This window comes from Armigeres subalbatus, chromosome 1 (genome assembly GCF_024139115.2).
Source record: "Armigeres subalbatus isolate Guangzhou_Male chromosome 1, GZ_Asu_2, whole genome shotgun sequence".
Classification (NCBI taxonomy): Eukaryota; Metazoa; Arthropoda; class Insecta; order Diptera; family Culicidae; genus Armigeres; species Armigeres subalbatus.
In genome coordinates, this window is record NC_085139.1 from 107,804,840 (window position 1) to 107,922,601 (window position 117,762).

The window sequence follows — 117,762 nt, forward strand, 5'->3', positions numbered from 1 at the left end:
GATTTCGTGTGTGTTACTTCTACGTGAAGTTAAACGATTTACAATGATATGGAAATGCTAATATCATCTTCCAAACTTGGACGTACATGTTCATGATAGCATTAGAGGCGAAAGTATAGAATTGATAGTTCCGTTAGGATACGGCAGGCATGAAGAATGTTTTTATAGAAGTCGATTTGAAAGCGAGCGGAGGGCAATATTTGTGATGGCACATATCACACGACCTTCCTTCTGCCAAGCTCCCGTATGAAAGGGGAGGGAGAAAACAGAACTGTGCAATAAAAATCCTATTCGACTAAATGCTGATGTCATATTAGAAATTTGGAGACAGTACTCGTCGATAGCAAATCCTTCCGCACGCGATGGCATATGAGCAAGTCAAACCACCTTCCTTTTGCCAGTGGAGATATATCAGCTTCCACACTGATATTCTTCCCTCCCCCTTCATACAGGAGCTTGGCAGAAGGAAGGTCGTGTGATATGTGCCATCACAAATATTGCCCTCCGCTCGCTTTCAAATCGACTTCTATAAAACATTCTTCATGCCTGCCGTATCCTAACGGAACTATCAATTCTATACTTTCGCCTCTAATGCTATCATGAACATGTACGTCCAAGTTTGGAAGATGATATTAGCATTTCCATATCATTGAGAAGTTGCTAACTTTCCAAGCAAATTAAGCTTTTTCTAGTAGGTTTCTGTGTAGAATAGTAATTTTATATGACGTTTTTTAGTATGACCTAACAATTCAATTGAAATTTGTGTATGATTCAATTATTTACATATTTTATTGTAAATGTGCTATTAAGTTCATTATTTGAGCTTGTTTGATAGGGAACGGTATTAGGCAATTTTCTGCGCGGTATTTGGAATCTTCTGCTGAATAAACGCGGTATTAGGCATATTCAAGTCAAACACAATTTTCTTCATTTTTTTATGAGTTAAAGTACCAAACATATTTTTCCCTTCAAATGTATTTAATATTCATTAAAGCGACATAGTTGTTAACCTTCCGCAACTCGCTTCAACTTTCATAACACGAGAACTCGCGTGTTGTAAAAAGTACAACAGTCCTTAATTCCGTTATAATGAAGCCAATTCAAATGATATCAACCTGATTTTTTCGGGAAAAAATATAAAGGGGATATATTCTCTCATTGAGCACATTTTTTGAGTCGATCTTCGCAATAAATGGCGCAATGTTTCTTATAAGAATTCTAAAAACTCTAAAAACTCTGAAAAAATCTAGATCCATCTACAATCCCATGCGGCCCTATGAGTCAAGAAAAAAAAAATGATTTAGAATTCTCCCACTGTGCGGTGCTAGTGTACATGAAAATACCAGTTTGGTTGGATATCTCGAGATCTATGGGATTTAGTTTTGTTGACGTTGATGACGTTGGTTTTGTTGACGTTGATGACTAAACCTGCGGAAGACGAGTCGTTGAGCTTACTCTGCATATCAGAGCCCCGTTGAGCGAGAAGTTCAACGTCATCAGCCTATTCGATGTCGTTTAGATTCTCCATGGTTAAAGGCTGTTAAAGGTTTGACACCTACCAGATTAACGTCGATTACAATAAGGAACAGTAACGGTGATGGAATACACCTTTGTCTCACACCAGCTACGACCCGGATAGGGCCAAACAAGACCCCATTGTGCAGTACTCTGCACAAGAAGACCTCGTACTATACCTCGATGAGGCCGATAATTTTCTCAGGAACCCCCTTGCGTCTCAGGGTGACTACATATTCTCAAGAATACCAAGTAAAGGGACTCTTGGAATTCGTTGACTTGCTCCAGAATTATACGGAGCGTGACAATAAGGTCCACACAGGATCTTCCGGCACGGAACCCGGTCTGCTGCCGCCTGAAAGTCGCATCGATCTTTTCCTGAATCCGGGCTAGGATAACTTTGCATAGAAGACGGTACACAGCAACATCATGTCTGATAACTGATGAGTACACAGTCAGGTCATCCTTTTTGGGCACCTTCACTAAGATACTTTGCAACCAGTCGACCGGGAAGGTTGAGGTGTCCTATATTACGAAATAAACGTTGCAGAAGATGAGCAGAAGTCATGGCAGATGTTTGAATCTCTAGCAGTGATGGCGCTCCGGTGTTGACGCACGTTACACGTCGCATCCTGGACAGATCATGCTGAGGTGGTGGTGGCCTGGTTGGCACTTGAAAAAGGGTCGGCCAATAACTGACCATTTGCCTCTTTCACAGGCATCGTTGCATTCATATTCGCCCCGCTTAAGCGTTGTGAGATATCGTAGAGGAGGCGAATGTCCCTGGTTGCTGTGGCTCTCGGAGGAATTTCAGAAAAAAAACGCCGGAGAAATTCCTTTGAGGAACTGCTGGAGGATTTTTTTTATTCATATATTTATTTAGTAGGCACTCCGTGTTCTTAAGCGCTACTGAACCGTGATCTACTGTAGTATTCTGCTGTACAGAATCTATGGATACCCGTAGTTCGATATTGTTGTCGTTGCCGATATCATCGTGAGTCCTTGTGTCCATTTGTCCATATGGTGAGTCCAATGATCGTTGCTTTGTTCGGTTGCCATTTTTCGAAGTACGTTGGAGGAATGCATTCGAGATCAGTTTTATCAGTTGTTGTCTGGCAGACGTGTCCGTGAGGCGTGACCCCAAACGCAACCGTTGGGACTGCGCTACCGGTGTGGTGGAACTTTCGAAGGGATTGTTGGACAAACTTCCGGAGGACTTCCCGGAGAATTTTTCGGAGGAATTCCCGGAGGAATTTCCGGAGGAATTCCCGGAGGAATTTCCGGAGGAATTCCCGGAGGAACTTCCGGAGGAATTCCCGGAGGAATTCCCGGAGGAACTTCCGGAGGAATTCCCGGAGGAACTTCCGGAGGAATTCCCGGAGGAACTTCCGGAGGAATTCCCGGAGGAACTTCGGAGGAATTCGGAGGAACTTCGGAGGAATTCCCGGAGGAACTTCCGGAGGAACTTTCAGAGGAACTTCCGGAGGAATTCCCGGAGGAACTTCCGGAGGAATTCCCGGAGGAACTTCCGGAGGAATTCCCGGAGGAACTTCCGGAGGAATTCCCGGAGGAACTTCCGGAGGAATTCCCGGAGGAACTTCCGGAGGAATTCCCGGAGGAACTTCCGGAGGAACTTCCGGAGAAATTCCCGGAGGAATTACTGATATTGCATTAATCAAACCGAAAGTCGGCCATCTTGAATTTCAAAATGGCGCCAAAAATCGATTTCCGGCTTCTACTCGTCGAGCTCATTCCGGCAATACTCATATTGCATGGGTTTCCGGTCCTTTTATCAAACTGGAAGTCAGACATCTTGAATTTCAAAATGGCAGTTTCCGGCTTCTACTCGTCGAGCTTATTCCGGATATACCCATATTGCATGGGTTTCCGGTCCTTTTATCAAACCGGAAGTCGGCCATCTTAAATTTCAAAATGGCGCCAAACATCGATTTCCGGCTTCTACTCGTCGAGCTCATTCCGGCGATACCCATATTGCATGGGTTTCCGGTCCTTTTATCAAACCGGAAGTCGGCCATCTTGAATTTCAAAATGGCGCCAAACATCGATTTCCGGCTTCTACTCGTCGAGCTCATTCCGGCAATACCCATATTGCATGGGTTTCCGGTCCTTTTATCAAACCGGAAGTCGGCCATCTTGAATTTCAAAATGGCGCCAAACATCGATTTCCGGCTTCTACTCGTCGAGCTCATTCCGGAAATACCCATATTGCATGAGTTTCCGGACCTTTTATCAAACCTGAAGTCAACCATCTTGAATTTCAAAATGGCGGTTTCCGGCTTCTACTGGTCGAGCTCATTCCGGCAATACCCATATTGCATGGGTTTCCGGTCCTTCTATCAAACCGGAAGTCGGCCATCTTGAATTTCAAAATGGCGCCAAACATCGATTTTCGGCTTCTACTCGTCGAGCTCATTCCGGCAATACCCATATTGCATGGGTTTCCGGTCCTTTTATCAAACCGGAAGTCGGCCATCTTGAATTTCAAAATGGCGCCAAACATCGATTTCCGGCTTCTAATCGTCGAGCTCATTTCGGCAATACCCATATTGTATGCAGTTTTATAACTCTGCAAAACAATCGTTCCCATATCCATAAAATTATTATTAAAAAATGTTTTCCATTCAAAAAGACTTAGAAAATTTTTATCTGGGTACCGCGTTAATTCGAAAAACCGTGTAAAAAAACCTCACAAAAAAAACGTGTAAAAAAGATCTGAGTGTAAATAAATAATTCATTACTAGTCACTTTTCCCAATGCACCTGAGCCTTTTATTTAGCTATATTTACTCGAGCCTTCTATCGAATCACTTTTATTATCTTCTTAATTGATGAAGAACTATTTTTTTGAGGAATACATGGTGGTTTGGAGAAAATTAGTCAACTGACTAAAAAGTTATCTCATTTTTACTCAATGTGTTGTACTTTTTACAACGGTGCGAGTCCCGGAAGATTAATTAAAATTTTATATTGCGAATTTCTTGTAGACACGTCCTTAACCCCACTGTAATAGGGCATGTTACGGTACATCATTTATGCTAAACAATTGACATTAATTTGAGCACGGTACAAATATTGTTATGCCGGATTTGGGCAATGAACAATTGAACAATGAATTTGGAATTCACCACGGGCTTAATTGTATGATCACCTTGCCACTGTCTGAGTCAGAGATGGGGCACCGCTCATTGCAAGCACGTCATAGTTCCAAAGGCAACGTTCTTGCACCAAGAGGTACCTCATCAAATAACAATAATGTATGAAATCTAAGACCTTCTGTCTAATTGCATTTAAAAATAATGGTTCATTTCCCTTACTGCAAATCTCTTTATTATAGTATCCATATTCTTTTAAGTACTCACCTCTACTGTTGCTAACATCCATGCTACCTCACACGTTACGATGCGCGTTAGCGTCGCAGTCAATTATAAAATACAGCATAGAACCAAATAATTTGGAAATCACTATCTCAGATTAGAGAATACCCTTCAGGTCACCCTAGTTTCTTTTCTAATAACTCTGAGATGAATTAACCTCGGACAGAAAATCTCACTAATAAAGACATAATAGGTAATACATACTAATTTTTCTTGCTTTAGTTAAAACCAGAGTTCTCTTTTACTGTCATACCGATAACAACAGGTTTATTTAGAAAATATCTGATCGTTCGGCACTCATCGGATGGATAATTAATTTTACAAATCATTACAAAACATATAGAAATATTTAGAATAAAATATATATAGAATAACATGTAATAATTAAAATTATTAACTAGTAAAATAATACTTAAACCCGTACTAAATATACGATGGTTCGTCAATCTAGACAATCTGTTCGGCCGATCATCTGCGAAAAATAATAGATCGTGTAAATCCATCAAACCAGAACACCGTGCTTCTTCTCTAGTCACAACGCTGGATTTCTTTTGTGTCCTACTGAAATTTAGCGTACTGATGTGCTAATGATTTCGTTTACATTTTTTTATATTCCTGTAAGACTATTGTGGCGCTCTCAGGTCAAAATACATCAAATTACAGGAAACACTTTTTAAATTAATGTACATCAATAGGATAAATACTTACGGTTTTTGTTGCAGTAGTTAAATATTTGTATGCATGGGAGAAGAACTGCTACTGTTTTAATGCTTAACACGTGCGTATTGTTCTAAATGCACTAATTCTGCTGTTTATAGTACGAAAGGGGCCTAGTGCTCATCCGCTGGTTCTTGTTTTACTTCCACTACAGGGTCTTCTGTGAATTGAGAAAACAAATTGTCAATATATTGTTAAATGCTCACCATAATTGGTCTATACCTTCGCCATTCGCAACCGAAGTTGGTTCGTTAACAGTTGCGGCCTCATCCTCAGCCACTGGTTCAGAGCTCTCTTCATCGTTTGACAGCCGTAGTTTCTTACTGCTGGGGGCATCAGCTTCGTCTTCCTCTTCTTCTTGCTCTTGCTCTTCCTCATCCTCGTCGCCTTCTTTTTCGGGTTCGTCTGTCTTCACGGCGTTCTGGCAATCGTGCGTGTGTTCATTGGATCGCATCAACAGTCCGTTCCGATGCAGCAACATGGCCACTTTGCAGCCGGCGGTTCGACAACGATAATATCGCGCCCGATCCCGCCTAGTGTGACCGGCCACAAACATGGCACCCTTGTGAATGAGATACATTCCCCGTTTCTTTCCCTTGACGTCGATCAGCTCATAGTCGTAGGAACCTTCGTCATCGACGAACGGTGTTTGCGTCTGATCTGCGCTGGCTGAAGTTTCAGCCACTTCTTCCAAGTCGGCGGAATCGTCGTACGATTCCTGGGACATTTCGGTGATAGTGAAGGACATCGATGTGGAGTCATCCATGTTGACGTACGGTGGATGTGAATGGCCTTCATCATTGGATTTTATCAGTGTTCCATCGATGAGTTTGTACAATCCTCCCCGACATTTCATTGGAAGCCTTCGACTACAGCGCCAATGTTCCGAGCCATCCCGCCGCGTTAGGTAGTATATGTAACGATAGCCATCATGAATAATCGGTTTCCCAATATAAGGGTTGGGTCTGACTGCTGTGCCGGCTCTTACATAGGACGGGTCCGATGTAGAGGAAAATTTTGAATCTACTTCAGTCACATTCGGACTTGAGATCTTACGCTTGTTTTCATAATCGGACAACTTTCGTTTCGCTGGGTTTTCTAACGTTTCCATTCGATCATGGTTGTGCTCTGGCCCTTTGACAGTTTGCCCATCGGGCATTCGGTACATCGAAGCATTGCAAGTTTTTTCAATGCACTTCCAAAGGATAGCTCCATCGTCACGTTTGTTTGCGAAGTTGTAACGGTGCCCACCAAGCAGTAACATACGATTATTGGCTGTTTTGCCTTCGGCAATACCATTGCTGTGCTCTGCTTTGACTATGTTGTCTTTGGAATCATAACCCGGTTCAGGCTTTGTTTTGAACGGTGGGTTGTGGCTATGTTGCTTATCGCCCACTGGTGCTACCCGACCATTCGGTAGAAGCTCTATAGGAACATAGCAACGTCGGTTCATATTCGCAATATATGTGTGACAATACCAAATACCAGCTCCGTCGGTCTTCGATCGAGGAGTCGTGTATCGGTGACCACGATGCACCAGTATGTTGCTTCCATTTTTGTTCTGCACTATCTTGAATTCCTTTGATCCTCGTCCAACGGGTCGTAAAATCGACAGATCCGGCTTCAGGTGCGTGTGTATGGAATCGGCCAGATGCATAACCCGACCATTACTGAGCAGCATTAACGTCGCTGGACAGGATTCACTCGTTTTGCAGCGATAGAATACGCAGCCATCGTGCTGTTTGTGTTCGAAATCGTACACATAGTCCTCGAAAACGATGAAATTTCTTTGGGCGGAGCTCTTCACGAATGTGTACCTGAGAGAGAAAAAACGCAATCATTGTAAGATAGGTAACACCGAAAAAATCAATTAATACATACCTCTTAGATCCTAGAATGGCTTCCTCCCCTTCTTCGGTGTCGTCCTCGGATTCTTCGTTGAACGTCAGTGCTGGGAGCTGAGACGCCGGAACATTGGGCTTAATCGTATACGAAAGTTCCCTGGCGATAACCGCCGGTTTGGGCACTACTTGCTTCTGGGTGACAGTGACCGAAATCGGTTGCATCATAGGTGCATCCGCGCCACCCTCCGGATTCGGCGGATGGGTGTGACCCACACCCATGGGGTCCGTAACTCGACCGTTCGTGTGCAACCGCAGCATAGCCGCACATTTTTTCATCTTCTTTCGAGTGCAAACAAGTGATACAATGCCATTGGCCAAGCGATTCTTTGCCCAGTACCGGTACCCCTGGTAGATCAACGATTCACCGCGAGATGTTTTCGCGATTTTGAAATTGTTATCACCCGCTTGAGGGATAACCAGTGGAGCATACTGTTCGATTACCTCATTTTCCGTTTGTGTTTTCACCGGTTCCTGTTTCACTTGTACCGGAGCTACCAGATCATTAACTTCCTCCTTCGGACTAGGATCATGATTATGACTTTGATCTCCAGCACGCACCAGCTTGCCATTCGTTAGAAGCAAAATGCCCATTGTGCACTGACGCTTTTTAACCTCGGCACAGCGGTAGTAAATACTACCATCCTTGCGTACCCAGGTGTACCAATAGCGATAGCCACGACACACGAGTACCTTGTTGGAACCTTCTTCCACAAATTTGAAGTCCGTGATACCTTCATCTTCCGGAATGGTTCGCTTGTCGTTGGCATTGAAACTCGCCTTTGAAGATGACGGTCCAGCATTAGGTTCCGCAGTTGCGTTAGCATTGACTGCTTTCCGAACTTGACTGGGCGGCGGATGGTTGTGGACAATTGCCGATTCGTTTGCAGCATTCTTCAGCACCCCGTTGGCGAACAAATAGACACCTGCCGAGCAGTGGTTACTTCTGGCCCAAACGCACCGCCAGTGCGTCGTTCCATCGTTTCTTTGGTAATTAAGTCGGAACCGATGATTCTCGTGAATGAGAATATCGTTACCGACGCGGTTCTTTACAATTTTGTAATTCTTAACTGGTTTCACTTCGGCCGCCGGAGGGTTGAATTCCGTTTTCATCGAGTGCGAATGATCCTGCTCTCCGGTGCTAAGCAAGCGTCCATCCGGCCGAAGTCGTACATAAGCGTAACATTTGTAGCGTTTTCTGTGGGCACAGCGCCACACTGCCGAGCCATCGCTCCGATTGTAGGACAGATAGTACCGTCGATCCTTGTAGATGAGGGTGTTTTGGTCCTTGCGATTCTTAGCGATAACGTAGTCACCGTGATCGATGTAGCGTTCCTCGTCGTTTTCGGCCAGTTGTACTTCCTCTATGGGGGAGGGTTGCGCCGATGATCGTGATGCGGTGTCTTGGAGTCCCAGTGAGGATGATTGTTTGTGCTGAAAGAATGAATTGAAAATAATTAATTATATTAAACTATGAGATTCTGTAATTTCAATTCAGTACATTCAATAATCTTGAGCAGCGAATGCAGAAATCGCTCTCAATTGGTAATTATAGATGTCAAAAGCTATGATGAAACGCTTCGTTCCTACTCATTTGCCTTTTTTCACACGGTTGTGTATAACATAAACATCAAAGAATCCGTTCATTATTTTAGTGATGAAATTTGTGTTCAACTTCTTCTTATTTAAAAAGCACGCATTTGCCCGGAATAAGCCAAGAGAGTAGATGACCCCTTCTTTAAAATTACGTATTTGCCCGGAATAAGGCAAAAGAGTAGATGACCCTTATTTAAAAGTATGCATTTGCCTGGAATAAGGCAAATGAGTAGATGACTCCTTCTTTAAAAGTATACTTTTGCCCGGAATGAAGCAAAAGAGTAGATGGCTCCTTCTTTAAAAGTATGCATTTGACTTGAATAAGGCAAAAGAGTAGACGACTCCTACTTTAAAAGTACGCATTTTTCCTGGAACAAGGCAAAAGAGTAAATCAAGACAAAATTTTCAAAACGACTTATCTGCGTTTGTAAACAAAGGTTCAAACGACGATTTGACGAATCTAAAGCCCTCCCACGCAAACCAATACCATCAATAGGTAGGTGAAGGTTTTCGCTACCTGCTGACGAAGTTGATTTGCGTGGGAGAGCTATCAGATTCGTCAAATCTTTGTTTGAATATTTGTTTACAAAAGCAGATAAGTCGCTTTGAAAATTCTGTCTTGAAATGACTCATTTTTTAAATGCACGCATTTGCCCGGGACGAAGCAAGAGTAGATGACTCCTTCTTTAAAAGTACGCATTTGCCCGGAATGCTGCTGCTGGCAGAAGTATCAGTCAGCAGCCTGCCGTCGAGTAGAAAGGGAACATTAGTATTTTTTTGTTCTTCGTGAGGGGGTTCCCTTCTTCTGCCCAACAGGTGATGGGCCCAGGAACGATTCCCGTTCTCCATCTTAGTGGGATGTTATTGCCGTCAACGTTATCGCAGTGGGATCATGGATCAGCCGCATAAGCCGCGTGGTGCAGTGGAATCATGGATCAGCCACGTAAGTTTTGGGTAGCGCCGGACGGAATTCATCAGGAGGTTGGAACGTTCGGTAGGATGCTGGGTGGTCAGCAGGAGTCCAAGAGGAGCGTCGGAACATTCAGGAGCTGGTCAACAGGGTGCTGTGCAAACTTTGAATAGAGGCCATTTGTACGGGCAACGGATTGGGCCAGGAGGAATTGTTCGGCAAGGAGGAGCTTAGGAGCTTAATTTGCAGTAGCGACGCGTGCACACTAAGGAGGAGTGTTGGAATATCAGGTAGTGTGCGACGCTTCGCTGTAGATCGAAGATGGTAAGGAAGCAGGCGCCAGTTGGTTGTAGTTGCTCTTGGGTAGATTAAGGAATATTGTTATGGATTTATTGTATATACCTATTGCTGAATAAAGAGAACTGCAGCTGCTGGCCGAAGTATCAGTCAGTAGCCTGCCGTCGAGTAGAAAGGGAACTCTAGTATTTTTTGTTCTTCGTGAGAGGATTTCCTTCTTCTGTCCAACAATTCCTCCATTCGAAGCACGCATTTGAAAAAAAAATGAAAACATCACATTTTTCAGCAATAAGGCAAATTAGCAACTTATTTCTTCATTTAAATCCATTTAAATTTAAATTTACCCGAAAAAGTAAATCCCTCCTTAAAACACGCATATGCCCAGAATAAGGCAATAATACAGATGTAAATTGAGCTTCTTCCTAGAATTTTTATGGCTATTCAACTCGTTATGCCAAATGGCATTATGCCAAACGGACTTATGCCAAATGGCATTATGTCATTTGGGGTAGCCCCTATTGAGATATTTCATTGAAAAGATGGTTTATCTTCTCGGCATCACCGACCCGTAGGCTAGAGTTTCACTACCGGAGCGTGCAGTAGACTCCTTAACACCTATGGCCGAACGGTGCCTCTCTAACTTGATTCGATCAAATGGCTTTGTCATAATATCTGCCTTTATGCGCTCCGTTGGCATGGAGCGGAGTTCGATGATTTTCTGCTGCCGATGGTCCTTGTTGTTCGTGTCAATGTGTTTGCCGTCTTTCAACACGCTCTGACTCGACAATTTTTATGCACAATGGTACCTGGTACCTGGTCCTCTTTGCTTCAGTCCACTCTCGATTGGTTGGCTTGGTGACCTTTCTTCCAAGCAGTGAAACAGCCACGCAAATGTCCGGCCGTGTGTTCACCGCGACGTAGAGCAAACTTCCTATCAAGCTGCGGCACGAAGCGTTTGTTGGTAGTTCGTTCTCCTCCTTTTGCTTGAGGTACGCGGGGTCGAGTGGTACTTTCGAAGGATTTGCGTCCAAATCGACGTGTTAACTTCTCGAAGTATTAAGAAAATTATTTTGAGCTTTTTATTTTTATTTTCTCGATGTAGCTGGTTTGGTCAATGGTGTAATGATCGCCAGCCTTCTCAACTCGCAATCCCAGAAACTGTTTAAGCTCACCGAGACAGGAAAGCTTAAATTTTCCCTGAAGGTGACGACGAATTTCATCGAACTCGGCTTCTGAGTTACACACGACGAGCAAATCATCGACGTACATTAGGATGTAGCTCTGCTTCCCATTGTAATTTCGGATGTACAAGCAAGTGTCACTATCTGCTGGCTTGAAACCCATGGACTTCAGCACTCCATCGATCGTTCTGTTCCAAGCTGATAACTTGAGCCCATCAATGTAGCGCTTGAGGCGGCATACCGTACCATCGGTTCGATCGAAACCGGGCAGTTGGTTCACGTAAACCTCTTCTTCTAGGTCGGCATACAGGTAGGCACTCCTTATATCCAGATGCTTAACTAGTTTTTGTTGATGGCTGGCCAAAACGAGGATGGTCCGAAGGGTCGTTTGGCGAACGACAGGGGCGAAGACCTCGTCATAGTCTTGACCGAATTTTTGGGAAAATCCCTGCGCGACAAGTCTCGCTTTGTGCCGCACCACCTGTCCGGTCTCGTCTTCCTTCTTTTTATAGGTCCATTTGCAGCCTACCGGTTTGCGCCCAGGAGGTAAGGTGACGAGCTCCCAGGTACCGGTTTCTTGAAGAGCTTCAATCTCCTCCTGCATTGCTGCCTGCCAAACCGCCGCTTCGGTACCATCGATCGCTTCGGAATAGGATTGCGGTTTATCTGCGGCATGTTTTGTTACGCTGACGTCACGAACCGCTGTGGTGGAATGCCCTTTGTTGGACGCGCAGAACGTCTCGGTTCACCACGATGCAATGACTCCGTGTCGCTGAATCCTTCAAATTGACTCTCTGTTTGATCCGAATCGTCATCCGCTGTGTCGTAGCTTTCAGCATCTTCCGTAACGAATTGAGCTTCGGGCAACGCTTCAAGTTGGGCCACTAGTCATTTTGACGTAGGTCACTTAAGAAACCGGTTTTCATATGTGACCTACGTCAAAATGAACTTCTTCGCCTTCCTTTGCTCTGCTAGAGTTCTTAACAACGTCGGTTGGATTTCTCTCCTCGTCTTCCTCGATGAATTTGGCGTCCCGACTAATGTAGACTTTTCGAGTGGTTTTGTCTAAAAAGGGATAAGCTTTATGCTCAGAAGAGTAGCCCACGAATGTCAGCTTTTGTGCTTTCTTGCAGCCAAAAATTTTGAAGTGAAACCTTTGGTTTCACGCCGGTCCAAAGCTCAAATGGTGTGAGGTCGAGGGACTTGGTTGGCAAAATGTTCTGGAGATAAACAGCCGTGTTTAGAGCTTCTGCCCAGAAGCGTTGTTCCAACTGTGCATCAAAAAGCATGCACCGCACCATTTCGATGAGCGACCGGTTTTTTCGCTCCGCCACACCATTTTGTTGTGGGCTAACCGGCAGTGAACTGAGCCGATATTCCCTCTCGCCTATAGAATGCTCGTAATTGCTTACCGCTGTACTCGCCACCCTGGTCCGTTTCTTACACAGGTGCATGAAGTAAGTTTTTTCCGTTGAAATACTCAGACCGATACGTTCACTCCATTTCTCAAGTAACTTTGCAGCTTTTTGAAGATTTCTTCTAACAGTTTAAGGGTTTGAGCCGGACGCAACTAAGATGACATCGTCGGCGTACACAAACATTTCCGCTCCTTGAAGTACGTATTCGAAGATTGACTCCATTAACACAAGAAAAAGGGTTACGGATAGTATGGATCCCTGCGGAACTCCTTTCTGTTGTACACGTTTTGATGAAAGCTTGTCGCCTACTGCTACCCGGAAACAACGATCAGTCAGGAAGTTCTGAACATATTTCAACATTCTTCCTTAAAACCCCCAAAACCCCAAATTGTAATATGAGTTGATTTTCTTCCTAGTTTACCGGATGATCTAGGTATGCTGATCTCCGCTGCTTCGATTAATTTTTGGGTGAATTCTTTTACTGTTAGCGTCCTGTATCTCGGTATACTTTCTAGGATTGCATCCTCAAACTCGCTCCAATTAGCGTTTTCGTGTAACCACTTTATTCGTCGGCGTATTGGTGATGTCATCGGACCAGTTCTCAACAGTACAGGGTAATGATTACTCGTTCTGGTGTCGTCGTCTACTTTCCATTGATATTTACCAGCAATTTATGGTGATGCGATGGACAGATCTAGTGCCGATGTTGTTCCGGTACGAGGGTCTAATCTGGTGTGTTCCCCTGTATTTAATAGCACAAGTTCGTTGTTCGTTATAAATTCCTCTAAAATAGCTCCGTTTGAGTCTCGTTTAGCGCTCCCCCACATTGGACTGTGACAGTTGAAGTCTCCTGCTAATACGAATGGAGTTGGTATCTCACTCAGCAATTTCCCTAGTTCTTCTCTCAAGGTTTGAGGTGGCGTATGACACGGAATGTACACGCTAGCGTAGGTGGCTGAAATAGGGTATACGACTTGTACCGCTACTATTTGCAGTGGTGTTTGTCGAAAACCACTGTAGCTTGCTTTTGTACGAGAGACGGGACAGAAAGCAGGTTCATCGATAGACTAGGGACGTAAAGTGCGTTGCTTAAGTTCATTTCACGACGATGTCCAAGCTCGTCGACGCAACATCCTTCACCGCTTGTTTTCCATCCGCCAGGTTGACAAATTCGACATAACTTTCTCTTATCTTCCAGAAGAACTTTTGTTCCGCTACGGCACGCCGTTTTTATTTACAAGGGAGAATGCTTTTCCACACTAACCCAGCACACGTGCATTGTAGTTGCCAAACTGTGTACTGGAGTGTCGGACTCGACGAACGGTATGCTGTGTCGCACCGGAATCGACCACCCACGGCTTGCCAGCTACCGTTACTCCTCCCGCGGTAAACGCGAACGAAACTGTTTCCTTTTTCCTATTGGGTTTTTCTTGTTTAGGTTCCTTTTCCGAATCACGGGCGAATTTCCGGCATTCCTTTTGTGTATGCTCCGGTTTTCTGCAAAAATAACAATCGACGGGCCTTTTTTTCTTCTTATTATTGTGACAGGATCGCAGTGCCGAGTTTGATCCAGCACCTTGCCGTTTTGCTGAATCGTCCATAAGCTTCCTTTTGACTAGCTCTAATGTTAGGTCGTCGTCCGATCGGCTTTCAAGGGCAGATGTGAGGGTGTCATACGAGGAGGGAAGGCTTCTCAAAATCATCCCGACAGTGAGATTCTCTTCGAGTTCCTGCCCCGCATTTGCCAAACGAGAGAACAATTCTTCCATTTCGAATAAGTGCTCCGCCATGTCATCGCCGTTGGCGAAGCGCTTGTCGCAAATCTGTTTTAAAAGTGACACTTTTGAAGTTAAGCTCGTCTTCTGGTGATGATTTTGCAGCGCCGCCCAGGCTTCATTGGCTGTATTGGAGGCACGACTCAGACCGTGCTGATTGTCCTCGTTCAGTAATCCGATCGTGGCTCTTGCCTTCGCATCACCTTTGTCCCACTCGTCGTTTTCTTCTTCTTTTGGCTTCACACCATGGTGGCCTGGTAAACCAATTGAACTCAACTTCCGGAGAATTTGGAGACCCTAGAACATCTGCATTGGATTTATTTGAATGGTAAAGCATTCACAATGGCTCTAAGGGCTAAGAACACGCTGGGTTGCGTGTCGGTATGATGCCAGGCGTAATTGTCCGGGTAGACCAATTGAACTCAACTTCCGAACAATTTAAAGATCCTAGAACAGCGGTTCTTAACATTTTTCTTTAGAGGTACCCCTTCGAACTTTTGCATTTACTGAGGTACCCACTATTTTTCCGCTGTTAATAAAGCCTCTTGAAAGAAAAATTCTAAGCCTCTTGTAAGGAGACTTTCAAGCCTCCTTAAAAGTGGCTTCCGAGTGCATCAAAAAAGGCTTCTGGCATCTTTAAAGGTGGCTCCCAAGCCTCTTGAAAGGAGGCTCCCAAGCCTAAAGGAGGGTCCCAAGCCTCTTGAAAGGAGGGTCCCAAGCCTCTTGAAAGGAGGCTCCCAAGCCTCTTGAAAGGAGGTTCCCAAGCCTCTTGAAAGGAGGCTCCCAAGCCTCTTGAAAGGAGGCTCCCAAGCCTCTTGAAAGGAGGCTCCCAAGCCTCTTGAAAGGAGGCTCCCAAGCCTCTTGAAAGGAGGCTCCCAAGCCTCTTGAAAGGAGGCTCCCAAGCCTCTTGAAAGGAGGCTCCCAAGCCTCTTGAAAGGAGGCTCCCAAGCCTCTTGAAAGGAGGCTCCCAAGCCTCTTGAAAGGAGGCTCCCAAGCCTCTTGAAAGGAGGCTCCCAAGCCTCTTGAAAGGAGGCTCCCAAGCCTCTTGAAAGGAGGCTCCCAAGCCTCTTGAAAGGAGGCTCCCAAGCCTCTTGAAGGAGGCTTCCGAGCCTCTTGAAAGGAGGCTCCCAAGCCCTCTTGAAAGGAGGCTCCCAAGCCCTCTTGAAAGGAGGCTCCCAAGCCCTCTTGAAAGGAGGCTCCCAAGCCCTCTTGAAAGGAGGCTCCCAAGCCTCTTGAAAGGAGGCTCCCAAGCCTCTTGAAAGGAGGCTCCCAAGCCTCTTGAAAGGAGGCTCCCAAGCCTCTTGAAAGGAGGCTCCCAAGCCTCTTGAAAGGAGGCTCCCAAGCCTCTTGAAAGGAGGCTCCCAAGCCTCTTGAAAGGAGGCTCCCAAGCCTCTTGAAAGGAGGCTCCCAAGCCTCTTGAAAGGAGGCTCCCAAGCCTCTTGAAAGGAGGCTCCCAAGCCTCTTGAAAGGAGGCTCCCAAGCCTCTTGAAAGGAGGCTCCCAAGCCTCTTGAAAGGAGGCTCCCAAGCCTCTTGAAAGGAGGCTCCCAAGCCTCTTGAAAGGAGGCTCCCAAGCCTCTTGAAAGGAGGCTCCCAAGCCTCTTGAAAGGAGGCTCCCAAGCCTCTTGAAAGGAGGCTCCCAAGCCTCTTGAAAGGAGGCTCCCAAGCCTCTTGAAAGGAGGCTCCCAAGCCTCTTGAAAGGAGGCTCCCAAGCCTCTTGAAAGGAGGCTCCCAAGCCTCTTGAAAGGAGGCTCCCAAGCCTCTTGAAAGGAGGCTCCCAAGCCTCTTGAAAGGAGGCTCCCAAGCCTCTTGAAAGGAGGCTCCCAAGCCTCTTGAAAGGAGGCTCCCAAGCCTCTTGAAAGGAGCCAAGCCTCTTGAAAGGAGGCTCCCAAGCCTCTTGAAAGGAGGCTCCCAAGCCTCTTGAAAGGAGGCTCCCAAGCCTCTTGAAAGGAGGCTCCCAAGCCTCTTGAAAGGAGGCCCCCAAGCCTCTTGAAAGGAGGCTCCCAAGCCTCTTGAAAGGAGGCTCCCAAGCCTCTTGAAAGGAGGCTCCCAAGCCTCTTGAAAGGAGGCTCCCAAGCCTCTTGAAAGGAGGCTCCCAAGCCTCTTGAAAGGAGGCTCCCAAGCCTCTTGAAAGGAGGCTCCCAAGCCTCTTGAAAGGAGGCTCCCAAGCCTCTTGAAAGGAGGCTCCCAAGCCTCTTGAAAGGAGGCTCCCAAGCCTCTTGAAAGGAGGCTCCAAGCCTCTTGAAAGGAGGCTCCCAAGCCTCTTGAAAGGAGGCTCCCAAGCCTCTTGAAAGGAGGCTCCCAAGCCTCTTGAAAGGAGGCTCCCAAGCCTCTTGAAAGGAGGCTCCCAAGCCTCTTGAAAGGAGGCTCCAAGCCTCTTGAAAGGAGGCTCCCAAGCCTCTTGAAAGGAGGCTCCCAAGCCTCTTGAAAGGAGGCTCCCAAGCCTCTTGAAAGGAGGCTCCCAAGCCTCTTGAAAGGAGGCTCCCAAGCCTCTTGAAAGGAGGCTCCCAAGCCTCTTGAAAGGAGGCTCCCAAGCCTCTTGAAAGGAGGCTCCCAAGCCTCTTGGGCCCAAGCCTCTTGAAAGGAGGCTCCCAAGCCTCTTGAAAGGAGGCTCCCAAGCCTCTTGAAAGGAGGCTCCCAAGCCTCTTGAAAGGAGGCTCCCAAGCCTCTTGAAAGGAGGCTCCCAAGCCTCTTGAAAGGAGGCTCCCAAGCCTCTTGAAAGGAGGCTCCCAAGCCTCTTGAAAGGAGGCTCCCAAGCCTCTTGAAAGGAGGCTCCCAAGCCTCTTGAAAGGAGGCTCCCAAGCCTCTTGAAAGGAGGCTCCCAAGCCTCTTGAAAGGAGGCTCCCAAGCCTCTTGAAAGGAGGCTCCCAAGCCTCTTGAAAGGAGGCTCCCAAGCCTCTTGAAAGGAGGCTCCCAAGCCTCTTGAAAGGAGGCTCCCAAGCCTCTTGAAAGGAGGCTCCCAAGCCTCTTGAAAGGAGGCTCCCAAGCCTCTTGAAAGGAGGCTCCCAAGCCTCTTGAAAGGAGGCTCCCAAGCCTCTTGAAAGGAGGCTCCCAAGCCTCTGGAAAGGAGGCTCCCAAGCCTCTTGAAAGGAGGCTCCCAAGCCTCTTGAAAGGAGGCTCCCAAGCCTCTTGAAAGGAGGCTCCCAAGCCTCTTGAAAGGAGGCTCCCAAGCCTCTTGAAAGGAGGCTCCCAAGCCTCTTGAAAGGAGGCTCCCAAGCCTCTTGAATGGAGGCTCCCAAGCCTCTTGAAAGGAGGCTCCCAAGGCCTCTTGAAAGGAGGCTCCCAAGGCCTCTTGAAAGGAGGCTCCCCAGGCCTCTGGAAAGGCGGCTCCCAAGGCCTCTTGAAAGGAGGCTCCCAAGGCCTCTTGAAAGGAGGCTCCCAAGCCTCTTGAAAGGAGGCTCCCGAGCCTCTTGAAAAGAGGCTCCCGAGCCTCTTGAAGGAGGCTCCCGAGCCTCTTGAAAGGAGGCTCCCGAGCCTCTTGAAAGGAGGCTCCCGAGCCTCTTGAAAGGAGGCTCCCGAGCCTCTTGGAAGGGGGCCCCCAAGCCTCTTGAAAGGAGGCTCCCGAGCCTCTTGAAAGGAGGCTCCCAAGCCTCTTGAAAGGAGGCTCCCAAGGCCTCTTGAAAGGAGGCTCCCAAGCCTCTTGAAAGGAGGCTCCCAGAAGCCTCTTGAAAGGAGGCTCCCAAGCCTCTTGAAAGGAGGCTCCCAAGCCTCTTGAAAGGAGGCTCCCAAGCCTCTTGAAAGGAGGCTCCCAAGCCTCTTGAAAGGAGGCTCCCAAGCCTCTTGAAAGGAGGCTCCCAAGCCTCTTGAAAGGAGGCTCCCAAGCCTCTTGAAAGGAGGCTCCCAACCCTCTTGAAAGGAGGCTCCAAGCCTCTTAAACGGTGGCTCCCTAGCCTCTTGAAAGGAGGCTCCCAAGCCTCTTGAAAGGAGGCTGCAAGCCTCTTGAAAGGAGGCTACCAAGCCTCTTGAAAGGAGGCTACCAAGCCTCTTGAAAGGAGGCTACCAAGCCTCTTGAAAGGAGGCTACCAAGCCTCTTGAAAGGAGGCTACCAAGCCTCTTGAAAGGAGGCTACCAAGCCTCTTGAAAGGAGGCTACCAAGCCTCTTGAAAGGAGGCTACCAAGCCTCTTGAAAGGAGGCTACCAAGCCTCTTGAAAGGAGGCTCCCAAGCCTCTTGAAAGGAGACTCCAAAGTCTTTTGAAAGAAGGCTGTGCCGAAAAGAAGCGATTTTCAAAAAAAAAAGCGCCCCGATGGTGAAGCATTTCTTATGGGAGGTCAACAATAGGCGACAAAATTAGCCGTTCAATATTTGGCGGTTTCCCCTAGTTATGTATAATACTGAAACATTAATTTTCCCAGAAAAAAAAAATAAAATTGAAATATCAACTGCTCAAAATTAAACAATAAAATCAAAATTAGACCGGATGCAAAACTTACCGCTGCTGCGAATTGTGATGGTGGTAGGGGCTTGGCATCCTCCCCGCTCTTGTGATTATGCTCTTTGCCATTTGTAGATGTCACTATCACACCGTTATCGCGACAGAACAGTGCCGCCCGACAGGAACGATTCTTGAAGTGGACGCATCGCCAATACTCGCGCCCATTCTTCTTACGGACGATCAACCGATAGAAGTATTTCTTATGCTCGACCACGTTCCGTCCATAGTTTACTTCCGCCGGAGTGGTATTCTGGCCAGCTTTCGGAAGTGAACTGGAGCCTGGCTCTGGTTTTATAGATGTGGATGACGGAGGTCGACTTCCGCCACCGGGGATAATGTTCAGATAATCGTACAAGGGATTTACCCGCGTTGGAACGACAGATTCCAGTTTCTTGGTGGATTCCCAGTTCGGGTCGTGATTATGACCCGCGTTGTTATTACCCTGTACGATACGATCGTCCGGCATGAGGAATATGATAGCACGGCAACTGCTGTTTGACCGACACTTCCAAGAAGAGCTACCGTCCTGGTTTCGATTGCGGATAGAATAGCGGAAGCCTTGGTAGAGCAGGGTCATCTGACCTCTTTGGTTTTTGAATAGACGATAGCTACGGCCTTTACCATCAGTGGACGACGGCGTTGATGTTTTAGCTGCGACCATGGAGGAAGACACTTGTGGCACAGGTTGACCCGACGCCGTATGGTTGTGCTCTGATTCACTCAACATTTTCAGTTGCCCAGATGGGAGCATTTTAACAGCCACTCGGCAGCTGTCCACGTTACAGATCCAGATGATACAACCATCTGGAAGCTCTTTGATCTTACGATAGTGGAAACCTTCCCACTCGAGTGAGTCTCCGTTGCGTTTATAGCCGGATGGTTTACTGGGCTCACTGATAACTGGCGTCACCGGTTGCGGCGGTGGTGGCGGTGGTTTGGGAACACGTTCTATTTCCGGCGGCAAATCCACCAATGGGTGATGGTTATGCTTAATGGCATTCTCCTCCGGTGTACCATCGGCATGGATTACCACACCAGCCATGCAAGTGTTTCCACTCATCGAGCACCGCCAAGATGTAGTGCCGTCAGGTTTTTCATAACGTTTGGACATACGATTGCCTTTGTGAATTAGGCATTCGTTGTTGCTCTTGTTGACACTGTAGTAGTAGTCCGGGTGCTTCACGGGAGGTGCTGGCGCCGGAGGTTCTTCCGGCTCGTCCTGAATTTCGTCGGCTGTCAGATCTGCAAAGAAAGGCAATATACATTATGTTTATTTCAATCGGCTTTTTTCGTTTTATGAATAAATGTCTTACCAACGTCAGAGCTTATCTCATACGATACATTCTGATTATAAGAAGTTTCACCTGTCTCACCATCATCGCGATCGGTTTTGTTGTGGTTGTGTCCGGCATTGATCACCTCGACGCGGCCATCCGTCGTCAAATTGACCGATGCCTTGCAGGTCTTTTTGTTCATCTGACACGCCCACAGAATGGAACCGTCAACCCGGTCCCGTATCTTGCAGTACCGATATCCTCGGTGGACCAAACTGTCTGTGTTGCGTCGGTTCTTGATGATCCTAAAGTCGGGTGTCTTTCCATTTGGTGGTCGGGGATAAGGACGATCCGTTGAGCTGTTAAACCAAACGGAAGATTCATTATCCTGTTCGGTTTGTTCGTTGTCGCCCTCATTAGCACCACCCATCCAGGTGACGTCGCCTCCTCCAAGAACCGAGAACAGTGAGTGCATCTCATTGCCACCATCATCCTGCTCACTGATATCGATTACATCTGTTTGCGTTTTGTCCTGTTCTTCCGCGTCCTGCTCATAATCTGCTGGTTTCACATTTTCGCTCGGTTTGTGTGAATGTTCTGCGTTCTCTACCATAGCCAAAGTATCGTTGGGAAACAGAATAACGCCGGCCTTGCAGCCCCTCTGAGATGCTGAGCAACGCCACAGTGAAGTGCCGTCAACACGCTCACATTTCTTCGTATAGCGATAACCCGCGTGGATCATACTAATACCGTTCTTACTATTTTTAACGTAATACCATTGACTGCTGCCGAATACCTCCGGATCAATTGGGTACGTAATTTCCTGTCCAGGAATATCGCTTTCTTCGTCATCATCCACTGTATCCATGTCGTTTGGACGTTCGTGGTTATGGTCAAACTCGGTCGCTTTGGCTATGGTTCCGTCAGGGAACAAATCAACTGCCGCACGGCAGGTCTTCTTATTCATTTTACAGAGCCACTTGATGGAACCATCCTGTCGAACACGTACCTTACAGTAACGGTATCCGTCATGAACTAAAGCTTCGAAGCCTTTCCGGTTTTTCACGATGCGATATCCGCCAGCCATTTGTTGCTCGGCGGTGAAATTCGGACACTGTGGCACCTGCGGCAGCAGAGACAACGACAGTTTCGGTTGACTTCTGGTGGATGTGAGCAATGGATCGTCGAGAACCTCTACCTCCTCGTCACAGTACTCGACCTCCACTGGCGCTTCGGTCTGTTCGTGGTCGTGCTCATGCTCGGCCCCCATTCGATGGATGTAGGCTTCCGCATTGAGCACCACCTTCACGCGGCACATGCCACTTCGGTACGAGCAGCGCCAAATGATTGAACCATCCACTCGGGACCATTCTTTGCTGAAACGGTGGCCTTCGAAGACGAGCGCGTCATTTCCTGCAAAATGATAAATAGAAATAGGTTAAAGGTTAAATAACTAATAGATAGAAAAAAATATCTTAATACCTCTTTGGTTCTTTGTAAGCCGGAACATTCGGCTGCCGGTTCCTTGCTCCTGTCTCTCCAGGTACCGCTTATCCGTTTCGTGACGGTGCTCCCCGGATTTCTCAATCCGCCCATCGACATAAATGATGGCAACAGCTCGACATTTATCGTAATTCCGACGGCACCGCCACAACACTGCACCATCGTACCGCTCGCGATCCTTGCTGTACTGGTGGCCTTCGTAGATCAAGCACTCCCGGCCTTTTACGTTGGTTGTCACCTCATAATTACTGGAAGCCGGTGGCTTTTTCTCTTCTGGCATCATCATTTCCACGTTGGGCATTAGTAGTGCGGCCATATCTTCGTGGTAGTCCTGTTCTCCCTCCTCGTTTTCTTCAACATCCTCCATTATCGTGTACGGTTGCAACAGGCTGTCATCCATCGTACTCTCCATGTCAAGTTCTGACATATCTCCTACCACTTGCTCGTGATTGTGCGTTCCGTGATATCTCACTTTGGATTCCGGATATACATAAATACCCGCCGAACATTTATTATTATTAGATCTACACTTCCAGTACGTCGATCCATCCATCTTCACGTACCGCTTACAGTACTTGAACCCAAGGTGAACCAATGTTTCGCCCTTCTTTTTGTTCGGAACTATCCGAATGCTTTCCTCGTCAACGCTGGTTAACTCCGAAAGATTAACACTTGAGTCATCGAAAGTATCATCATCGCCGTAATGTATCCCAAAGCTTTCGAGTAGCGCCACATTATCTGTTTGACCCATTTGGTATTGTTCGAATTCCAGATCGCCTTCGACGGGAGCGTTCTGAGCATGGCTGTGTTTGTTGTTGTTAGCGGGAGATATTGTGTTATCCAAATTTAGGTTAACGGCTGCCTGGCAGCCGCCTAGCCGGCAACGCCAGTGGACCGAACCATCCCGACGGCTGAAATGTCGACAGTATAGATACCCTTGATACACCAACCGCTCCCGATTGGTGGGTGTCATAATTATACGATAATTTAACTTTTTTCCATTGCTACTGTTATCACTGGTAGTAGCTGTCATTGCTTTGCGAGATTCTGCATTCTGTTTGAGATGCGGCGGCACACTGACCGCTTCCCCGTCGCTGTTGTAATACACCTCGTCGTCATCGACGATGACTTCCCGTTTTATTATAATCTGTGTTGGACGAGAGGGCAAATTGATTGCACAGTTGAGTCAATGTGGACTGCTAAGGAAATGAATCTAACTTACCTCATCGCTTAAATCTGGTGGACTTGAATTTTTTGTACCCATGGGTTGGAGTAGGCTGTCTTCTTCTTTGTCTTCTGTATTATGCTCGAGACCACCATGAACCTGCAGGGAATTAAAAAGGAAGCATTTAGTTATACGTTTAAAAATGAACGCATATCGTAAGTTATTATTTGCTTAACCTAGGCCGGCGTAGAAAATTGTGTTTAAGAGCTGTTTAGTTAGTGTTTTCGAAGTGTTTAGATGCAGTCTCCTTCTTCTGCTTGCCGTAGAATCTTGATTGTAGATTTGGACCAATGTGTTTTCATAGGGGCAGGATTCACGAGATCTCATGGAAATTTGGAATTCAAACCCCATTTAAAATACTGGTCATTTGTTTTGAGGATTTCCGGAGGAACCTCCTGGGTGAACTTTCGGAGAAACTTCCTGGAGAAACTTCCGGAGGAACTTTCTGGAGGAACTTCCGGAGGAACTTTCTGGAGAAACTTCCGGAGGAACTTTCTGGAGAAACTTCCGGAGGAACTTTCTGGAGAAACTTCCGGAGGAACTTTCTGGAGAAACTTCCGGAGGAACTTTCTGGAGGAACTTCCGGAGGAACTTCATGGAGGACCTTCCTGGAGGAACTTCGGGAGGAACTTCCGGAGGACCTTCCTGGAGGAACTTCCTGGAGAAACTTTCGGAGGAATTCCTGGAGAAACTTCCGGAGGAACTTCCTGGAGGAACTGCCGGAGGAACTTCCTGGAGGAACATCCGGAGGAACTTCCTGGAGGAACATCCGGAGGAATTTTCTGGAGGAAATCCTGGAGAAACTTCCGGAGGAACTTCCTGGAGGAACTGCCGGAGGAACTTCCTGGAGGAACATCCGGAGGAACTTCCTGGAGGAACTTCGGGAGGTACTTCCGGAGGACCTTCCTGGAGGAACTTCGGGAGGAACTTCCGGAGGACCTTCCTGGAGGAACTTCGGGAGGAACTTCCTGGAGGAACTTCCTGGAGGAACTTCCTGGAGGAACTTTCGGAGGAATTCCTGGAGAAACTTCCGGAGGAACTTCCTGGAGGAACTGCCGGAGGAACTTCCTGGAGGAACATCCGGAGGAACTTCCTGGAGGAACATCCGGAGGAATTTTCTGGAGGAACATCCGGAGGAATTTTCTGGATGAACTTCCTAGAGGAACTTCCGGAGGAACTTCCTGGAGGAACTTCCTGGAGGAACTTCCGGAGGAACTTCCTGGAGGAACTTCCGGAGGAACTTCCGGAGGAACTTCCTGGAGGAACTTCCGGAGGAACTTCTTGGAGGAACTTCCGGAGGAACTTCCTGGAGGAACTTCCGGAGGAACTTCCTGAAGGAACTTCCGGAGGAACTTCCTGGAGGAACTTCCGGAGGAACTTCCTGGAGGAACTTCCGGAGGAACTTCATGGAGGAACTTCCGGAGGAACTTCCTGGAGAAACTTCCGGAGGAACTTCCTGGAGAAACTTCCGGAGGAACTTCCTGGAGGAACTTCCGGAGAAACTTCCGGAGGAACTTCCGGAGGAACTTCCTGGAGGAACTTCTGGAGGATCTTCCGGAGGAACTTCCTGGAGGAACTTCCGGAGGAATTCCCGGAGGAACTTCAGGAGGAATTTCCGGAGGAACTTCAGGAGGAATTTCCGGAGGAACTTCAGGAGGAATTTCCGGAGGAACTTCAGGAGGAATTTCCGAAGAAACTTCCGGAGGAACTTCCGCAGGAATTCCCGGAGGAACTTCCGCAGGAATTCCCGTAAGAACTTCTGCAGGAATTCCCGGAGGAACTTCCGGAGGAATTCCCGGAGGAACTTCCGGAGGAATTCCCGGAGGAACTTCCGGAGGAATTCCCGGAGGAACTTCCGGAGGAATTCCCGGAGGAACTTCCGGAGAAATTCCCGGAGGAACTTCCGGAGGAATTCCTGGAGGAACTTCCGGAGGAATTCCCGGAGGAACTTCCGGAGGAATTCCCGAAGGAACTTCCGGAGGAATTTCCTGGAGGAACATCCGGAGGAACTTCCTGGAGGAACTTCCGGAGGAATTGCTGGACGAACTTCCGGAGGAATTCCTGGACGAACTTCCGGAGGAATTCCTGGAGGAACTTCCGGAGGAATTCCTGGAGGAACTTCCGGAGGAATTCCTGGAGGAACTTCCGGAGGAATTCCTGGAGGAACTTCCGGAGGAATTCCTGGAGGAACTTCCGGAGGAATTCCTGGAGGAACTTCCGGAGGAATTCCTGGAGGAACTTCCGGAGGAATTCCCGAAGGAACTTCCGGAGGAATTCCTGAAGGAACTGCCGGAGGAATTCCCGAAGGAACTTCTGGAGGAATTCCCGAAGGAACTTCTGGAGGAATTCCCGAAGGAACTTCCGGAGTAATTTCGAAGGAACTTCCGGAGGAATTCCCGAAGGAACTTCCGGAGGAATTCCCGAAGGAACTTCCGGAGGAATTCCCGAAGGAACTTCCGGAGGAATTCCCGAAGGAACTTCCGGAGGAATTCCCGAAGGAACTTCCGGAGGAATTCCCGAAGGAACTTCCGGAGGAATTCCCGAAGGAACTTCCGGAGGAATTCCCGAAGGAACTTCCGGAGGAATTCCCGAAGGAACTTCCGGAGGAATTCCCAAAGGAACTGCCGGAGGAATTCCCGAAGGAACTTCCGGAGGAATTCCCAAAGGAACTTCCGGAGGAATTCCCGAAGGAACCGGAACTTCCGGAGGAATTCCCGAAGGAACCGGAACTTCCGGAAGAATTCTTGAAGGAGCTTCTGGAAGGAACTTCCGCAGGAATTCCCGAAGGAACTTTCGGAGGAACTTCCGGAGGAATTAAGTTGATATTAATATTATGATGCCATCACGGCAAGATGCAACTAGGGTTTTTAGTACCGTCCCTTTTTGGCGAGTCCCGGTACTACGGTACTGAACCCCTCAGTACCGGGAGTACCGGGAAAATACCGGTACTGGAAGATTTTTTTTTCGAAAATCATTAAAATCAATAAAAAGTCAGAATTCAATGGTAACGATTCAAACTTTATTCATTGCTTTGTATGTATTCAACACTTGTCTTGGGGCTTGTCCTTCCTTATCCTTGAAATATGCTTTTAAAACGCACAGCATATTCAATGTTTCGTCAGACATACGGGATCGTATTTTAGTAGCGAAGCTTCCAGAAACAGAGAAATCTCTTTCTGAGTCTACAGAAGTAGGGCGAACTGTTGCTAGTGAATCATGAAGCATTGACAAGTACTTTCCTTTAAGCTTTTTCTGAGTCGTTGTAAGTTAACTCTTGTCTTACAATCTTTACGAATCCTGGTGCAGTAATCGAATTTACAGGAACACTCTTGCCTCAAGCGGGGACGATTTTGAAAAATACTGATGAAGTGTGACGATTTTTTTGGGATGTGACGATGTCGTTGCGGTTTGATTGTCTTGAGGTACGTCATTGGACGCCTGACGTTTGTCCTAATTGATTGTCGCTGTCGTCACTGGCGAAAAAATTGCTGGCAAGAATAGGGCACTAAATATCAACGAACGAACGAAAAATGAGAACGTTTTGACAGATAGGGGACGATAACAAAGGGAACCGCAGCGACAATCGTCCTTTATAGTTTATTAACTCTATTGTCTAATTTTAGTAAAAAAATTAATATCTTTCTTACTAGCTGCTGCATTCAAAAAATGTGGTTTTAACCATAAGAAGTTTTAACCAAAACTTTTTCCTTAGTACCGAAAATACCGGTACTTTCATTGAGCCAGTACCGGTATTTCGGTACCGAAAATCGGTCGGTACTCCCGGGAATTCCGGTACCGGTACTCCCGGTACTAAAACCTTAGATGCAACTATTCAATTATGGAGATGAGATCCAATGAAGTTGAAACCTGACAATAATCATGTAATAAATTTACGGAATATTTGAATAAAAAATGATAGTCTAGATAATGTTATAAAAACCATATTTGTTTGTCTTACAAACAAAGTCAATTGTTTTGGTAAATTCAAAAAAAATACAACATCTTAAGCTTGATGACTGCTTGTTCGTGTGCACCCAATATTTATGCAGAATATTGTCTATTTTTACTAGAGGTTTTTTTTGCAACAGGTTTTACTCGACGGTTTTATGTCAGGACCACTGAAAAAGTAGTAAAACGTTAAAAGTTTTGGAGTGATCCTATAACCTTTCGGTACAACTTTGTTGTACGAGATAGGCACAAAGTTATAAACTGACAAAGTATCGTCTTACTTTTTTTGTGGATTTGTACAAAATATAAATATTTAAAGTTAAATTATGAGCTCGTTTGTCTAGTGGTTGCCGCTTCTGCCTTTTAAGCAGGAGGTCGTTGGTTCAATTCTAGGTTCGTCTATTTCCATCTTAGTTCTTTTTGTGTTTCACGTTCCTCCTAAACGATCGCTACTGTTATAACCTTCCACACGAGTCGAGTCAAGTACGGCCTTACTGTTGAGGTCGAAATACCTATCTGCCAAAGATACAAAAAAGTAGTGAAATTGAATGGAATAGTACAAACTCGTCTTATGACAAGCTTCCACATTAATAATTCCGTGGCACCTATTAGAGGTCATAGATGTCCAACTAACCATCCCTCCCAATTCTTACCATTTGCAAGGACGTGGCCAGGGCAGCTCTCGACTATTGGACAGTGTATTACTTCCATCTAACAGATAGTGATTTCCCAAATCAATATCTGTGGTAACGGATAAAAGAGATGCTTCTCTCATACAATAGTCCAAGCTTGTGCAACGTCTAAGAGTTTTGGCGAATTGGGTTTTTTAGGGGTATTGAGATTATCCCATATCTTGAATCTATTATAGAAAACTGAGCCTAAATCCTAAATTTCATGAATTTTGGTGCACGGGAACTGTTTTAAATCAATTTCGAAAAACCTTATGATTTTGCGTATTGAACATACCCCGAACTTGATTTTTCTATGGGCCGAGCTGTCAACCTGTAAGCTAACGGCCAAGCAGTCAAATATCCAGAAATTTTTAAAATGGATTTTATACATCATATTTAGAGTTTACGAGTGTAAAAAAATATGTTGTAGTCTAGAAATCTATCGAATGAATGAAAAAAATCAACATGTTTTTTCAGAATTCAAAAACCCAATTGCTCAATGTTAATGTTAAAAGAAATATTTAAAGTTAACTGTAATACGTGCGAATCTATCTATTTTTTAAAATTACATAACAAATACAAAGACAAATCATAGAATAAGAAGTTTACATGTTTTTGCAGAAATTAGATCCATTGACCCTTTCTATTAAAAAACAGCTGCAGTATGGTGGAAAAATACCTTGCCAAAGTCAATGCACTTCCCTGTAAATAAAACTCTAATTAGTATTTTACAGAATCACAATCATCACCTACTTGCATATCATGAATACGATCCACTGCGGTTTGTTTGAAGGATTATAGAAAACTAACAACAGTGCCATCCACTATACCAAACCATCACCGAGTTGACGACTGAAATCTATTGCATGATTTTCTCTGCACTTTTTACCGTCATTCAGAAGTGGAAGCGACTCAAGTTGTGCTTCGGCTGCTGTCATAGCAATGCCCTGAGACGGTGCGACAAACATGCCCAAAACATAGCTACTAAAGCAAGCTAATCGATTTATTTACGGTACCTTTTGAAGTATATTATAACAAGTTGAAATCAAAGAAATCGATTTTGATAATTATTGATTACTGCATTAATCAATTTATTTTCATCGATGTTCTCTTCTTGTCAATGCAGCGAAACTCGAAGATTAAATTTAGTGGTAGATCATTTAGATTCTGGAAGTTTGGTATTTCATCATTAATACTGCGACTCGACATTGAGATGACGACACAGTTACCATCTACCAATGATGACTACCCACATTCACACAGCCTGTAGATGACGAAATTCTCTAATTTATTCTGTTGCCTAATTTATTCTGAAACCTGGCAGAACACTATTGATAATCATATTTAGCAACTTCAAATCGAAGCGTTTTCTAGAAACAAATTCTTTCATAATGTTCAGTAATGCCAATAGTAACAATCATGGAAGCGCGGCAATCACGATCCGCCTCTACAACATTTATTGCAATCGTCTAATCGATGCAGACCTCTCGCCATATGCTGAAACTCCAAGTACGAGCGCGTACATGCCAAAGAAGTCTCGTTCAATCGATGGCAGCGGTTTTCGCTTCTACGTAGTGCTGCTGTCTACACACAGACACACATCAGAGCAGGTGAGCAGGTAGCGCGAGTGAGCACACGAAGAAGGTTCATCTCTACGAGTGCTTCTGCTGGATGTTGTGTGCCAAAAACTCCCATGACAAGACCAGGGATGGTAGCGATGAACGCCGTTCAAAATAGTGACTTTAGTGACCAGCGATGACGAAAAAGTGACTAAATAGTGACTTTCAATTGCAGAAAAAGTGACCAAATAGTGATTTTTGTTTGAAGTTTTGAACCGGGTATAAAGCTAAAAGTTGCATTAGCATTGTTACGGTATAATTCGTGGATTGCAAACTTGTGTTTTATTTTTGAAATCCTTATCTAGAATGCTATCAGAAATCAAAAAAAGGCAAAAACAACAAAAGCATGAGTAGTACTTACTATTGGCCACACCCATCATCATTGTACGAAGGAGGAGGATGGATGCAAGAGGCCATTGACTGCGACACTTTTATAAGTACCACAGAGTTGGATATTGAGGATGGTGTTCATTGGATCAGCCAGAAGCTAGCAATGTTACCATGGTACCTCATATTAAGTAACACACCACGAGAAGGTATCTACCAGCCGTAACGGGAACGAGTACAGTATCCCCCCGCTTATCCGGACCTCGCTAGTCCGACGACTCGTTAGTCCGGATCTCGCTAATTCGGAATTTTCCGGATTAAAAAGTATCAACACCCATTTAAACACATTATGCTGTCAGTTTTCAAATTTGTGCTGTGATTTTGTGTTGGTTCATTTGTATGGATTTGACAGTCGGATTAACGAGAGAAACCCCGATAGTCCGGCCATACATTTGTCGGATCAGCGGGGGTATACTGTATTGAGTTACAAGTTGTGTAACATAATTATGTTGATAATTAAAACATTTTTTTTTAAATATAATAGCCAAAGAATGATATAAAATGATTTAATTGACACCTAGCCGGTGATGTTTGGAATCAAGATTTACATTTTCCAAATTTTGCACTCATCCTGAATGTTTAACTCATGTGAATTATCATGTGATTTTTTTTTATTTGTGCAGGATTTTTGAAACATGTTGCAAAGATTTTGATGGTAAATTAAAATCACACGATCAAAAACACGAGTGAAAAAAAAATCGGGTGAAAAAAGAATCTTGTGTAATTAAAATAATGAAGAAATTAAAAAAACAAATTACTTGGTTTTAAACTATGTTGAAACTTTCAAACTCAGTCAAGCATCTTGGAGTTGTACTTGACAGTGAGCTGAATTGGAACTGACATCTTGAGGAAGCATTGAGTAAGACTACAAATGCTTTATGGATAAGTGAGGCGATATTCGGCAAAAAGTGGGGACTAAAGCCAAAAATGATTCAATGGATTTATACGGCGATTGTGAAACCCAGAATTTCATATGCCGCGTTAATATGGCGGCCAAAATCAAAAGAAAGGATGGTTCAGAAAAGTTGGAAAAACTTCAAAGACTGACTACTCTTTCAATAACTGGTGCAATGAGAAGCACGCCGAATAAAGCGCTAGACACTTCGCTCCACGTGCTACCATTGGATCAATTTATTCAGTTAAAAGCAGAGAAGGGTGCTTTAAAGATCAAAAGAGATTCAAACCTCTTCGAAGGTGACCTAAAAGGACATCTTAGTATTCTAAACAAAATAATTATGAACTCCCTTATCTCCAATAATGATGACTGGATGAGGAGAAGATACAATTTTTATCATTGTTTTGATGTAATTAATCTTGAGCGAAATACATGGGCAAACGGTGGACCAAATCTTCGCTGAGGATCAATTGTATTTTACACCGATGGTTCAAAGCTGAACAATAAAGTTGGAGCAGGCGTGACTGGCCCAGGGATAAATATTTCGATTCCCATGGACAAATGGCCAACTATTTTCCAAGCTGAAGTTCGGGCTATTCTTGAATGCTCTAATTTATGCTTACGCAGAAATTATAGGCATTCAAATATTTGCATAATGTCTGACAGTCAAGCAGCATTGAATGCTTTGAAATCAGCAACATGCAGATCTAAACTCGTTTGGGAATGTGTTCAGTCACTCCAAACCTTGGGTAGTCGTAACAAAGTGAACCTGTATTGGGTTCCTGGTCATTGTGGCATTGAAGGCAATGAACAAGCTGATATGCTGGCCAGACTTGGTTCATCTCGACAATTCATAGGTCCCGAACCATTTTGTGGTGTATCTGCGTGTTCTCTTCGAATGGAACTCAAATCTTGGGAACATTCTAAAATAGAGGACATCTGGAAAAACACCTTGAATGCGATTCAGTCTAAACGTTCCATCACACCAAACGTATTTATCACTCGCAAAATTTTAGATCTTTCGAAAAAAGATCATAACACATACACAGGCTCTATAACAGGCCATTGCCCGAACTTGAAGCTGTTAGGAAAACTTCAAGATTATGTCGTTTCTGCGGCATGCATGCAGAAGACTCGGAGCATCTGTTATGCCATTGTCCGGCAATTTTTAGAAAGAGATTACAGTTCTTCAACAAGGGGCTGATAGAACCCTCAGAAGTTTGGGGATCAAGTCCCAATATGATGATTACAGTGATTAAAATACCCAACAAGGAAAAAGAAAAAAAAATTTAAATGAAGTTTTTTGAAATCCAGAAATTCTAATAAACTTTAATTTCTAAATGGCAGAATATTTTTAGAAAAATGTGATATTTCTGAAATAATTTCAATCAAAAATTTTTAATTTTTTCTGGCTTGTGTCAGAATTACTTTTGACATAACTTGGTCTATAATTTTTTACGCGGCTTATCTCGGAGCGTCGCAAGACGGATTTAATAATAATAAATGAATTTAACAGTCATACTGTACTTACTGTTACGACGCCCTTATCGCTCATTATTGACGTTGAGAAACATCAAACATCATTGTCATGTGACAAAACTGAGGCCTATCTTTGTCACTGGAGGGTATTGACGCTCACCAACAGACGTGGTTCTGGTTCCAATACTCCACATGAATCGAAAAAAGCCTCACGAATTTCACAAGACACTTGGAACTTCTTTGGTGCATATTTCCCAAATTTATTATATTGGTACCAGATTCACATTTGGTTTGATTGATAATAATAGAAATACAAAGTACAAATGATTTTTATTAACTTTTACCACTTTTCTACCCCAGACAATGCAAAAATAGTGACTTTAGTGACCATTTTCCGAAAAATAGTGACTTTAGTGACTTTTGGATGTAAATAGTGACTTTTTAGTGACCTGACTCAAAATAGTGACCAAGTCACTAAAAAGTGACTCGCTACCAGGCCTGCAAGACAACCACGCGTTTGAACATTCTTCTTTTCTCCGTCCATCTCTTTGGGCGTTGGTTCGCTCGAGTAGAACCGACGATAATCGCGCGTAGCTATAAGGGCCGAGCATTGGACAGAGGGAATCCAGTTTGGCGCAGAACTGCTATAGTCAACGGTCGTTAGATCGTCACATATGTAGCTGGGTTGAAATACAAAATGGGTCGATGGAGTAGCGGTATGCGTGTGCAGATTCAGATTACATCTCAGGTAAACAGTTCTTCAATTCAATAACAGCACGTTTCTGCAGGATTCTGGTCTATCTTCAAATTACTAGTCAGATGAGAACGACGCTTTCATAAACCTCATTAAATGAAACAAGTCTCTACAGATTTTAGGAAATTGGAAGGATCGCTCATGATCTATGATCATTTTTTGTAAGGTACACTGGGGGAAGTGGAAAAGGAGAAATCGATAGTGCATGTTTGAATTAGTGTAAAACCAGTTTAAATGATTTAAATGCGTTCAATCAAAATGGGCTATCAAAAACAGTCAATTTTGCACCAACTGTGCGGTACTTCATACCATTTTGGTCGCTTGAAATTTATGGAAATAGATTTTAAAATTAGGAGTGCTTTTTCCACTTTCCCTAGTAGGATGGGGTAAGTGGAAAACCCATGTTGCCTTGACCTTCAATAGTGATGAGTAGTTACATATAACTAAAATCAATACGATAATAACTCTGAGTATCTTTTGTGGAATAATTTCATTACCTCAACGGACTAGATCCTCAAGGAATTTTCGTAATAGCTAGAGGAGGGCTGGTTTTGCCTTCTCGGACACTAAGTGTACATAAAGTCTATATGCTCGCCCAAAAGATGAACATTTTAAAGGAAAAATGGGACTTACAGGGTTATAAACTAATCAACTTAGTTTAACGAATTGAGATGATGTCTGTATGTGCGTATTTGTATGTATGTGTGTTCGCAAAGCACGTACAAAATTATCAGCTATTCTTAAGCACTTGTCCTTAACCGATTTGTTCGCAAAAAATTGCATTCAACGGCGAAACTTGTTAGGAATAAAATTAATGTGAATTATACAATATATTTACCTATCAGTGCTATTTTTAACTTTCTTATATATTTTTCATATGGAAAACATGTGAAAGGCATCAGTACCGATAGGTGGCTTAATCAGGCATTTTCTCATTTATATGAGTCCAATCACCACTGGAATCACCATGATAACAAAGAAGGAACATATTAAGATTCACAGCTATCGAAATAAACCCTGGAAGGAAGAAAAAAATTGCGTAATTAGAACATTATCCACTTCCCCCGCAGTGTTTGATACCTAAGGTAAGTGTAAAATCTTTGAATTATTTGCTTTCTTGGTACAAACCACTACCAATTGAATGGGATTAGTTTAATTGTATTGTAATGGTCACCTGTGATATAAATTCACTTGAAAAAAGAACAATTGGTGCAAATAAGAATTAATTTTATGAATGCAAATATCAATTTTTCGCGAAATCTAAAATTACAGTTCAAGCGTTAACCGTGTTAGTGTATGTGTTATACAAATTTCAACATAGTATTAGTGTGAGCATCAAAGTATAACATTGCATGATGCTATGGTGTGGTGAAAACTGTAAAGTATGTACAATTCCAATTTTTCGAGTCGATTTTTACACTTACCCCATTTTTCCACTTCCCCCAGTGTACCTTATATAACTACAGTTGACACGAGGTTCTAAAACTATATTTGATTCAAAATTAACTTTTTTGAAGGGACACAACAAAATGTTTTTCTCTAATAAATGACAATAAATAGGAAACTGATCCAGTATATAGTGCCAACAACGAAGAAAGAAATCGATAGGAATTCTTGACAGCCCATTATGTTTTCGACAGAAATTTTGGGCGCCTGAAAATATTCCTTTAAAACGGCAATGTTCAGTTTTAAACCAAGAATGTAGCTGAACATTTAATCTGAGTTTGACTGAATAGTTTACAGCGTGTGGAGGATAGTATCGAGTAGAGGCCTTGATAAGAGAAACGCGGATTGACATGTGCCGCCAATCGAACCGTCAAAAAACAGCAGCCAATCGAGCAAGAGACCTGTCAAGCAGCCAAAACATCGGCACAAATACTGAAAACGGCTCAATTCGAGTTAATACCGTTTATGAATGAACAAATTTTGAATGCATTTTACATTTGTTATGCAAATCAATGATAGATTATGAAATGCAATTGCTTTGTTTATTGGACTGCAATGTCAAGTGATATGAACACATTAAATAGTGACATGTAAAATTTTACCTGGATAAACCATTTCTTCCTTTTCATGTGTTGTTCTTTAATGAAGAAGATTGGCTGCAGTGTTGGCAGAGTTACATTTTCTATCCGCGTTTCTCTTATCGAGGTCTCTAGTATCGAGGATACTATGGGATAATAAATTCCAATCATTTGATATACGTTACTGTAACTAGCAGGGTTTGCAAAAATCGCTATAAATCTTTTTCTTCTCCATTGGCATTACATCCCCCGTTGGGATATATCCGACTCGCAGCTTAGTGTTCATTTCCACAGTTATTAACTGCGAGGTTTCTAAGCAAAGTTACCATTCTGGCATTCGTATATCATGAGGCTAACACACACTATGATAATTTTATACCCAAGGAAGTCGAGCCAATTTCCATACCGAAAAATGCCTAGATCGGCACCGGGAATCGAACGCAGCCACCCTCAGCATGGTTTTTTTTTGTGTCTTTATTAGAGAGGCTTTCAGCCCTAGGCTGGCTCACCTCAGAACACCCGCAGCATGGTTTTGCTTTGTAGTCGCGCATCTTACCGCACGGCTAAGGACAACCTCTCTATCAATCATTGATCGTAATTCTTATTCATTCTCACGAACAGGTGATGCTCGCATTGTAACGGAATCTGTAACATTCAGATTTTCGTCGAAAAATCGTTTTATGGAAAAGAAAAAAATATGTGATGAGTGAGAAACATTTTTCGCACACTTCCAATGCCGCAAAAAAAATTGATTTGCTCTTTTTCTCACTTATTTCATCTTTTCCGTGCTATCTCTAATGCCAACAAGGAACAAACAACCTAATTCCTGTAATCAGTTGATGTGGTGATGTGATTAGATTGAGCAACCTAAGGCCATTTTTGTTGGTGTTCTAGATTCGAATCCCGTGGCGGTCATACCACTTTTGTAAGGGAAGATCCATTAATTACGTAACGCAAAAAAAATGGCATTTTCGACCCCCCCTCCCCCCTATGTCACACTTTTTGTATGAAACATCTGAAATTTTTGTATGGATTGTCACACTTCGCTCAACCCCCCTCCCCCCTCTAAGCGTTACGTTTTTTATGTACGCTCCCTAATTGCTTACCGAAAATTTTCGCGAAAAATTTGTAAGGCATAAAAATTAAAAAGAATTTCATCAAGCATGTACGAGTATGTCAAGTATGTAAGGACAGATGTTTTTCACCACAAACTGAATATACGAACAACAATAAAAGAGACCTCTTCGAATCGTACTTTTCGTTCCGGTGATACGAAAACGAGCGATTTACAGGCTGAAGAAGGATTTTCACCAGACATTGCAATATCATCTGAGCACAGGATATCATCTTTGCTTGTGCAAAGATATTATCCCTAATCAAAGAGCACTCTGGAAAGATATTATCATTTGAGCATTTAATGATGATCCTGATATCCAGCGTGGTTCGGGGTTTGTTCACGTTGCGAGGGCGTTGCTACAACAAAAGCAGTGAAAACACTTTTCTCCATGGCGAATATTGCATTTTGTTTACTGAGCAGATAGATAACTAAGATCGATATCCCAGCATATCATCAGTATCTTTGCTCAAAAGATCGAATGATGGGATAAATTGCAATGCCTGTTTCACTCTGTGAGGAGATTAGGAGAAACATCTTTCATTCGCTACTTTTATCTCTAGAACAAGCCTGAAAGATAAACGAAAATCGTGCCTACTTGATGAAATTCTTTTTTCGTTTCATCATTCTTACGGCTCAGCCATTTTTCGCGAAAATTTTCAGTGTGCATTTATAAAAAAATAGGAATGCAACGCGATTCGAACCCAGCACACCAAAAAATGGCACTAGGTTGCGCTAACTCTAGCCACACCACCACATCAACTATTATTGGGGATATGTTATTTATTCCATAAAAGCTACTCTTGTTTGTATTGGCACGAACAGGATGAAAGAAGTAAGAAAACGAGCAAATCAACTTTCGCGGCACTGACAGTGAGGGAGAAATAGTGATCTCTCATTACAACGGTTCTCAACCTGGGGTACACGTTTCCCTAGGGGTACCTTCGCCGGCGAAGCCTCCTTTCAAGAGGACTTGGAAGCCTCCTTTCAAGAGGACTTGGAAGCCTCCTTTCAAGAGATTCGAAAGCCTCCTTTCAAGAGGCTCGGAAGCCTCCTTTCAAGAGGCTCGGAAGCCTCCTTTCAAGAGGCTCGGAAGCCTCCTTTCAAGAGGTTCGAAAGCCTCCTTTCAAGAGGCTCGGAAGCCTCCTTTCAAGAGGCTCGGAAGCCTCCTTTCAAGAGGCTCGGGAGCCTCCTTTCAAGAGGCTCGGAAGTCTCCCTTCAACAGGCTCGAAAGCCTCTTCAAGATTCTCAGAAGCATCCTTTCGAGAGGGTTGGGAGCCTCCTTTCAAGGGGCTCGAAAGCGTCATTTCAACTGAATAGAAACCATGTGAATAATGGAGAGCCATATATCCCTTTAGTTTTCAGGTCCGTTTCTCATATACACCCAGTTTTTTTTTTACGCGATTGGAATTTCTTAATTTCTCGGTTAACCTGAACTTTCACAGCTTTTAAAATACCCCCTGAATTTTCTTTGATTTTTTGTGAATTTTTTCATGGGGCTAACTCATTGCTTCATTGACGCTAAAGGTCTTAAACGACCAAAACCAAACCGTGTAAAAAAAAGCCCAGATTTATCCACCTAGCGTTGGTGGTGCCTTTCTCGCATTTAGTTAAGACACCAACCTTATATGGTCCGATTTACCATTTTCTTCATAACTTTAAAACGCAATGACCGATCGTTATAAAATTCAATAGTGATCAACAAGGCTTTGTCCCCTGTCGAATGAAATTTGTTGCGAGAAAATCGGTTAAGGATTACTATACGAAAAGTTGCCTAATGTTTTTTATAGCTTTTGTGAACACACATACACACACACATACACACATACATACACACGGACAGACAGACATGTGCTCAGCTCGTCGAGCTGAGTCGATTGGTATATAATACTATGGGTCTCGAAGGCTTCTATAAAAAGTTCGTTTTCGGAGTGAAATGATAGCCTTTCGGTACAACTTAGTTGTACGAGAAAGGCAAAAACCTGGGTGTAACTTATCAATTACGCCTATTTTCATTAGGACGATAAAAATAGGGGGTTCCCGCAATTTTTGCAAAAGTTCGAAGGGGTACCGCTCAAGAACCGCTGTCTCATTAGGCCTTTTTTTCTTTCCCGCAAAATGATTTCTCGGCGAAAATCTGCGTGAGTGAGCATCTACTGCTCGAGAGATTGAGGGAGCATTACGATCTCTGAAGCCATAGATACAAGTTAATCGCACTTGTATACAGGTACGGAAAAACCGGAATCGGATAGGCAGTCCCCACCGAGAAGCTATGATAAAACGCCATATTTTATTCGCACGACTGTATACAACTAGTTGAGATGCATCATAAGAACCGGCGCCCTCCACGTCTGGAGATTTTATTAAGGAATCTATCATGGAGTGTAGCCCTCCGAATCAGCTCATTACCGTAACAGCTTGCGGAAATCGTCTCTCAGGGTATGCTACATATTGTGAGCGCCCACTGCCGAATTAAATTTGTCCTTACCGAAGAAATATATTTACCACGCCGATGATTATGAAAAGACTGCAATATAGGTACCGTCGTCGAGGTGACAATTGGTTAAATGGGGTTGAGAATGGGTCACTGTTTCAACTTAATGTATCTGAGGACAAGAAAACTGAATTATGAGAAACCTTTTTGAACAATTTTGTTATCTGACCTCCAGACTGTCGGTGACGGTCACCCCTCAGACCCATTGTCACCCCCGACGACGGTATATTCACATTAATTGTCGATTAAGTCTATGAATCAAATTCAATGGCTGGTGTTCTACCAACTGCAACTTACATGACGCAAAATTTAAGGTAATCTGACAAGAAATATGTTGTTCTTCAGGAATTAAGGGAATCGCTCTTGCAATCCCCTGAGGTATACCTGAGGCTGAAATTTTGCAAGGGGAATTTCCGTAGGAACTTCGGGCAAATTTCCGAAACATTTTCTGAGAAATTCAGAGGAGAACTTCCAGACGTTTCTAGGGAAATGCTGATACGACCGGAAATATTCCGAGGGTTTCCGGGGAAATTTTGTGAACAAATTCCGGGAAGAATTTTTCGGAGCAAATTTCCGAAGAAACTCCGTGGGGAACTTCCAGGGAGAATTTTTAGTGACATTCCCGGAGAGATTTCCCGGAGAAATTATGTTAGTTATCTTTTTGGGAAAATAACGTGGGGAATTTTCGGAGAATCTGGAGGGATTTTCTTGAAGAACTCCGGAGGGAGAAAAAACGGGGGATTTTAGGGCGGAATTTCCAGAGATGGTGATGGTAAAAAAAAGGGGATCTGCATGTGTGCGACAATTGTCTGAGCATCATGTTACTGTGCATTGTTCTCAAAGTTCTGTGTGAAGTTATCCTAAACCGAATACATACAGAAGAAGATAAATACAACTCTCCGACGGCAACAAGCAGGAATCCGCTCCGGTAGATCATGTGTGGACCATATTGTACAAAGTTTTTTGTATGGAATTCTGCATAACGGAGCTTTATCTAATTCCATCGGGGTAGTCACCTGAGCGAGGCAAGGATGTATTTTATCTTCGCTACTGTTCCTCATCGAAATCGTCGAGATCATGGTGGGTGCGATTAACCGTGTACCAAACCGAGGGCTGCTCTGACAGCCTATTACTATGGAGCACGACTTCGATTTGACTGGTGATGTTACTCTACTAGCGCAACAGGCAACGGCGTTCTAGACATGCAGAGTGAACTGAATGACTTGACCTTTTCTAGGTCACACCATCAACGTCAACAAGACCAAATCGTTGGTTATGAATTTAAACTTACGGTAGTAGGGCAAGTAGTGGAGAAGGTAGAAAGCTTTTAATATCATTCGCTCATTCGCCGAAAAAAAAGAAACTTCGCCCCAAAACCCAGGATGGTCTATCAATTAGTCGCGATTGAAGGTGTTTTGTATCAGACGCGGATCCGGGTAATCAATTCTGTTTTGTGCAGTCCGAAAGAAAAGAATGCGCGTTTGCTCGTGTCGAAATGCTTGGTTCTGCTTTATGCGGATGAGTAAATTACTTTGACATTACTTCGTACAAAGTACTTATTTGGCCGCTTACAAAGGCGGCTTACTATAGATTACCTTCTCATCTAACCAAGTATCCTTTTCCCATGGCATTCACGGAGATGCAGAGAATTCCTCCGTCTCTTGTACAATGAGTGTCGAAGTAATATGCCTCTCCTAATCCTCAATTAACTGTGAGGGCGTGGCTGGTATCGTTATTGGTCTTGAATTAATGAAATTCGAAACCATGTACAGTGATTTGGTGAGCTGTCCATATTTGTTGTTTCTCGTCCAACCACTAGCAACTAAAAAGTGTACAGTCAATCAAGCTAAGAAACTCCCGGGGGAATTTCCGGAAACCCCAATGAATTTTTCGGAGATATTCTAGGGGGAATCTGCGAAAAAAAATCTCTAGGAATATCCGGCTAAAGCTTGGGGTAAATTCCTGAGGAAATATTCGGAGGAATTTTCGGAGGAATATCCGAAAAAATACCAGAAGTAATATGCGGATAAATTAACAGGAGAATATCTAGAGAAATTTTCGAAGGGAAATTTCGTAGAATCTCCGGAGAAAATATCCGAAGAAATTCGTACACAATTTCTGGAAAAAATCCAGGGCGAATTTTCGAAGGTATTCCGAAGGGAAATTTAAAGATTTCAGAAATGGAGATTATAGACCACTACATATGCCTGGATTAAAAATGAATATGTATCTGTCGTTTGAGAGTATCACAACCAAACAAATGAAGCAATCAATACAATTAAATTCTTGAATTAAACTCCATTGTTTCAGGTCTTAATTGTTTGCACACCACTACAAATCTATAGATTTTAACCAACTGGCTAATTGTTTGTATTTCGAATAAGGTTACATCAAAAGCAATAAGAGTACCTTTTATTTTCCATATAACCGAATTAAATTACATCATCTTAAATAGGAACCCGACTAGAAGAGCATAACAAAAATTGAACGCAATTTTAACATATTGTGATATTTATAACTTATTTTGATACAATTTTGTTCTCAGTAGCCTTTATCTTTCAAATGTTGTAACAGGATTATATCATAATATGATTTGAAAAATGCTTAACACCGAATTGCCCAACAGTAGGCAATTTAAATAGATGTAGCAAAGTCTCCTCGCCATAGATATCACAACGCTGATATAATTTGAGAAGGTTGCCTTATTTGTAATGTTGTTATTTAACTTCATGTTCTCGAAAAATATTCTTGTTCAGACAAAAACAAAAAATTATGATTGTTGATCACAATCTGGAGACCCATCACGACCTGTTAAATTTTCAACTGCACAGAAACAATATATTTTGTATCTGATTCTGTTATAAATTTCTAACAAAATATGTTATTTTTATGATAAAATTGTAACAAAATTTGATAGTTTTCTGTTTCCAGTAGTGTAGTTTTTAATAGAAATTTAGATATTTTAACAACATCCTGCACCATGTTTCTAACAAATTTTGTTATAAAATTTTAGTATAACATAATAACATAGGATGATATAATGTTGATATGACCTTCTAGTCGGGAAGGAATAAAGCATCAACTCCTTCGGTTCATTTTACTGACATTTGTGCTCACTGTTTAGACTTAGAAACAAATGATTAAGATTTGTAAAACGAAAATAGGGGGTTTGTGACGAAGAACTCGAACAGATAAAATCTTTCGCATTTCTTAAACTGCTCCTTCTAAAACTCAATTCGTATTCGATTAGAGAATCGTGACAGTCCCTTACAATTTTATTCAGAAACACGCAAAATGTAGGATAGCTTTTTTTTACAATCTTCTATAAAATAAAAATGAATTGGTCTGTGTTCGTATCCGCATAACTCGAAAACGGCTGGATAGATTTTCTTCATTCCTTCAGCAGTTAGGTACATTCGTTACCGTTTCCGACGGGTTTATATGATATTTCCTCATGCAAAAATCATTAGAAAAGTTGGGTAATTCGTGAAAAACTAAAATTAAGCATCGTATGGAAGCTTCGCATGGGCAGTTCATAGCACGCATTTTCGCCTACTATGCAGGACAACGTCTGCTGGGTCGACTAGTTCTAAATATAGCATATGTGTTCCTACTTGTGGTCATGATATGTCAATCACAATTTTATTATGTTTTCAGTAGCCACAAAATATCTTCTACGAATCTTACGGAACTCGACAGTATTGGACGGAATTTCTGCGATTATTGATATGAGTAAACTTGCTGCATCTATATACAGTGTACATAAATTCTAACGATCATTACTAATGTAGTGATTGTTAGCCACTTGACGACTGATAATTAAATTCTCCGATTGATTAAACGATTTCACGCATGATAATTGTTATTTTTGGGTTCAAACGAATCTTTCAAGATAAAAGTTTTCTGGTTGTCTCAGGGCATAGAAAATGATTGTGTTCCACACAATATAAAAAAAATCATGTATGGCATCAAAAGCTTTTCATTAATGAATGTGGAATTCTATCCTGAACACTGAGCAATAAGCTAATTGTCATAAACAACATCAGTGCAATCCCCTAGGAAATGAAGTTCCAGAAACCCTAGATATTACAGTTTCTTTTATACCAAAGTTAGTGCCAAAGCCATTGATGACCGACATATTTGAGTCCCATGTATGGGATGCAAAACAGTTCTTTTCCCTAGAATAAGCTATGTGTTTAGATAAATGGCAGGTAGCCGCGTAGGCAAACGGGCAAACTGTGGGAAGAAGTTTCTTTTTTGACTTGCTTCGCGTTCACTAATATTGAAAAGCCATCCAGTAGGGCGTTGGTTCTGATACAATTTGATGAATGTTTCCATAGACAACTTTTACATAATCAGTGCAAAAGCTAATTACCGGTCCAATCATATTCTAAGACCAATTGTGTAAAAACTTGATGACATGATCAAGAATAGGACATAATAAGTTGATGGTTTATTGGTTAAACCAATTTGGATTTTTTCTTCTATCGTTGCAATTATGATGTCCATATCAATAGCATCTGTAGATAAGTTTGTAATCTGGTTCTACCACAGCTGATGGTTCAATCAATTACAAACAGATTAGAGGTTTTGTTGAAATTTTCAAAAACTGTACTGCAAGCTGTTGTGCGCCGTTTTCTAGCAAAAATACTTAGAACTGATACGAACGCCCTCGATCCGTAATAATTAGCATCCAAATGGTTGAGATCGTCACCCAAGATTCTGTACGTCGTCTCCGGTGATGTTCGTCGTGTGGTCCTCGAAGCGCAAAATCCAATAAAAATGCTCAACCTTCTTCTCAGCTACGGTCCGACAAAGACTACCAACACATTCAAACGCCAACACAGAGTACGAACGAACAACACGTTATCTGCCTTGTTGCCGTAGCAATTTGCAAACTTAGGGTGGGGAATCGTATGACGATAAGTTCTTTGGAATTTAATCCCAAGACGTAATTGCATCTCCCCTGACAAGGCTTCGTAACAATTTTGAACAGGAGTCATGTCGATTGTTCTGAGTACAGTATCGTAAATAAGTATTCATGGTAGAACCGCTATTGGAATCAATACACGAAATTCCCAGTACGTCGCAGTCGTAAAGATGTTTCGTCCAATCGATGAACGTGAATCGTGCCTCTTCTACGCTATATGGTGCTGATGGCAAGCTGCTACGTAACGCTACTCAGCAAAACTCCATCACACAAACAAACGTCAGGCAGCCAGACCAGGCAGCAAGGGGAAAACTTTCATCTTCGCCTTCGATGCTGTCATGCAAGCCAGCGATGAACAGCCATACTCTACCGAGAAGAGCCAAGTATTTGAACATTCTTCTTTGCACGCTGGCCGTTCGGTTGCGGTCCACTTGTAAGACCGACAACCGAGCGAGCGAGTCCAGAAACATGTACAACGGGGTGCGACTGGTTTCAATCATTTGGTTTGGTTCTGCTCATGCTGTTGTTATTGAATCAATGGTGATGTGCACCAGCTGAATGGCATGGCCTGGTTAAAGTAGCAATTGCCGATAGTAGAAAGAAACCTTTTCGCTTGAAATGCAAGTACTACGGCGAAGGGAGCCTTGTCACCTCAATTTTGCGAATGAGATCCTTTGTGGAAAATCCTAAATGGGGTAGTTGAAAGTCGAACTCGGTGTTCATCTTCTACGGAAAAGTGTATACTAAGTTTATATACACGGCATTGGAAATGTGAGTGACTGAGTCTAATGAGCTTTGATCTTTTGTAATCTCAGTATAGCCGGTGCCGGTAGATGACTAAAACCTTTACAAGCAAGCGTCACTATAAATAACATTGAGATACAGATTTCGTCAAACCAATTCCCACCAATTTAAATAATTTTCAATACATAAAGTAAAAAGTACAGAGAATCTGATCGTATACTACAAGCATGAATTTGTGCGATTGAAACAACATCTGTACTGTCGTTTAGCGCAATGTTCCTTTCGGAAACAGGCAAAAAAATTTAGGCGTGGAACAAAGAAAAAGAATTAGAATGTGGACATCGTGACAAACTGTCAGCTGTCATGAACCTTGGAATCCCTGAACTGAGTGAAGTGAAATCGAGGATCAATCTATGAGGGGTTGACCGCTACCAGGTGAGCTACTCAACACTGGACAGGGCTCTGCGCTGGGTAATTACCAAGATTAGGGAGGAGGACGTTCTGCCGCAGTGAATGGGAGCTAACATGTCTCCTATCTACAAAAATGGCGATGAGCTGCACTGTAGCAACTACCGCTCAATCACATTGCTGAACGCCGCCTACAATGTACTATCTCACATTTTAGGCCATCGACTAACGTCAATTGCAAGAGAGTTAACAGTACCAGAATGAGGTAGTAACAGCACCAGGGTTTAAGGGCGAACGCTCCACCATGGCACAGTTGTTCGTCGTACGCTAGATATTTCAGAAATGTCACGAATATAAACATTATCTTAATCATCGACTTCAAGGATACACTCGATCGACACCAGCTATGGCAGTTGATGCACGAACATGAGTGTCCGAATAGACTGACACGGTTAGTCAAGATTTTTTTTTTCTGTCTTTACTTACGTGAATTTTGATATTTGGATCAGTTCTTCAATCACTCGTCGTATACACCAAGACCAGGGGACACTTGGTAGGGGGTGGGTTAAGAGGTTTAAAATGGCCACCCACAAATCCAACCTTGAGACAAGGTAAAGTTTATTTAAAGAATAAATACTTAGACTAACATTGATAAAACTTACACTGGCAAAAATCCAATCATATTACTTATGTAAGGCACACATACATTTTGACTATAGCATTTCCCAAATAATGGCCATATGAATCCGCATAGCATATATGTGGAAAGACATATAACTCTTATTTACTAATAACCTTTATGTGGTTCATCCTACAGCGGGAGGGTATTAACGCACACAAAACATGTATTCGTAAATTTCTTTAGACTTTTTTTAGAAGACCAGAGGTCGTACAGACTTAACACCTAGCATGAGACAACGGATAGGACACATAACACCCAGCGGACCAGTGGAGAATTTTTCGATCACGAAATTTTCCTCCGAAGTTTCCTCCTTACCGGGGCGGGAATCGAACCCACACTTCCTAGCACATGTGTCTAGACGATGGACGTCGCTAACCGCACGGCCACAAAGCCCCATTTTGCCAATAAAAATGTGTGGATTTTTATTAGTGATAACTAACACTTAAAAATCCAAATAAAATTTAGTTTGAAGTCGACGAAGGTAACATAGACGAAACATAGGTAAACGCTTTAAGATATTCACAGATCTTACAACCTTAAGAGAATCCTAGGGTCTTATACCGAAATTACCCTCGGGATGCTTGTGAAGCTTTTGAATTAGATGTTTTTGTAAAAGCCCTCAACTTCAATGAAACATATGAGGGCAGTTAGGCTGGCAGCATCCAAAGAACTACAAAAGCGCAACCCTGATACTGGCAGGTATCCCATAAGTATCCTTGGGAATTTGAAATTTGTAGATCCCGAAAACGTCGCAAATTATCCGGAAGGAGCTCCCGGCAAAATTGTGCCAGAGACGCGTGTATCCGCTTCGAGGCAAAAGAGACAATTTGATTGTCCTTTAGGTTCCTTCGATACGTCCAGGTCGATGTGATCCCTTTGATTTTCTGCAGCTGCCTAGTAGTGGAAGCTCTCCATGACATTTTCAAGTTGTCTCGCACTGTCTTACTAATTTAGTTTTTTACGTCCCAACAGAGATGGTTGACGCAAAACGCCAGCCTTGATATCCGACTCTAGCAAGGAAATCGACCTTGGTGTTGCCAGGCACTCCGCAGTGCCCTGGGATTCCGTAAAGTCCGTATTTGGGAACATGTTTTCAATGATGCTTTTGATTAAGGGGTGTGTAAGCGTTTCGCTCTGAAGTGCGTAGGTAACACTAGCAAAGTCGGATAGAACAAGGACGGGCTTCAAGGATGTCGACGATGTCCGGGAGACTAACACTGATAGTTATCTTCGTCCCGGTGACCATCATTCCTATGCTACGGCCTCAAACGGACTCATCCGTATACCTGTGTTTGTAATTGTTGAATTCTTGAATTCTCTGACTTTCTGAGATCTACCGAGTTGTCACTTCTTCGGAAAATTCGTGCTATAGAGCTCTTAATCTTGACTTTTGAGGAGTGCTAACTCCTTGCACCATGTCAGTGGACTCACACCACTGGGAGGAGACCGATGCCACCCATCACGTGCAGAATCCGGACTCCTTTGTAAGGAGAGGGATCTGAAAGTTACGACGGCGAAACAAGAGGCGGCCTGCCTCAACACAGGCATACTCGGCTGATGTAAAAGATAACAACTCCGAAAGCGGCTCGAACTTATGGGTTGAAGGTCGGAGACAGAGTTGCGATAAGGGTAGGTTCCAATCCGTAAAGTGGACGACTATCAATGAAAGCATGCTCGATCCTTCACCGCAGCATCCTGTAATTGGTTCCCTGCGGTTTGGAAGGTATTCGAATCAGGTCTTGCCATTTCCTTAGACTTTACGGAAGTGCGGTAGGAATAAGAGGCTCCGGTCGATGGACATTCCAAGAACTTAATATTCCTGTGCTTGGCCCGGACAACTGGTGCTTTCAATGGCAGACGTGTAATCTGACATTTACTGGCAGTCATAGTAAAGCCCACAGAGCTGGCCCAGCAAAAGATAGCAATCACGGTCACGTATGCAGTCTGGAGTGTCGCCAACGATTACCAATAATATATCGTCAGCATAAGCGAAGTATAGGTTAGGTGGAAGGGAAGGAAACACAACTGTTCATGGCGACAAGGAACAGCTTCATCGCCAAACCGGATCCCTGTGGTACCTCAGTCTTCTCCGGGAGATTCTTCAAACACTGATTACCAATTAGGACTTCAAAGGAGCGCTCTATGAGGAAATTCCAATCAAAAGCAAGGATGTTGCCGTAAAATCCCCACTCGCTTAATTGTTGAAGGGCGAAGGAGGTTCAAGTCCTGTTGAAGGCCTTGGCGAAATCCAGGGATACCAGGTCAGCGTGTTTGCGTTTTGCAGCACGTCACCCAACTTTGCGAAGAACGTGACCGTACCGTACCTTGAGCGGAGTTTATCGCACAGCCGCCGGTTCACCAACCTCTTGACGACCTTGGACACACAAGAGGTCAGCGAGATGGGCCGGGCCACATTTTGTTGGCCAATTTTATGTTGAATTCGTTTTTAAAAAGTTCCAACCTAGGTTGGAACCAGTTTCAACTTAAGTGCTGTCAAAGTGTTTTTTTATTCGCTCAGGTTGGAACTAGGTTCGCACTAGTTCCAACCTCAAAGCTGTGTTGTTTTACGGTTTCGCACCAGGTTCACCAATACAACTGCACTTCAACTGTCAAAACCATATGAGTGGAATAAACAAGCCGAAGGGAAATACAAACCAGAGTAAAAACGAAACTGTTTGTGCATCCAATTCGTCGAAGACGAAGTACATGATAGGAAGAGGTTCAAGAGTAGACAATGTGAGCCACCCACCGCGAGTTTGCATCGGTGGTGACGAAATCGAGGTGGTAGAAGAATTTGTGTACTTGGGCTCACTGGTGACTGCCGAAAATGACACCAGCAGAGAAATTCGGAGACGCATAGTGGCTGGAAATCGTACGTACTTTGGACTCCGCAAGACGCTCCGATCGAATAGAGTTCGCCGCCGTACCAAACTGACAATCTACAAAACGCTAATTAGACCGGTAGTCCTCTACGGACACGAGACCTGGACGATGCTCGTGGAGGACCAACGCGCACTTGGAGTTTTCGAAAGGAAAGTGCTGCGTACCATCAATGGTGGGGTGCAGATGGCGGACGGTACGTGGAGGAGGCGAATGAACCACGAATTGCATCAGCTGTTGGGAGAACCATCCATCGTTCACACTGCGAAAATCGGACGACTGCGGTGGGCCGGGCACGTAGCCAGAATGTCGGACAGTAACCCGGTGAAAATGGTTCTCGACAACGATCCGACGGGCACAAGAAGGCGAGGTGCGCTGCGGGCAAGGTGGATCGATCAGGTGGAAGATGACTTGCGGACCCTCCGTAGACTGCGTGGTTGGCGACGTGTAGCCATGGACCGAGCCGAATGGAGAAGACTCTTATATACCGCACAGGCCACTTCGGCCTTAGTCTGATTAAATAATAATAATAATTGTGCATCCAATAAAGAATGCGCATCGAAATCCGTTTTACGGGAATTTTTTATTCCCTATGATATTTGTCTACATTTGCATTATATTTATATTCCCTTAGGACTTTTTCAGTCCAGGAATACTTCCGGAAGTTTTTCCAGCTTTCGGAAGCATTCCTGGCCGAACTTCCGGGGGATTTCCTGGAGGAACTTCCGGAACAATTCCTGGAGGAACTTTCGGAGGAATTCCTGGAGGAACCACCGGAGGAATGCTTGGAAGAACTTTCGTAGGAATTCGTGGAGGGATTTCCTGAGAAATTCCTGGAGGAAGTTCCAGAGGAATTCTTGAAGGAATGTTCCAAGGATTTTCTGGAGGAACTTTCTAAAGATTTTTTGAAGGAACTTCGGAACTTTCCTAACGAACTCCCAAGCTCCAAACGTTACTTCAGGAAGAACTTCTGAATGGATTCCTGAAAGAACTTCCGGAGCAATTCCTGAAGAAATTTCCGAAGGAATACCTGAACAAACTTCCGGGGAATACCGGAAAGAAACTTCGAGTAAATGCCTGCAAGAACTTGCGGAGCAGTTCCAAAAGTAAACTTTGAGCAAAACCCTGAATAAACTAGTGAAGGAATTCCTGAAGAAGTAGAAAGGAATAGAGAATCCGGGGTAGATATATCCATCCAAAAGTAAATTTCGTAATTTGCGAAAATAAGAGCGCGTACTTGATCGTTTTTATCATGATCTGATTCGTTTTGTCCCACAAACTGACAGTGCACTGGTATAGTCCGGTATGGTGATCATATGTTTCGAATCAAAACAAACACGATGCCATGCACACCGCCATATCCAATGACAGATGGAACTGAAAACGTTTTTTTTTTATTCAGGGTTCGGGTTCAGGTATCAGTGGAGAACACTCAACGGCTGCAGGTGTTCATTAACAGATGCCTGCGGTATATAATTCGGGCCTGGTGGCCTCACAACTGGATCTCAAACAACGAGCTCCATCGTCGTTGTCACCAGAGGCCGATAACAACAGAAATTCGGGATCGGAAGTGGGGCTGGGTCGGCCACACTCTACGTAGGGGCGGAAACGAAATCTGTAAGCAAGCATTAGACTGGAACCCAGCGGGACATCGCAGCAGAGGCAGACCCAGAGGCTCATGGCGGAGAAGCCTCAATAAAGAAATAAAAGAAGTCGACCGAAATCTAACCTGGCAACAGGTTAAAGCGATAGCCGGGCATCGCTCAGGATGGAGATCTTTCAAGTCAACCCTTTGCACCACCGGAGGTGTAGAGGATCCATAAGTAAGTAAGTAAGTTCGGGTTGGCACTGACCAGGTTTAAAAATTAATTCGAAATTAGTGAGCATAGGGTACCCAATCACGTCGGTACCAAAAGATTTCCAATTATTGTTGAAGAGGACGAACGATAGCTTGGCAGCGGAAAAACGGTAGATTGAAGCCAGTTTTTGGTTAATTCAGAGGGACCTGAAAGGTTGTTGGGGATGAAGTGCTACGATAAAACGAGTGGTACAGACTCCCCCGAAGACACTGATATTATGACACGTTATTTCGAGAAAATGAAGGAAGCTTACATCATACTGAAAACAAGCTAAGCTGATTGGACTAGTCATCATCATACATACGGCGAAGATAAGGTACATGATAGGCTCAAGAGAGATCAACGTTAGCCACCCATGAGTTCGTGTTGTTAGGCTCACTGATGGCCGCTAAAAGCGATAACAGCGGAGAAACAGTAAGTAATTCGGACGCAAGTAAGACGCAAGATCAAATAGAGTTTTATCAACAATCTGGATTTTTGATTGCCAGTAAAGAGAAATAAGTTTGCACCCTGATACTCTACTCTTCCTCTTCAAATGGAAGCTTAGCAGAAATAAGGAACTTTCAAATCTGTACGTTTGAAGGCGAGGTGCGCAGCGGACAAGGTGGATCGATCAGGTGGAAGATGACTTGCAGACCCTCCGTAGACTGCGTGGTTGGCGACGTGTAGCCATGGACCGAGTTGAATGGAGAAGACTCTTATGTACCGCACAGGCCACTTCGGCCTTAGTCTGAATAAATAACAAACGTATTTGTCTTTAATTCTATCATGGAAATATTCGTCTAAATGTAAAAGATGATATTAGCATTAACATATCACTTGATTGCTGTTGTCAAACTTTTGCGAAAAAATTTCATGAACCACACATAGCTTAAATATTTTGTAACAATAGTAATGTGAGTTTGTGTTTCTCGCAGAAATCTATTTAAGAGTTTGCACATAGGATCTAATTTGCGAAATTAGGATGACAAAGCACCCTTCGTTGTAATACATATGTTTCAGACAAGAACTCTACTATCGGCATTAGCCACTTTAACCAGGCCATGCCATCAGCTGGTACACGTCACCACTGAATCAATAACAGCAGCAGGAGCAGAACCAAACCGAATGATTGAAACCAGTCGCACCCCGTTGTACGTGTTTTCTGGACTCGCTCGCTCGGTCGTCGGTCTTACAAGTGGACCGAAACCGAACGGCCAGCGTACAAAGAAGAATGTTCAAATACTTGGCTCTTCTCGGTAGAGTGTGGCGGCTGTTCATCGCTGGTTGGCATGACAGCTTCGAAGGCGAAGATGAAAGTTTTTCCTCTTGCTGCCTGGCCTGACTGCCTGATGTTTGTTTGTGTGATGGAGTTTTGCTGAGTAGCGTTACGTAGCAGCTTGCCATCAGCACCACACAGCGTAGAAGAGGCGAAGGCGACGATTCACGTTCATCGATTGGACGAAACATGGACGTACTAGGAGTTTCGTCTATGGATTCCAATGGAATACCAATGGAATAATTACCATGAATACTTATTTATGATACTTGTACTTAGAACAATCGACATGACTATTGTTCAAAATTGTTAAGAGGCCTTGTCTAGGCAATAGAATTACGTCTTGGGATTAAATTCCAAGGAACTTATCGTCATACGATTGCCCACCCTAAATTTCCAAACTGCTACGGCAACAAGGCAGATAACGTGTTGTTCGTTCGTACTCTGCATTGGCGTTTGCGTGTGTTGGTACTCTTTGTCGGACTGTAGCTGAGAAGAAGGTTGAGCATTTTTATTGGATTTTGCGCTTCGAAGACCACACGACGAACATCGCCGCAGACGATATACCGAATCTTGGGTGACGATCTCAACCATTTGGATGCTAATTATTACGGATCGAGAATTTTCCACATCAGTAACAAGTAGATATTTAAGCTAGAAAACGGCATATAATGTATTGTATTACTATTCGTTAATGTCCTTTGCTTTTTCTCGTAACACTGGGTAGATAACTTTGACATAGTTTGTTACGATTTAACTTACTTACTAGCTAGGGAAATAAGTCGCAGTAATTAAGGATTCGTCGTATTTAGTCATCCCTACCAAAAGTCTCAGAAATAAAACATAATCAATGTTGCCCTATAGATGGTTGAAAGACTCGAATTTCGAGCTCCGTTTGGGGCTAAACTGTATGCAGCTCATGCAACTTTTCAAGCAATTGGTTTGAAATACCTCGCTGCCCATGCTAAGCTTAACTGACCGAGACTGACGAGTTAGGGGTTCAAATGCGTACTAACTCTTCATGAACTGGTGAACAATGGCAGAGAGAGGAACACACGGAAATTCTTGCTACTGGACAAATTTTTTATCTAGAAATGGTTTTGTAGAGCTAAGTCCTGCACACTTAATTTTTTTTACCGGGATCTCAGCAATTTGTTGAACTTTTACCGAGATTCGCACAGCCGAGCCCCAGCAAACGTGTTTTTTGCCGAGATTTCTGTCAAAATTGCTGAAAATCAGCAAATTATTTGCCGAAAACCAGCTAACAAACGTTATTTTTGCCGGGATATCAGTTTTTATTTTGCTGGGCAAACGGCTGTGCGGATTTTGCCGAGCTGCAGAAATAAAAACTGAGTGTGTGGGTTTGTAGCTTCACTGATGATATTCTTAAAGAAAGACAAGGATATGGTAAGGGCTCCGATGCATGGCCAAATAATAGTATAACTGTTCTGTTTTCTCAAGAAAGGATTGATTTTCTATTGATCAGAGGCGTGCCTTCAATGTGATTGCTCTGAAGGGCCCAAAAGTATCGAAACCTTGTTATGATGCTCTTGAGAAAACAAAACAGAACTGTATCGAAACCGCTTCTCAATAGTAATGGAGTAATTTGACATGCATTTATACACTACGTATACGGGTAACGCTGCAATACATCTTATAACTGGTCGCAGTGACACACCAGAACAGGAAAAAACCCTTTGCTAATTTTTCTAAGAGTTTTACTCCGACCTCTCTTAAAGGCTAGATCATTTAGAAACGGGGCGCTTCATTTTAGAGATAGTAGCATTCCAAATGGTCGGATATGCAATTTTTCACAACGTTTTATAATTAGTAAACCGTCTATTTTTTTCACAGTTTGAAACTAACGTGGTATCAAAATATTCACCATGCAGGAAGAGAAAAGAAAAATAATTTTGCACAGTCCGCCATCTGCGTCAAAAGCCGGAACTCTTCATTCCTTTCCATGATGGCCCATTTACGTTTTGGCTAGCCCAGAGTTCATGACATTGGTCAAATGAAGAATTGGTGGAAACAGTTAGCCAAAATCATGACTAAAAACCCAGATTAATCCGTCTAGCGGTGACGATGCCATTCTCGATTCAATCGTTTGGTTTCGCCTTTGTGTAATACACATCAAACATATTTGCCTACATTACGGTTCTTGCAAATGCTGTATAGCGAATCAACCAACCAAGTTCCAACCATTTTCTTCATAACTTTTGAACGCAATGACCGATCGTGATTGTTTTGATTTTGGAGTGAAATGATAGCCTTTTGGTACAACGTTGTTATACGAGAAAGGCAAAGATGTGTGCGCAGGCTGACAAGCGGCATCAACAGAAAAGGGCGAGTATTTCTTCGAAAAAACGAAGTGTGATTTACCTCAATAATTTATATTATAAGCTTTGTTCCGTTTCTAAAAAGTTTTTCAATCGAACGAAAATTATAAAAAATATACGCATCTAAAAGTGCTCCATTTCTAAATGATCTAGGCTTTATACTCCAATAATTACTCAACTCATTTCACAAATTCCGCTTATTTTTTTCAAATTTGTGAACAGCAGAACTATCGTTTTCTTCATATTCTTGGCGCTTGTAAGACAATTGTGTAAGACAATGAGTTTATATTGTTAAGTGTTCGGAATACATTTTAATTTTAATATTCATTGGGAAGATCCCTTCGACTCAATGTCCATTCAGGTCGGGAACATTTTGGAACTAAAAAATAACGAGACTTATACGAATTTAAATTCACTTGTAATAAAGCAGAAAACGCGAGAATGATATTGAGATATAACCCAAGACCTTTTGCGAGTGAGGCAATAAATAGAAGTCATTAGACCTTCTAAACCGTTACACAATTATTAAATAAATTTTTTTGTTTCATAAACTAATGAAAAAAATTGAGTCGCTGCGCAGACTGTTAGTAGCAGAATCAGTAAAAGGACTCTACTCCGCATTTTAAAAATGTTTGTATTGCAATCACTTTTCAAATCCACGAAATTTCTTACCCATATTAATGAGAATCTCATCAATGGGACTGGGAGACTCAAGTTCTCTCGATATGTTATGGATTTTAGGAACCAAATAGTTTCTGATGAAATTTGTAAAGGACTTTCCGAGGGAATTGTTGAATTAGTTTCAGTAGAAATTTCTTAAGGAAAAAACTCATAAAAACATTTCCAATGAAAATCATCGACGAATTTACGAAAAAAAAACTCGTGAATGTTTCGAAGGAATTCCTGATGAAGTTTCCAAAGGATTTCCAAAAATAATTGCAAAATAAATTTATAATTCCCGAAGGAGTTCTGAAGCGAATTTCCAAATAATTGCTAGAGAAATTTTGGAAGGAGGTCTTTAAGAAATTTTTGAAAGAATTTCCAAAGAAATTTCCGAAGTAGACCCTGAATGACTTTGCAAAGAAATAATACTGCAGAAATATTTAAATAAACAAGGGGAATTCCAAAGGAATTCCGGGCTTCTTGAAAGGAGGCTTCCGGGCCTCTTGAAAAGAGGCTTCCGGGCCTCTTGAAAGGAGGCTTCCGGGCCTCTTGAAAGGAGGCTTCCGGGCCTCTTGAAAGGAGGCTTCCGGGCCTCTTGAAAGGAGGCTTCTGGGCCTCTTGAAAGGAGGCTTCTGGGCCTCTTGAAAGGAGGCTTCCGGGCCTCTTGAAAGGAGGCTTCCGGGCCTCTTGAAAGGAGGCTTCCGGGCCTCTTGAAAGGAGGCTTCCGGGCCTCTGGAAAGGGGGCCTCCTTCGAACCTCTTGAAATGAGGCCTTCGAGCCTCTTGAAAGGAGGCTTTCGAGCCTCTTGAAAGGAGGCCTTCGAGCCTCTTGAAAGGAGGCCTTCGAGCCTCTTGAAAGGAGGCTTTCGAGCCTCTTGAAAGGAGGCTTCCGGGCCTCTTGAAAGGAGGCTTCCGGGCCTCTTGAAAGGAGGCTTCCGGGCCTCTTGAAAGGAGGCTTCCGGGCCTCTTGAAAGGAGGCTTCCGGGCCTCTTGAAAGGAGGCTTCCGGGCCTCTTGAAAGGAGGCTTCCCGGCCTCTTGAAAGGAGGCTTCCGGGCCTCTTGAAAGGATGCTTCCGGGGCTCTTGAAATGAGGCTTATCAAAACATTATTGATGTGGTTTGAATGGAATTGTAGTCCGCCATTACACATTTTTGTCCGAGGTACCCCTGGGGCTAGCAAAGGCACCCCCAGGGGTACATGTACCCCAGGTGGAGAGCTAACTAATTAATTTTGGGCGAGACGAAGTTCAACGGGTCAGCTAGTATTTCATATATTTGATGACCGATCCGTGACATAAAATCATCAACATCTTCGGTACTCGGTGAACTGATATTTGATACGAATGAGTTATGGGGTCGCAAAATGGTGGGTTGACATCAAGGAAGGAGCGCCCAACAGAGCTCTGGTCCCCACAAGTCCCTATCTCACGCTTCCACGGGTCGTCCGATGACAAAAGACCGCCAGCTAAGGGTTGTGTACTTAGCTGGTAGTGCAGCCTGGGCACTGTTGTCCTTCTGACATCAGCTAGAGTGAGAAGGTACGCCTCGAGCGTCTGTTCATCAGGAGGTGCGGCTCAAACAGCGTCTGCCTGGTACCCAGCGGCTGATTAACGAAATGCTGTATCGCGTCAGCTATACCTAAGGTGGCAGCCCCATCATCGCGATGTAGGTAACGCGACCCCGGTAAGGTAGCTTACTGAAGCCTCTCAAATACCACGAAAAATGGAGATAGAAGAAAAAGAGAACGTTATTTTTGGCAACCGACCCGGCAACGAAATAAGGACTATGATTGGAAACTCGGTACCTGGAATGTCAGGACCCTAAATGAACCTGGACGAGTGAGCCTTCTGGCTCGTGAACTACAGAAAGTTGGAGTGAACGTGGCTGCTATTCAAGAAGTCCGATGGCCTAGATCCGGAGAACGTGAATTCCGAGCCGTGGACCCCACGACCAATACTGCATTCAAGTATAACATCTATCACAGCGGCGGTGAAAAAGCAGAGCATGGAGTTGGTTTCGTAGTGATGGGCAAGCAGATGAAGCGAGTGATGCGGTGGAAACCCATTAGCGAACGAATCTGTGTGTTGAGGATACGGGGCAAATTCTTCAATTACAGCCTAATCAACATGTACGCACCGACAAACGATAAATCCGACGACGTGAAGGACACGTTTTATGAATGTCTTGATAAAGCCTATGGAGAGTGCCCAAAGCATGACGTGAAAATTGTTATCGGAGACGCTAATGCTCAGGTCGGTAGAGAGGAATTTTTCCGTCCCATAATTGGTAGGGAGAGCCTTCACTCCGCTGACAACGGCCTACATTTAGTAAATTTCGCAGCTGCCAGAGGGATGGCCATCAGTAGCACCTACTTCGCACGGAAGAACATCCGAAAACACATCTGAAGATGTGACAAATGGTGAAACTTGCAACCAGATAGACCACGTTCTGGTGTATGGGCGCCATTTCTCGGATGTTATTGATGTGCGGACATTCAGAGGTCCGAACATTGACTCTGATCACTACCTCGTTGTCAGTAAAATTCGATCACGGTTGTCAACTGTATCGAACGAAAAATCACAGCGAACGATGCGTTACAATATCCAGCGATTGTCGGCGGAAGGTGTATCGGCTGAGTACCGCCAGAAGCTCGACGAACGGATAAGTGCAATCAACGTTAGCGACAACATCAACGATCTATGGGAGTCGATCCATGGAGCGGTGAGCACAACAGCACGAGAAGTGGTAGGCACTGCACAGAGGAGACCCAGGACGGGATGGTTCGATGTGGAGTGCCAGAGAGTGACAGACGAGAAGAACGTTGCCAGAAGCCGGATGTTGGTGTCAGGTACCCGATCGAATAGAGATCGGTACAAGGAAGCAAGAGCAGCCGAAAAACGAACCCACCGCAGGAAGAAAAAAGAGTATGAAGAACAAGTGATTAGTGAGGCGCAGAAAAAATGGAGCAGAACGATATGCGGAGGTTTTATGAGTCTGTCAATGGCGTGCGGAGAAAGACAGCGCCATCTCCCGTCATGTGCAACGACCAACAAGGGAATTTGCTGACAGATAAAACTGAAGTGGCTGCCAGGTGGAAGCAACACTTCGAGACTTTGTTGAATGGAGGAAGTGACGGTGCATCGGTGAACAGAATAAATATTAGCGACGATGGACAAGCTGTGGAGTCACCTACACTAGATGAGGTTAAAAAAGCTGTCAAAGAGCTGAAAAACAATAAGGCTGCGGGGAAGGATCAGCTCCCGGCTGAACTTCTCAAACATGGCAGTGAGCAGCTTTATGAAGTTCTGCACCATATTATGTCGAAAATATGGGAAGACGAGGAAATGCCTGCTAGCTGGTTGGACGGCCTCATTTGCCCTCTGTTTAAGAAAGGGCACAGACTGGAGTGCGCCAATTACCGAGGAATAACCCTCCTTAATTCGGCGTACAAAATTATGTCCCGTATTTTGTTCAACAGATTGAGACCGCTTGAAGAGTCCTTCGTCGGCGAATACCAAGCAGGTTTTCGTGAGGGCCGATCAACGACGGATCAAATGTTTACCCTGAGACAAATCCTTGATAAATTCCGGGAGTACAACTTGCAGACACATCATCTGTTTATTGATTTCAAGGCGGCGTACGACTCAGTGAAACGGAATGAATTATGGCAAATTATGCTTGAACATGGTTTTCCGGCGAAACTGATACGGCTGATTCGTATAACGTTGGACGGATCGAAATCAAGTGTAAGGGTTGCGGATGAAATATCGACGTCATTTGTTACCTTAGATGGATTAAAGCAGGGTGATGCACTCTCGAACCTACTGTTCAATATAGCGCTCGAGAGAGCTGGTGTGCAAAGAAGCGGTACCATTATCACAAAATCGCATATGCTCCTGGGATTTGCGGACGATATCGATATTATCGGAATTGATCGCCGCGCCGTGGAAGAGGCTTTTGCGCCTTTTAAGAGGGAGACAGCGAGGATTGGACTCACGATCAATACCAGCAAAACGAAGTACATGGTCGCTGGCAATCAACGTGGGTTCATTAGTGGTGGTGGTAGCGAAATAGTGCTGGATGGTGAAAAATTTGAAGTGGTAGAAGAATTTGTGTATCTTGGAACATTAGTGACGTGCGATAATGATGTTACCCGCGAGGTGAAAAGGCGTATTGCAGCTGCAAATAGGGCTTATTACGGACTTCGTAACCAGCTTAAGTCCCGTAGTCTGCAAACGAAAACAAAACTCGCGCTGTATACTACTCTGATCCTTCCGGTGGCTTTATACGGCCATGAGACATGGACGTTAAAGGAGGCTGATCGGAGAGCTCTCGGAGTGTTTGAGCGTAAGGTGCTGCGGACAATACTCGGCGGTAAACAGGAGAACGGTATCTGGCGGCGTCGCATGAATCACGAATTGTACCAGGTGTATAAAGGGCTGGATATTATTAAGCTTATGCAACACGGCAGACTACGGTGGGCTGGTCACGTTGTTCGTATGCCGGAAGAACGACAAGCGAAGATAATATTTAGTAGAGAACCCGGAAGAGGCCGCAGGCTTCGTGGAAGGCCGCGTACACGATGGCTTTTTGCAGTTGAAGAGGACCTGAGGGCGCTCAATGTTCAGGGCGACTGGAAGCGATTGGCCCAGGATCGAGTCCAGTGGAGAAGGATACTCCATTCGGCGTAGGTTCATCGAAGAGCTGTAGCCCATCAAGTATCAAGTAAGAGTTATGGGGTCGTACACTAATTTCGTAAGCATATTTTCCGGGTTTTTCGAGCTTCCCTCCCCCCATTTTTCCCATACAAATTATTTTTTTTGTTCATATGGAGCGTAAGAATATGATAGACCCCACTTCCCACCATAAGTGCTTACATAATAAGTGTACGACCCCTATCCCGTCGAATGCCATACTCTAAAAAAAATCGGCAATTTTTTCACAAAGTTATGGCAATATGGATTTTGACAAAGTTTTGCATTTGTATTTCATTTTTCACGGTTAGCTTAATTTAGATATGGTGCACCTTGCTACGCCAGCTTTTGTAGATTACGTAGCACAACTACGAAAAAGTCCTCTTTCTGAAAATACTTCAACGTATGCAATAAAATGGTGTAGAAGAAATGCCTTTCTCTATTTTAGTTTTCTTTTGAATCGAAGAAATTTCACACTGCCGAGAGCTTGGCAGTTAACACGACGTTCTTTAGCCGATTTTTAGCCAAATTTTCTCAATTAGATGTTACCTTTAATGAGAATCGACCAAAAAAGTTAGCTGTTTGGCTTTGCGAACGTCGATAAAGCTGGGGTTGCTTTTTACGCGATAAGATTTTATCAATTTCTTGGTTTACTTAAGCCGGTCCTGCTTTTTTTTTTTTGAAAATTTTTGTGTGGCATTTAACAAATCTAAAAATTAGAAATAGCCAAAATTAACTTGCGTAAAAAGCGACTCCAGTTTACACTGAAGTAATATATCTTTCATTTTTCTTTCAGTAAATTCAAAATTTACGTCGACTATTTTGAGATCCTATGGATCCTGTAGCTTCCATTTTGTTTATTTGTTATCCGTAATTTCGGATCAACCGGACGAAAGTTACGGAACCTAGCAATAATTTTGAGAACAATGTTGAACGATGCAACGTAACATCGTAACGATGTTCCCAACATCCATAAACAAATATCAATCAGTCCAATCAGGCGAAATCTGTAAACATATCCCACTATTCCACATGCAGTAATTTATGATTTCTGCAACAGAAGATCACGTGTTCCGATATCTTTGCACAACTGAATAGCTCGATGTTTAACTAAAGTCCTACTTCATATAGGTGCCAGCCACCAATACAATCAATAATCAGATGCGCTGATGTAACAAGCTTTGTTTGCACAGGAAAAGGAGTTGCTTTAAATAAATTATAGAAACATAGTCGATTATCCAATATTATCCAAAAACCCTAGAATCCATGTGGCAGTCATTTTTTTTCTAGCCACAACTGGTTCATGACATCGAACAGTGACGATATATAAGCATCCAACGAAATGATTCTACACCATCGTTTGACGAAATTCCAAACAAAACGCCAGGGCAAGGCCCGCTGCATCGATGACCAAGATTTGTGTACGCTATTCTGTACTGGTTGATATACGAAACGTTGCCTTTCTGCAACACAAACTCCACACACATAAACGACAAGTAGACAAGTAGTGAACGACCGACGAAGGGGAGAGGAAAAGTTTCATCTTCACCTTCGCTGTGCGTCCAAAGCTGTTGAAGAACCACCCGATAGGGCGGCCGGTTTGGTACAGTTTGTTATACTGCCAGGCAAACTGCATTGGCCTCAATGAATGCAAAAGTAGAGCCTGTTTTTTGAGTCATTTACCAAGATCTGTGATATTAACTTATGAATTGTATTGACAGTACTCCATGATTGAGATACGAAATGCAGTAGACAAAAATGTTTCCAATCGTTTTTTCTCGCTTTGCGAGCATGAGTAATATATGATCTTTAGATAATAAATCAGCCATCAATAATGAACGACGGTGGCATTCAAAACGAATAAAACTGAAGCATCACTCACAGGTTGAATTATGATATCAAGGAAGTAAGTCGTTGATTGCTGATATCTTCAAAATTTTCTTACAATCAGAACACAAGTAAATGTGTAGATCCTTTTTAGAACATTCACCATGTAGAAGGGTGATTCGTTTCTGATCTAAGCAAAAGTATTTTCGCTGCTAAATGAATTAGCGCTGAGATCATCACACAAGTTTTGGAACATCATCTCTAGTGTGTTTCTCCGAGTGACGGTCTTTGCAGCGCAAAATCCAATAATATGGCTCGACCTTTTCCTCAGCTACACCAACAGTGACTACCAACACATTCAAATGCTCAACGTAGAGTACGAACGAACAACACGTTATCTGCCTTGTTGCCGTAGCGGTTTGCGAGTTAGGGTGGGGATTTCTGTAGCGATAAGTTCTTGAAAAAGACAAAGCAATTCCAAGGCGTAATTACATCGATCTATCAGATTTCTTGAATATTTCGAATAAGTTGTTCAGAATATATTATAAATTAGTGCTAGCAGACTTGTTCCTTGCAGATCTGCCATAGTAATCGAAAACGAACAATCGTCAGACTACACCATCTGATGAAATTCCAAGTACTATGCACTCGTAAAGAAGTCATGTCCAATCGATGGATGCGAATCGTGCCTTTTCTACGCTTTCTGGTGCTGCTAGCAATCTGCTACGTAACGCTGCTACTCAGCAGTTCACCAGCACACAAACAAACAGCAGGCAGTCAGGCCAGGCACGCCAGCAGCAAGAGGGAAAACTTTCATCTTCGCCTTCGATGCTGCCGTGCCAGCCAGCCAGCCACGAGCTATACTCTACAGAGAAGAGCCAAGTATTTGAACATTCTTCCTCGCACGTTCACCGTTCGGTTTCAGTCCACTTGGCAAGACCGACAACCGAACGAGTCCAGAAATATGTACAACGGAGGGCAGCTTGTTTCTATCATTCGCTCTACCATAGCTGCTGCTACTGTTGTTATTGAATCAATGGTGATATGTACCAACCGACTGGCCTGGCCTGGCTAGAGCAGTGTTCGTTGTGTATGAACGACAGACACTGGAAAACTGGACCTGCGCCCTAACTTACCTCGTTCGCTGTCGTCGTTCTCGTGGGCCTGGGATGTAATGAGTCTTCCGGTTGTTGAAATCCTTCCTCGCAGGCGGCTGCCAGCGAGATTGGTGGCTCGGAGATATTAATCTCCAGCTGCAGATCTTTCTCCTGTTTGATGTGGATTTCGGGCACGGCATGATGAACCACCTCGGCAGCAGCCCTTTGACGGATGCGGTCGTCATTGGCGCGGCACTGCTCGCGGTACGAGTAGAAATCGTCAATTTTTGCGATACAGGCCGCACATATCATCGCGTTCTGATCGTCCCCCTCATTGATGATCTGCGCGTGTGGCGGCCGGCGGCGGAACACGGTGGTGCGGATGGAAAGATAAAAAAGAAACGAGAGAGGAATTTAGTTTTCTGGTTGCAAGAACTGTGTGGATCGATATTTACGATGGCGGTTGTTGCAGGGCCGGTAGCAGTTCAATTATTCGAAGAAATGTTGGTACTGAATCGGCACTGATTGGTATTTTAGGTGATTTATTGAGATATAAGGTGGCACAATTAAGACAATATATAGCTGGTTCTATTGCAGACTGAAATACAAAATTAATTACGATCTTGTTGCTCTGGTATTTGAATGGAAATCCTTAATTACAATACACATAATCGGATGGGATCACAGGGTAATACATCCGGAAAAAGGCGTAGCAAATGGTTTTTATAGTATAGTATAAAGGTTGTTAGTCATTTTAAATAGGTATCGTTAGTAGTATTTCGAGATTCATTTGAGTTTTTTGAAAGTCTGATGAAGCGGATTGATTCCTGATTGAAAATTTATTACTTTCAAAGGATGTACTCTTCACCACTCTACTACCGACACCAACGCTACTGCATTGTGGGACAAAAAAACACTGTTGCTTGGTAGATTTTTGTCAGATTCTCCATAGCTTTGACACCGATTGCGTTACGATGTTGCTAAAATTATAATCCTGTAGGAAGAGTACCGTCATGCTGCCGTAATCTGAAAAAGTAACGTAAACGCCATTTCCTAAATATCTATACAGAAATTCTTCAAAATTATGATCAAATACAATCGTTGTATAAGAACCTTACATCTTACATAATGATTGTATTAGAATCTTGCAAATATGTTTATGCCAATAATCCATACAGATTTTCCAGGTTCTTATATAGAACTGTACTTAAATCTGTCATTCGTTGGTTGGGCTTACGCATGGGATGGGAAGTTGTGTTGCTAATTGTGATCTTTTATTATGTCCTTGCGTACAAATACTTATGGATGATTTTCACCAGGTAGCTAAGAAGATTGTACATATTGGCCATCATGTCATACGTTATCAAATGCCAACTCGATATCGAGCAAAACTATGGCGCAGATTTTGAATACCTGTTCGACGAGCTTAGACAACACTGGATGCTAATGAAATTATAGATTTTGGGAGATGGAAGGTCCTCGTCATCCTTACATCGTAACGCTGGGTACACACTTAAATAATTTCACAGAATTCTGTGAATTTTGCTTCAATTCACCGAAATCTCAACAGCAGAACTGTTCGGTAATTATTTCACCAAATTTTCTGCGATTTTTCCTTTGTTCAACTGTCAAAATTACCGAAAATCTGTAAAATTATTCACCGAACAGTTCTGCTGTTGAGATTTCGGTGAAATTTCACAGAAATCTGCGATTTATTTTAAGTGTGTAGACACCTTTATGTGGTATGTTACGGTTTGAGATCTAGCGTGGTCAAATTGTTACCTACAGGTCAATCTTGACCCAACGAATACCCTCCCCAATATCCAACTCCGTAATACTCATGAGAGCGGTACTGAGTCAGGGAAATCGCATTAAGTACCACTTCAACATTTTTTTCCTCTTCCACGTTACGGTGAAGATGAGCGTGGCCAGGAGTAGCTTTTGGCCTCATGCTTTTGTGATTTTTGTCCGATATTGAAATCAAGGATCACACCCACCTTGATTTCTGATAGTAATCTGAATAGAGATTTCAAAAGAAAAACATGACTATCACTTATGTCCAATTTACGAAGTACACCGTAACTATGCTATGCTATGGAAGATGCTCGTCAGTCTTTCCCTGAGTAATCAAACAATTCGACAAGTTTTAGGCCAACGGAAATAGGCCTAGACTTGGTTTTCACAATGATGGGTAAATTGATATATAGAACGAATTGACGCCGTCTGGGAAGCCGTGAGATGTAGTTTCTAATTTTGTTGATGCACAGGACGAATGTAGCATAAGCCTAGGTCCGTCAAAATTCGCCCAACGAGTCTTAGTACTCGGAAGTCTGTAATCTGAATAAAACATTGACCTCTGGTTTTAGGTGGAATTCCTCATTGGTGAGCTCAATTGTGCTCAATTGAGTTTTAGCATTTCCTCAGCAGAACAGTTTTGCCTACTCCGGGCAATCTGAATGCCCTGAAATTAGGCCCTGTGGATCTCATTCGCAGGGTTGATTTCAAATCTTGTTGGATAATGCTGTTACATGGCTGGTAGCGGTCAATGCCGCTCAAAATAGTGACTTTAGTGACCAAAACTGACAAAAAAGGGACCAAATAGTGACTTTCAGCTGCAGAAAAAGTGACCAAATAGTGACTTTTAATTTCATTTTCAGTAAAAAAAATTGACTTTTGTATGAAGTTAATAAGGCCGGTACAAATAATTTTCCAAAACTCTGTCTCCCGCTAATATCTTTTGGCCGAAAATTCCAATTTCGCAAAAAAAACATGAATTGATCTTTCGCCCCTTTCACCACTGGAAAACACAATTTGAGGGAAGTTATACAGAATAATGGGCAATAATGTTTGAAATTCGTGGCCGTGCGGTTAGCGATGTCAATCATCTAAACGCCTGGGCTATGGAACGTGGGTTCGATTCCCGCACCGGTAAGGAGGAACCCTTTCGTGATCGGTCTCCACCGGTCCACCGGTCCACCGTTGTCTAGGTGTAAAAAGTTCAGTCTGTACGACCTCTGGTCGAAGACGGTGTTCTTGTCTTTTTATATGGGTTCGAACTTATTCGAAAAATCATACAGAAATTTATTTAAATTATTTTTCGATATAGATTTAATTTGACTCACAATGTTTATAAATCTGAAACTAAAGAATAATTTAAAATGTAAAATGTAATTCTGAACAAAATCAGAATTTTGGAAAGCCTAAACAAGAGGTTTGAGCTACCAACCGGTGAGTCAAACTCAAAATAACAAAAATCTTAACAAATTCACATTCCAAATTTCATGCAGTCTCCAATGTCTAAGTTGTCATCAGAATATATGTTGGAAAATTTTACGGTATTTATCGGGGCAGATATCGAGAGACAATTCTTTTTGCACCTTACGGAAAAAATATGAAATAAATCTTTCTATGAGGGATGCCCTACGTAAGAAATGTTCCACTCACAAAGTCCTTTGCTGTATCAAGCAGAGATTCAATTTTTTCCATCCAAAAACAAATCTTATGTTTCAAAATATATATGTTTGTGAGTAGAACATATTTATTATAAAAAAACTAAAAAGCTTGATAGCTTTGGGTAGGGGAATCCGGGGCAAGAAGGTCACCTTAAGCATTTTGAACTACTGTATAGTAGTAACACCACTACATCAAACGTTTATCGTATGCAAAATGTAATGTAGATTGCTATCAATGAAACTACATCAATATAGATATGAATCATATGATAAAAGTGGACTAAATCTAAATATAAACATTTCTTTTGATGGTTTTTTTTTCAATGAAAAAAAAAGCCCGGGGCAAGTAAGCCACCCCACAGGGGCAAAAAGGAAATATATCTAAAATTGTGTAGGACTGAGATAAAAATATCAGAATTTTATTGAAAAGATGAATTGAAATACTAAACAGTTCAATTGATAAGAATTTAATAGTTTTTAAAAAAGATTTAAAAATAAGCAGGTTCTGCTATTAGACTTCTGAACATATTTAGAATCTCAATCCCCTGTGCCCATCCTCCTTGCATCACATTAATTTATACCAAATTGGATCACTATAACACAAAATCCCTTCAATTAATCGCTGTTTTAAATCTAATAATTAATAATAGATTCAGAGCGAATTTTAGGTCACTAAGAAGTTGCAAACAGCTTTCGGCTTTCGGGCCAAAAAATACTGTCATTTTTTATAAATCCGTCATTTTATTTATTTTTCTTCTTTATAAAAGAGTCTTTCAGCCCTTAGCTGGTTAACCTCTGCCATCATTTCATGTCCGTCATGAATAAAGCATCTTCCGATGGAAGAAGCGTCAATTTTTTCAACATTTTTTTTTCATTCCGCGACGATGCTCATAACAAAACCTCGCCAATAGGTTCAAAATAGTTGAAAATAGTGACTTTTTCCGAGAAAAAGTGACTTTAGTGACCTGAGGTCGAAAAAAGAGACTTTTTAGTGACTGACCCGAAAAAAGTGACCAAGTCACTAAAAAGTTACTCGCTACCAGGCCTGTGTTAGGACATTATGGCATACAAGGGATACCCGAATCATCCTTTTGTCGTTTACCACAATACCAGGCCGATTGGCACGAATCCATTATGATCTTGCGATCCCAGTACAGCTCTGCAGTACCATTTATTAGAATATTTATTTGAACACCGTATTTAATTTATATCACCCAACCAGCGGATGGCAGCTTTTAATACAGTTCTGCACAAGAACCTTACAGAAACTGTATAATAATTGGGCATATACAATTTTGGAAGATTTTAATACAATTATTGTATTGAAATAATGCAGATTTGTATTATTTTAATACAATATTTGTATAAAAAGTTTACAGAATTGTATATGCCCAGATTTTATACAATAATTGTCAGATTTGTTTTTTTGGGTGTAGATAGCACAGACCGATTGTTTAATTTAATTATATTTAAAAAACCCAAATTTATCCCCCTGTGGTGATTATGCCTTTCTCGATTCAATGTGTTGAATTCGAATTAGTATGGTAAATGCAACGTAAATTGCCTACATATAGGCGGTTAATAGCTTTGATGCGATTTTATCACGCTACTCAAGAATTACTCAACTATGAGAGTAATGGATTGCGTCACGGCTAAATTGATTAATGATTTAAAATGTGCATGTACACAACGTATTTGATAAAAGAAAAATAGAAATATTATTCAAACCGCATGAGATATTAGCAAACAAAAACAATAGTGTCCAACTAGGAAAGTTTCTCCGTCGAATGAAACTAGTTGCACTCGAATCGGTCAAGTCCTTCTATATGAAACGTGTTTAACAATAAAAAATTCCCGGGGCTACACACACACACACACACACACACACAGTCAGACATGTGCTCAGCTTTTCGAGCTGAGTCGATTGGTATATAACACTATGGGTCTCCGAGCCTTCTATCAAAATTTGGCTTTTGGAGTGAAATTATAGCTTTCTGGTACAACTTTGTTGTACGAGAAAGGCAAAAATCTATTGAAATTGAAGTCGAAAAAAGAACATATTTCATTAAATAATCTGCAGCATAAATCCATCTCCAAGTTGTAACTACAGTCGATATGGCACGAAATGACGTCGATAATAAACATCCTTCGGAGCATGGGCTACGAAATGGTAGATTGACAGGTAAGGGGAGGAGCGCCTAACATAGCTCTGGTCCTCACAAGTTCCAATACTCACGCTTCCACGGGTCTTCCGATGACAATTGACCGCCAGCTAAGGGTTGCGTACTTAGCTGGTAGTGTATCCTGGGCACTGTTGTCCTTCTGACATCAGCTAGAGTGAGAGGGTGCGTTCTGTGGGGTCTGCCTAGGATGTGGTGGGATTCGACAGCGGGCTCTGTTGAACTTCTATAAAAAGCTGCATGTGTCCCCAAGCAGGCCCTATCAAAGCGACCGTGTGCCTCTCAAAGCGTACTAGCCTAGTTCTGGTGTTGGGTGGGACTTTAAACAAATTTGACCTGACTGATCGAGCGTCTGTTCACCAAGGAGGTGCGGCTCCAACAACGTCTGTTCTGGCATCCAGCGGCTGAGTATGAAATGCTATTCCCCGGAAGCTATACCTAAGATGGCATCCCCATCCCGGTGGATAGGGAACCTTGGGCCAACAACCTACTGTTCCCAAAACATGAATTTGTTCGAGAATCCGATAATGAAAGAATACGGACTGATTTAACGGCGACGACTCTTAGCGCGAAACAACGGACACGAATAGGAACATGGAATGTTTTAACCCTAGCCCAGCAGAGTAAATTGGCACAACTTGCCAATGAGGCACGCCGCATGAAGCTTGATATCCTGGGACTGAGTGAAGACCGTTGGCCAAACTTTGGAGAACACAGAACGCCGTCGGGACAAGTTCTGCTATACTCTGGTTTACGAGGTGCTTTCTACTAAGCGCTCAGGCACACTCTGCGCTTATGAAGTGGGAACCTATAAGTGGAAGGATAATTGTTGCCAGATTTAGAACACGGGTCCGAAACCTTACTATAATCCAATGTTATGCGCCAACCGATGCTGCCGATCTGCAAGACAAAGAGAACTTCTACAGAACTCAATGCCGTCGTAGATAATATTCCGAAGGGTGATATCAAGATCTGTTTGGGCGACTTCAATGCGAAGATCGGATCCGACAACTCGAACCATGAGCGCATTATGTGACGCCATGGTCTCGGAGAAATGAGCGAAAACGGAGAGCTGTTCGCAGAATTTTGTATTAACGACATGGTGATCGGGGGATCGCTCTTCCCTCATCGACCGGTTAACAAGGTCACGTGGGTCTCCCGTAACGGCTTTACAGAAAATCAAATCGACCACATCTGCACCAGTCGAAAATGGAAACGGAGCCTTCTTGAAGTACGGAATAAACGTAGTGCCGATATCGCGTCTGATCATCACCTTCTCATTGGCGAAATACGCCTGCGCATTGCGCGGATTCGTCAGCAGGAGAAAAGAGTTGGACGACGATTCAACACACGCTGACTGGAAGATGCCACGGTGAAACGATCCTTCGTTGAAGAACTGGAAACGCGAGCTGTAGATATTCCGGAAGGTGGCAGCGTGGAAGACCAATGGGCCGCCATCAAGAATGCCTTCATCGCCACCAGCGAAAACAATCATTAACTACGAAAAAGCTTTCGACCGTCTCAATCACGAGAATATGTGGGGCGCCCTGAGACGCAAGGGGGTTCCTAAGAAAATCATCGGCCTAATCGAGGCAAAGTACAAGGCCTTTTCGTGTAGAGCGCTGCACAATAGGGTATTGTCCGTCCCTATCCGGGTCGTAGCTGGTGTGAGGAAAGGATGTATTCTATTATGTTACTGTTACTGTTCCTCATTGTAATCAACGAGAATCTGGAAGATGCGATTGACCTTGAACCAAATCGCGGGCTGTTATGGCAGCCTATAGCTATGGAGACCTGAACGACTTAGATTTGGCTGATGACGTTGCACTCCTCGCGCAACGGCGCTCTGATATGCAGAGTAAGCTCAACGACCTTGTCGAGCGCTCCTCTTCGACAGGCTGTTATCAACGTCAACAATACCAAATCGTTGGATGTAAACACGGTGACCCCTTCCAGTTTCACAGTAGACGGACAACCAGCGGAGAATGTTGAAAGCTTCCAATATCTTGGTAACCAAATGGCGTCAGACGGCGGTACCAAGATCGACATAGGCGCATGGACCAAGAAAGCAAGGGCCGCCTTTGCGAATTTAAGAAATAAGAAAAATTGACTTCATAACATAGGGGGAATGACGGCTTTGGCAGGTTTTGTTCATTGTTGTCAGGGGGGTTTTATATGATTGATTATGCTCAAATTTGGCCTAAACATTCTTTGTATATCAAAGAATATTGTGACCAAATTTAATAAAATTTTGTCTACAAAAACCCCCCTGACAATAATACAGTCAAACCTCCATGAGTCGATATTGAAGGGACCATCGACTCATGGAAATATCGAGATGTGGAATAAGAAATCTTTGGAAAGCTCTTTGGAGGGACCATCACAGTAACCCAGAAAATATTTTTTGATTTGGAATAATTTGCTTCCATGAGTCGATATCGAGTCATAGAACATCGACTCATGGAGGTTTGACTGTAGAACAAAACCTGCCAAAACCGTCTTTTCCCCTACAAATCAAAGTAAGGATTTTTTTTTTATTTTTATCAGCTTTTTTTACTTCGTTAGCCAATATCTTTTGACTGAATAAACATAGCGCTTCAATATTTTCCTATTCTCTTGGGTATATACTTTCATATGAGTTATAAATTAGAGAAATTGGAGATAGTAAATTTGTCCATTAATGGCCACCTTTTTTCCCATAGTGCAATGGCGCGCGGCATAAGGTGGTTATACAACAAAGCCACAAATCGGCCATCTTGGAAGCCACGTGTTTTTTCTAGTGATTTTCCAAGAGCACGAATTGAGAGAACCACAACGCCCATGGGGATGAAACATCCGTAGATTGTTTGCTTACTCATGCTAAACAATCGACTTCAATATCAGCATTGTACGATAATTTTTACGCTAGATTTGAACTTTTGATAATAGCAGTATAAAACCGTGTGGTGAATTTAAAATTCACCACATGGCTTGATTGTATAATCACCATAAGACTGCGCCAGTGTCCGCCATGTGCAATGACCGAGAGGGGAATTTGCTGACAGACAAGACTATGGTGGCAGCCAGATGGAAGGAGCACTTCGAAGATTTGTTGAACGGTGGAAATTAAGGTGTGTTAAGGAGCAGGATGGACATAGTCTGCGGCGGTCAAGCTGTGGAACCACCAACGCTGGACGGGGTAAAGAAGGCTATAAACGAGCTGAAAAACAGTAAAGCTACTGGGAAGGACGAGATCCCGAGCAGCTGCAATAATCAATTCACCACATTATCCAGAAAATATGGGAGGATGAAGAACTGCCTGCCGGCTGGTTGGATGGCCCCATATGCCTAATCTATAAGGAAGGGCACAGACTAGAGAGTGCCAATTACAGAGGGATTACCCTTCTGAACTCGGCGTACAAAATCCTGTCGCGTATCCTGTTCAACAGACTGAGACCGCTTGAGGATTCCTTCGTCGGCGAATACCAGGCAGGTTTTCGTGAGGGCCGATCAACGATGAATCAGATGTTTAGCCTGCGGATGATCCTTGATAAATTCCGGGAGTACAACTTGCAGACTTACCATCTGATTTCAAAGCAGCGTACGATTCAGTGAAAAGTGGTTTTCTGGCGAAACTGATTAGACTGATACTTGCAACGCTGGATGGCTCGAAATCAAGTATCCGGATTGCAGACGAAGTGTCAACCTCGTTTGTGACCTTAGGCGGATTGAAGCAGGGTGATGCACTGAAGAGGGAGACGGCGAGGATAGGCTTAACCATTAATTCTACCAAGACAATGTACATGGTGACAGATAGAGATAGAAGAAGACCTAGTGGTGTTGGTGTTGAGGTAATGCTTGAAGTTGTTGAAGAATTTGTTTACCTTGGCACGCTTGTGACATGTGACAAGACGTCTCCCGTGAAGTGAAAATACGTATTGCTGCTGCGAATAGGGCCTTTTACGGATAACGTAACCAGCTTAGGTCCCGCAACATGCAGATGGATGCTCTATACAAAACTCGGATTTTACCAGTGGCCCTTTATGGACATGAAGCATGGGCATTAAAATAGGCGGACCGGAGTGCTTTCGAGGTTTTCGAGCGAAAAGTGCTGCGTACAATACTCGGAGGGAAACTAGAAAATTATGTGTGGCGCAGACGCATGAATCGTGAGCTGCATCAAGTACACAGAGAAGGTCATATTGTGAATCGTATAAAATACGGAAGACTTCAGTGGGCTGGTCACTTCGTGCGAATGTCGGAAGAAAGAATAGCGAAAACAATATTTAACACAGAACCAGATAGAAACCGGCGACTTTGTGGAAGGCCACGAACACGTTGGCTGCACGCGGTGGAATCGGACCTAAGGACCCTGAATGTTCGGGGAAACTGGAGGAACATTGCCCAAGATCGACGATTATGAAGCTCTACAATACGCCAGGTATCAGGTAGGTAGGTAGGATGAAGTGCCGAACCGTTCCCCTATTTCAATATTTTAATTTTATTTCATGTTTAATCTAAATCAATTCTTTTTGGCTGGATTCTGGGTCACTATGAAGTTAAAACTTATCAGAACCTACGCAAAGTCTGTAAACAAAGTATCCATTGTTAAGTCACAAAATTCAGATTCTTTTAATTAAGCTTTTTTCGATTCAATAAAATAAATTGACAAAACTATTTTGAACTCTCCAATCTAATGCAAATCCTGATAACTCTAAATTGCCATCTAATTTTATTTGAAAATATTTTAACCTGATTTTAACTCTAAAAATAAAACTGAACTGAACTGAACCCTAGAGGATCCTCCTAGTCTAGTCTAGTCTAGTCTACACATATGAACTGAACCCTAGAGGATCCTCCATTTTTAACCCTTATGCGGCCGACGGGGTACCCGTGTTCCTTTTTCAAATTCAAGTGGTGATATTTCAATGAATTTTTATAGCTGAAAGCTGAAACTCGGTGACATCTAAGAACTCCATAAAATGTAGCGTCTGTGAGAAAATCACGTTGATACAGTGAGGAGGGACGTGGGGAGGGGCATCTGAATTTTTTTACCACGTGGATGGCCGACAGGGTACCAGTGTTCCACTAAATTGATATTTTCATAACTTTAACAATTTTCAACCGATTTAGATAATTTTGACAGTTTTGAAAACAGAAACTCATATACTTTTTGCCCATAGTCAAGGTTTACAGCTTTTGTCCATGGTTATACAAGAACTCTTTGAAGTAAGACTTAAGAGTCTACACACGTAACCGAAGGACTATCAACCAGTTTCGAACATATTACATGCTCATTGCGCTTCTTAGAATAGTCGGTGTTCACAGTATATATTCTGGGTCTCCAAAAACCCCTGGAGTAATGCCTAAGTCACTCAAAAAATCCCTGGAATAAGATCTTATGGTCTGCTAACGTAACCAAAGGTCTATCGTGTAAATTCAAAAACGGTACATGCTCTTTATGGTGTTTAGCATATAATGCTTTCACAGTATATGTTCCGGGTCATCCAATGACCTTTTCTTAAAACATGTTTGCATTCCAAGTAGTTCTTGTTGCTGTCATTGATTCCAGGTAGTCTACGAACTCCATACAGTCAAGGTAGGAGGCAGTTAACGAAGAATAAACCAGTTGCGTGACCCCTTCTTGGTATATATATCTGTTTTTCATGTAGTTCTTGTTGTTGTCGTGAGTTCCAGGTAGTCTACGAAATCCATACAGTCAAGGTCTTCGGATCAATCTCCGTGATGGAGGCAGTTATCGGAGAATAAACAAGTTGCATGACCCCTTCTTGGTATATGTTTGTATTCCAAGTAGTTCCTGTTGTTGTCGTGAGTTCCAGGTAGTCTACGAAATCCACATAGTCAAGGTCTTCGAATCAATCTCCGTAATGGAGGCAGTTATTGAAGAATAAACATGTTTTGTGACCTCTTCTTGGTATATGTTTGTATTCCAAGTAGTTCTTGTTATCGTGGGCTCCAGGTAGTCTACGAACTCCATAGATTCAAGGTCTGTGGATCAACCTCCGTAATGGAGGCAGTTATTGAAGAATAAACAAGTTGTGTGACCCCTTCTTGGTATATATTTGTATTCTATGTATTTCTTGTTGTTTTCGTGAGTTCCAGGTAGTCTACAAACTCCATACAGTCAAGATCTTCGGATCAATCTCCGTAATGGAGGCAGTTATCGAAGAATAAACAAGTAGCGTGACCCTTTCTTGGTATATGTTTGTATTCCAAGTAGTTCTTGTTGTTGTCGTGGGCCCAGGTAGTCTACGAAGTCCATAGAATCAAGGTCGGTGAATCAACCTCCGTAACGGATGCAGTTATTGAAGAACAACTGGGAGGGACGGAAGGTAGCGGTTTTCCTCCAATACCTTTTCCGAACTTAACCTATAACATGTTGTGCATATGCATAATCGAGTTTCAGACATAGTAATCAATTTCCACTCCGGATGGCTCAATACCCGGAACATAGGCAATTAACTTTGAATGTACTGAACTCGAAAGGCGATCTCTCTTCGCTTATGTGGTCGGGTGGGGATCTGACGACCTACTGGCACAATCTCACACAACCCTACTTCATCGAGCGCCGTTGGTGATGAAGCAAGTGTGTAGGAGCCAGATAATACTAAATACTCATCCTACTTGGTTGGCATTGTACAAAAACATATATGAGAGAGTTAGTTCTGAGAATGTATTGCGAGAGTTCGGCTACATGCACGGTGCTGTGAGTTTGGTTTCATCAGTACCCGCTAAGCTGCGGAGGACGACGGAGGTCCTTCGTAGCTTAGTAGGGAAAACACCTGTCTAGCGTACTGGTTTCGTTGGATCAAACCCCACCGAAGTTCTGTAGATCAATCTCCGTAATGGAGGCAGTTGTCGAAGAATAAACAAGTTTTGTGACCCCATCTTGGTATATGTTTGTATTCCAAGTAGTTCTTGTTGTTGTCTTGAGCTCCAGGTAGTCTATGAAATAGAGTCAAGGTCGATGGATCAACCTCCTTAATGGAGGCAGTTATTTGAAAATAAGCAAGTTGTGAGACTCCTTCTTGGTATATGTTTGTATTTTAAGTAGTTATTTTCATTGTCGTGGGCTCCGTAATGAAGGCAAGGCAAAATACGTGAATGGAATCCGTATTTTTGTCGAAGAGACTTACAAACTTATTAACTGGTACTCATGAATGATTCATAATAAGCTACAGGCAGTGAAAGTTATTTCATGAAAATCTTTATTGTTTGCGGCAAATTGGGTCGAAAACGTGATAAAATCGGGTTATGCAAAATCAGGGGTAGACAAAATCTGGGAGTGACAAAATCGGGTCAACCTCATCTGATTGAATATACGCATTCCTAGTACAGTAGCCGTTCGATAACTGCAAAATGTTTACTTTTCAGTTATCGAATGCCCTTCGATAACTGCAACGCACTCTAAACGTCAAACGGTTGTCAATCGACGTCAAATGCTAGAAAAGTGCATCTAAATGTGCAGCGCAATGCAGCTGTCATTGAGTCTGACATAGGTTTGAAGTTTAGCGGTCCGATAACTGTAAAACTGTTGCAACTATCGAATTGCAGTTAAATGACTTGCAGTTATCGAACGTCTGCTGTAGTTTTTGTTTTTGCCATGGTACTAGGTAGTCTATGAACTCCATATAGGAATGATCTGTAGATCAACCCACGAACGGAAGGCTATTGGTATATGTTTGCATTTCAAGTAGTTCAAGTTGTTGTCATTAGCTCTGGGCAGTTATTGAAGAATAAACAAGATGTGAAACCTCATCTTGATATATAAGCATTCCAAGTAGTTATTGTTGTCTTGTTGTTGTTGGTTCCAGGTAGTATACAAACTTCATTGATATCACTAATATGAAGTTGTCTATGCTTTGGAAATGCAAAATGTAAATAAATTGGAACGATACAACTTCACGCCGAGAACGTGAGGGAAAAAACGAACTAATATCGCAAAGATCATGTACCATATTAAAATTAGATAAAGGACACTCCTCACGGAATCCAAGTTTCAAAGTGCTCGCGTTTTCGGGGGCACACCAATCGATACGGAGGCGGCACACAACTGTATTTTTTGTTGATTTAGTTTTGCTGCGTCGCAGCATGTGTGGAATAATAAAAATGACAATTGTGCGTTGCTTCCGTATCGAGTGGTGTGCTCCCGAAAACGCGAGCACTTTGAAACTTGGATTCCGTAAGGAGTGACCTTAAAGACCCTCTAGATATTCGTGTAAGCCTAGAAGTCTAACTCCATAAATTTCTATTCTTATTCATGGGCCCCAAAGGCATGTACCAAATTTAAAACAGGCTGAATTATCTCTGGTGTAGATCCTAATGCCTTACTTCAGAGTTTTCTTGGATGACCATGAACATTTAAAATAGGTGCATTCTATTCTACGTACTATAAAAGACATGTATAACTATTCAACTAGGCCGAAAGAACTCTGGTTACGCGTGAAGTTCTTGCTGATTGTTCAAGTGTTCTCTTGGATACCCATGAACATATGCAATGAAAGCGGTATATTCTATGTACCACAAAGGGCATATGCCACTTTTGAAACAATCCGAAAGGTTACGTGTGAAGATCCTGAGGCCTATTTTAGCATTTTCTTGGAAGACCATAAACATATGCAATGGACGTATTCTATTCTATATACCACAAAGGGCATGTACCACTTTTGAAACAAGCCAAAAGATCTCTTGGTACCCATGCAGATTTAAAGTCCTACTCCAGGGTTTTTTTTGGATGACCATGAACCTATGCAATGGACGCAATCTATTCTATGTACCACAAAGGGCATGTAACACTTTTGAAAAAATCTGAAAGATCTTTAGTTACGCGTGTAGATCTTAAGGCCTTTTCCAGGGTTTTCTTGGATGACCATGAACATATGCAACAAAGGCGTTCTATTCTATGTACCACAAAGGGCATGTACCAGTTTTGAAACAATCTAAAAGATCTCTGGTTACGCGTGAACATATGCAATGAAGGCGCCAGAGGACTTATCCGAGAGATTTCTTCGATAGCGCAGAACATATGTAGTGATCACATTTGATTTCAAGATGCGCAAAGAGCATGTACCACTTTTGAGACAAGTCCATAGACCCATGGTTACAAGTGTAGACCTTAAGGCCTTACTCCAGAGATTTCTTGGATGACTCGGAACATATACTGTGAACGCATTCTATGCTAAGTACCACAAAGAGCATGTACCGTGTTTGAATTTGCATAATAGGCCTTTGGTTACGCGAGTAGATCTTTAGGCTTTACTCCAGAGATTTCTCGGATGACTAAGACTTCATTTCAGGGATTTTTGCATTACCCGAAGCATATACTGTGAACACCTTCAATTCTAAGAAGCGCAAAGAGCTTGTAGCATATTTGAAACTGGCTGAATGGCCTTTGGTTACGCGTGTAGACTCTTAAGCCTTAGTTCAAAGATTTCTTGTATAACCATGGACAAAAGCTGTAAACCTTGACAATGGGCAAAAAGTATATGAGTTTCTGTTTCCAAAACTGTCAAAATTATCCAAATCGGTTGAAAATTGTTGAAGTTATGAGAATATCAATTTATGGGAACACGGGTACCCTGTCGGCCATCCACGTGTGTTTTTTTTTGTTGGCCGCATAAGGGTTAAAGAGCTATACTGCCGTGAATCGTATATCTGTCCCATCTTTGATGGGTTTTCTATTCATATAGAACAAACATGCGATTCGCGGCAGTATGCTGCCTGTAATCGCATAACTGTCCCATATTAATGGGAAACACAACAAAGATGGGACAACTATGCGGTTACAGGCAGTATACAGTTAAACCTCCATGAGTCGATGTTCTATGACTCGATATCGACTCATGGAAGCAAATTATGCCATATTAAAAAATATTTTCTGGGTTACTGTGATGGTTCCTTCAAACAGCTTTCCAAAGATTTGCTATTCCTCATCTCGATATTTCCATGAGTCGATGGTCCCTTCGATATCGACTCATGGAGGTTTGACTGTACCTGATAAATATGCCGGGACATACAATCAGGTGCTCAGTCTGGCAAGCAGCTGATTCACTGTGAATCATTAGAGATGCATTGAGGAGCTCCAAATGTTATATGCATATCATGATAATGTTCGGTGCCGTTAATCCCTGTGAGTCTGTGACCTTGGCTAGGGCGCAAAACTCATAAGATTCTTAAAACATTTTCTTTTAAAAAGTACAATATTCTATTATTGTTCAATATTTGTATTTTTTTTATGTGTGTTTATTAAATAATACGTTAGCCTGTAGTAGGTACATACGTAACTATTAGTCAGATCAAGGAAGGTACAAAACAAGGTTTTACCACGTTTTACTTTTGGACAATACTACTTAATACTATATGTTTTGGTCATCTAATTATCTCTGATACTAAAAGGTTGCCCTTAGAGAGTAATATTTCGATAAACATATTCGTCATTCACATAACATTCTGATATTATAATTAAAGATCTGTTTTGGATGCCCCGAAAATGTACTCGTGACTTTATTTTAGCATCATCAGAGATATTAAATTAGATATATAACAACCTCGGGGACCCTCCGTGCGGTAAGACACGCGGCTACAAAGCAAGACCATGCTGAGGGTGGCTGGGTTCGATTCCCGGAGCCGGTCTAGGCAATTTTTGGATTGGAAATTGTCTCGACTTCCCTGGGCATAAACTTATCATCGTGCTAGCTTCATGATATACGAATGCAAAAAATGGTAACTTGGCTTAGAAACCTCGCAGTTTATAACTGTGGAAGTGCTTAATGAACACTAAGCTGCGAGGCAGCTCTGATCCAGTGTGGGAATGTAATGCCAATACGAAGAAGAAGAAGAACATCGGAACAATCTATACTCAAATAATATTTATATTACTGAAATATAGGACGATTGTTATTGAAGTATTTTGATACTACATAATAATGTGACATTACGTAAACCAAAATGGAAGAACTTGCGATGTACTCAAGAACTGGAAAGCTACAAAACAGCTGTTTTTGGTGGCATCATACCTATTTAATGAATAATATTACAAGGAAAATGTTTCATAACATCTATCATCATTTCATGTAGCAACCGATAGTGAAAGAAATTTTTAATTCTTAACATGGGAAATGATAACATCGTTTGTTATGATGATAGATGTGTCCTTTGAAGAAACTGATCCGAGGAGCCATTACATCAAGTTAGAGAAGAAATTGTTACCCAATGAACATCCAAAACTATGAATATTCAAAGTATCTAACAAAAACAAAACAATATTATCATCAATTCAAATCTTCCAATACTGAGATCATTGAATAGCATTAATCTCTGCTAAATGCTCGGAATCTCTAAAAAAAAGACTTCAATTTAATAATGGTCAAATAATTTATATACCTACATAAAATAATGTAAATGTCATGTTGTAATCATAAAACAAAACATGAAAGTTACTTCATACTCGAGCGCCATTGACTCTTACAACTAATGAGATCACCATCAGAGACCTATGAATAAATCACCAGTAGATTCTTTATAACAACCATAGACCTGTTACCAGCTCTGCTACATCCGCTTTGAAATGGATCGATATTTCTATGGCGTCTTGCCTTCCATCAAAGTAGGGCTCGCAGCACTTACCTGTACTGTAGTGCACTCGTAGATCTTTTTGAGCAGCAACTGATTCGCATGGTAAGAGGAACCTTCCGGAAACAACACACTCAAGTCCACTTCGCCGTCCGAGCAGCATAGGCGACACATTTTGTCAAGCGCCACCAATTGGTCCTCACCGGAGGTAACATTATCGTCGTACACTTGGGCAGCAGCTGCTTCTACTGCAGTATCCATTTTGTTGTCTTGATCGTTCAATATCTCGCACCTAATCACTCCGACCGTATCTACCGCACGAACGAACCGTGAACAGAAATCATCTATGTGGAAACACACACGGAAACAGAGCCAACTTGAAATCTACCAGCGAAACGAAAAACTACCACCAATGTATACAAATCGGTCTACGGATCTTCCACAACGCCCAGCGGATTCATTTTCTGAAGAACTCTCTCTACCTTCACTGCACACTCCGCTCGCTTGCTTCGTTCGAAACTCTGGGCAATGGGCCACAGCACAACGCAGTCCGTACCAGTCCGACTACTCACTACAACGCTAGGCAGGATAATGTCGGTCGTCGAACAGCCGCATCGGGGGAAAGAGCATCGTAGTAGACCGTGTCGCTTCGTACCTGATGCCTCTCGCTACTGCTGAGCATGTGTAGCAAAGACGACGCACAAGAGCACACAAAACGCGACAAAGCAGGCGTTCAATATCCTGAACCACCACACCGCACCGTAGCCAAAAAAAAACTTGCCTCGACCACGACCTACTTTGAAACGAGTTTTAGCATCAACGCACTTTGCAACGTAATGAAAAACTAATTAAAAACCTTCCCCGGAACACCGTCGATACTTTGCACATAGATTCGGAAAACTTTGATCAGTTTTTCACCGCAGATTTTGCAATTTTTCACGAGCACTTTGGAGCAACCTTTAGCTACCACTTTTGTACGCCACCAACACACCACAAACTCTCACTGCTGCAAAGCGGAGCAGCGAGTAGACGTGTGGACGGCAACTCGCAAAGAGGGAGAGCGCGATTGGAACGCTCTGCAGAGCGACAAGGAAGACAACGATGCACCGCCGCGGCGTTGACATGCGATGAACGTGGATCAAATTCGCGTCCCTTTTCAGTTTTGCCCGCGATCGAGGCTTGTTTTTGCTCTCATTCTTTCATTTGTATTACCTAAAATTTCGTAAACATCTTCTAGTTTTTGCACACAGGTATCCTATCAAGATAATTAATTTATTATTTTTTAAAAGGAATGTAAAGAAGCATGAACATGTTTGTAATTAATTAATGAGGAAGTTCGCAATTTTTATATAGGAATGAAAAGCATAAACATTCCCAACCTAGTTATTTATTTTTTGTTTTGCTTAAGAAACAGATGGGATGAGAGAGCGAGAAAAAAGAATGAAACCATGACGGACGAATGACAGGCACAGACCTGACAGACAGACATCAATAAAAATTTCTTATAAGAAAATTATAGTAACAAGACCAACATTTGGAAAGGTCCCATTTTCAAAGTAAACATCTGGAAAAATAATTTGAGAAAAAAAGTTGTTTTCATGACCTTTTTTGATAAGCTGATAAGCTTTTGACTGCTGAAACAGTTTGTAGATGGATAAAATTTTACAACATGTAGAAATTCAGTAAAAATCCATATCATTCTGAGCAGTGAGTACACTTTAATTATACCGCCACTATGGGTCAACAGAAAAGCGCCTCATTTCAAGATTCAGTACGCAATCATCCGTCTGATGGGTCTAATGGCTCTTTATATAAATATTTGATATAATTTTAGCGAACAATGCACCATCTGACAATACTAGTGCGACATTAGCATAATCTAAATATTAATTTTCATCTGTTACCATAAGCATTTACATTATGCATCACCGCGCATCATGGAGAAGATAGAGAAAGTAGAAGAATCGCAACTATGTACATATCGTGTAATCGAATAACTAATCGAAATATACACCCTTATCCTTATTTACGGACGAACGAAAACGATTCGTTCGAATTGTTCCCCCATTTGGTTTAGCTGCCGTAAACGAGAATGCGCATCAACTTTCGTTCGAAAGTGTGTTCGTACGTAAATAATAATATGGGTGATAATTATTTTGCAAAAAATAACTGGGCTTTACTTAGTTTACATTTTGTTAATATGTCTTTTCGAGAAGTTACGCGTCGAAGGCAGAATTTGTAACCACAGCAAATTTTGTTTTTGTATTCCCAAACTTAACAAACTTTGTGCCTGTGTCGACGGACATCGGAACGATTTTTGTTTACTTTTTACAAATCGGCACATAATTTTTAGAAATTCACGCCTCAAAATTCAAACAGTGCCCATCAATCTTTGTTCGTTGCAATCACAATCACGTCGCGATGGATAGGAAACTCAGTCATTGGTAAGTACGGATTGGGTTGTAGCGTTAATTTGTATTAATTATGTTTATATAATGTTAGCGAATTAGTCGAAAATACGGATATAGAGTGGAACGGGGACGGATTCTGTCGCCTTTGTTTCTCAGAGTCGAACTTGATGGTGCAACTGTTTCCGGAACACAATAGTCCCGATCGGGATCTTTTGTGGAAAATTCTCGAGTGTACTACGCTAAAGGTAAGAGTTTATGAAACATTTTTACTTTAAAATATTGATTTTGATTGACAAATAGGTATCATAAGATAGGCCTGATGAGTTCAATGCTGAAGACGAATTCAACGAATACTTTATCCCTCTGTTCAAGTACTTTCCCTCTTTTCAAGGTAATCTGTTCAACGACTGCATTGAGGTACCAATTTTGTAACGTTGGTGTGCTACTTAGTAATAAGTAATAATAATTCTAATGAAAATTGCAGGTAGAATTTTTAAAGCAATAGTATGCGGACTGCCCCTGCCTTTGCCTGTAACCAAGTACAGTCTCTGTTTTATTGATTTCGTCATTCAGCGTAGACTAGTAAACACATATAGTATTTTTTTCATTTCACTACCCGATCCGATATTGAACCGTTGATTAAGAGAGGATATTAAGTTAGAAAGGCAAATTTTTTCAAATACTGATCCCTAAATATTCTAGATTCATAAAAAAATCAACTCTTCCAATTACTTTTAGTCGCAACGAAAAATAAGCGCCAGATGGTCGCCTAAAAAAAGCATATCTCCAGAAAAAAGCTACTTTGATATTTTTGGAAAATTTTGCCGCCAATTGCTGGATTCTGGCGGTGAATGCTTGGATAGCTTGGATAGATTAAAAATGATCACGAAAGTTGTCATTTTGTTGAAAGGCACAATATGTAGGTAGTTGGTAGTTGTTGAAACAACTACAACTACTGTTGAAAGGTAGTTGAAACAAGATTTGCACAGACAGTATAAGGTTATCTCTGCTTTTTAAACACGTTATGCTATACTTCCTTGACCTAAGTAAACTGCCGTAAATCGCAAATCACTCCCATTTAAATTTTGGTCGATTTTGAGTGTTTGAACCATTTTGACCCGCCTTTAGAAAAGAGTCTCAGCCGGACTCAAACGCACGTCAGCAGTCTCCCCTGTCGCGGGAGTGGCGCATAAGCTGCTGAACGGTAGTGGGTACAAATTGCTTTGTTCCAAGTTCACCATACGTTTTAGGTTCAATTACTTTTCACTCAAGAATCTTAAAATCAAAAATTTGGTTTGGATGATTAGAAAAAAGCAGTCTAGGCGTGTTGTGTGTGGCCTGCGATGATATTGTTAGCAGGAATGGTTTTAATAATTTAGTCAGAGTTTGACTTATTTGCCAAGGACTCATTCCTGAAGCTGATCTTCCAATGAGTCATTAGCAAATGCGCTGTAAGGTACAGTGGGGCAAGTGGGTAAAGGAAATCGTATATTTCATGTTCATCAAATCATAAAAGTTGAAGATAATATTGAAATTGATCATATTTATGACATAACGAATCATCTATCCAATCTTTATATGCCTGCGAACAAGATCTTTGAAAAATATTTTTAGGATACAAAATATTTGGAAAACAAAAAAATCGGTTTCAATTTTTCACTTGCCCCACATGTGGGGTAAGTGAAAAATTGATTTTAAAAGATGTTTTTTCAATATAAGAACACATTTTCTGTTCATGTATTTCATGCAAATGATAACTATACTGAATAGAGCATAACTGTGATCTGTTAAGGTGCTTTTTGACACTTTATGAGAGTCAAAGGACACTAGAGTGCCTCCATTAAATGATTTTTATATTTTTATGTTTTCTTTACTTGATTTTTTGAGATCTAATATCTCATCTCCATTTGTGTCTAACACTACTTTCTATTTCAAGTTTATAGTAAGATAATGAACCTTGGCGATAATGCAGACAAATTATCTTTGAAATATTCATCAAACCTGGAATCATATTGTGTTTCATTAACAATCCACTTATGATTTTAGTAGAAGAGTCTACATTACCAAATAAATAAATTTTATAAATTTCAACTAAATAAATCATAATAGTTGATATATTTGCAATAGTAGTGATTCTTGTTTTTTTTTTTTCTTCTTCTTTATTAAAGAGGCTTTCAGCTCTTGAAGTGATTCTTGTATTTAAGCTATATAAATAACATTTTTCCATGAATTATTTATCAAACATGGATTATTTAAAACACTTACACGCTTGGCACTTTTTGTTCCTGATTTAGTATTACCACGTGTCACTGTAATAACCAAAAGCCTTCGAATGAGTTTGAATTGGTATCATTTGTTTATATACGCCTAATAGAAATTATTTGTGTTTGGAAAAATAGAGAAATGCATTCAGTGTCGGAAAGTTTTCACTTGCCCCACCCATGGTAAAAAACAGGCAAAGAAATAAAATATTTTTTTCAAAATTTATGATGTTCACATCAATATTTTTGTGGCGGGAATTCAAAACTACAAAGAAAACCAACTTATCAATGCACTAATTGAATGTGTTATGGAAACCAACATAAAAAAATATTTGTATTTATTGACACGCAAAACAACTTGTGCAAAAGATAAACTTGAAAGGTTAATAAACTTTTACTCTCGCATGTTGAAATGGTTCATTATTTCATGTTTCACTTATTCAACGCATTGATTTGAATGGCCTTGTATGATTGTGAAGTGAAATTGAATAATTCTGTGCTTCATCAGTGAAATACTTGCGTTTTTTTACTTATCCCATTTACCCACTTACCCCACTGTACCTTATGGTATAAAAGACCACATCAAAGCCCATGCATAATACATTTTCCACAACTCCATTCATCAGTACATTGTTCGAAGTCGAATGTATATATAGCGATCGCTGAATTACTAAAATTATATTCTCAATCCAGTTGAAAACCGGAATTGGGGGCCAGCGAAGTTGGATTTTTCTCACAATCCGTACGTTAAACCTAACTTCGGAAGTGGTGCGCTGTTTTCATATCGCGAAGCGCTATTCAGCGCACCACTTCCGAAGTTAGGTTTAACGTATGGATTGTGAGAAAAATCCAACTTCGCTAGCCCCCAATTCCGGGTTTCAACTGGATTAAGTATATGAATATGAAAGTACTGGCAGTCAATTTCCTTATCAAATGTACCTAATTTAAACAACGAACTATTCAATGGAGTTTTAGGAAAAATGCAGCGGTTTGATTCTTACAACCCATTTCCAAATTCAGGTTATGTGATGAGTGGTTGGCAAATGAATAGAACTCTGACTAAATAATTAAAACCTGAGACCCAGATTAAAACCATCCCTGACTTTTAATTTTTTTCATGAACAAGGGTAAACGGAAATCTGCATCCACACCTGAGGAGGTAACTCAGGTAGTGTGGGGATGGGTATGTCATGTAACTCTTACCCGACTCACTAAAACCAAAACCCTTTCGCCAGTCCGTACCCCCGGCCCGCAATTAAGCAATACATCAGGGGGGACTATTGAGAACGCTCACGCCTATGCTATCGCACTTGACGTTAATACACACAACATCGACTTCAAGGGTGGTAACCTCACCACCCGTCGATCGCAAGCTATGATAGTAACCTAGCGGTCCGTATCATAATTTCACGTTGGAGACGAGCACCCCGACAACAACCACCGCGCATAAACCGCAATGACCTCTATATTGACATACGGAGGTCCCCGCAGCCCACCCGCGACATATTGGTTGTCGGGGTGAGCAAGTGTTCACTGCATCACAGATGCCCTTACTGCATTCGTTGGTTTTGTTCAAGACGCCACCACCGCTGAAGTTTTGACATAATCTGTTGAGATGCTGCGTTCGCCGCATTCCATATAACTTCCTACCGCTAACAAGCAGCATGGCATTGCGTTCTACCTCGAATCGCGGGCATGCGAACATCACATGCTCTGCCGACTCTACCTCACCTACACATTCTGGACACTCCGCAGAATCTGCGAAGCCAAACCTGCGTAGGAATTTTTTAAAGCAACCATGAACCGGGAACCCCAGTCCACTGCCCACGCATTGAAGTCACCTGCTACAACTACTGGTTTTAGACCAGTTAGTTTCGCCGCAAGAATATCAACTACCTTAATTTACTGCTCTATACTCCATCTAGGACAGTAGCAGCTACAAAAGTAAACTCCGTTTACCTTTGCTATGACAAAACCCTCATCGTCGGGAGAAGATATTATCTTCTGGATGGGGTATCGACCACAAGTCCAAATTCCCACCATAAAGAACTTGTTCGCAATCCAACTGCCGTGCGGGATGCGATATGGGTCGGACAGCAAGGCAACATCTGCTTTACACTCAATAACCGACTGTTGTAGCAGCAGTTGAGCCGCCTCGCAGTGGTTCAAGTTTAGCTGTGTTACTTGCATGTCTGGACCCTTCTAGAGCCCGGACAGGCCTGAGCACCGGTGAGATGCCTGTTGTCTGCTCCCGGAGAACAGATCAGACATCTTGGTGCAGCCTGACAGCCTGGTGGTTTTCGGCTCCGCACCTACGGCACAGCTTACTGCGGTCAGGTCCCTTGCACCAAGGCCAAGGCACCAGTAACAGGCCTGACTGGGTTGGCTTGTGTTCAACGAGCACACCGACCAGCCCACCTTCAGTTTTACCTTATCCAGCACCTTCTTGGCCTCGGCCATAGGTACTTGGAATGAGGCAACCTGCATTCCCACAAAGCCTTTGCGTAACCGAATCGCGGCATCTACCAGGTCTCCGGCCTCGGTTATCTCATCCATGCCCTTGCACTGGATGTTCAAAACTGGACACAGACTTTTAGTCTAAATAAGACATAAGATTAATGTCCCTGTCCACGGATGATGGGGTCAACGTTGATAAGTCAAGTGTCTGCATATTGTTAAAATTGTGAAATAATTTGTTCTTTTATAGTACACATTGCTAGTATTATTAATACTCCACTATTAAGCAGTACTGAAGTACGTACTTTAAACCCGGTAACATTTCAATTTAACAGAAACGCGTCGAGTACTTTTTGCCAATATATAGAAAATAATTAAACACTTGATATATCATACCTCCATGCAAATACTTAGAGAAGGTATCGCATGATCTAACAACATCTTCTTGAGTATATGCTGCGGAGGTTCCGGCAGGGTCTAGTACCAGTCTTAACTAACAAAATACTAACACAAAAGACTGGGAAGCAAACGATCATCCATTGCACCAATTGTAGTTCATAGTTCAGTATACAGTAAGTAGTTAAAGTAGATACTGTAGATTTACTAATTTTGCATTATATACGGTGATTGTATTCGTTATTTCTTCTCAGTAATCTTTGTTATTTTACTCTTACTTTTACTGCATGGATCAACGTATAAACAAACCTGTTTCGCTCTTCATTTTTGACGTAGGACTACGTCTGTGTTTTCTATATTGGGGTACACTTTACGATTGCGAAAATCGGGGACCGTCACGAAAATATGATAGACTTTAAACTTTAATATCTAAGCCGTTTCTCGATGGATTTTCAATTTTTTGGACCATTCGATCAAGGATAAGTCAACGCTTCTTTGTATTTATTATTTAATACTGATTTTCAACTATTTATTATCGATAATTGATGAAAAGTTTAGAAATAAGTAAACTAACCAATCAAGTACATGCATCACTAGCACAGACATCAAAATTCAATCACTTGCGGGTTTGGATCTAATCCTCAGGTTTGAACAAGGTTTCACGCAGAGCAGACGCATCAAAGCGATCGCAGCGGAGCGGACACAGCATCACGGAGGCGCTAATAACATTTTCAAAGGAAATCAATCGCATTGGTGGTGGTGCTCGATGTGTTGCTGCAGATCATTCAACTTCAACGAACCAGAATTTCATATGAAGAAAAGGTTGACCATAAAAATAGCACTGTGGCGATCCCGCACCACCAGTGTCGATGCAACCACCCATCGGTGAACGTCGCTCGGACAGACAGATGCCGAAAGAAAATGTTTTGTAATATGAAGAAACTTCGTCTTGAGTCAAACTTCTGTTGTCATTCCTCGCAACAATCTTGTGAAAAAGTTTCATAGGATTCTTAGAATTTATTATTCTCCGAACGGTCCGTTGTCTGGGGAAACCCGATCGAAATGGCTCGCGCGCGCCGAAAAGCAGCTTTCTTATATCTAATGAAGTAATTCCATTAGCCCCGCCCCTTCATTAATCGTTATGAGTGCACATTATATTTACAACCATGGAGATCGCAAAGGGGCGGGGCTAACGGGCTTAATTTATTAAATATAAGAAAGCTGCTGTTCGGCGCGCGCGAGCCATTTTGATCGGGATTCCACAGAGAGCGGTTCGACATTCGATGCAGCGGAGCGGACACAGCAACACGAAGTGGGTGGCAGTGTTGCAATGCTGTAAATTTATTTCAACCTTTGGAGGCTTAGCGAAAAATCATCAAGTGGCTGTCGGACAGTTGCAGCGCAAGGTGTCGACAAGCGATTGGATGCAGTTAGTTATTTGAATGGGAATTGGGAAAAGAAAATTGGTTCTTCTCAGGACCAACATTTTACGAAAAGAAAGAGTTAATTGCGAAAAAGGACTGTTTCCGTGGCATCGGGTTTGGCGTGTTAGCTTGATTGCTGTTAGTGATTCCATCCATTAACATTCACTACATCATCTCCCTCCGACGCGCCATCAAATTTGCTATTTACGATTGAGTTTTGCACTTTGAAGAAAGTTTATTTCGGATCAACCTTCTTTTGTATAATGCTATATCCGCACTACGGCCGAATAACATGTTATTCGCGCTTTGGTGTTATTCGGCCAATAACATGTTTTCCGAAGGTAATATTCCCATACATTTCTGACAGCCGAATAACACCTTTGAATAACATGTTATTGCGAATAACATGATACAACTGATCGAATTTGCTGCTCGACTGAAGGCCGAAGGCCCTGCGCATGTTTTCTTGCATTCAAGTGGTTGGTCATTTCACGTGTCCAATTGGATTATACGGCAATGTCATTTTTGATTTCCTATTCGTTTTCTATCGGATACTTTAATCAGCTGTGTAGAACAACGGGGCTGAAAACTGGCAAGTTATACTTCATGATGGACTGTCGCATTTCATATTTAATATTCAATATTTAATATTTAATACTCAAAATTTAATATTCAATATATAATATTTAATATTTAATACTCAAAATTTAATATTTATAAATATTTAATATAAAATATTGAAAATTAAATATTTAATTTTAAATATTAAATATTGAATATTAAATATTAAATTTTAAATTCTAAATATTAAATATTAAATATTAAGTATCAAATTTGAAGTATTAAATATTAAATATTAAAAGTTAAATATTAAATTTTAAATATTAAATATTAAATATTAAGTATCAAATTTGAAGTATTAAATATTTAATATTAAATATTAAATATTAAATATTAAATATTAAATATTTGATATTAAATATTAAATATTAAATATTAAATATTAAATATTAAATATTAAATATTAAATATTAAATATTAAATATTAAATATTAAATATTAAATATTAAATATTAAATATTAAATATTAAATATTAAATATTAAATATTAAATATTAAATATTAAATATTAAATATTAAATATTAAATATTAAATATTAAATATTAAATATTAAATATTAAATATTAAATATTAAATATTAAATATTAAATATTCAATATTTAATATATATTTAAATATTAAATATTAAATATTAAATATTTAATATTTAATATTAAATATGTATTTTATTGAATGTTAAATAATTGATATTAAATATGTAATTAATATTAAATGTTAAATAATACACTCTTAACTCATTTCACCGTATTCGGTAAATTTTACTGAAATCTCAACAGCAGAACTGTTCGGTAATTCATTTTACAGATTTTTTGTAATTTTTTCCATTGTTCAACTGTCAAAATCACCGAAAATCAGTTAAATTATTTACCGAACAGTTCTGCTGTTGAGATTTCGGTAAAATTTTACCGAATTCGGCGATTTATTTTAAGTGTGTAAATATTAAATATTTAATATTTAATATAAAATATTGAAAATAAAATATTAAATACTAAATATTAAATATTAAATTTTAAATACTAAATATTCTAAGATAAGTAAACTAAGTAACTAAGATCTGTAAATTTAATACAACAAAAGCTGTTGACAAATGTCTCATTTCAAATAAAAATATTTACAGGATTGGATGAAAAAAATACATGCAAACATTTTTTAGAATTCCATTTTGATAAAAAAAATAAAATACACATCCATGTGGATCATAACAACATATCTTCACACTAAGGGGCCGTACACTAATTACGTAAGCATTTTAATTACGTAAGGGTTTTCAATCCCCTGTCCCATGTAAGAATTTTCCAAGATAAATGGAGCGTAAGAAAATAGCAGACCCCCTCCCCCATAAGTGCTTACGTAATTAGTGTACGACCCTAAACAAATGTCAAAAATGAATTGTACACACTTGCAGCTCGGCAAAATCCGCACAGCCGTGTACACAGCAAATAAAAAACTGATATCCCGTCAAAAATGAGGTTTGTTAGCTGGGTTTCGGCAAATTTTTTGCTGATTTTCAGCAACTTTGACAGAAATCTCAGCAAAAACCATGTTTGCTGGGGCACGGCTGTGCGAATCTCGGTAAAAGTTCAACATTTTGCTGAGATCCCGGTTAAAAAAATTAAGTGTGTAAGTTCGAGAAATCATCCTGGCGACATGTTTTATGTCTAGAGAGAGTAGAACAAAACATTTTGAAAAACCAAACAAATATCAAAAAATTACATGTTATCAGAAAGTCGTGAGAATGTAATACAAAACATCTTCTATCAATCAATAAGCTGTATGTTTAACAGAAACCTTTTCACGTTATACATCAATTTTTAAATTCGGTATTACTTGGGAAACTTTCATAAATAATTTTAAAATTCATAAAAAATAAAGCTAGATTAAAAGTGAATAGAATCCATAGTTAATAAAAACAAGAATAAATTTTCATATTGCTTACATTTTATGTGAACCGTCTAATTCATATTACCTTGAATATATTTAGCCCTTAAACTATCTGCCTTCAACCAGGACTGCGAATCCAGAGTTAACAAGTTTGATTTTCGGTTAAGTCTAGTATGTTTTCGGGTGGAAAACAACCTAGCCCGAGTAAAAAGCCGTCGGTCGCTCCAAACGATAGCACTGAATATTTTTGGAATTTCCACCGTAGTTCTCGAGTTAGTTCGGGTTCCAGGAATCCTGTTTTCTCGCGCTGAAGTTGTTCCATGAATTCCATTGTCACACTGTTTTGGCAATACAATTTTGTTTAACTTGAATTAACGTTGGCTCGTCTTGCTGCTGCTAAACATTGTATTATTTCTGATCCATCTTGACCTTCCAGGCTCCATTGATGCTTTCTGCCTGTGTAATATTTATGAAATCCTCGACTTCACATCCCGTTCACCGGTGACGAAACCTAAGACAAACAATACACACTATTTTATATAGAAAGCAACATCAGTAAACAAGCTAATGAAATTACCTACTTGTAACCACAGCTCCTAGCCGATTTCCGAAGGAAAAATGAGCAAAATAAAATTTAAACGAAGCACACAAATACTTCTGGCTTTTTAGCGCACACTAATCACTATCAGTTTCATCCCATACTGAACTCACGCCTTCGGAGTTTGGTCCGCTTCTTGCAATTACGAAGAAAATAGCTAATTAATAAATCTCATTACCGCTGAAAGGCCAGTATCGACTCAAAAAGTAGAGAGGTTACGGAATTTTGTTCAATATTACCAAGAGGAATTTTGACAACTGATCTGCATGGAGCAAATTGTCACTTTTACTTACGGAATAATAGAGCAGAATATTTTTCCGAAAGTAAAGTGACAGCTCCCATTACTTTGCGTGGGAACCTTACAAATGCAAATTTTGTTTTTTGTTCTTTTCATGTGGATACTGTTGTAAGAATTTTGTTTCGATTCTTTACTTTTCCGATTCAGTGAACGGAACTTAACATGTGATTGAGATAGAAAACGAAATTTCTTTTGAACACGATACCAACCTGAACAGTTCTTTAATCGCAAACAGATTAATTGATTAATAATAATTGAATTCTAATTTGAAGAATCTCGCTGCATATTTGTAAACAAACAACAAACTGCTCAAAAAAATTGGCGCTTGACACATGCTGTCAGCTGTCAAATAGTATTACATAAATTGCTAGTGCGAACGGTTTTGCTATTCAGAAGTAACACCTTCGAATAACATGTTATTCAGCTATAATCTGAACTAGAAATACTAGAATAAGAGATCGGCGAAGACGCCATCTTGTTTCCAATCGAACCGTCAGAAGCGGTTCCAATTCGACTTGTTTACTTTTTGCTTCCATAAGAAGCAAGCAAAAAGTTCAAGTGCTGCTAATATAATTTAAACGATTTCATGCATTTTCATACGTTGCCATTTCGTCAGTTTTTCACTCCGCCGGTCTCTGGTTATAGGGTTGCTAATCTGAACAAGGCATAAAATGGTGCCTTTTGTATAAAATCAATAAAGACGCCACCTCAGTGGAAACTTTCTACAGCAACCACCCATCGGTGAACGTCGCTCGGACAGACAGATGCCGAAAGATAATGTTTTGTAGTATGGAGAAACTTCGTCTTGAGTCAAATTTCTGTTGTCATTCCTCGCAACAATACGCATCTTAGATAAACAACATCTCATAACAAAATTCAGAATCTTGCGAGAAAATTTCATAAGATTCTTAAAATTTGTCATCCTCCGAACGGTCCGTTGTCTGCGGAGTCCCGATCAAAATGGCTCGCGCGCGTCGATAACCAGCTTTCTTATCTAATGAAGTTATCTAATGAAGTAATTTTATTAGCCCCGCCCCTTCATTAATCGTTATGAGTGCACATTATATTTACACCTATACCAGACCACAAAGGGGCGGAGCTAACGGGCTTAATTTATTGAATACAAGAAAGCTGCTTTCTAGCGCGCGCGAGCCATTTTGATAGGGATTTCGCAGAGAGCGGTTAAATAAGATTTTACGCAGAGCCGACGCAGCGGAGCGAACACAGCAGCACGAAGGCGCTCTGATAGTATTTTCAAAGGAAAATCATCGAATTGGTGGATGAAGTCTGCGTTGGTGGTCGTCATTCAACCTCAACAAACCAGCATTTTATGTGAAGAAAGAGTTGATTACAAAAATGACGTCTGTTTCGATCCCGTTCGATGCGCAGAGGGTTACGGCAAGGTGATGGTCTTTCGTGTCTGCTATTCAACATCGCTTTGGAAATCTACAAAACGCTCATTAGACCAGTAGTCCTCTACGGACACGAGACCTGGACGATGCTCGTTAGGAACCAACGCGCAATTGGAGTTTTCGAAAGGAAAGTGTTGCGTACCATCTATGGTGGGGTACAGATGGCGGAAGGAATTTCTAAAGGAACTTGCAAAGGATGATGATGATGATGATGGTCCCGCCACATACCCCTACAAAGGTTTGAGCTAGACGATTTATCTTTAAGATAATTAATTGAATGATATAATAACAATTTAATCAGATTTGCAAAAAACGAAAGCGATCTGTGTAGCGGCGCAGAGGTGAATTACTTAACTTTTCATTACTATCCAGCAAAACAGGTAAATTAAGAAAAAAGAACTGTTGTTTTCATCTACAGATTCTCATAAGCATCGGTAGTGATACTTCGAGTTTATACTAAAATGCAAAACTTGTGATACCTCTCGCACAGATTTCAGAAGTTCCACCAACAATCGCGTTTCATGTTTATACAAGACCACTTAACGTTTATCACTCGTAAGCATCAATAAAATTAATAATCTAAGTCGTCAACAAAACTAAAACTTGTGTTACCGCTCCGTCGATATCAAAAGTTTCGGTATCAACCACGGGAACAAAACTCTACCAGATAGCCCATTACTAATCCGAAGAATCATTCAAACAGTTGAAAATGCGCAAGACTGTACATAAATTTTAAAAATCATCCATATCTGCTTTGCGCGCGCGAGACTCAAACTTTTGTAGACTACACAAAAAAAGGTCAAATTACAATTACGTCAATATATATAAAATCCATCATCATCATCGAGGCGAACAAAACAGTTTATCAGTGCCTCAATAAATAAAAAAAATACAATTGTCCAAACAAACAATCCGTAGGTCAAACTTCGTCAAGATACAAAATTTATTGAATTATAAAAAGTCAACTAAGTAGCTGCTTAAAAGGCAGCTTTTACGTGTGAAACACAAAGTCTCTTAAACTGTGATAGTGTAGTTGCACGTTTGATATGTGTAGGCATCGAATTGAAATAATTGATACCTTTAAAAAACAAAGAATTTTGTGAAGCTCCATGCAAAAAGTACGGTGTTCTTATATCTTCCGCGTTTCTAGTGTTATATCTATGAATGTCACTTCCTCTTTCAATTCGATCACACAAATATCGAGGCAGCAATCCGTTAATTACTTTAAAAATGAACACCATTGTCAAATACACAATTCTTTGCTTCACCGAGAGCCACTGCAAAGCATCCAACAAAAAAGTTGAGGAAGTGAATCTGCTACATCTCAAAATCAAACGCATAATCTTATTCTGCAAACGCTGCAATCTCGATATTTGTGTCTGATTTGCTAAAAACAAAATGGAAGGACAAAAGTCCAAGTGAGGAGAGATGATTGATTTGTACAACTCTATTTTGCTAGCAATATTTAATTCGTTTTTCAGTCGACAGAGGATTCCATACTTCTTGGCTATTTTCTTGATGACATTGTCAATGTGTTGGTCAAATTTCAATTTATCATCAATAATCACGCCAAGATATTTAATTTCCCGTACGCGATCAAGTGTCTCGTCATCAATTTTCACAGAGACATTATCTATTGAACGATTTCGCGAAATAATCATATACTTTGTTTTACTAATATTCAATTTCAACTGTTTGTACTTCATCCATCTACTTAAAGAATGCAAATCTTCATTCAAGCGTTCAATCGCATCTTCTAAGTCTCTAGCTGCAATGAATAACACAGTATCGTCTGCAAATAAGTTTATATCACAAAAACGTAAAACCCGTCGCATGTCATTTATATACATAATAAACAAAAGGGGCCCCAATACACTTCCCTGTGGCACTCCTAGGGTGTTCTCCACGGGACGAGATACAGAATCATTAAAAGCAGTCCGTTGAGTTCTGTCAGACAAATAGCTTTTAAACCAATTGTATGCAGAACCCGAAATTCCAAAGCGCTCTATAGTTTTCAACAATAAGGGCCTAGAAATTGTCTCAAAAGCGCGTTTCAGATCCAAGAACACAGCAACAATCGTATCTTTACGCTCTATGCTTTCTTTCCATTTAGCTAATACCAAGTTCAAAGCGGTTTCGCAGGAGTGACCCTCCCGGTATCCCGATTGTTCCGGTATTAACAAGCTATTACTATTTAAATACATAAGTAGCTGGCCTTTCACAACAAGTTCTAAAATTTTCTCTACTGTGTGCAACATGTTGATGGGACGAAACTCTTCGGCTTTAATCGTTCCAGCAACTTTTTGAATTGGAATCACTAACGATTCCTTCCAAACTTGCGGCACGTGCCCAGTTTGCAATGATTCATTTATCAGGTCCAGCAGGTTGTGTCCGATGACATGAAAGCAATCTTGTATAATTTTAGCATTAACATTATCAATACCAGCCGTTTTTCCTAAATTAAAACAAATCGTTTCAAGTTCTTGAAATGTTATGGGTGAAACTTTCAAATCTCAAGTTACTGTTGACTGGTTGTTTTATTTCGTCAGGTTCATCCACTAACTCGATAGATCGGTTAATGGTTGTAACACTGTCGATAAAATAATCATTAAATTTAGACGCAATTACTTCTTCTGACTCTTCTAATGTGCCATTAATCGCGGTTTACAAGAACTAGGGTTTAACAAAGATTTTAATATTTTCCATAACTCTTTGTTGTTGTTTTGATGCTGATAAATTTTCCTCTGAATATATTCACATCGAGTATGCTTTAAACATTGCGAATATTTATTCCGCGCAACCTGGTACCTATTCCAATGATTTTTATTATTACCTTCATGAATTTTTTTGTTTTTCTTTTACGTTTAAGACGTAAAAGATCTAGATTGTACCAGCTGTTTGAATTATTCAAAGTTACTAATTTCTGTTCAACTAATTGATTGGTACAGGATTTTAAGACGCTAGTGATAACAGCTGCTCTTTGATCTAAATTACCAGTATTTTCTCGAAAATCCACGTTTGTTTCGATAAGGCTCGTAATTGCTTGTTTCGAATATTTTCTCCAGCACTTAAGTTTTACCAAATCGTTATTATTACTACTGTCATCTGTAATGCTAATGACTAGTGTTTCATGATCGGTTACTTTTAAATCACAATTCGTAACACTAGTGACAGAATCAAAGTTAGAGTAAACATGATCAATCAAAGTTCTACTGTGCCGAGAAATACGCGTATACTCATTTACTTTTTGTTTTAAATTAAAAGTCAACTAATCGCTTCAAATGATTCGAATTTGAATCGTCACACCAATTGATATTAAAATCGCCAGCAATAACATTTAATTTACTAGGATCCATAAACGACTCTAACCAGTTTTCAAAAATTTCAAAAAATGCTGGTCATTAGCACTGGGAGAGTGATATAAAATACCGTAATTACCCAACTTCATGCCACGTACAACTGCAATGCCTAAGAACCAATTGCCATCGCAAACTTCGTTCAATTGAAGCTTGAACTGAACTGATTCTTTGACATAAATAGCAACTCCGCCGGTGTGTCTCGAATGTGATAGACAAGCAGCAACACTATATCCCGGAATACTATATTGATCAAATGCTTCTAAGTTAACAATATGAGTTTCAGATAGAAATACTAAAAGTGGACGTTTATCTTCTACAATCTTACGTAGTGCAACGTAGTTTGTAGACAAACCAGCAATATTCAAATACAAAATATCTAAATTATTCACATTTCTACTGGAACTTGGTTGCTATTCATTGAAACGTAAGCTGCTCTTTTACGATCGAATAACCTTTTATAAACTTTACACTCAGTACTAAATGCTCCGTGGTTTACGTCCAGATTCATTTTACGTTCTTTATTCATTTTCAAACAATTGATACATTTCAAAGCAGTTGACGTGCAATCAGATGTTTTGTGACCTTCACTGCACTTAGAACACGCAATACTATTCTTGCATTCCGTACTCATGTGCCCAAATTCTCCACATTGGAAGCATCTTAGAACACTAACTTCGGGAACTACAAGGCACCGATCAAACCTTATATTCACTTTCTTCGCGGTCAGCAAGCAACTATGAGTATCCTTATCGACTTCAATCACAACATTGTATTTGTTGTACTTGAAACGTGGATTTTCGTACGTCCTGATAACCTTTACTTCATTTATAGCGATGTCTTCATTTTGATTTTTAAAATCTCGATGAAGTCATCGGAGGATAATTTATCGCACATGCCCATCACTTTAAGCCTTGGCACCGAAGTGGGAACAACAGCATTATAGCTTTCACCCAGATCACTTTGAATGCCATCTTTCACAACATTTACATTGTATCCTGTTGCACACTCAGCAATAATAGAGCCGTCTTTCCCGTTCCTAAAGTTACTGATTTTGTGTGTTTTTGGATCTAATTTATCGTTCAAAAATTTCCGAGTAGCATCACTACTCTGGTTGGACACAATAACCGGACGAGCCTTACGTTTACTTTTCGCTTCCTGTGAAACAGCGATTTTATCACTAATTTTAACTTTATTCCCAGCTTTCTTTTTACAACATCCGCGAAACTAACATTCTCAGTCAACAAATTCTCTGACGCTTCATTAACATCATCCTGAACTTTACGCTTTTTAGGTCTGGGAGTCTGACCTGGCTCTGAGGCCGGACTTGAAGTACCATGCATTACATTCATTGCAGCCAAACTTTTATTCGAATTAAATTGAAAAATGAACATTTCATATTTTCCAACTCTTGACCAACAGATTTTTGGAAGCCACTAATAGCCTCACCCAAAACGCAATTCAATTTACTTGCCAATTGTTCCATACCGAGCTTCAACGCGCTGTCTATCTGGGCAGTAATGTGATCTCGGATGCCACCAATCGAATCGGAGAGAGAAGAAATTTTTTTCATCTCTTCCTCAATACGGGTAACATCCGACACCTTAACATTCTGCCCGTCGCAAAACCGACTCGACAGACAGTCCGAACACTTGAATAGCACATTTGCGTTCTCCGTTATCAACCTCGCTGCTGCCTTATTCTCGATAGGAGAACAGCGGGCGTGAAAGTGCTTATCGCACTGACAACAACACAGCGGAAAATCGTTGATAGCGATCCCCACTTTGCACTTTTCGCATTCCATTATCGCTACACAGCAGTGGATACCAATATGCAAAACACCACACAATACACAGAGATAGAAAAATCAAAGGTGCAAAAAAACGACAACGACAGCTTGCCGCACGAAACTATAGGTTGTACTACGGCTTCGCGGGATGCTGTGTTGGGTAATAAATCACAAAATTAGATATAATTAGGCACAGAGATAATATATCTCCTACTTATCCTGATATAAAAATACTTCAGGCACACTTTAGAAACTAATTTCTCGTGGCACAAGTACACTTTCACACGTAACAATTATATTTTTATCACTGCACAGAGGCAAACAAACTATCATGTCCACCATCACCACAAGAATGAATTTAGAAAGGAATTCCGAAACAATTCTTCGAAGGAATTTTCGTAAGAAGTTCTGAAGGAATTCCAGAAGAAATTCGGAAACAATGTTTTACGGAACTATTCCTTAAGAAATGAAAAGAATAAAAGATGCTTGTGTTCTATCGACACAACCTACTTTGATAAAACAAGAACCGCTTTTATTGCCTGGGACTGATATACGGCTACTTTTAACCGAACATCAGATTTACCGACGATAATCAGAATTGCAAACTACGATTATGATAGGATCATGTCTTTATTTGTCATCTCTAACTACCAAAGGAACGCGATTTTTGCATTGAAAATTTTGATTTAAAACATCCGATTCCTATAATAATAAATAGAATATTTTCCGAATATTTTTCCATTTCAGTTAACGTATGATACAGATCACTCCGCGCAAATTTGCCAGGAATGCATCCAACGAATGACCGATTTCTGCGACTACCGCATTCAATGTTTGAAAAATGATAAGAGAATAGCCTCACATAGGCAGCGCAAAATTGAACCAGAATGTTCAGCAACCGCGACTAGTCCGGAAGAGCTGCAGGACGTTGAAGAGTTCATAGAATACGAAGTCAGCATCACCAACGATGAAGATGCTGCTGAGCTAATGGAAGATGACGTCGATAATACGAGTGAATACGGTCACGAAGTTACGATTGATGGTACATCGAATGTGAAAGAGGAACAAACTTTTGACGATGACCATCTAATACCCCTCGAACAAGAAAGTGATCCTCCCGATGATGCAGCGGATGTTTCAGATGTCAACCAACCAGAAAAATCAAAGAAGAAGCGAACTAGAAAAATTCTGCTCCACGAAGGTCACACGTATCAACTGCTATCATCACGGCCAAAATGTGACTCCATCACGTGGGGATGTTTTTGGCGAAAAACGAAAGGCTGTCGGGGCACCTTAGGCACAAGGGTAAACGGTATGATACTAGGGAATGTTATACCGCAGCACAACCATCCGGCTCAGCCGGTTGATCGCACCAAACAACGGAAAGCGATCGTCATCCACGCCTTTCGAGAGGTGGAAAACGTTTACCTCAACGAACCGTACGAAATAGTCAAAAATCGCATCGGAGGAGACATGCTCGTGTACAACGGGGATCGATATCCCTACTCGCACAGTCGTAAGGACGGTTGCCGCATATGGAAGTGCAACTCGCACCGGAAGTGTACGGTTTCCATTTACCTCTGCCCGGATGGGCGGATTTTCAAGCAGGCCAACAGCCGACATTCCGACGATAAAATTATTCAGAAGAGGATCCGCCAATATGACGACGAAGTCGACGTCACGATAAGTGACGCATCAGCCACAATCGAAGAAATCTATCCGAACCCGGAGGGAACATTCAACTACAAGATAGTGAAGAATACCAACAAGCGAAACGTGCTGATATATGAGGGGGATAGATACAGCTATTACTATAAGAAAACGAACGGCTGGATTGTGTGGAGATGTACGGTGTCGAAGGGTTGCGTGGCCATGATCTATCAACTTTGTGATGAGTCTGTAGCCGTTTTGGGCGACACAACTCACAATCACCTGAAGATATCCGGTAGTTCTCAGATATCGTAAGAGGTAAGTAGATCTCCTTGATTGATTAACTCTTTTTCAGTTGAGACTATTCTACGAGAAGAGTGATTTAATTTTTTTTATATAAACTATTCTTCCTTAAATCAGTAAATCAGTTCATTCTATTGGCTTCACGACATCCTTCTCATAGTATAAGCCCAATTGCATCTGATTAGATTAAGTAGTGTATGTCTGCAGCTTCAATGATAATTTAACACATCTCCTCTAGAACTTTTTTCATCCGAAACAAGTCCCTGTTTTTTTGTAACATATAGGGGAACTGTTCCGTTTTCCATCTCACTGAACATATATTCATCTCATCGCAAAACAAAGAAATACAGCACAAATCTCGTCGCTTCTTTTTGCCAACACGCGTGCTCACTGGTGAAAAAATCACAAAAATAAGAAACAAACCAAATTCCTTTTCATTGCTTTGCTTTTGATGGGATTTAAATAGGAGCTATGAGATGAAGTGCCGAACCGTTCCCCTACATTCTGGTAAACTTGGCTATTACCACAACCACTTGATCCAGCTCCAAGTTCCATTTTCCTCCAGCGCCTTTATTTCAGCGCTTTGAGTGCCTGTTTTGTCGTGTTTCTGCTCAGTAAGCAGATAGTTCGCGCGGGCCGATTATGGCTCGATGCCCACGTAGCGTTTTTTCAACGTAGCGGTCAAATAACGCAGGTGTGCATCGGCGACGCTGCGTTACCGCTTTTTCCCGATGCACACCCGCGTCTTTTGGACGCCGCGTACACTCAGCGTTGAAAAGACGCTACGTGGGCATCGGGCCTATGTTGTACTGTGCGGTCGAAATTAACGTAGAACGTAGAACGTTCGCGCGATTATCGAAACATCTTATTCTGTTGTGTGGGTGAATAAATTAATAAGAAAGTGAAACCATCAGTGCAGGTTAGAATAAGGATGGTTTGGAAAATATGTTAGGCTTTATTGTAAAACTGTGATTTATAATTTATGATAATGCTTTTTATCACTAAATACACGTCAGAAACAAAAGGATCAAATTTTGATTCAGGAAGTGTGAATACACTTCAGATATCATTATGATATGTGGGTGTAATCATAATCACATAGCTTCGGAATGCGTTTTTGAAATGTGCTATAGAAGTTGCAATAGAGCTATCACCTTCTATCCCCCGGATCTAAGATTCTTGCAATTATATAAATAAAATGGTTGCATGGTTTTTCTATCCATAATGCCATTGCCAATGCCATTGTGGGAGTTAGATTGTAAACAAACACACACACAGCGCTTTATTGATTTGAGTTTGTTGCGTTTTAGCAAATGTTGGGTTTCGACTTATTACGATTAATCTGGAACTCAAGCTTCACTGTTCTCTACCAGCCAAATCACAACCCATCGACTAAGTTATTTTTCTCACTCTCCTCAATCACTCGTTCGTTCTCTCCTCTAATGTACTCATCTCAATTCCGCCAATATATTGTTCTAGGCTGTATCAAAATAACCGTTTCTATCGCATTGTTTCATTGTGGAATACTCCTGCAATTGTTGTGATCGCGTATTCGATTCAAAATTAAGGTTGTATAGGATTTTACGCAACTCTTTGCTGAGACAGGGTATGTGCGGCGGTGCAACATATTTCTGCACCGGATGTTCATTGTCGTTCGATTGTGACGGGTTGCAGTGTTTGTCTATTCTCTCTTCATTATGGTAAATGTAAAAAAAAAAGTGGAATTGTTATTACTAATTTGCTAAAAAAATTCAAAATTCGGAATTTTTGATTAACATTTTTAGTAATGCCGCAGGATACTCCTCACGGAATCCAAGTTTAGAAGTACCTACTCGCGTTATCAAGGGCGCACCACTCAATACAGAAACTACGCAAAACTGTTATTTTTTTATTCTTCGACGCATTTTTTTTAAATTTGGATTCCGTAAGAAGTGACCTTAAAGGTGATGAGCAGAACTGTAAAACTCAAACGAATAGTTTATTGGTTGGAAAGTTTATTTTTAACGTCTTCTGGCAACGCTTAACTATGAACTAAAGTACTAATGAAAAATAACAACGATGATGGTTGGTATGTCTCCGGAATTACGTTGTTAGGAGCAATTATAAGATGATTGGTTGCTCCGATTTCATCAAAATGATCCTTGCAACAACATGACAACTTTCGTGATCATTTTTCAAGGCTCTCATAGATGTGAAAAATTTATCTGCAGTACAAATAGCACCTGATATCAAAGTATTCATCGCCACAATCCACCACGTGTCGACCGATTTTTCAAAAAAATATAAGAAAGTAGGTAGGGGGAATGACGGCTTTGGCAGGTTTTGTTCTATTATTGGCAGGGGGTTTTCTATGACTGACTATGCTCAAATTTGGCCTAAACATTCTTTGCATATCAAAGAATATTGTGGCCAAATTTCATAAAATTTGGTCGACAAAAACCCTCCTGCCAATAATAGAACAAAACCTGCCAAAGCCGTCTTTTCTCCTACCTAGTTTTTTTTCCCTGGCGGTATGTTTTTCTTAGGCGACTATCTGGCGCTCATTTTCTGTTGCGATTAAATAAAAGCGGATCAGTAGATTTTTTATGAGCGCTACAATAGCTCATGGCTCGTGAGCTGCAGAAGATCGGCGTGAGTGAGGCAGCAATCCAGGAAATACGGTGGCCCATAACTGGAGAACGTGAATTCCGGGCGGGGGATCCCATAGCTAACACTTCATTCAAGTACCACATCTACTATAGCGGCGGTGACAGAACAGAACGAGGAGTTGGATTCATGGTGATCGGGAAACAGATGAAGCGTGTTATCCGGTGGAAGCCGATAAGCGACCGCATTTGCGTGTTGAGAATGAAGGACAAATTCTTCAACTGTAGCTTGATCAGTATCTATGCCCCAACGAACGATAAGCCTGATGACGTGAAGGATGAGTTCTATGAGAGCCTTGATAAAGCCTACGGAGAGTGCCCAAAATACGATGTAAAGATTGTCATCGAGGATGCAAATGCACAGATTGGAAGAGAAAGTTTCTTTCGCCCTGTCATTGGTACGAAAAGCCTTCATTCATGGTCTGCGACTTGTAACCTTTGCTGCTGCTAGAGGGATGGCAATCAGCAGTACCTATTTTCCACGTAAGAATATCCGCAAACACACCTAGCAACATCCGAGTGGAGACACTTGCTCACAGATAGACCACGTGCTGATCAACGGACCACATTTCTCGGATGTTATAGATGTAAGGTTCTTCAGGGGTCTGAACACTGATCACTACGTTGTAGTTGCGAAAATTCGGGCGCGGCTTTCCAGCGTCACGAATTCAGGTTGGTTCAGATTGGTTTGATGAGGAGTGCCAGCGAGTGACAGACGAGAAAAATGTTGCTAGGAGTCGAATGCTAGTGGCTCGTACCCGTTCAAACAGAGAGCGGTACAGTGTAGCAAGGGCAGAAGAGAAACGAATCCACCGCAGAAAAAAGGCAACACGAAGATAGTTTGATAGCTGAAGCACATGAGAACATGGATACGAACGATATGCGAGGATTTTACGCAACTGTCAATGGCGCGCGTCATAAGACTGCGCCAGTGCCCGCCATGTGCAATGACCGAGAGGGGAATTTGCTGGCAGGCAAGACTATGATGGCAGCCAGGTGGAAGGAGCACTTCAAAGATTTGTTGATCGGTGAAAATAAAGGTGTATTAAGGAGCAGGATGGACATAATAGGCGACGGTCAAGCTGTGGAACCACCAATGCTAGACGAGGTAAAGAAGGCTCAATCGACCTGAAAAAAGTAAAGCTGCTGGGAAGGGCGAGATCCCGATCGAGCTTCGCAAACACGGAAGTGAGCAACTGCACCAATCATGGGATGGGATGGGATGATGAAGAACTACCTGCCGGCTGGTTGGATAGCCTCATATACACAATCTATAAGAAAGTGCACATACTAGAGTGTGCCAATTACAGAGGAATCGCCCTTCTGAACACGACGTACAAGATCTTGTCGCGTATCCTGTTTAAGAGACTTTAACACAAGAAAATATGGCACATGGTTGTATTGAACATTTGTTTTCTCTTACAAGCTAAGCCTACCTCCTTCCAGCACCGTGGTGCTAATTTTCGCGAACGTGTTCTTTAGGTATCACTCAGGGGCCCCTATTCACTACGCCTTTGTTCCGCACCTCTCGATGGCGCAACATTCGATGATGCATCTGCAATCTCTTGGTGGATAGATGAGACACATCTGAAAGTACCGCGGCATACTTCTCCTCGTAATTCTCTACACCGAGTATCGCAATCACTGTTTCGTAAGCGTTGCACTTGCACGACGTGATCTAGATCCCCCTCGTGCACCAGTCATTACCAGCTGCTTTTCTGCTCTCTGCTTCAACACACTATCCATTGGCCTACGTCTTCACCATTCACTTCCCCTTCTCTGCCACACAGCAGCGTCGTCGCTGCTATTTAAATTCCATTTGGAATTCGATTGGTGCTGCGAGGATACAACACCACGTGATCGGTCGATGTGATCACTATATCACTCTATGCGATCATCGAGTCGGTGTTGTTGGCGTGGCTACTGCCAGTGTAGTTGGGCTACGTTACTGCCTCCAACCTTCTGCAATTGATACAAAGAGGTCCTATACAGGGTGACTGCGTGAGTACATCTCTGGACCAAACATTGTACATGTGTTTAATTACCTCTTTCGAGGGCCTTCTCTGTCCGATGATTTTCAGTTTTGGTGAGCCAACGTTCGTGTGTGCGGGTTGTTGAATGCCCATATATGATACGGATTTTGGTAACAATGTTGTAGTTTGTAGTTTTTTTTTAATCCCGTTTATTTAAGGCTCACTCGCCGCATCCAGCTTTACAGAGCCGATATCAATTAATACTACTACTAGTACTAGAACACTTCCCATTTTTATTACCCAAAATTTTCTTCACTTTCTCTACAATTTCAATCTGTTCCGCGTTGAGGAAACACTGATCCGTATAAGTCTTTTTCGCATCTTTCTCTCTATTCCTCTTTGAACGCCGGCGTTTGTTCGTTACCTCGGTGTACTCGGATGATGAATAGGAATCGTTGTTTTCGATGTCGGTCCACTCGTCATCGTTTTGTGGTCGTTCTTCTGCTGCGGGTTTATTCATAGTTGCAGGCGATGATGGCTTTTGAATAGTGTGTATCGGTGGGAAGTCGACCTGATGGAAAATCTCGTCATTTGAGGAAATTGGTTACGTCACTGTTGCTATTGTGATGTTTGCTTCTTGACAAGTTTTTTCGTGTGCTCTGCCTGATGACACCGGCGACATATTTTCCCTGAATACAGTATGTTACCATCGTATTGTGTTCTCCGATGGTTATGTACAACGGAATGCGTTGAAGTAAATTCATTCGCAGCACTAACACACCATTCGAAATCCCCGGAAAGTAATGCTTCCATGCTTCGTTCCGGATAGAAATAACCTCACCATACTTGAGCATGGACTCGTGTACGGCACTGTGACTTATCGTTGTAGGTAGATCGTGGATTCTAACGACCACCGCCTCACTATCAACGTAAACCGGAATTTTGTATTCCTTCTCTTTACACACAATTACTCGCTTGCCATTGTGCTCGGATTGATAGCGCAAAGCGACTTCTTTATTTGTCACTCCCAGGGAATCATTTTTTTTTGGAAGCTTTGTTTTTGTCGGAGATAATAATGACAAAGATCCGAAAAATTTTGTCAGCAACAAAAAAGAAGACAATTTTGTTGCTAACTTTTCATCCCGTTATTTTGCATTATTTCTAGTGGAAATTTCGGTTTTATGCTATCATAGTTTCTTCTTTTATGGAAATATTCGAGAATCGAACAATGATTACAAAATTAGCAGCGTATTTCCGGAGATATCAGAGCATGCAAGGCAAAGGATTCTTGTCATATTGTGTTCGGGTTCTGATAAAGGTTTGTCGCTAGGTGCGTTTGTCAGTAACAAACTCTGTTGATGACAAAGAGTATATTGTTAGGCGTTGCTCGAATATTGATTCCCTGGTCACTCCTATAAGAGCACAATTACGGGTGTTATGAAGCTGAATGCTTTTAACATGCTCGTAATTAATCTTCATTTGATCTTCTAAAAAATGTTTAACCTTTCCACAGCGCCGTAGCGTGGGGTTGGCCGGGTTGGCCCCCGCCAAGGGCGCCAGCCCTCAGGGGGCGCCAGAATCAAGAATCACGGTATGGGCAACCGAACAATTTTATTCGTTACATGATGGCCAAATAATAACAAACCGACCATAAAGTCTAACGGTCTATGGTGGAGATATTTCAAGAAATCTAATCTTTCTTCTATCTCAAATAAACAAGTCGAATGATTTGGTCTTAACTTTGACTGCCCTCTCGGTTTCTCTGAGTCTTTTGGAACCGTCTACAAGGGGCCAAGGAAAAGTCTAGAAAACTTATATTCAAAAAGTTATTTGAAAATTGTAGTTCGGATTGTTGCCATTTTCGAGCACAAACTGCCACAGGTATTGATCAAAATTGTAAAAGACCTTTTGCGCTAATGACTTATATCGGGTTGGGGTAAAGGTAAGGATGGTGTAGATTTAAGACAAGTCTCATTTCATTCAGAAAAACTTCATTTAGTTCGATAAATTATCATCATGGACGCATTTGACATGGCGGCATTACGATAAGCAGTGATAATGTGCCTTGATTAAATGACTACTGATTATGGATCGTCTGTGAGTTTGAATTATATTTATCGAACGGCTACTCAGTCTTGCAATTAGCAATTATTACAATGAGTTCATTTTTTACCCGATGTTTCAACACGGGGATTGTGTCTTTTTCACGGGACCAACAACAAAAATAGATTTTCCCCGTGCAAATGACACAATCCCCGTGTCGAAACGTCGGGTAAATAAAAAAACTCGTTGTAATAATTGCAAGACTGAGTAGCCGTTCAATAAATATAATCAAATTACTACTTTGGTTATCATTTATCAAAGCTCTCATATATTAACAAAATTTATCCGCAATATATACAACATGTGCCAAGACATGTGCTATCAAAGCATTCATAGCCTCATTTCTTCATTTTCTGGCCCTCCTGCTTCCGATGTCGATTCCGACCACTTCAAAGTTGGATGTTATTGACCCAACATCCATACTTATCCAATTCTTGTTCCTTAATCCGATAGCGATTTCGATCATCGATCGATCCACTTCAGAGTTGGATTTTCTTGCTCCAACCATTTGACATTAGTATATGATATGTCACGATTTTAAAAAAAAATTCACTGCTATGTATTTGCAAGTACGTCAGTTCCTTCCACTAAGAGCAAGGAACAGCCGTTAGGACACTATGAGCTGTAAGTAAATAACTTTCAGCAATTTTAATGATCTTTCAGCCTGGATGTTCCAACAGATTTCATACGAGGATCCAGAAATGCCCACGTCTCTACCAAGTTCCTACCATACTTTACAAATTAGTGTAAAAGCTCACAAAATTTAAAAACTTTCCAGGGACATACCGCCTAATATACTGCTTGTTATATGAAGCATCTTCAATCCACTAAACTTTTTAATCTTTGAACATAGTGAAGAAAACCTCGTTAATAAAAATTTATAAAACTTTAAGGTGAGATTCAAAATGTTATTGGATTGTGAAATATAGACCTGTGCAGCGGTTCATCGAATTCACTTACCCGATGGATTTTGACGTTTGAGCGTGTCGTCTTCTAGAACAAAAGTTCATTTTGCGTTCATTATGCGACCCGCTCAAACGCCATAATTTTTTGGGAGTTCATTTTGAGTTAGTCTATTGCACAGGGGGCGCCCAAAAAAGATTTCGCCAAGGGCGCCGGGAGTCCACGCTACGGCTCTGCGCTTTCCAACATCGGGACGAACAGGCAGCACACTGAAATCGATCACCAGTGTAGATTCCCGCGCACTGTCCATTGGTAATTGGTAATCAGTAATAACAAACGTTAGTATGAGAGTAGCAACGAGAACGCGTCCGCCGTGGAATGTCTTCAACTGTCTAAGACGAGTTTAGTACTATAGTTTGTAGTTTATTTCCTTCCTTGATATGAACGTAGTTGGTGTGAACTCTTCTTCGTCTTGCGCTCGACGGCCAGGTGCGCTCTTACCTGAGCGGGAATGGGAATGTTCGCGACCTTATTTCTGTTCTTATGGATGTTTCCCCGCTGCAGTCGTTGGGGAACTGACTGGAGCTAGTACACGTGACGACTGTGCCTATGCAGTGACGACGATCAAAACTCGGGTACTTATTCAAAATGCTTCACAGAGCCGTCTTTGTACTTTTCCCACGAAGAATGTGTTTTGCCACCGTCCGTCACACGTTTCTTGACATGCGCAGGACATGCGACTTCCGGCCCCGCTTCTCCAGGGAATACAGGAGGAGATCGGCTGGCTGAAAAACAAACAAAGCCCCTGGAGTTGACCAACTACCAGGAGAGCTGTTTAAACACGGTGGTGAGGCACTGGCTAGAGCGCTGCACTGAGTCATTAGGGGAATTGTGGGTAAAACCGACACTGTGGGTAAAACCGTCACCACTTCAAATCTCTGATTTCAAGTGATTATCGGACAGAATTTCGACACACTTTGAATAAACGTTTGATTTCTTGTGTTTATAGTCATTTTGTAACTGGCGGAGACGTGTAAGAGTCATAATAAACAGACAATTAGCATTGGTCACCATTGAGGGGATAAGTTATGTAAAATTTTGACATCGGTGTATAAGCTTTTTCGACAATAATTTGTTGATTTTCAGTATTTATTCCATCTCCGATCCATAATTGAACATCATTTTGAGTGTGTTGTGGATAAATAACTAACTTTTCTAATTATAGACATCCACATGTATCTTATTATAATTATGATGTCTTCTTCTTATTGGCATTACATCCCCACACTGGGACAGAGCCGCCTCGCAGCTTAGTGTTCATTAAGCACTTCCACAGTTATTAACTGCGAGGTTTCTAAGCCAAGTTACCATTTTTGCATTCGTATATCATGAGGCTAACACGATGATACTTTTATGCCCAGGGAAGTCGAGACAATTTCCAATCCGAAAATTGCCTAGACCGGCACCGGGAATCGAACCCAGCCACCCTCAGCATGGTCTTGCTTTGTAGCCGCGCGTCTTACCGCACGGCTAAGGAGGGCCCCTAATATTATGATGTCAGTTGGGGTAAATTCGACATCTGCCATCGAATCACGAAATACCTCTGTTTTGTTAGACTCATCATTCCCATAATATAATTCAAGTATTGGAAAATGAGGCGCCGGGAATATAACTTAATCATAGACTGATTATACATGCCATATCATCATTGGGCGTGACAATAGGTCGGGGGGGTAATATTGAGTCATCAAGGAAAACCTGCGGGTCGAATAACAATAGCGCCTAAAGAAGAATCGTATTTTTTAGGCCTATTTTGCTCTTAGATATATTCAATCCGTTCTCTAGTGTCCTAGTGTTCTTTTGTGATCCATTTTCACCTCTGTAAACATGTAGCTTGTCACCTACGGAACTAGTCATTTTCATTTCTTGTCATAACTGCACCATACGTATTTATTTTAAATCGCCGTTAAAAACAACTTTTAAAATAAGTGAAATTTAAATGTAGGTCAATATTTACAGTAGTTAGTAAATTTGTTACTAAAATTCTTATATATGTTTCACCCGACCCACTAAAGAAACTAAATAGAATATGATATGTGGTGATGATTTTAAATACACTCAACCCTCTTTTTACGTCACTTATTGGGGGGACGTAAACGGAATGTGACGTAAAAAGAATTTTTGCTAAAATTTCTAGTACTTCACTTAATTTATTGATAGTGAGGATACTTTCAAATACATTCACTTGCGACTTACATGAGGTATTGTAAGATCTCTTCAAATCCAGGAGATGTTATAAGATCTCCAAATTGTCCTGGAGTTTGAATCAAATGGTCTACCGAAACAACCAAAACCTTCATGATGTACCAAGCCGTGGTATCAACTCAATTATGTCCTCCGAGGATTTGTCTTTCAATTGCGTCTCGAAACAAGACATATCAAGCATAATTTTTCATAACGACGTATGTAACAAATATGAGGATTCGAGAAATCCTTTGCAGAAAGTTGGCAAAACTTTTTCTAAAACTGTTTTAGAACTAAATCTTTTTTCAATACTTTTTTCCGCTGGCATGCATCATTACAAGACACGTAATAAGCGTGCTTCACAGTAAAGCTCAGTTCATTCAAATTCATATATAAAATTATACATACACCGGTATGCTACACGTACGTCGGTGTACATTGGTCGGTTTTCCATATTGCACGATTGACGCAACTGCAGTTTTGTTTTGTTTTGCTTTTTTGTTATAGGTCGCTCAGTTCCCATATGTTAAAACGACGTATGTAACAGTGAGACTTCAAAAATAGAAATTTTTACATACGTCGATTCGCAAAAAAATTGAATTAAAGAATTTTAAGATCTGAAATCAGTAAAATCGATGCGTATTATATAAAGCCGCGTGTGATTGTCACGTTGTATTAAAAACCCCGTTTTGTTTACTTTTGTAACATACGTCGTTATGAAAAATTATGCTTGATATGAGGTGTTGTAAGATCTCCAAATTGTCCTGGAGTTTGAATCAAATAGTCTACCGAATCAACCAAGGCTTCCATGATGTCCCCAGTTTCGGTGTCAACCCAATTTTGTCCTCCGATTATTTGTCTTTCACTTCCGTCTTCAATTCTTGCATGTATGAAGTTGTAAGATCTCCAAATCGTCCTGGAGTTTGAATCAAATGGTCTACCGAATCTACTAAGACTTGCATGATGTCCTCAGCCGCGGTATCATCTCAATCATGCCTTCCGAGTCTTTATCTTTCACTTGCGTCTCAAGTCCAGGTATATGAGATGTTTTAAGATCTGCAAATTGTCCTGGAGTTTGAATCAAATGGTCTACATAATCAACCAAGGCTTCCGCGATGTCCCCTGCCTCGGTGTCAACCCAATTTTGTCTTCTGAGTTTTGGTCTTTTACTAACGTCTCAAATACAGGCATATTCGACATTGTTAGATCTCCAAATTGTCCTGGAATTTAAATCAAATGGTGAAATGAATCAACCAAGGCTTCCATGGTGCCCCCAGCCACGGTATCATCCCAATCATGCCCTCCGAGTAATTGACTTTTACTTGCGTTTCAAGTCCAGGTATATGAGATGTTTTAAGATCTCCAAATTGTTCTGGAGTTAGAATCAAATGGTCTACCGAATCTACTGAGGCTTGCACGATGTCCTCAGCTGCGGTATCATCCCACTCATGCCCGCCGAGTATTTGTCTTCACTTGAGTCTCAAAACCAGATATATGAGATGTTTTAAGATCTGCAAATTGTCCTGGAGTTTGAATCAGATGGTCTACAGAATCAAACAAGGCTTCCACTGTGTCCCCAGCCTCGGTGTCAACCCAATTTTGTCTTCTGAGTATTGGTCTTTTACTAATGTCTCAAATTCAGGCATATTCGAAATTGGAAAATCTCCAAATTGTCCTGGAGTTTGAATCAAATGGTCTATCGAATCAACCAAAGCCTTTATTATGTCCTGCGCCGTGGTATCAACTCAATAATGTTCTCTGAGTATTTGTCTTTCACTTGCGTCTCAAAACAAGACATGTGAGGTGTTGTAAGATTTCCTAATTGTCCTTGAGTTTGAATCAAATTTTTTAATGAATCAACCTAGGCTTCCATGGTGCCCCCAGCCGCGGTATCATCCCAATCATGCCCTCCGAGTATTTGTCATTCACTTGCGTCTCAAGTACACCCGATTCTTTTTTTACACGGGGGATGCGTGCCGTGTGAAAAAAATCCGTGTAAAAATAATCCGTGTTATTTCGAGAAACCGTGTAAAAATAATCCGTGTTATTTCGAGAATCCGTGCAAAAAATTCGTGCTATTTCAAGAAACCGTGTAAAAAAGCCGTATACAAAAATTTCTGTGTAAAAAAGGAACCGGGTCTTTGTTAATCTGGGGATGCGTTCCGTGTAAAATAAATCCGTGTAAAAAAAATCCGTGTTATTTCGAGAATCCGTGCAAAAATAATCCGTGCTATTTCGAGAAACCGTGCAAAAAAAAGTATTAAAAAAGCCGTGTAAAAAAATCCGTGCGAAAATAATCCGTGAAAAAAAAGAATCGGGTGTACAGGTATATGAGATGTTTTAAGATCTCCAAATTGTCCTGGAGTTTGAATCAAATAATCTAATGAATCAACCAAGGCTTCCATGGTGCTCCCAGCCGCGGTATCAACCCAATTATGTCCTCCGATTATTTGTCTTTCACTTACGTCTCAAATCCAGGCATATGAAATGTTTTAAGATCTCCAAATCGTTCTGGAGAAAGAATCAAATGGTCCACCGAATCTACTGAGGCTTGCACGATGTCCTCAGCTGCGGTATCATCCCACTCATGCCCTCCGAGTATTTGTCTTTCACTTACGTCTCAAGTCCATGTAAATGAGATGTTTTAAGATTTGCAAATTGTCCTGGAGTTTGAATCAAAAGGTCTACAGAATCAACCAAGGCTTCCACGATGTCTCCAGCCTCGATGTCAACCCAACTTTGTCTACTGAGTATTGGTCTCTTACTAACGTCTCAAATACAGGCATATTCGATATTGTAAGATCTCCAAATTGTCCTGGAGTTTGAATCAAATGGTCTATCGAATCAACCAAATCCTTCACGATGTTCTAAGCCAATTATGTTCTCTGAGTATTTGTTTTTGCGTCTCAAAACAAACAAGGCTTCCACGATGTCCAGAGCCGCGATGTCAACCCAATTTTATCTTCTGAATATTAGTCTTTTACTAACGTCTCAAGTCCAGGTATATGAGGTGTTGTAAGATCTCCAAATTGTCCTGGAGTTTGAATCAATTGGTGTAATGAATCAACCAAGGCTTCCATGGTGCCCCCAGCCGCGTTATTAAACCAATTATGTCCTCCGGTTATTTGTCTTTCACTTACGTCTCAAATACAGGCATATGATACGTTTTAAGAACTCCAAATTGTTCTGGAGTTTGAATCAAATGGTCTGCCGAATCAAACAAGGCTTTTACGATGTCCCCAGCCGCGGTGTAAACCCAATTTTGTCTTCTGAGCATTGGTCTTTTACTTACGTCTCAAATACAGGAATGAGATATTCTAAGATCTCCAAATTGTCCTGGAGCTTAAATCAAATGATCTATCGAATCAACCAAAGATTTCATGATGTCCTAAGCCGTGATATAAACTCCAAAATGTTCTCTAAATAATTTTCTTTCATTTGCATCTCAAAACAAGGCATATGAGGTGTTGTAAGTTCTCCAAATTGTTCTGGAGTTTGAATCAAATGGTCTAATGAATCAACCAAGGCTACCATGGTTCCCCCAACCACGGTGTGAACCCAATTTTGTCTTCTGAGTATTAGTCTTTCACTTTTAGCATGTTAGATGTTGTAAGATCTTCAAATTGTCCTGAAGTTTGAATCAATGGTCTACCAAATCAACCAAGGCTTTCATGATTTCTTTCTACCGAATCAATCAAGGCTTCCATTATGTCCCCGGCCACGAAGGCTAGACTTCAGATATTTTTTCGATGACCTGGAGTGGAATAATTGTTGAATGCGTATCTAATATGGATCTATGGATCAAAATGGAATGAACCATTTAAAAATAATAATCCTGGAGCCCTAAAGACTAAAGACTCCATGCCTTTCTTAAATTACATGGAATGGAACAATAGTTGAACAGATATCCAATTTAGTCCTATGGATCAAAACGGGTATCAGCAAGTTTTTTTTAAAGAGATAACAGTCTTTTGGTTACGCGTGTTGGCCGTAAAGCTTATATTTCAGGGATGGGTGATATTCATGGATGATCTGCAATGGAAAAATAGTTGAAGCCGTATTCACTTTGGTCCTATGAATCAGAAAGGGCATGGCCCATATGAATTGCCGAATTTAGTCACAATCACATTGCTAGACCCATCCCTACAAACATTTTAGTTTTATGCTGATTTTACCGAAGTCATGTAGAGCAAATAATGGTTTTCATGACCATTATAGAACTAAAAATGTTCCTTGGGATGATTGTCTGACTTGTGCTGCTCAGGTTGTTACTGGGGTTGCTGGGGACATCATGAAGGCCTTGGTTGATTCAAGCTCCAGGACAATTTTGAGATCTTAAAACAACTCATAGGGGTAACGGCTCAAACCTTGGCCCATTATGCTACAGTTGAGCACATTTTTCGTTATAAATCTTCATATATTGCATTTCCAACCAGAATTATTCCACCAGCCGGCTTGCTTACATTTGGTGTTGACGCTAAATAGCAAAAAACGGCGATGAATGTCCGCAATATCTCATTAAAACCAGCGAAAGTCTCGAGAGAAATTGACAAAATATCGGCATCCTTGTCCCTATCAGGTGGATCATTTTTCAGCCCACTTGGGACGAGTGATTGTTGATTTCGAACATACGAAAGATAAAGATGGGTTGCTGTTTGTAGTACCAGTCATTTTGCTTGCGTTGAATAAAGGCAGCATGAAAACAAATAGAGAAAATCAAATCATCTGATTGAGCGTGAATTCTAATTGGTTGCATGTAAAATACCACCACACGGATTGTGAGAGTGCGTTTTTGATTCCCCCAATAGCACGCTTACCAAGGACATGCTAACGAAAATACTATTATATGAATCATTTATTTCCCAAATATTTACCATATTTGCAAGTGAAGAATGGAAGAAAAATGAAAACTGTATTAAAAATTGCAATTGCAAAAAGGCTACATGTTCTAGCCCTCATGTTATGCCTTCAAACAAATTACATACGTTAATTATTGGCTGCCGCAGAATTTTGAGATTTACTGCTAGTTGAAACCATGGCAGTTGTGTTGCTCTCGCTCTCGCGATACTCTCAAAGAAACTTTTTTCCAAAACGTAAACAATGCTTTAGTTGGGGATGATGCATAACGCACTACTGAAGAAAGCCAATTGTAAAACTTTTTCTATGCAATTCCTTGCTTTGTACTGTGCATAAACAGTTATAACTGAGCCAACTACCTGATATTATTACACAATTATTCATAAATACAATTATTGGATGCTTATTTTTAACTCTGCCTGCATTGAAGTTTCATGATTGGTACGTGCGTTTGACTCCACTCCTCTCTATATCGATCAGCTGTTGTGAATACTCTCAAATCTCTCACGTGTTTCAACTTCCCGAGTTAAAAGAATACTTTTTCGGTATCATTTACAGATCAAAATACTTTTTGCAAGCAATAGTAGATCTAAATTATGATGAAGGTATTTGTCAAGTAATTTGACTTGAAATTATTGACATGAAATGACGTTGAAAGTTTACCTAATGAAATATACGATCCAATGTATCGTTCCATTATTAAATGAAAAAATGTTTGTAGGATTCACGCGAAAGAAGATACACTAATTGAATCATTTATTTGTGAAATTATGAAGAAAATGGTGTATCGAACCCAAAAGGTTGATGCTTGAATCGCTTTCGCTTGAATCGTGTTTGGAAGCCGTAAGGTAGGCAATTATTTTTGGTATGTTGTGCGAATGAAAGCGATTATATCGTGTTTCGAGACAAGCATCAACCCATTCACAAACTACATGACGTTTTAGGTTGTGGGAGGGTACTTGCTGAGCGTTAAGGACTTTATAAATTTCAGAACTCTACAATACATTGAGCATTACTAGAGGCTTGGTGTGGGTTGATTTTAGCGTTATGTAATTTGTGAATGAAACTTAACCGCTGAGTGGATTAACCTGTGTTTACAAAAATTCTCAGCATCTCAATCGCAAGCATCGGATATTCTATCTATCTGCAGCTTTCGGTTATTTTCTCCAGTACGGGTTATTGGTGAGAATGTTTTGATTTAGAGTTTCACCTATACTAACGTAGTGCTACAAATCGAAAGTGCATGCCAACATTTGACTACGGGTGCCCCCAGTATTGTCCAGACAAATTTTGGTTGATAATGTCGCTATACTAATAGAAATTGTGAAATAAAAATGATAGCTGACATAGTGTGATTGTTATCCATTCATCTGATGTGCGAAAGCAGGTATGTTCATTCAGAAAACTCTTTTATTGGGCAAAAGAAAAACTCTAGCACAGCCAGCCTGCATAAGTCAACGAAACATGGCTGCTAAAAAACCGAGTCAAAGTGATTTTTCACGCAACATAATTGCTTTTAATAGTTTAAGAAGTGTATAAATCTAGAGTTATGAAGCAGATATATGTTTTATACACTTTTCTAAAGAAGCAGTGGTTAAAATCTCCCTACAAATCGACGTATTATCGCTGAAATATTGATTAATTTGCGTGAAGAGCCAATGTTACATCCAGGCCCAACATTACCGCCGGTTACCCTATGCCTGGAATTGAAACGCAAGTGAAAGACAAATACCCTGGAAATATAATTGTGCTGATACCACGGCATGGGACATCATGGAAGCCTTGGTTGATCCGGCAGACCATTTAATTCAAACTCCTGGACAATTTGGAGATCTTACAACATCTTATATGCCTGGATTTGAGACGCAAGTGAAAGTAAAATACTCGGAGGACATAATTGGGTTGATACCGCAGCTATGGGCATCATGGAAGCCTTGGTTGATTCGGCAGACCATTTGATTCAAACTCCAGGATGGTTTGGAGATCCTACTACATCTCATATGTCCGTTTCTGAGACGCAAGTGAAAGAAAATTAATCGGAGGGCATAATTGGGTTGATACCGCAGCTATGGACATCACGGAAACCTTGGTTGATTCGGCAGACCATTTGATTCAAACCTCAGGACGATTTGGAGATCTTACTACATCTCATATGTCTGGATTTGAGACGCTAGTGAAAGAAAATTATTTGGAGGACATAATTGGGTTAATACCGCAGCTATGGACATCATGGAAGCCTTGGTGGATTCGGCAGACCATTTGATTTGAACTCCAGGACGATTTGGAGATCTTATTCAGTGGTGCGAATTCTCAATCTCAGTGACAGAAATTTGTTGGATATTGATACCATTCCCTCTTCACACTCACTTCCTAGCAGTGAAAACTGAAAATGGTTAGCAGCAACAATCAAAGATAAAGTAAACAAAAGACCTCTCTTCTCATTGCACACGCAGCCCGCACTGACAGTCTATTCAGTTCACTCGCTGCTGTGTGAATGCGACGGCCCTATATAAATGCTAGGGTGAATACTATCACTTGAAAAACAATGACAGGAAGTTTGTGCCGAATGATCATCAGCTTCAGCCCGTTGTTGGCAAACCGAGTTTGCTAAGCTCCTCCTGCTTTGTCGTTCTGACTGAAAGGCACCGTCATAGGCAAAGAGGAACAGAGAAAAATACAAAACAAAAGAATCACACTCAGCAGGCATTGTTGATAAATTGCACCACTGATCTTATTACATCTTATATGTCTGGATTTGAGACCCAAGTGAAAGACAAATACTCGGAGGACATAATTGGGTTGATACCGCGGCTGGGGAATTCACGGAAGCCTCGGTTGATTCGGCAGACCTTTTGATTTAAACTCCAGGACGATTTGGAGATCTTACTACATCTTATGTGTCTGGATTTGAGACCCAAGTGAAAGACAAATACTCGGAGGACATAATTGGGTTGATACCGCGGCTGGGGAAAACACGGAAGCCTCGGTTGATTCGGCAGAACATTTGATTCAAACTCCAGGACGATCTGGAGATCTTACTACATCTCATATGTCTGGATTTGAGACCCAAGTGA

General features: G+C 41.5%; 2 protein-coding genes and 1 long non-coding RNA gene across 7 annotated transcripts; 1 reads left to right on the top strand and 2 right to left on the bottom strand.

Moving 5' to 3' along the window:
• Positions 1-5,143: 5,143 nt before the first annotated feature.
• LOC134204595 (uncharacterized) lies at positions 5,144-80,099 on the bottom strand. 4 transcript variants are annotated; one of them, XR_009977905.1, is made up of 10 exons: positions 79,160-80,099; positions 61,942-62,244; positions 23,136-23,237; positions 21,893-23,060; positions 20,450-21,823; positions 19,135-20,378; positions 7,508-8,961; positions 5,849-7,443; positions 5,618-5,786; positions 5,144-5,381 (listed from the first exon to the last, which is right to left on the bottom strand). XR_009977905.1 is itself a non-coding variant. In XM_062679403.1 (10 exons), exons 2-10 carry the CDS (start codon positions 79,364-79,366, stop codon positions 5,740-5,742), a joined length of 7,494 nt encoding a protein of 2,497 aa, XP_062535387.1. In that variant the 5' UTR covers positions 79,367-79,449; positions 79,761-80,099; the 3' UTR covers positions 5,144-5,739. The 4 variants fall into 4 exon arrangements, 2 of the variants coding, with proteins under 2 accessions (XP_062535387.1, XP_062535384.1); XR_009977901.1 differs by having other exon boundaries at positions 5,144-5,532; XM_062679403.1 differs by having other exon boundaries at positions 5,144-5,786; positions 79,160-79,449; positions 79,761-80,099.
• A 1,303-nt stretch (positions 80,100-81,402) lies between these two features.
• Positions 81,403-100,203, top strand: LOC134204616 (uncharacterized). Of its 2 annotated transcripts, XM_062679414.1 has the most exons (3): positions 81,403-81,549; positions 81,608-81,761; positions 98,758-100,203. In XM_062679414.1, exons 1-3 carry the CDS (start codon positions 81,527-81,529, stop codon positions 99,973-99,975), a joined length of 1,395 nt encoding a protein of 464 aa, XP_062535398.1. In that variant the 5' UTR covers positions 81,403-81,526; the 3' UTR covers positions 99,976-100,203. The 2 variants fall into 2 exon arrangements, with proteins under 2 accessions (XP_062535398.1, XP_062535402.1); XM_062679418.1 differs by lacking the exon at positions 81,608-81,761 and having other exon boundaries at positions 81,418-81,549.
• LOC134204632 (uncharacterized) lies at positions 90,515-91,759 on the bottom strand. Its single transcript, XR_009977916.1, has 3 exons — positions 91,663-91,759; positions 91,135-91,335; positions 90,515-91,068 (listed from the first exon to the last, which is right to left on the bottom strand). It is a non-coding gene; the product is annotated as an uncharacterized LOC134204632 (long non-coding RNA).
• Positions 100,204-117,762: the final 17,559 nt, after the last annotated feature.

What these genes read in the sequence shown, in the direction of transcription:
- LOC134204616 (XM_062679414.1), top strand. Translation starts at nt 81,527, where the DNA reads ATGGATAGGAAACTCAGTCATTG. An exon ending in GATAGGAAACTCAGTCATTG is followed by an intron (nt 81,550 to 81,607) that starts GTAAGTACGGAT and finishes ATATAATGTTAG; the next exon opens with CGAATTAGTCGAAAATACGG. An exon ending in TCGAGTGTACTACGCTAAAG is followed by an intron (nt 81,762 to 98,757) that starts GTAAGAGTTTAT and finishes TTTCCATTTCAG; the next exon opens with TTAACGTATGATACAGATCA.
- LOC134204595 (XM_062679403.1), bottom strand. Translation starts at nt 79,366, where the DNA reads ATGGATACTGCAGTAGAAGCAGCTGCTGCCCAAGTGTACGACGATAAT. An exon ending in GAACGACGACAGCGAACGAG is followed by an intron (nt 23,238 to 61,941) that starts GTAAGTTAGGGC and finishes AATTCCCTGCAG; the next exon opens with GTTCATGGTGGTCTCGAGCA. An exon ending in CACCAGATTTAAGCGATGAG is followed by an intron (nt 23,061 to 23,135) that starts GTAAGTTAGATT and finishes CGTCCAACACAG; the next exon opens with ATTATAATAAAACGGGAAGT.